A 144,179-nucleotide genomic window follows, 5' to 3' on the forward strand; every position below is an offset into this window, starting at 1 on the left:
GCTTCATTCACCACCCTGTGTAGTTTCTTGCAGTCTTGGACAGAACAGGAGACATACCAAGCTGTGGTACAACCAGAAAGGATGTTTTCCTTGGTGCAGCTGTAAAAGTTGGTGAGAGTCATAGAGGACATGCCCAATTTCCTTAGCAAGCATGGCAGCCTGGTTGGATGAGTGTCAGCCTGAGATCCAGGCCTTTTGAACTCCTGGGTTTCACTTTATCAAAGGATTTATCATAGAATCCATATAGTGCAAAGTGAGGCCACTCAGCCCATCGAGTCTGCATAGGCAAAAATCCCACCCAGGCCCTATCCCCATAACCCCATGTATTTACCCAGCTAGTCTCCCTGACACTAAGGGGCAATTTAGCACGGCAAATCATCCTAACCTGCACACCTTTAGACTGTGGGAGGAAACCAGAGCACCCGGAAGAAACCCACGCAAACATGGGGAGAACATGCAAACTCCACACAGTCATCTGAGGCTGGAATTGAGCCTGGGTCCCTGCCGCTGTAAGGCAGCAGTGCCAACCACTGTACCACCGTGCCGCCTTAACTTAATTATTTCAGACAACCTTCTGTCCAAACTCAATGACATCAGGCTGTTGGCAGCAGGGTTGAAGAGGGTGGAGTGGGGCTTGAGGGTCGTGGAATCAGTGGGTTGCAGGCAGGGACCTGAAGAAACATACTCTTGTAAGGTAGGCAGTGGGAACCTTCCGACTTTGTCAGCCGTAGCCCCCTCAGTCACACACTTCCCTCTGACTTGGAAGGTGCTGGGCATGGTGGCACAGTGGTTAGCACTACTGCCTCACAGCGCCAGAGACTGGCTTGGGTCACTGTCTGTGCAGAGTCTGCATGTTCTCCTTGTGTCTGCATCAGTTTCCTCCGGGTGCTCCAGTTTCATCCCACAGTCCAAAGATGTGCGGGTTAGATTGATTGGCCTTGCTAAATTGCCCCTTAGTGTCAGGGGGACTAGCTAGGGTAAATGGGGATAGGGCCTGGATGGGATTATGGACAGTACAGACTCAATGGGCCGAATGGCCTCCTTCTGCACTGTAGGATTCTATGAGTCTAAGTCCCACTCCAGGACCTGGTGCAGAAAACAAGGTTTAGACTCCAGTCCAATTCTGAAGGAGGTCAGAGGTGTTGTCTTTCACAAACAATGCTGAGGCAAGGCCCTTGTCCAGCCTCTCAAGTGGATGTTGAAGGTCCCATGGGACTATTTTACAGAAGAACACGAGAATTATCCATGGTAATCCAGCCAAGATTTATGCCTCAATCAACAACACATAAATAGATCGTCCACTCATTATCACATTGCTGTGAGTGGGAGCTTGCTGAGCGTACATTGACTGCCCTGTTTCCTACATTACAACCGTCACTACAGTTCAAAAATACTTCATTGGCTGTAAAGTGCTTCAGGACATCTGTAAGGGGTTATGTGAGGAGAGACTAAGTCAGAGTTGGAGTTTAGAAGAGTGAGAGGAGATCTCATAGAAACTTATAAAATTCTTACAGGATTAGACAGGGTGAATTCAGAAAGAATGTTCCTGATGGTGGGGGAGCCAGAACTAGGGGTCATGGTTTGAAGGTAAGGGGTAAATCTTTTAGGACTGAGTTGAGGAGAAATTTCTTCACCCAGAGGGTGGTGAATGTGTGGAATTCACTGCCACAGAATATAGTTGAGGCCAAAACATTGTGTGATTTCAAGAAAAAAATTAGACATAGCTCTTGGGGCTAAAGGGATCAAAGGATATGAAGGGAAGGCGGGATCAGAATATTGAATTTGATTATCAGTCATGATCAAAATGAATGGCAGAGCAGGCTCGAGGATAAAGGGTAAACTTTTTAGGAGGCTCAAAGGGCTGAATGGCCTCCTCCTGTTTCTATATAAATGCAGATGTGGAATGTACAAACCAATCTTAGGAGGATATAGCAAGAGATGCAAACTATAAATACATGGGCCAGTAAAGATGGTTGATGCAAACTCAAACATGTAGGCAGCAAGACTCTTATACATGGACTGGAATCACAGAATCACAGAATTCTACAGTGCAGAAGAGGCCATTCAGCCCATCGAGTCTGCACCTACGCATGAAAGTCCCTGACCTGCCCACCTAATCCCACTTGCCCACACTTGGCCCATAGTCTTGAATGCTATGCCAAGTACTCATCCAGTTACTTTTTAAAGGATGTGAGGCCTTGGGCATGTCCTCTATGCCTCCACCACCCTCCCAGGCACCACCCTCTGAGTAAAAAGGTTTTTCCTCAAATCCCCCCGAAACCTCCCACCCCTCTCTTTTAATTTGTGTCCCCTCGTAACTGACCCTTCAACTAAGGGGAACAGCTGCTCCCTATCCACCCTGTCCATGCTCCTCATAACCTTGTACACCTCAATCAGGTCACCCCTCAGTCTTCTCCGCTCCAGAGAAAACAACCCAAGCCTATCCAACCTCTCTTTATAACTTAAATGTTCCGTCCCAGGCAACATCCTGGTGAATCTCCTCTGCACCCACTCCAGTGCGTTCACGTTTTTCCTATAATGCGGCGACCAGAACTGCACACAGTATTTCAGCTGTGGCCTCACCAAAGTTCTATACAACTCCATCATGACCTCTCTGCTTTTGTAATCTGTACCCTGATTGATAAAGGCGAGTGTGCCATATGCCTTTTTCACCACTCTATTAACCTGCCTTTCCGCTTTCAGAGATCTATGAACAAACACGCCAAGGTCCCTTTGTTCACCGGAACTTCCCAGTATCAGACCTTTCATCTCAACTCACACTTTTCAGGGTTAAGTTCCATCGGCCACTTATCCGCCCATTTGATAATCTCGTCTAAATCTTCCTGTAACCCAAGACACTCAACCTCACTGTTAACCACCCGGCCAATCTTAGTGTCATAAACTGGACTGGAGTTCCTTCAAATTCTGCACTTAGTTTTGTGAACTGAACAAACCGCTGATTACATGCTGATGATGATCTTGTGAAACTGGTTAGTTAGTTTGATAATGACTATTTGTTTTCATGTACTGAGTGGATACCCAATATTTACATAATTGATTCACACCATCAGCATTAACTTCTTCAGTGTCAGTGTTGGTCCATTCAAAGCTCCGTTGAGTGGGTGAAGTAAACACTGGGTGCAGTGCTGAACAATACACGGCAGAAAGAGCCCAGGTGTGATGCTGGGTCTGTGCCCAACTAGGAAGACAATTAAGACATTATATCCACCTCCGTACCTACAGGCTAGGGAGAGGAGAAAATTAATTGGAATCCTGATTACCCAGCATTGCTGGGAAGTGTTTACGACTGTGGTATGAGTAAAAGATCAGGCTCACTTATACTATAATACCAGGGAGTATTCTGCTAATCCCCCACTGTCTTGATTCACACAGGAAGAATAGGCACCTATGAGGTTTTATTATTTCCTGATGCAGAACAACGCCAACAGCGTGGGTTCAATTCCCGTACTGGCTGAGGTTATTCATGAAGTTATTCTCAACATTGTCCCTCACCTGAGGTGTGGTGATCCTCAGGTTAAATCACCACCAGTCAGCTCTCTCCCTCAAAGGGGAGAGCAGCCGATGGTCATCTGGGACTATGGCAACTTTGCCTTTCACCTTTACTTGTCACGGTCATTGTCATTGCACCATGTACCTTCAGAAAGGTTTAATAAAAATTGGATTGTACTTTTCAATTGTGCACTCATCAATCTATTAGAAGGAAAAGCAGTCTACATATAGAGTCTTAAAGTCATAGAGCAATACAGCAGGGAAAACAGGCCCCTCAGCCCAACCGGTCCATGCCAACCATGGTGCTCTCCCATCTAGTCCCAATTGCCCACGTTTGGCCCATATCTTTCTAATCCTTTCCCATCCATGTACTTATCCAAATACTTTTTAAATGTTGCTATTGAACCTGCCTCAACCACTTTCTTTGACAACTCATTCCACACACGCACCACCCTCTGAGTGAAGAAGTTGCCCCTCAGGTCCCTTTTAAATCTTTCCCCTCTCACCTTAAACCTATGCCCTCTAGTTTTCAATTCCACTTCCCTGGGAAAAAGACTATGGCCGGAATTTTGCCACCCTGCCTGCCATGGGAATCGGAGCGGGCGAGAGGTGGACAATGAGAAGGTCTATTGACTTTGGGCGAGATTTTACAGTTTCAGGACAAGCGAGACTGTAAAATCCCGCCCCAGGTGCGTTCACTCGATCTATACTCCTCATGATTTTATACATTTCAATAAGATCACCCCTTATTCTCCTATGTTCCAAGCAATAAAGATTTGGCTGACCAACCTCTCCCTATAACTCAGGCCACTAGTCCTGGCAACATCCTCGTAAATCTTATTTGCACTCTTTCCAGTTTATCAATTCCTTACTATAACAGGATGACCAAAGCCGTACACAATACTCCAAGTGTGGCCTCACCAATGATGTATACAACTGTAGCATAATGTCCCAACTCCTATATGCAATGCCCTGACTGATGAAGGCCAGCGTGCCAAACGCCTTCTGCACCACCCTCTCTACCTGTGACGGCACTTTCAACGAAATATATACCTTACATTGACGCACATGCGGTTAAAAAAAAAGAACTTTTATTGTAGGAATATAAAAACATTGGAACAGGAGAAGGTCATTTAACCTCTCGAGCCTGGTCTGCTATTCAAGGAGATCAAGGCTCAACTGGGACTTGCCTTGACTCCATAATACCCACCTTTGCCCCACAGCCCTTAATACCTTTCACTAGAAAAACCCTATCAAATGCAGATTTAATATTAGCAATTGCTCTGGCATCAATTGCCATTTGTGGAAGAGAGTTCTAAGCTTCTCCCACCTTTTGTGTGTCAAAGTGTTGCCTAATTTCATTCCTGAAAGTTCCGCCTCTAATGCTTAGACCCTGCCCCAAAGATTGATTACTGATGAGATTTCCTCACAATAGCCATCGCAGTTCATTGATCCCAAAAGAATAATCAGAGTATTAGCCGATGTGAACTGGGTTTACTGAGTCATTTTCTCGCAAATGAAAGCATCATTTTATCGGAAGGAACTTGATGGGCAAGGATTATTTTCACATCTCGGAGTTATGTGCATCTGCAGTGAGAGATTCTATATCAATCAAACTGCAACTGGATCTAACACTGTTGGTTTAGAATCGAAAAACGACTACAGTTTCAATGATTCCTGTTTATTATTATTCATTTATGGGATGTGGGCATCTAGGCCAGCATTTATTGTCCATCCCTAGTTGCCCTTGAGAAGGTGGTGATGAGCTGCCTTCTTGAATAGCTGCAGTCCCCTGTGGTGTAAGTACACCCACTGTGCTGTTAGGGAGGGAGGTTCCAGGATTTTGACCCAGCGACAGTGAAAGAACGATTATATTGCCAAGTCAGGATGAGTGAGTGATTTGGATGGGAACTTCCAGGTGGTGGTGCTCCTAGGTATCTGCTGCTCTTGTCCTTCGAGATGGCAGTGGTCGTGAAACCTTCTCTGATTGGGAAAAAAAGCCCTCTTTTAAAACCACAGAGAGGTTTTATCCTTACTTGTCCTTCCTTTACTGGCCATTCAAACTATAATCCTGTTCTTGCTTCTCCCCAGCCTTCTAATATTGGAAGTGTGGATTTGGATGGTATTGTATAAGGAACCTTTTCTTCCATGAAAAAAATCAACGGACTGCAATTTGGAAACAACCAACAATTTTCCAAGAGTTGGTGTGAATTTATAAAGAGTTATTTCCTGCCCAATAGAAAATCCAACCAAGTTACCTGTTACCTCCCCGCCCCCTCCCAACCAGTCACCACCTTTGATTTATCAAACTGCTTGTCCAACATCAGTATTGGATAAGAAGAAATTTCGGCCAATTCAACACCGGCAAGATCAAAGTCATTTTAACCCAGACCATATTTTCAGGGTGTGTTTGGTACGAGGGGTGCTATCAGGAAAAGGGAACCCAGAGGTCTGGATTTCCTGAATGCCCTTTATGTGCAGGACATCTATCAATTTTTTCTATTAGTTTCCCATCTAATGAACACACTAGCTGTTTGTCAGGGACATTTACAACACAAAGATTAGGAGAAGGGAGAGATTGTGAAGGGAGGGCAGTAGGACGGCTGGGGTGTCTGATTGTGTTGGGGGGAGCAGAGGATGGCCAGAGGAGTCGAATCATTGGGAGATCCAAACCTGGGGTGGCCTTGCGGTGGGGGAATGGTGAAAATGTCCATTCAAGCAGGTGGTCAGTGCGGGAGCATGGGTTAGTCATGATGAGGGGGCAATCCAATCATGCTGGGGTCGGGGGGGGGGGGGGGGGGGGGCGGTTAAGACAGATTGTGGGAGGGAGTTTCCACATAGGGTTGGAAGATTTGGAGAAAATACTCCTACTCCTCTGGGCCCACAAGCAGTGCTCTCATAGATTCAGCCCTCCACCTCCTTTTTCCTGCTAAGCTTCTTGGGGACTGGGCAATCCAGCTCACTGTGGTTCAAATAGAATCATTGTTAAAATTAAGGTTCTTAAAAATTCATTTATGGGACAAAGGTGTCGCTTGTTAGGCCAGCATTTATTGCCCATCCCTAATTGTCCTTGAAGTAGTGAGATAGTGAGCTGCCTTCTTGAACAGCTGCAGTCCATGTGGTGCAGGTATATCCACAATGCTGTTAGGGAGGAAGTTCCAGGATTTTGGCCCAGCAGCAGTGAAGGAACGGCAGTGATATATTCCAAGTCGGGATGGCGAATGGTTTGGAGAGGGACTTCCAGGTGGTGGTGTTCCATATGTCTGCTATCCTTGTCCTTCTAGTTGGTAGCAGTCATGAGTTTGGAAGATGCCTTCTATTGAGCTTCGGTGAGTTCCTGCAGTGCATTCTATAGACGGTACATAAGGCTGCCACTGTTTGTCGGTGGTGGAGGGAGTGAATGTTTGTGGATGGTGTGCCAATCAAATGGGTTGTCCTGTCCTGGATGGTGTTGAGCTTCTTGAGTGCTGTTGGAGCTGTGTTCACCCAGGCAAGTAGAGAGTATTTCTTTACACTGCTGACATGTGTCATGTAGATGGTGGACAGGTTTTGGGGAATCAGGAGGTGAGTTACTCCCCGCAGGGCTCCTAGCCTCTGACCTGATCTTGTAGCCACAGTAGTTATGTGGCTTGTCTAGTTCAATATTTAGTCAATGATAATCACAAGGATGTTGGTAGTGGGGGATTCAGCAATGGTAATGCCATTGAATGTTAAGGGGTGATGATGCATCAACACTATTAAAATATTTAAGCAGCTAATCAGACCTCAGAACAGATTGATTCCCCCTCATCCCACCTCCATTTTAACCAGAAATTGGCAGGTTCATGATGTGTGGGGTTTTTGTTTCAGATTTTAGTGCTCTTTACCTCTCACCTGAACCAAACTCATCCAATTTTTGGGGGTTAAAATTTCCTAATTGTTTTTGGGCCCCACCACAAATTCCAATCCCACGCCACCGAGTCCACACCTTTCCTTGGCCACAATTCAAGACTGAAGTCTTTTGCCAATGTTTTCCAGTCCTTCCCACTGGCAGGATCTTCCAGATCTTCCAGTCCCACTGATGGCGACTGCCCACGGCGGGTTCCCCAGCTGCGGGGGTTGCGAGCCACAGAAAAGTCCATTGAATTGGCGGGTCTGGAAGATCCTGCTGCCAACTAATGGTGGGTCACCTCCGCTACCACAAAACATATCGCAGGGGGAGCGAAAAATCCCACCCTTTGTCTTCAGTTCCCAACACAATGTCTGCTCCCTCACCATCAAATGTATCCCTCTCTCTGGCAACTGTCTGAGGACAAAACAGGCTTTTCGGAGCCATGGTGCTATTCATATCTCCAAGATGAACTTTCAACCATGCACCCACACCAATACAAAGACCTACCACTATTTTCATCTCCGTAACCTCATGCAACCCTGCCTTAATTCATCTGTTGCTCAAACCTTCAGCTGTGGTCTTTACTACCTCTAGACTTGACTATCCAATAATACACACTAGCCAGTCTCTGTAAACCTGAGGTCATCCAAAATGCTAATTTGCACCAAATCACATTTGCCCATCACCTGCTGTGCTCATTGACCCTACGCTGGTTCTCAGTTCTGCAACATCTCAATTTTAAGATTTGCATCCTTGTTTCAAATCCCTTCATGACCTCAGCTCTCTGGCAAGTGGGTTGGGATGTTTTATTATATTAAGTGCGCTATCTGAATGAATGATTTTTCCAGATTTGTCCTATGTATGTGCAGAGGGCTCCTTTCCTTTCCTTCTTTCATCCCTCTAGGATCCTAACACTTTGTATGTTCTCCTCGTGTCCACGTGGGTTTCCTCCGGGTGCTCCGGTTTCCTCCCACAGTCCAAGGATATGTGGGTTAGGTGGTGATGCGCGATTGATTCACATGGGAGGCTAGGACGTACCCGGGAATAAAGGCTTTTATTCACAACAAGATTGGAGCACACTACTTAACAATACTATCCCAGACTAAGGCTACTAGGAAGTAGCAGTGACCTTTATACTCCTGTAAGAAGGCGGAGCCTAACGGAGTGTACCACATAAACAATAATAACAGGTGGAACACCCCAACCCTAACCCCAACAGTAACAAGAGTAACATATGTACAAGTACCCATAGTGGTAACCATCTATGGTTCATCACAGGTGGATCGCCATGGTAAATTGCCTCTTAGTGTCCCACGATGTATAGCTTATGGGGTGTTAGCGGGGTTTGCGAGGTGGCTGGGTATCGCCGAAACTTCAGCCAATACAAAGATTCACGAAAGCCAGTGTCTCAGTTTAAAGACGTATCTTTTATTTGACCAGCAAGTCACAGAGAGAGATTATCGAAGAGTCCTAGGTCCCTCCAGACAGAGAGCAGCCTGACATCTACAATAAACTCTGGCATATACAGTTTAGGATAGATCAACTACACATTTCTCTTATCAAATTCTCCCGCCCTTCATTAGCTCTGAATCAATCATCTTCAATGCACTTAAATCATTAATAACATCTGTCATGTACTTTAGTCAATTGCATTTTACCTTCTGACATGATGGGATTTCGTTGGTTCGTGGAATTCGAGTGCTTCCTCCCCCTATTACTGACTCAACTTCCTCTATTGCTTAGCAACCCCAGACGCTGAGGTCAAAGTTAATATTTCCACCATTTTCCTCCATGTCACCGGCCACATCAGACTAAAGACAGTTCTCACATCTGAGAAGGCATTGTCTTATCTGGATAGTGAATAACTCTATTCATGAGCAGCCCTGAGAAACTTACTGCTAGTAATTCCCATCGATACGAACTTGCACATTCTGAGATTTCATTGTTTCCTAAGAATGTGGTTCTGTCTGAAAGTCCCTGTACTATCATGCCTTGCAGCAATCTGCTCTTGGCTAAAATGTAAATTCACTCTCTAAAAATACAGTTAATACATTTGAAATATCAAAGTATGCATTTAAATCATAATCACTTGTTTTAAATATCTTACTGCATTCACCATGTGTGTAACCTATTCTCCTGTTAACTTATAAGTCTGATTTAGAGTCATTTAAGAACATAAGAACATAAGAAATAGGAGCAGGAGTAGGCCATCTAGCCCCTCGAGCCTGCCCCGCCATTCAATAAGATCATGGCTGATCTGACGTGGATCAGTACCACTTACCCGCCTGATCCCCATAACCCTTAATTCCCTTACCGATCAGGAATCCATCCATCCGCGCTTTAAACATATTCAGCGAGGTAGCCTCCACCACCTCAGTGGGCAGAGAATTCCAGAGATTCACCACCCTCTGGGAGAAGAAGTTCCTCCTCAACTCTGTCTTAAACCGACCCCCCTTTATTTTGAGGCTGTGTCCTCTAGTTTTAACTTCCTTACTAAGTGGAAAGAATCTCTCCGCCTCCACCCTATCCAGCCCCCGCATTATCTTATAAGTCTCCATCAGATCCCCCCTCATCCTTCTAAACTCCAACGAGTACAAACCCAATCTCCTCAGCCTCTCCTCATAATCCAAACCCCTCATCTCCGGTATCAACCTGGTGAACCTTCTCTGCACTCCCTCCAATGCCAATATATCCTTCCTCATATAAGGGGACCAATACTGCACACAGTATTCCAGCTGCGGCCTCACCAATGCCCTGTACAGGTGCATCAAGGCATCCCTGCTTTTATATTCTATCCCCCTTGCGATATAGGCCAACATCCCGTTTGCCTTCTTGATCACCTGTTGTACCTGCAGACTGGGCTTTTGCGTCTCATGCACAAGGACCCCCAGGTCCCTTTGCACGGTAGCATGTTTTAATTTGTTTCCATTGAGATAGTAATCCCATTTGTTATTATTTCCTCCAAAGTGTATAACCTCGCATTTATCAACGTTATACTCCATTTGCCATATCCTCGCCCACTCACTCAGCCTGTCCAAATCTCTCTGCAGATCTTCTCCGTCCTCCACACGATTCACTTTTCCACTTATCTTTGTGTCGTCTGCAAACTTCGTTACCCTACACTCCGTCCCCTCCTCCAGATCATCTATATAAATGGTAAATAGTTGCGGCCCGAGTACCGATCCCTGCGGCACGCCACTAGTTACCTTCCTCCAACCGGAAAAACACCCATTTATTCCGACTCTTTGCTTCCTGTCGGATAGCCAGTCCCCAATCCACTTTAACACACTACCCCCAACTCCGTGTGCCCTAATCTTCTTCAGCAGCCTTTTATGGGGCACCTTATCAAACGCCTTTTGGAAATCCAAAAACACCGCATCCACCGGTTCTCCTCCATCAACCGCCCTAGTCACATCTTCATAAAAATCCAACTTGTTCGTCAAGCACGACTTTCCCCTCATGAATCCATGCTGCGTCTGATTGATCGAACCATTTCTATCCAGATGCCCTGCTATCTCCTCTTTAATAATGGATTCCAGCATTTTCCCTACTACAGACGTTAAGCTGACCGGCCTATAGTTACCCGCCTTTTGTCTCCTTCCTTTTTTAAACAGCGGCGTAACATTAGCCGTTTTCCAATCAACCAGCACTACCCCAGAATGCAACGAGTTTTGATAAATAATCACTAACGCATCCACTATTACCTCTGACATTTCTTTCAATACCCTGGGATGCATTCCATCCGGACCCGGGGACTTGTCCACCTTCAGTCCCATTAGTCTACCCAGCACTGCCTCTCTGGTAACATTAATTGTATTAAGTATTTCTCCTGCTGCCAACCCTCTATCGTTAATATTTGGCAAACTATTTGTGTCCTCCACCGTGTAGACCGACACAAAAAACTTATTTAAAGACTCAGCCATATCCTCATTTCCCATTATTAACTCCCCCCTCTCGTCCTCCAAGGGTCCAACATTCACTCTAGCCACTCTATTCCTTTTTATATATTTATAAAAACTTTTACTATCATTTTTTATATTAATTGCTAGCCTAGCTTCATAGTCTATCCTTCCTTTCTTTATCGCTTTCTTAGTCTCTCTTTGTTGTTTCTTAAATTTTTCCCAATCACTTGTTTCTCCACTCAATGCTGGCAATTTAACTCAATGCTGGTAGTTCTGTCAGTGTCTTAAATGCCTAATGGTTTAAAATCTTCTCTAACCTACTAGGATCTTTTCTTTCCCCAAGGGGGACTAGTGAGGTAAATGCGCATGGGGTGACAGGGAAAAGGCATGGGTAAAATGCTCTGTCAGAGAGAGTTGATGCAGGCTAAATGGGCCAAATGGTCTCTTTCTACACTGTAGAGATTCTATGAAATAGTATGACCCTTGCTTGCTTGATCCTGCTATCACCAATGAAAACATCCTTGATCAGGACAAGTGAAAACTCTGCCCTCACAACAGGCTGGTTTGGGAAAATCTGATATAATGTCAGCCAACTTAAGGCTGGGCCCCCCGGCCTGGTCGTGGCTTTGTCAATGTACGCCTGTTTATGTTTCAATCCAAATCCTGTGGTTAAAGATTTCACAGAGTCTACCCAACCTTACACACAATGTTGTACAAAGCATTTCTGACAGAAATCCTTCCAGTAAAATTGCCTTGAGGTACACGTTGCGTATATATTTAAATCCCCTTACTAAATTCTAAAGACATCATGCTAAAAATATAATTCCAAAAGGTTTTAATCCATTAATTCAGCAGTGTCAACTTATTCAGGCCAGATTTCGGTTGCACAAGATGTCCACAGGAATTGAATCCAGACTATTGACCAGGATTCTGAAGCAAATCTGTTGGCTGAATGAACGTCAGCAACTCCCTTTTCCTGACAAAATTAAAAGGAATTCCCTGGTACATATGGATCTAGCTCTCAAAGTCACAGACTTTACCAAGTTCCGCCTTACAGTACAATCCTTGAATCCAACTTCTGTCCTTTGTATTGATTTGGTTAACAACAACTTGCAGAATAGAAACATAGAAGATAGGAGCAGGAGGAGGCCATTTGGCCCTTCGCACCTGCTCCGCCATTCATTACGATCATGGCTGATCATCCAACTCAATAGCCTAATCCTGCTTTTTCCCCTAACCTTTTACCCCATTCGCCCCAAGTGCTATATCCCGCCACCTCTTGAATATATTCAATGTTTTTGCATCAACTACTTCCTGTGGTAATGAATTCCACAGGCTCACCATTCTTTGGGTGAAGAAATGTCTCCTCACCTCTGTTCTAAATGGTCCACCCTAAATCCTCAGACTGTGACCCCTGGTTCTGGACTCCCCCACCATCGGGAACATCCTGCCTGCATCTACCCTGTCTAGTCTTGTGAGAATTTTATAAGTCTCTATGAGTTCACCCCTCATTCATCTGAACTCCAGCAAAAACAATCCTAACCTAATTGATCTCTCCTCATATATCAGAATGTGGAACACCATCCTGTTTATAAAATGATTCCCTGGTCTCTGTAATGTTATGTACCCTCATGCAGAACCAGAGTGTTCCAAGCAAGGGAAGAAAGACTTACATCTGGATGGCACCTTTCACAGTTGCTGGACATCCCTAAATACTTCACAGCCAATGAAGTATATAAGGGATACTGCACCAATTTGCACACAGCCAGCTCCCTAAACAAATAGCATTGCAATGATCATGGGAAGTGATTGAAATCTGATCTGGCCATGAACAGCCCAGTTTATACAACCTCTCAGATATTTCTAGTTGAGCGATGTTCAATAACGATGAGCAGTTAAGCTAAGTTTAAAGTTTATTTATTAATGTCACAAGTGGGCTTACATTAACACCGCAATTAAGTTACTGTGAAAATCCCCTACTTGCTATACTCCGGCACCTGTTCGGGTACACTGAGGGAGAATTTAGCATGGCCAATGCACCCTAACCAGCATGTCTTTCAGACTGTGGGAGGAAACTGGAGCACCCGGAGGAAACCCACACAGACACGGGGAGAACATGCAGACTCTGCACAGACAGTGACCCAAGCTGGGAATCAAATCTGGGTTCCTGGCGCCATGATGCAGCAGTGCTACTTTGCCACCGTGCCACCCGAAGTGGATTTTAAGGAGCACCTTTAAGAAAAAAAGAGATGCAGAGAGTCAGGGGATGGAACCGACCAGGCTTCAAGCCATTTTTGCCATTATTGTCTTTTCTGGCTCAGCGTCTAATTTTGCTTTAATACACTTCAGTGTATTAAATGCCCTGTGGCATTTTGTTATATTAAAGCTGTTATATAAATGTAAGTAGACTCCACATGGACAGTGACCCAAGCTGGGAGTTGAAGCCGGGTCCCTGGCACTGTGAGGCAGCAGTGTTAACCACTGTGCCACCGTGCACTATCAAAAGGTCAACTGCTGCTTAAGCTTTATAAATAGAAGCACCAAACAGAAGAACAAGGAAATTAATATAAATGTATACAAAACATTTGTTAGGCCACAGTCGTAGCACTGTCTGCAACTTTACCACCTCAATGGTCATAGAGAATGTCCAGGTTAGATCTACGAGGGTGATGTCAATGATGAGAAATTGTATGAACGGGGGCTTGAAATACCAAGATTATTTCCATTGGAGCAGAAAAGGTTAAGAGAACATTTCATGGAGATTTTAAAAGTTATGAATGGTTTTGCTGGAGTGAATAGTGAAAGACTATTTACTCTTGTTGTAGAATCAGTGATGATAGTCATAGCCTTAACATTGTCCGTTAGTGTAATGTCCTAACTATGTAAGGGGTTGTGAGCTTTAAATAAAAAGAAAAAGACGTGGTTTGCACATGTAGATTCAAACTAAGAACAACAGAGACATTCCAGAAGTTCTGGCCTGGACAGAGGAGAAAATGAAACTAAACAACAGCCTGTGCAACACCCTAATGACATCGCTATCAAATTATGTCACTGCTTCTTAAAGCAATCTTGCAACTGCTTAAATATATCACAGTTAGACAGTGAGGAAAGAGGTTAGGAGAAGATTATTTACAAAGAGAATTATTGGAATATGGAATATTTCACCACATGCAGTGATTGAAGTGATTGCATCTTTTAAAAGAAAATGTAATAAATATTTGAAGGCAGGCTATAAAGAGAGGGCATAATTGTAGGATTAATTTAGGATAATTCCTTCAAAGTGCTGGAACTTGGGTTGAAACCCTCTCTGCTGTAAAATTAGAGAAGAGAAAGATTTAGGGGAGAGACTTAGAGAATGCGGAGGAAAAGTGTGAGTGGTAGCATGTAAGAGGAAGAGAAAAGAGACCATGGAGGGGCGGCACGGTGGCACAATGGTTAGCACTGCCATCTCACAGTGCCAGGGACCCGAGTTCACCTCCAGCCTTGGGTAACTGTCTGTGTGGAGTTTGCATGTTCTCCCCGTGCCTGCGTAGTTTTCCTCCGGGTGCTTCGGTTTCCTCCCACACTCCAAAGACTTGCAGGTTAAGTGGATTGGCCATGCTAAATTCTCCCTTAGTGTCCAGAGATGTATAGGTTAGGGGGATTAGTGGGGTAAATATGTGGGGTTACAGGTATAGGGCCTGGGTGGGATGCTATGTTAGAGGGAGTCGGTGCAGACTCGATGGGCCAAATGGCTTCCTTCTGCACTGTACGGATTCTATGATTCTATAATTCTGTGAGCGACAGGGCGTATGTGAGTGAGTGAGGGACCTCCCTTGACAGTATGTGTGAAGCAGAATAGCAGTCACAATTAAATAATAATGAACAAGGATGCTGGTACAAGGATAAAAAGAGTAACAGTGTATGAGAGTGAACGAAAGGCAGTGCATGAAGAGGAGAGAATGTGAGGAAGGCAGGGGAAGCAGTGAGATTAGCAATCTGTAAGGGGGAATGCAATTGACAGTCTGTGAGAGAGTGGCAATGCAGAGGGAAAATAAAAAAGATTGTGATGTGTCACAACACAAGCCAATGCATGAAGGAGAGCCTGAGAGAGGGGAATGTGAAAATAGAGGGTGAGAGAAAGAGAAAGTGTACATGAGGCATGTGAGATGCAACTCACATAATAACAGGAAGAGGGGACTGGGCTTTTTCTTGTATTAAGCTGCTGTAAGTTTTGAGTTACACAATAGTAAACTACTACAGGTGCTGGAAATCTGAAATAAAAACATTTACAATTACATTTCTAGCTGCTCCAGGGTCTGACGAAAGGTTAGTAACCTGAAATTCTGGGCCTACCAAGACTGGCAGTACTCCTGCCAACACCATCTCCAGGAGCCCCAAGGGAACTGAGTCCCCAATTAGCAGCGGGAACCCTGCCTCTGGGACTCCCAACTCCTGAGGGGACATTTAATGGCTGCAATCCCTCCAAATAGTACTGAAATCTCAAACCCATGTATTGGTGGCCAATCAGAGACCAGCAGCTCTTCATAAACGCCAGCACCACTGGGAGTGATGGCTGCTGTTGATAATACACTTCGACTTTCACCTGGGATCTTCATTGGATCCCTGGAGAAAGGTAGGTGAAGGTGAGATGTGGGATGAAGGGAGGGGATCACCAATGAGAGAGGGTAGGTGGCTCGGAGGAAAGGGCAATGGGTTGACTCTCAGCAGGTACCACCTTTCCCAATGCTGAGTCTTTTCTATCAGGCACCAGTGAGAAACTTCACCCCTCCAGAAGGGTTTACTTCCTGTCTGGCAAGTCCCTGTCTGCCCCTGGTCGAGTAGCAGCTGTGGCGAGATGAGGCCCTCAAATGGACGTTATTTCCTCACTTAAAGGCTGCAATTGAAATCCGGCAGGAAGGCTGTCCACAAGCTTTCCCACCCCAGATTTAATCAGTGGAAGACAGGATGATGGCAGTGTTCCCACGCCACGCCCTCCCGCCTGATCAAACAGACCCTCCAGCCACGGAACTAGCCTCCATGGGAGCATTAAATTGCACCTGTTAACTCTGTTTCTCTCTCTACGGTTGCTCGCTGCCCTGCTGAGTATTTCCAGCATTTTCTAAATTCTGGATAATCCTGATCATGATGTCGGATGAGCAGTTGGAGAGTCTAACACCAGTTTTTAGTTTGCTGAAGGAACAATAGGCTGGCACTGGCTGTGATCCCGTGCTTTGGGATGGCGTTGCCAAGAATAGTGCGAAGGTGGTGAAGAGAGCAGGTCCCAGGAAGAACTTTGGAGTTTACAAGAGGTGTTTGGGTTTGAAATGCCGCAGTCACCCTCACCCCATTTCCATTTATTTTATTTCATTTCTTCTTTTCATCTTATTCATCCATTTTTATTACATTATATTCTAATTTTGATTTTTCCACTTCTACAAACTCATTCTCTGACCCCTCCCTCCCACTCCCTCTCCGCCCTCTCCTGACCCCACTAGGGCCAACTGCCACATTCCTCAGATTGTCCTTTGACACTCTGCACCTTTGTTCTGGGGAGGTGGATTTGAGACCAGGGAGAGATCAGCCATGATCTGATTGAATGGCGGGGCAGGTTCGAAGGGCTGAATTTGCCTTCTTCTGCTCTGAATTCCTATGTTCCTATGTTCCCCTGTATTTACACATTCTGATCTCTTAATGGACGTTCTGAGCACCATTCTCAGCCTTTATCATCACCATTTACATTCCATTTGTCTTTCTGTCTATCCCATTCCTATCAAATACAGCCCCCCTCAATCCCGCTCTCCATTGCATAAATCTTGTCCGATTTTCCTCGTCTTCAGCTCTGATGAAGGGTCATCCTGACAGGAAACACTAGCCCTATTTTCTCTCCACAGATGCTGTCAGACCTGCTGAGATTTTCCAGCATTTTCGGTTTTTGTTTCAGATTCCGGCATCTGCAGTATTTTGCCTTTATACTGCATGTCCTATCTGGCTTGCCCTAGTCAGGTGACCTCCCACCATGAGGGAATCTCTGTTGGCTGTCATCTTAAAATCAATTCAATAAAGACCTACAATGGGTAGGCACTACTGTCTAACATGTAACATGGTAGTGGAGTGGATTTAAAATAGAGTTTAAAATCCTAGAAATGCGAGAGAAACCTACCCTCAGGAAAGCGAAAGACAAGTAGAATTGTGGAGCCTGTAAAATATCACTTAGAGCACATGTATGGTAGAGCAGACCAGGAGATACGTTACGCTGAGAGACATCCCAAGCTGAAACAGCAGAGCATTGGCAGACAAAGGACAGGATGAAATTACTGTGGAGGACATCCCACAGAGGAAAAGAACAATTGCCTAGCATGGGGAAAGCAGTGTTTTAACTGCAAGAAGCAGAATCATTTCACTCACAAGTGCTTGGTGTGAAAAAAGCAAAACAAGCCGATACAGATGGCCACTGGAGAGATTTCAGCAGAAGAGTCAGATGAAGATCTATACACGCTGCAACAGGTTGGTTCAGTCAAGTGCATAGGTGAGAAATGGTTTGTGACTGATGAGCCAGAAGGAGAGCATCAAGAGAACAAGCAGTGTCAGATAGATGCTGGTGCATCGTGCAACATCATGACGTTCACAGACCTCTGCCGAGTGGCTCAACATGGCAATCCCACAATGAAACCCTCAAAAGTAAGGTTGAGGCTCTGTGGTGGCACGCTACACATACTGAGAGGATGGATTAGTCTGAGAGACCAATGCAATGGAAAGAAGGAAAATCATAGAATCCTACAGTTCAGAAGCAGGCTATTCGGCCTATCAAGTATGTACCGACCACAGTCCCACCCAGGCCCTATCCCCATAACCTCATGCATTTATCCTAGTTAATCCCCCGACACTAAGGGGCAACTTAGTATGGCCAATCTACCTAACCCGCACATCTTTGAACTGTTGGAGGAAACTGGAGCACCTGGAGGAAACCCACGCAGACACGGGGAGAATGTGCAAACTCCACACAGACAGTGACCCAAGCCGGGAATTGAACCCGGGTCCCTGGTGCTGTGAGGCAGCAGTGTTAACCACTGTGCCGCCATGCCACCCCAAAATATAGCATTCCAGATCATAGGTGAAACACAACGGCCTCTCATCTCCGTTGAAGTAAATCTGAAGCTTGGGTTGGTAACACTAAACGTGCCAACAAAGATTTATACCATGCCACCGAACCATTGACTGTCAAACAGATCCGAAAGGAGTACAGAGATGTTTAGGTCGTTTACCAGGAGAATGTCATCTAAAAGTAGATGAGATTGTAAAAGTAATTCAGCAACTGCCGAGATGAGTTCCAGTTGCTCTCAAGCAAAGCCTGAAAGACAAGATAGAAGAGCTGGAATACAAGGGAGTGATCAAAAAAGTCACAAACCCCACAGACTGGATGGCAGCAGCAAAACAACCTGGAAAGATAAGAGTGTGCTTGGACTCAAAGGTCTAAATAAAGCGCTGAAGAGATCTCACTACCCCATGCCAACCATAGAAGGATTTGGCCACAGCCTGCCAAGGCAAAGATGTTTACTGCCCTAGATACTAAGGATGGTTACTGGCAAGTGAAGCTGGATGAAAGCAGCAGCTTTCTAATTACATTCTGGATGCTCTTTGGGAGATTCTGATGATTACGCCTGCAGTTTGGCATCCCCTGAGCTCCAGAAGAGTATTAATATCAATAACGTGAGATGGTCGGTGCTCTTCCTGGAGTGGGAGCCATAGTGGATGATCCACTGGTCTATGGATGTGGGGACCCAATGGAAGAAGCCCTAGCTGATCATGATCCAAATTTAATATGACTGCTAGATAGAGCTGGCCAGATTCACCTGAAACTGAAAAAGAATTAATTGCAACGGGAGATGCCTGAAGTCAAGTACACAGGTCATTTATTGACAGCAAAAGATCTTCACCTGGATCCTGACAAGCTGTAGCAGCGGTGCAGCAACAAACAGACATGAAAGCAATGCAACGATTTGTCGGATTTGTGAACTATTTAGGTGCATTTGTTAGGTGCATTGGTCATGCCAAATTCTCCCTCAGTGTACCCGAACAGGCGCTGGAGTGTGGCGACCAGGGGATTTTCACAGCAACTTCATTGCAGTGTTAATGTAAGTCTACCTGTGACACTAATAAATAAACTTTAAACTATTTAGCACATTTTTTTGCCCAATTTGTCGTCAGAGTGTGAACCATTATGCAAGTTCACTGCCAAGGATATGCAGTGGAATTCAGGCACAGAACAAAATGCAGCATGCACTCAAATCAAACAATGAATGATGACAACGCCAGTGCTCAAATACTATGACAATGATGAGGCCACCTTGCAATGTGTCAGGCAGGTCTTGGAGCAACCCTAATGCAACAAGGACAACCAGTCGCGTTCAAAACCAGGACACTCACGCAAACTGAATAATGCTACGCTCAGCTCGAAAAAGAATGCCTGGCTATTGTCTTTGCTTGTGAGAATTTTCAACAACACTGGCTTGGGAGAGACAAACTAACAGTGGAGTCCGACCACAAGCCACTTCAAAGCATTTTTCTCAAACCGCTACTATCTGCTCCAAAGTGTCTGCAAAGAATGTTACTTTGTTTATAGAGATATAAATTTTCCAGTCCTGTCCACCGCAGCCGGGACAGAAACCTCAATGGACCATTTAAATGCCCATTGACCTCAGACGGGAATTTCCGGTCTCGGGGTAGTCACAAGTGGAAAATCCCGCCCATCATCTGGACCAGATGTACAAGCAAGTGAAACGAATGTACACCGCACACATGCTGCCGAGAGCAGGCGACCCCCATGAAGAAAGTTGAGTTGCTGCAACAGAAGGTGAATCTGTCAGCGAACACGAAACAAGAAGTTACCATGGGAGCACACATGCATACTTCCCCGATATTCCTTCCCGGTGGGCAGGCCCCGTGCAGTACTGAGGGAGTGCTGCACTTTTGCTGGTGCCACTTTTCAGATGAGATGTCAAACAAAGGTCCTATCTGCTCTCTCAGCTGAATATAAGATACGTCATGGCACTATTTTGAAAAGAACAGGGATATTCTCCTTGGTATCTTGGCCAGTGTTCATCCCTCAGCCGCCATCACCAAAAAGAAGGTTTTATTTGCTCATTATCGCACTGCTGTTTGCAGTTTAACAAATGAATAACCAGAGATGAACTGTATGGTTGTGTCAAATTATCATCAGAACTGAGCAATGAGCCATGGTGGTGCAATGGTTAGCATTGCTGCCTCACAGCACCAGGGACCCGGGTTCACTGCTGCCTCACAGCACCAGGGACCCGGGTTCACTGCTGCCTCACAGCACCAGGGACCCGGGTTCACTGCTGCCTCACAGCACCAGGGACCCGGGTTCACTGCTGCCTCACAGCACCAGGGACCCGGGTTCACTGCTGCCTCACAGCACCAGGGACCCGGGTTCACTGCTGCCTCACAGCACCAGGGACCCGGGTTCACTGCTGCCTCACAGCACCAGGGACCCGGGTTCACTGCTGCCTCACAGCACCAGGGACCCGGGTTCACTGCTGCCTCACAGCACCAGGGACCCGGGTTCACTGCTGCCTCACAGCACCAGGGACCCGGGTTCACTGCTGCCTCACAGCACCAGGGACCCGGGTTCACTGCTGCCTCACAGCACCAGGGACCCGGGTTCACTGCTGCCTCACAGCACCAGGGACCCGGGTTCACTGCTGCCTCACAGCACCAGGGACCCGGGTTCACTGCTGCCTCACAGCACCAGGGACCCGGGTTCACTGCTGCCTCACAGCACCAGGGACCCGGGTTCACTGCTGCCTCACAGCACCAGGGACCCGGGTTCAATTCCCAGCTTGGGTCACTGTCTGTGCGGAGTCTGCACATTCTCCCCGTTTTTGCGTGGGTTTCCTCTGGGTGCTCCGGTTTCCTCCCACAATCCAAAAAATGTGCTAGTCAGGTGCATTGGCCATGCTAAATTCTCCCTCAGTGTACCCGAACAGGCACCGGAGTGTGGCGTCTTGGATACTTTCACAGTAACTTCATTGCAGTATTAATGTAAGCCCACTTGTGACTAATAAATTAACTTTAAGTTTCCTAATCTAATGTCTCTTTTTAAATACACTTAAATAAATTATGTTCTTTTAATGCATCACAATAGGATAGACACTCATATCTAAAATACAATCTGTGTGTTCGTCAGCAACTCTGAATAGATCAAAGTCTCCAAAAACCCATTCTGTAGTTCACACACATTTTTACACACATCCTCCTCCCACACAGGTTTAAGAAGAACTGTGCAGACCTAAACAAGTGCAGAGTTTAGATCACATCATCTGTGTAAAAAGCACCAAATTAATATAATCTTATTATTTTACATCAGCACAGGCTGTGAGATTGAGTCATGGTCAGGTAAAGGGGGCCACAAGAGGGTAGTAAAGTGGCAATCTTATCTTAAAGTTAAAGTTTTTTTTATTAGTCACAAATAAGGCTTACATTAACATTGCAATGAAGTTATTGTGAAATTCCCCTAGTCGCCACAGTCCGGCGCCTGTTCGGGTCAATGCACCTAACCAGCATGTCTTTCAGACTGTGGGAGGAAACCGGAGCACCCGGAAGAAACCGGAGCACCCGGAAGAAACAGACACGGGGAGAACGTGCAGACTCCACACAGACAGTGACCCAAGCCAGGAATCGAACCCTAGGTCCCTGGCGCTGTGAAGCAGCCGTGCTAACCACTGTGCTACTGTGCCGCCCTACAGATCATAATCTTGAATCAGATTGTGCAGCATGTCCTTGGGGCAACATGTGGAGAAGTTCTTTCAGAGTACAAAGTTGCTGAGTGATGGTCTGTTATTAAAGGAAAATCTTAATTACAGAACTCCTGCTACAATCTTCCAGCACGTGGCTCCTTTCTGAACATGCCATCCTGTTCCTCTTTTTCTGAATCTAACTACATGGTCGCTCCTCTTCAGTTGGGTACGTTGAATGGAGTGTGATGGTGCTGATTAAATAGAATTTGACCGGAATGTAGAGCATTGTCACGACTGATGTTAATTCCGATAATAGTACATGGTGAAGGAATAAGTCTGAAGCTTGTCTTTTACCTCAAACTCGCCTCATCTTGTCTTGTCTTGTCATGACTCAACTCAGTTGTTATAATTCAGGTCAGAAACTCCAAAGTGTTTTATGGAGCCCACCAGGATCATACGTTTTGCACCTTGAATTTGCCTGGGATAAGCATGATATGTTTCACCTCGGGTATGATTCAAATGACCCACTGGGAGCTTTTATCAAACAAAGTTTATTTAAGAATATAGTTAACATGTGTGGAAAGAAAATTAGCAATAACTTTTATCAATTACAAACAAAAACATATAACACTTAACAAAGATATCTAAGAAGTTCTAATCAAACAAAACATCCCATAAGCAAAAAAACCCTTTTCACACATTTAACACAGCAAAGTCTAATGCTCACATGATACAGGAACTGAGTCCTTTGGTTGGGAGAACTGAAACCCTGACTTCACAGCTTCTAACTTCTGGCAGTCTTCTGGGTATCCTCAGAACAGTGTGAAGTCAGAACAGCTTCCCAGAACATCAGGGAGAGACTCTGGACAAGCCACCAACAGCAGATTCTCTAAAAGAACAAAGAACAAAGAAAATTACAGCGCAGGAACAGGCCCTTCGGCCCTCCAAGCCTGCACCGACCATGCTGCCCAACTTAACTAAAACCCCCTACCCTTCCGGGGACCATATCCCTCTATTCCCATCCTATTCATGTATTTGTCAAGATGCCCCTTAAAAGTCACTACCGTATCTACATAAGAACATAAGAAATAGGAGCAGGAGTAGGCCATCTAGCCCCTCGAGCCTGCCCCACCATTCAATAAGATCATGGCTGATCTGACGTGGATCAGTACCACTTACCCGCCTGATCCCCATAACCCTTAATTCCCTTACCGCTCAGGAATCCATCCATCCGCGCTTTAAACATATTCAGCGAGGTAGCCTCCACCACCTCAGTGGGCAGAGAATTCCAGAGATTCACCACCCTCTGGGAGAAGAAGTTCCTCCTCAACTCTGTCTTAAACCGACCCCCCTTTATTTTGAGGCTGTGTCCTCTAGTTTTAACTTCCTTACTAAGTGGAAAGAATCTCTCCGCCTCCACCCTATCCAGCCCCCGCATTATCTTATAAGTCTCCATCAGATCCCCCCTCATCCTTCTAAACTCCAACGAGTACAAACCCAATCTCCTCAGCCTCTCCTCATAATCCAAACCCCTCATCTCCGGTATCAACCTGGTGAACCTTCTCTGCACTCCCTCCAATGCCAATATATCCTTCCTCATATAAGGGGACCAATACTGCACACAGTATTCCAGCTGCGGCCTCACCAATGCCCTGTACAGGTGCATCAAGACATCCCTGCTTTTATATTCTATCCCCCTCGCAATATAGGCCAACATCCCATTTGCCTTCTTGATCACCTGTTGTACCTGCAGACTGGGCTTTTGCGTCTCATGCACAAGGACCCCCAGGTCCCTTTGCACGGTAGCATGTTTTAATTTGTTTCCATTGAGATAGTAATCCCATTTGTTATTATTTCCTCCAAAGTGTATAACCTCGCATTTATCAACGTTATACTCCATTTGCCATATCCTCGCCCACTCACTCAGCCTGTCCAAATCTCTCTGCAGATCTTCTCCGTCCTCCACACGATTCACTTTTCCACTTATCTTTGTGTCGTCTGCAAACTTCGTTACCCTACACTCCGTCCCCTCCTCCAGATCATCTATATAAATGGTAAACAGTTGCGGCCCGAGTACCGATCCCTGCGGCACGCCACTAGTTACCTTCCTCCAACCGGAAAAACACCCATTTATTCCGACTCTTTGCTTCCTGTCGGATAGCCAGTCCCCAATCCACTTTAACACACTACCCCCAACTCCGTGTGCCCTAATCTTCTTCAGCAGCCTTTTATGGGGCACCTTATCAAACGCCTTTTGGAAATCCAAAAACACCGCATCCACCGGTACTCCTCCATCAACCGCCCTCGTCACATCTTCATAAAAATCCAACATGTTCGTCAAGCACGACTTTCCCCTCATGAATCCATGCTGCGTCTGATTGATCGAACCATTTCTATCCAGATGCCCTGCTATCTCCTCTTTAATAATGGATTCCAGCATTTTCCCTACTACAGACGTTAAGCTGACCGGCCTATAGTTACCCGCCTTTTGTCTCCTTCCTTTTTTAAACTGCTTCCATTATCTCCCCCGGCAACGAGTTCCAGGCACCCACTACTCTCTGTGTAAAAAATCTGCCTCGTACATCTCCTTTAAACCTTGCCCCTCGCATCTTAAACCTTTTCCCCCTAGTAATTGACTCGTCCACCCTGGGAAAAAGCTTCTGACTATCCACTCTCATAATCTTGTAGACTTCTATTAGGTCGCCCCTCAACCTCCTTCGTTCCAATGAGAACAAACCAAGTTTCTCCAACCTCTCCTCATAGCTAATGCGCTCCATACCAGGCAACATCCTGGTAAATCTTTTCTGTAGCCTCTCCAAAGCCTCCACATCCTTCTGGTAGTGTGGCGACCAGAATTGAACACTATATTCCAGATGTGGCCTAACTAAGGTCCTATAAAGCTGCAACATGACTTGCCAATTTTTAAACTCAATGCCCCAGCCGATGAAGGCAAGCATGCCGTATTCCATCTTGACTACCCTCTCCACCTGCGTTGCCACTTTCAGTGACCTGTGTACCTGTACACCCAGATCTCTTTGCCTATCAATACTCGTAAGGGTTCTGCCATTTACTGTGTATTTCCTATCTGTATTAGACCTTCCAAAATGCATTACCTCACATGCATTCCTCTACTCTAGGAAGGCAAGAAATCCTGCTTTCAGCTAATCAGCAGAATTTCCAAAACCAAGGAGAGAGAGAAAGAGAGACACTGCTTTCAGTCTGATGTCCATCCCCTTCTAAACCCCAACTGCAGGCAAACAGAAAATGAAACCTTAAATCCACCAGGAATACATGACCTTCCTCCTAACAATGCAGGGTTGAATAACAACCAGAGTAAAAATAAATAAACCTCACTTAAACCACTGAAGGAGCAATAAAGGGACTTCTATAGACAACTCAGCAACAGTGAGAGCTGCAGAGAACATGATTTTTAAAAAACTCTTAAAGGTACGCTAACGTCACAATGCCCCCACACCCAACTGTTCCACCTGTGTCCATCTATACTCTTTTAGAGGCTGAGCCAATGATTATCGCCTGTCTTTAACAATGCAATTGGCTTCAAAACATAATTGCCAAAGGATGCGATAGGGCAGCACGGTGACATAGTGGTTCGTACTGCTGTCTCACAGCGCCAGTGACCTGGTTCAATCCTGGGCTTGGGTCAGTGTCTGTATCGGCTTTGCACATTCTCCCTGTATCTGCGTGGGTTTCCTCCAGGTGCTCTGATTTCCTTCCACAGTCCAAAGGTGTGCGGGTTATGTTGATTGGCCTTGCTACATTAACCCTAAAGTGTCAGGGGGATTCACAGGATAAATATGAGAGGTTACGGAAATAGGGCCTGGGTGGGATTGTGGTCAGTGCAGACTTGATGGGCTGAATGGCCTTCTTCTGCACTGTAGATTCAATGATTCTATGATCATTGACAACCAAGAAGCCAAACTTCTTGATTCCTAGAGTGTGTTCAATCGAACCTGGGGCGTTGGCCATGAACCTTATCATATCTGTGCTTTGCTCTGGCAGTTGTGACGAATGGTGAAAGTTCTGGATCATGTCCTGCTGTCACCTCTTTTCCACTGGGAGAGTGATAAGTTTTTCCCCTTGGTGGCAAGGCCTCTGGCAATGCTTGCTTACAAACCTTTGCCTTACACTAGAATAGTCTGCTGACTGACTGCTGCTGGATGTCCACTGGGGTGACTGAGATAACTCCTGCTGCATAGAAGCTTACTAGAATAAGAGTTCTTCACAGCTACAGGCTGTGAAGTTGTCTGTAGGAGGGGGCATAGCTCAACTGCTACCCCTGCAATGAAGCAGAAGTGGGAGAGATAGATCACTTGTAACACATGCGAGCGCAGGTTCCTGGGTGATAATGGCAGCAAACCTATCCACTCAGGAATCATTGGTTCTCCTGTGCAATTCATGCTACACTAGAGGGGTTCTTATCCTCCTCATTTTGATAGCGGCAACCTGCCACTACAGTGAGAATTAACCAGACTCCTTAAGGTTGCGGCTTAGCCAAATGAAGATTCAGGCAAAAGGACAGCAAATGTTGAGAAAATATACACAATGCCTAATTCATACGTATCACTGCTAACATGCTGGAGCTCTGATTTCCCCTCTCCCTTGTGCATGAAGGGTTTAGATGTCCCAATTGTGAATACATAGCACACATATTGTTAGGATTTGACTTAATCTTATATGATTTAGGTTTTTGCTTTCTTTTTAATTATAGCTGGCTGATGGATTTGTTCTGGAGATATAAATAATGAAATGGTGAAAGGTATTCTCTCCCAGGGCGTTTTAGGGAATAATTTAGCTAACAGTGTGTTTTAACTTCTGTTAAAGGTGCAGGATTTGATTTGCTTTGATTTGATTTATTATTGTCACATGTATTAACGTACAGTGAAAAGTATTGTTTCTTGCGCGCTATACAGACAAAGCATACCGTTCATAGAGAAGGAAAGGAGAGGGTGTAGAATGTAGTGTTACAGTCATAGCTAGGGTGTAGAGAAAGATCAACTTAATACAAGGTCCATTCAAAAGTCTGACAGCAGCAGGGAAGAAGCTATTCTTGATTGATTGGTACGTGACCTCAGACTTTTGTGTCTTTTTCCCAACGGAAGAAGGTGGAAGAGAGAATGTCCGGGGTGCGTGGGGTCCTTAATTATGCTGGCTACTGTGCTGAGGCAGCGGGAAGTGTAGACAGAGTCAATGGATGGGAGGCTGGTTTGCGTGATGGATGTATAAACTGTGCATGTTGACTTACATTTGTGGCCATTTTGTGAAATGGGATGGCCAAGACCATTTTGAGAAAAGAAGTAGAACAAACGAGCTTGTTAATTCCATAAAATTAACATCTGGTGTTTTGAAGGAACTACAGATATCTCACTTCTTGAGATCTTGTTCACTGTAACATTTGTCATGCCATAATGAATCGGCAATGATGGGGCCAGGTTTTCACCGCTGAGGTGGTTAACTTGAGTCAGGACCTGCCCTGGAAAGAAAGCTCTGAATATCATGATCTGCACTCCAGGAGGCCAGTGCGAGTTTGCGTTGTGCCTGCCAATCCCAGAAGCAGAGAGTAGGCAGCCACGGGGCAGGCACATGTCAAGGCAGGCTGGTAGAAGGCCTGCCTTGGTTCTCTGGGGCTGCATCCCAGTTGTGTTATATGCTTTTAGGCCCTCCAGCCCTCACCACTCACACTGGCTCAACTCCCAGCCCTTTCCCGTGGCCCCTTGAACCCTCCATGCAAACCCATACCTGCACCCACCCCATGGCCCTTTATACCCCATGCCAACTCATGCAAACTCATGCCACCACCCACCCATGTGACCCTTTATACTCCCATGCCAACACATGCCAATACACCCAGTATCCACTCTGAACACATCGCAAGAGTCATGTGGAGATGAAATAAGTTCTAGAACTTGAATGCTGATACATGTGAGTCTGTATTTGATAGTAGAAAGCAACTCCCATTCACTAAAACCCATTTAAATTATTTTTAAAAAATCTCAAATATTTAATCTTTTGTAAAAACAGACTTCTATTCATACCTCACACCAAGGACAGACACTTCTTTTTAACCTGTCAATCAAACTGTGCACTCAGAGATAATTGTAGCTTTTGGAATTCCACAAAGCATTTATGAAGGGCTGTTAGGGAAATGTCAACAAATAACTATTAAAACTGCTCAAATAGATGTTAAACCAACTGGCCTGCTAATCAAAGAAACGCAGCAGAGTTTTTTTTAAACTCTGACTGACACCTGCAGCCTGTTTTCTTTTCATTTGTAAAGGGCTAGGGATTTAAATAACTTCAGATCATGACAATTAAACAGACCTTATCCACTTTCTACGTATGTTTGTGACTCCGACACTGAGGGTTAAGGCACTTGCAATAGTCAAATGGAGTCTGTTTGAATTCAGCACTGGGTTCAAATGTCCTTTTTAAGCTTGAGTTTCCCTCATGTGTGAATCACGCCCTTCCCCCTTTCCCTTGCATCTCAGGATGCAGCCACAATGGACCGAAGGGCCTTTTCTGTACTGTAGTATTCTATGATTCTGTGAATGTGGTTGACTCTTAAGGGTGCCGGAGCGTGGCGACTTCTTGCAAGCTGTGACCAGCCTACCCTCTAATTCTATCGTTTACTCTCGTTCTATGCTTCTAAAACTTTATTCTAACTCTTTCAAACTCTCCAACAATGCTACTATGTTCTGCACTCCTTTCCTTCTCTATGTATGGTATGCTTTGTCTGTTTAGTGCGCAAGAAATAATACTTTTTACTGTATACTACTACATGTGACAATAATAAATCAAATCAAATCAAATCAATAAATGCTAGCCAAGCCATCGATGCCCACAATATACTGCTGGATTTGATGCTATGTGCCCAAAGTGTGCTGCACTTGTCAAGGCCTCATTTGATGTTCTGGACCATTAACATGACTCACATGTACCCCTGCTGCTGCCCCACCCATGGATAGGGTTTGTACGAGGGAATAGGACCCTCGCCGTATGTCTGAGAGAGGCCTGCAATCTGGTCCTGGTGATTGATATTGAGAGAGCAGAGGTCAGAAAGAGTTAAGGCTTGGAGGTCTTGTAAGGATACATTAAAGTCCACTTGTAATTATTCATTTTGACTTGCTTCTGGAGCCTCCCCAGACCGGTTGATTGTAGGTCCAAGCTCCAAACAAGCCCACCACCAGCTTTGGGTGACACGGAAAATGGGACCCTTCAAAATGTGAATCCCATGTGCGTAAGCAGAGGTAGTTGAAGGGCAAGAGATAAAGGTTGTTGTTGTGTTGCTAACAATGGTACAAAAGCACCAATCACTCATGCTGCCCTTCTGCTTTCATGCTGGCTTAGCACTGCCGCCTCACAGCTCCAGAGACCTGGGTTCAAATCCGGCCTTGGGTGACTGTCCCTGCGGAGTTTGCACGTTCTCCCCATGTCTGCGTGGGTTTCCACCGGGTGCTCCGGCTTCCTCCCGCATTCCGAAAGGTGTGCTGGTTAAGTGCATCGGCCATACTAAATTCTCCCTCAGTTTATCCGAACAGGCACCAGAGTGTGGCGACTAGGGGATTTTCACAGTAACTTAATTGCAGTGTTAATGTAAGCCTACTTGTGACACCAATAAATAAATAAACTTTAAAACTTATTCCTCTACATCTCGCGGTCCTGTACGTGATCCTTTTCAGTTGCTTGTCAGATCCTCCCATTTTCAGCTTTGATGAACGTTACCAGGTAAGAATACACAAATTAGTTTCCTCGTGTGTGAACAAAGGAAACACCAGCCCTCTTTGTAAGCAGCTGTTGTCCTTTGAGGTTCTAGCTCTTCCACCATCACCTTTGAAACTCTGCTGGTTCTGCAACTGTCCATGGCTCACAACCCTGAACACTGGACCATTAGCCTGAGGCAACTCACTAAAGAACAGGGATAACCATCCCCTGAGGCCTCAAAAGGCCCTGCAATCCTAACATCCATGGAATGCCCCCCAAGAAATCAGGTGGTTACCCATTCATTGCTCCACATAAGTTTAATAATAAAATGTTAAGTGAATCACAATAATTCCCAGAGCGGCATGATGGCACAGTGGTTAGCACGGCTGCCTCACAGCGCCAGGGACCCGGGTTCAATTCCCGGCTTGGGTGACTGTCTGTGTGGAGTTTGTGTAGGTTTCCTCTGGGTGCTCCGGTTTTGTCCCACAGTCCAAAGATATATGGGTTAGGTGGATTGGCCATTCTAAATTGCCCCTTAGAGTCAGGGGGATTGGTAGGGTAAATATGTGAGGTTGCGGGGATAGGGCCTGGGTGGGATTGTTGTTGGTGCAGGCTCGATGGGCCGAATGGCCTCTTTCTGCACTGTAGGGATTCTATTCTAATTCCCTTTGAAACAATTGCATTTTTATTGAACATTATAATGAACAGGAAAGCAGGAAGATAATGCTTTGTGTAGCCCATTGTTTTCTGCATGACAGCCACAGCAGATTGGCTTATTTAATTTAACTTCCCTCCTCCCTCCCACACTTTACAAGTTGCTTTGATCCAGTGTCCCAGTCACTTAGTAACTAGGCATATATGCTGACTTCACATTCCTCTTCTCCAGAGCAATAACTCACCCGCAAACTAATTGCAGGCCGGATATAGCAGTTCACTCCATTTGGTCATAGGTGGGTGTTTTGTTTTGGGGCAAGAGAGGAACCTGTTTACTTTTGTGCGTGGGCCTGAGAAACATTAATGAAATGCACCGTGCTCTGACCACAGAGTTTGTGCAGCAAGCTATTTCATTTTTGCAGTAGTGCAAAACCGAAAGGTGTTAGTCTTTGGTTCTGTGGGTGCAGTCTCAGATCTGAGCCAGGGTTGCGGGTTCAAAACGAAAAAGAAAGGTGTGCCATTTGTTAAGAAGATGTTTATTTTTTAAGATACAATTTCTAATGCCATTTTTTTTTTCTGGTTGTATTTTAATAAACTGTAATTTCATTAGGAAAATGGAGAGATTGCCAGCCAGCCAAATATACAACTTGCATTCCACCCCAAGCGGGAGGGAAAGGGACAGTCTCTCAAACCCCAACCCCCACCCCAGGGAGTGTTAAAGACCCCACTTCCTGTTGACTTTTGCACTGTTACTCTTCAAATATTTCTGAAATGAAACATCCAGAAATGCATTTACCTGTTCTACAACACAATGACTACTGCAGACATGGTGATCATATTCCTCTGGAATATACAGCTGCCATGGCTTTTTAAGAAGTGGTTTACCAAGTCAGAGCAGAGATCAGAAGGATTTCCCGAAAAGCTGCAAGAAACATGCCCCCCTCTCTGTCAGACTAGTTATGCACAGATATTATACAGTATATTATATAGATATTATATAGATATTATATAGTAACCATCTAAGAAGAGAATTCTACTGCAGACCAAGATCTTTTGGGGGTAAAAATGTACAGCTATCCCCAAGAAGACAACTGAACAAAATGGCTGCAAGGTGGAATCAAGACCAGCCAAAAGACAGTTCAGCATATATTCCTTTGATTATTTGTTTTCTTAACACAATGTCAAAACATGTTTGTGTCTGCCCTTGTATTCTACTATTTGCACTTGTGTGTATGCATGCGTGGAGGGTTGGGGAGCAGGCAAAGTGTATGACTTATGAATGAGGGTTACAATTTATCTATGTTTAAAAAGTTTGTGAAGTAGGGTCAGTAAATTTATCTTGTTCTTTGCTTTAAACTCAGGAAACCTGCCTGATTCATTCATTATAATCTGAAAGTGTGCATAGTGAAACTCCTGCAGTATTGGCAAAGTACATCTTCAGGAACATTCACAACTAAACCCTGTTTCAGTCAGACCTGGAGTGGTAAATTAGAGAAATCAATTTTTTACCCCTCTTGACATGGCCTTAATAATTTATATAGTACCTTTCAACACCTGCAGCACATCCCAAAGTGTTTTACAGCCAAGAAAGTTCTTTTGAGGTACAATCTGCGTTGCCCCACTCCTTTTGAGATATTAGCACATAATTCCAGGCTGACATTTCAGTTCAATACTTCCTTTAATTCATTTGTGGGACATGGGTGTCGTTGGCTGAACAGCATTTATTGCCCATCCCTAGTTGCCCTTGAGAACGTGGTGGTGAGCTGCCTTCTTGAAAAACTGTAGTCCACGTGCTGTGGGTTGACCCACAATGCCATTCGGGAGGGGATTTCCAGGATTTTGACCCAGTGACTGTGAAGGAACGGCGATATATTTCCACGTCAGAATGGTGAGTGGCTTGGAGGGCAACTTGCATGTATCTGCTGCCCTTATCCTTCTAGATGGAAGTGGTCGTGGGTTTGGAAGATGCTGTCTAAGGATCTTTGGTGAATTGCTGCAGTGCATCTTGTAGATAGTACACACTGCTGCTACTGAGCGTCGTTGGTGGAGGGAGTGGATGTTTGTGGATGCGGTGCCAATCAAATGGACGGCTTTGCCCACAATGGTAGGATCTGCTAAGACGGATAATGAGAATGCTGGGCGGAGAGGTGGCAGATGGAGTTTAATCCGGATAAATGCGAAGTGATGCATTTTGGAAGAAATAATGTAGGGAGGAGTTATACAATAAATGGCAGAGTCATCAGGAGTATAGAAACACAGAGGGACCTAGGTGTGCAAGTGCACAAATCCTTGAAGGTGGCAACACAGGTGGAGAAGGTGGTGAAGAAGGCATATGGTATGCTTGCCTTTATAGGACAGGGTGTAGAGTATAAAAGCTGGAGTCTGATGATGCAGCTGTATAGAACGCTGGTTAGGCCACATTTGGAGTACTGCATCCAGTTCTGGTCGCCGCACTACCAGAAGGACGTGGAAGCGTTAGAGAGAGTGCAGAGAAGGTTTACCAGGATGTTGCCTGGTATGGAGGGTCTTAGCTATGAGGAGAGATTGGGTAAACTGGGGTTGTTCTCCCTGGAAAGACAGAGAATGAGGGAAGATCTAATAGAGGTGTACAAGATTATGAAGGGGATAGATAGGGTGAACAGTGGGAAGCTTTTTCCCAGGTCGGAGGTGACGATCACGAGGGGTCACGGGCTCAAGGTGAGAGGGGCGAAGTATAACTCAGATATCAGAGGGACGTTTTTTACACAGAGGGTGGTGGGGGCCTGGAATGCGCTGCCAAGTAGGGTGGTGGAGGCAGGCACGCTGACATCGTTTAAGACTTACCTGGATAGTCACATGAGCAGCCTGGGAATGGAGGGATACAAACGATTGGTCTAGTTGGACCAAGGAGCGGCACAGGCTTGGAGGGCCGAAGGGCCTGTTTCCTGTGCTGTACTGTTCTTTGTTCTTTGTTCTTTGACCTGAAGAGTAAGTCACTGCATTGAACTTACAGGAAAAGTCCATGATTGGTGAAAACCTGAGAAAACCAAACACATTGTAACGTGCATGCAAGATGAGGTAGGGGATAGAAAGATTGAGGCACAAATCTGGGGACGAAAGGGTTGGCGTATGAGGAGAGATTAAACAGTTTGGGCTTGTACCCGCTGGAGTTTAGAAGGATGAGAGGGGATCTGATCGAGGTATATAAAATTTTTAAAGGGATTGATAAAGTAAATGTAGACCAAATGTTTCCTCTTATGGGGAAATCCCAAACAAGAGGTCACAGGTATAGGCTGAGAGGCGGTAGATTTAAAACTGAGATGAGGAGGAACTACTTCTCGCAGAGGGTGGTGAATTTGTGGAACTCGCTGCCCCATAGCGCGGTGGAGTCTGAATCATAGAAAATCATAGAACCCCTACAGTGCAGAAGGAGGCCATTCGGCCCATCGAGTCTGCACCGACCACAATCCCACCCAGGCCCTACCCCCACATATTTACCCGCTAATCCCTCTAACCTATGCATCTCAGGGGCAATTTTAACCTGGCCAATCAACCTAACCCGCACATCTTTGGACTCGTTGAATCGTTGAATGGTTTCAAGAAAGAGATAGATATATTTCTAATGATAAAGGGATCTGGGGAACAGGTGGGGAGATGGATTTGAGGCCACGGAGAGATCAGCCATGAATGGCGGAGCAGGCTCAAAGGACTGAATTTGCCTAATCCTGCTCCTCATTCCTATGTTCCTATGACAGTTCTCCAAAAATACCATTGGCTGACAAATTCATGATCTTGCTGCTGACATTGAGAGTCAGTTAGTTTCTCATCTTAGATTTTGCGAAGCATATTCATTGCAACTAGCTGAGTCCACTGACACGTCAGGGACTTGCAGTATTGTTTGTGTTTGCACGCTACATCTTCAGTGATGTCATTGAGGAGGACTTGCTGCTTTGTGACCCTCGACAGAGCAACACCATCGGGGAAGAAATATTCAACAGCATCAACAACTTCATGGAAAGACACAGGATTAGTCGGGAGAAGTGTGTTGACGCAGGCACTAATGGTGCCAGAGAAATGGTCAGGAAGACAGCAGGTATTGTAGCGTGGATCAAAGCTGTAGCACCGTGTTGCATGAGCAATCACTGTGTCCTCCACAGACATGTACTCATCGTTAAGAAGATACCTGCACCTCTAAAAAATGCACTGGATGGAGCAGTGCAAATTATCAACAGCGTTCAAGCTCGTCCACTGATATCGAGACTGTTTAAAATTCTGTGCAATGAAGTGGGCAGTGAGCTCACACGTACAGAGGTGAGGGAGCTGTTGTGAGGCAAAGTGCTTGAGAGACCTTTTGAGTTTCATCGTTGTACCACAATTTTATCTCCTCACCTGCCCAAGGCTTGTAAGACCCCGCCCGAGGCAAACAGAGAAGGTCGTTCCGTGAGCCCCGCCCGCCTCGCAATCAGGGCGGGCGTGTCGGTAAAATTCCGGCCTTGGCGTTTCGTATAGATCAGAAATGTTAATTTTCAGAGTTGTTGACAAGTACTGCATGGCTTCTTAAACTTGCGTACCTTGCAGATAATTTTACAAAGCTAAATGAAATGAACATGTCACTACAAGGCAAGGATATTACTGTCTTCACTGCAAGAGGGAAGATTTCATTGCTGATAAGGAAATTGTGCTTCTGGGCTGAGTGCATAGAAAATAAGACCTTCTCTTGCTTTCCCATGCTGACTGACTCCCTCACTGAAGTTAATTCCACTCCTGAGACAGATATTTCCAGTGAGATTAGACAGCATCTTTGCCGGAATACTTCCCTTCATCAGATGAGCATAAGATTTGGGTTCACAACCCATTAGCGCTGACAGCCAGGCCAGGTGACTTATCAGTGCCTGATTGACATAACTTCTAACCCCACACTCAAACAGGGCATCAATGTGCTAATGTCGATTGTTCGAACAGTCTAATGCAGAGGTATCCTAAAGTTTAAAGTTTATTTATTAGTGTCCCAAGTAGGCTTACATTAACACTGCAATGAAGTCACTGTGAAAATCCCCCAGTCGCCACACTCCAGCACCTGTTCGGGTACACTGAGGGAGAATTTAGCACGGCCAATGCACCTAACCAGCACGTCTTTCGGACTGTGGGAGGAAACTGGAGCACCCGGAGGAAACCCATGCAGACACGGGGAGAACGTACAGACTCCGCACAGACAGTGACCCAAGCCAGGGATCGAACCTGGGTCCCTGGCGCCGTGAGGCAGCAGTGCTAACCACCGTGCCACCGTGCCGCCCCAAGAGAGCAGTTCGTGAGCTCCTTCCTTGTGCCTCGATATTTTTGTGTGAAAGTGGTTTCTCTTGATCCTCAGCTGCAAAAGTTAAAAACAGGAGCAGGCTGAATGCCACAGCTGAAATGAGAACCCAGCTCTCCAACCTCACCCCCGACATCAAGCAAAGGAGGGAACATCACTCCTCACGTTGAAAGCGACAGGAAGATCAGACTTCAGTTCTTTCTTGAATAAAATCATCATGTTTTGTTGGTAATATATGCCTAGATAAAGCTAGAAATGGCTTTGAATCATAGAAACCCTACAGTGCAGAAGGAGGCCATTCAACCCATCGAGTCTGTACCGACAACAATCCCACCCAGGCCCTATCCCAGTCACCCCACATATTTACTCCGCTAATCCCTCTAACCTACGCAGCCCGGGACACTAAGGGGCAATTTAGCATGGTGAATCAACCTAACCCGCACATCTTTGGACTGTGGGAGGAAACCAGAGCACCCGGAGGAAACCCATGCAGACACAGGGGGAACGTGCCACCTCCACACAGAGGCCAGAATTGAACCCGGGTCCCTGGCGCCATGAGGCAGCAATGCTTGCCACCATGCCACTCCAAACTTGTTGACATTTGGTTTCTACATTCGCACCTATTTCTCGGCAGAAAAGGAGGTCGGCATTATGAGAATGTTTGGGGATCCCCGATGCTTTTGGGAACTCACTGGGGGTTCTGCAGCTCAAAAGGTTTGGCAAATCTTGGTCTAAGCAAATTATTCTTTTTAAGGCTTTTGTTAAAGTTTCTTAGTAGCATGAAATGAGGTTTCATAGAACATAGAACATAGAACAGTACAGCACAGAACAGGCCCTTCGGCCCACGATGTTGTGCCGAGCTTTATCTGAAACCAAGATCAAGCTATCCCACTCACTATCATCCTGGTGTGCTCCATGTGCCTATCCAATAACCGCTTAAATGTTCCTAAAGTGTCTGACTCCACTATCACTGCAGGCAGTCCATTCCACACCCCAACTACTCTCTGCGTAAAGAACCTACCTCTGATATTGTGGTGAACCATCGTTGGTTCCCACTGGATAGTGCTGAGCCAGGGGCTGGCCAGGACTACAAGGATGTACATATGTTACTGTTGGACTGTGCTATTGTTGCTGTTGGGTTAGGGTGGGGTTGTTACACCTTTGTATGATACTGTTGTGGCACATCCTAGTCGGGCTCCGCCTCCTGGGAGAGGTATAAGAGTCCCTGCTCTGGCCGGGACCCCTTCAGTCTGGGATAGTGTACATAAGTTCTGATAGCTTCATTAATAGTAAATAAAAGCCTTCATTTACTGAGCTTCGAGCCTCGTGTCTAAATTGATGTGCATCAGATATCCTTCCTATATCTCCCACCATGAACCCTATAGTTATGCCACCTTGTAATAGCTCCATCCACCCGAGGAAAGGTTTCCTTTTCTATTGGCTATCTCAGTGTCCTGGGACTGCACATAATAGACTGGGAAAGCTCATTGTGATAGTTCCATATTTAGAATCCTGCTTATAAGGAATAAAATTAAAGTGTTCATTTCCTGGCAGGAAATGCCTCAAGCAGAAGGATTAAACCCCGCCATTTGCATTCTGTGAAGAATTTTTTGACGTATTGGAACCAATTTTTCAGTTCCTGCATCTGGACTCAACAGAAGAGGGAAACAGGTTCCCAAAAACTTTGCTGAAAGTCTTTGTTTATCTAAATTTGTGTGTGTAAATTTTAGTAGGTCCCTGACATTGCCAAAATCCTTTCTAATCAGTTCTCCTCTCTGTGCTGCATCCTACCTGGCCAGGTGATAGGACATGAAATCCAGCCCCAAACATTGTTATGGAGCAATTTCAACAACTCGTGTATATGTGGGGAAGGGGCGGGCGGCTCAGTGTTAGCATCTTATACTGCTCCAATCCCATGCTCCTCTTTTCATTGTCAAAAGTGAACTCACACTTGAAGTTGTCTTCCTGTAATCATACAATCCCTACAGTACAGACGGAGGCCATTCGACCCATTGAGGCTGTACTGACCACATCCCACCCAGGCCCTATTCCCATAGCTCCACACATTTACCCTGCTAATCCCCTTGACACTAAGGGGCAATTTAACATGGCTAATCAACCTAACCCGCACATCTTTGGACTGTGGGAGGAAACCGGAGCACCCGGAGGAAACCAACACGGACACAGGGAGAAAGTGCAAACTCTACACAGACAGTGACCCAAGGCTGAATTGAACTTGAGTGCTAATCACCGTGCTGCCCGTAATCCAGTGGCTTTGACAGCTTTCGACTAGACTGAATCAAGAAGTAATAAGATAGGCTTTATCTGCAGGAAAATAGAAAATGGTATTCAATCATTGACCAGTTGGTTTAGAGAAGGGATTGTAGAGGTCCCTGCTCAGGGGAAATTTATTAGATTTCCCATTTTTATATCATATTTTCTAACCATTTGTAGCTCCTGTCAAGTGCAAATATGAATATCAAATGTAAGTCAAAGTAAGTTGAAATCCTTACAAAGGAAAGGTGAGGGGGTAACATACATGTATGCATGTTGCCGTCATAACATACATGAACTGTGAACATATGAATTAGGGGCAGGAGTAGGCCATTCAGCCCTTCAAGCTTGCTCCTTGGCTGACCGGATTGCAGCCTCAACTCCACATACGCATTTCCCCTCCAATATCCTTTGACTCCCCTGTTAGTCAAGAAGCTATGATGTGGAGATGCCGGCGTTGGACTGGGGTAAACACAATAAGAGTTTTACTGGTGTTGTTAAAACTCTTACTGTGTCAATGAGCTATCCAGGAATCTATGCCTTAAAGGCATTTAATGATTCTGCCTCCAACATCCTGTGGCGAAGAGAGTTGCAAAGACACATGTCCTTCTGAGTGAAAAACATATCTCCTCATCTCAGTCTCAGACTCTGAAGATCATATCACTTTGACACCTTATTTTAGGTAGTGAGGGAAGTCACGTTCTGAACTTTGTTGAGGCAACAGCTGGAGTACTGTGTGCATTTCTGGTCACCACATTATCTGAAGGATGTGATTGCATTGGAGGGGATGCAGAGAAGATTCACCAGGATGCTGCCTGGGAAGGAACATTTAAGTTATAAAGAGAGGTTGCGTAAGCTTGGGCTGTTTTCCTTGGAGCAGAGAGGACTGAGGGGCAACCTGATCGAGGCGTACAAGATTATGAGAGACGTGGACAGAGTGGATATGGAGCAGTTGTTCCCCTCAGTTGAAGGGTCAGTCACGAGGGGACATAGGTTCAAGGTGAGGGGCAGGAGGTTTAAGGGGGATGTGAGGAAAAACTTTTTTATCCAGAGGGTGGTGACAGAATGGAATGCGCTGCCTGGGAGGGTGGGTAGAGGCGGGTTGCCTCACATCCTTTAAAAAGTATCTGGATGAACACTTGGCACATCATAACATTCAGGGCTATGGGCCAAGTGCTGGCAGGTGGGATTAGGTGGGAGTTCAGGTGTTTCTAATGCGTCGGTGCGGAGTCGATGGGTGGAAGGGCCTCTTCTGCATCATATGGTTCTCTGATTCTATGATTAAATGGGCGATCCCTTAATTTTAAACTTATTTCAACATAACAGCTCATGGAATTACTTACTACCAGCTCACCCATTCACCGCAGGTGTTCAAGGTAACAGTCTGAGAATGCCACACCCAACTTCTAAAATGTCAAGGTTACTGTTCCGGCGCTGTGTCAAGCATCAGCATAATTGCTGCGTTATTTCATAACGAAACTGAGACTATTACGCTTATCAAGGCAACAGAGTTCACTGCAGGCAAGTAAGAAGTTTTTGAACTTTTGACACCAGTAACACTATTGGGTATGAATTGATTGCAGAGTCAGGCAGTGAGTTTTAACCTCGATGTCAGAGATCTCTACATCATATTTCCATTGCACACATGAGCTGATTTTATGGCCTTTCTTTATGAGTTGGCATTTTAGTACCTGTTCATAGTTCATCTTGCCGTTACTAAGCATGTTTAAGACTCTGAAGATCGTATCACTTTGACACCTTATTTTCAGTAGACAGGAAAATTTCAAAACATTGGAACATTAGTCTCCGCTGCATCTGAACACAAGGATGACAATCTAATGCTCCAGCTCACTATATCCTTAATCCTTGCTCACTGCTGTCCTATCGTCAAACTCTCCATCTGTTCCAATATCCTTCAGCATGATTTACGTCCACTTCTCCCCACTCAAGTTCCTGTTTGAGTCCCTCCAATTACGTTTCTGCCCATAAAGCAGCACAAAAAATAACTCTAATCAAAGTCACAAATGGCTTATTCTGTGGATGTGATTGCGGTGCATAACCCCACCTTATCCTCTTTGGTCTCTCCACATCTTTGGATAGATTCATTCTCCAACTTCATACCACCATTCCTCATTATCCATGTCAGCCTTGACTCAGTAGTTGCATTTGACATTGAGTCAATAGATTATAGGTTGAATCTTGTGAAGGCAATAGGACTCTTGGCCACTGGCTGAAGAGCTGGTGAGATGACGTTGCCTCTTTGGGCTGAATGGCCGACTCTGGTTCCTATTTCTTATGAGCTTATAATGGGGTACTCTCCCACCTCCAAGCCATCATCTCCAGAATCCCCAAGAATCTGGCCTTGGGGGCCTTCCTCATGATGCGCCTTGCCGGTATTGTCTTTAGAAATGGGGCTCAGCTTCCACATGTTCTCCAATAACACCGAGTTCTACCTCTTCACATCTGTGCTCAATGCCTCCATTGCTTCTGTGTTCTCAGAACTGCTTTACAACATTCCAACTTGGATTAGCTCCAGCCATGTGTTGGGATTTTGAATCCTGGCCCCTCACACACTAAAGGTTTCCAAAGAAAACTTAAGGAACAACTGTATTGTACCTGTATGAGTTGGTAGCAGAGAGCACGTCCTGGGGGAAGTGTGGGTGTAACCAAATAACCGAGATAAAATATGTGCTGAAAACTCAGAGTACTGAATTTGTGATCTTCACTGTTGGGTTATATCAACTTTACTTAACCATCTGAATCGGAACATTTAACATGCTCAGTTTAGAAACATAGAAGATAGGAGCAGGAGGAGGCCATTTGGCCCTCCGAGCCTGTTCCGCCATTCATCACGACCATGGCTGATCGTCCAACTCAATAACCTAATCCTGCTTTTGCCCCATAACCTTTGATACCATTCGCCCCAAGTGCTATATTTAACTTTGTTAACTGAGAATCATCTCAAGCAAAATATTTAGCACTTCTTTCTAATATTTCACCTTTTGGTCACATTTGAGAGGCTCATGGCTCCTGTCCCCATTATGGGCCCACACAATGAGGCCTTTGTGTTACTCTGACCATATCTGCCTGATGATTCTTTGTGAGTTCTTCCTACAATCCGGTTAAAGAAACTAAAGGCAAACAGGGCGGTGGAAGTTTAGAACAATGTAAAAGCTTCAACCACTGTGAGAACACAATAGTGCAGTTTCAACAGACATAAAAATGGGAAACTATTGCCTTTGCCTCATTTCTGTAAAGAATACTGTGCTTTTTAGTGTAGTGGCTGTGGACATTACTCCAGTCACACTATTTATTTACTGGGTGTAGCTCGCTGTATCATTCCAGCATGATCCTTTCACCCACGTGAGAGACTGGACAATACAAATCGTAGCCTGTGATTGATGGACAGCAGATGTTAATGGCTGATTGAGGCCTTGAAAAACAGGAACCAAATTCAACTCGGAAAAAGGGGAACAAGATGTAACATTCTGAGGATAGATCTCACATCCCTGACTGGCAATAGAAAGAACTAGAACAACAATATATATACCTTTTTTTGTTCATTCGTGGGACATGGGCGGCGCTGGCTGGCCAGCATTTATTGCCCATCCCTAGTTGCCCTTGGAGGACAGTTGCGAGTGAACCACATCGCTGTTGTTCTGGAGTCATATGTAGGCCAGACCAAGTAAGGACAGCAGATTTCCTTCCCTAAAGGACATCAGTGAACCAGATGGGTTTCCTGACAATCGACAATGGTTTCATAGTCATCAGTCGCATCTTAATTCCAGGTTTTTAAAATTGAATTCAAATTCCTCCATCTGCAGTGGTGGGTTTCGAATCTGGGTCCCCAGAACATTAGCTGAGTTTCTGGATTAATAGTCTAGCCATTAAACCACTCGGTAATCATATTCCCTTATGTGTAGAAATGCCCCCGTCCGAAGCTGGTAACAATGTAATGTATAATGGTACCTTTGGTACATTGGCCTTTATAAATCGGAGTATCGAGTATAAAAGTTGGAGTGTTATGGTAAGGTTATATAAGGCATTGGTGAGGCCGAATTTGGAGTATTGTGTACAGTTTTCGTCACCTAGTTACAGGAAGGATGTAAATAAGGTTGAAAGAGTGCAGAGAAGGTTCACAAGGATGTTGCCGGGACTTGAGAAGCTGAGTTACAGAGAGAGATTGAATAGGTTGGGACTTTATTCCCTGGAGCGTAGAAGATTGAGGGGAGATTTGATAGAGGTGTATAAGATTTTGATGGGTATAGATAGAGTGAATGCAAGCAGGCTTTTTCCGCTGAGGCTAGGGGAGAAAAAAACCAGAGGGCATGGGCTAAGGGTGAAAGGAGAAAAGTTTAAAGGGAATATTAGGGGGGGCTTCTTCACGCAGAGAGTGGTGGGAGTGTGGAATGAGCTGCCGGATAAAGTAGTAAATGCGGGGTCACTTTTAACATTTAAGAAAAACTTGGACGGGTTCATGGATGAGAGGGGTGTGGAGGGATATGGTCCAAGTGCAGGTCAGTAGGCAAAAAATGGTTCGGCACAGACAAGTAGGGCCAAAAGGCCTGTTTCTGAGCTGTAATTTTCTATGGTTCTATGGTTCTATAATAAGTACGATAAGATCCAAGTGTTTTAATCTGTGCTTTATAACATGACCACAAAGCCTGAATATTAAATGTCACTGATTAAATACAAAGGGATCCAGAGTATGACATCATGACAACGAGTAGAATGGCATTTGGGTGATTCCGCTACCTGACAGTGACGGGTTCCGAATCAACTGCTAAAAAAAAATGACCTGCAAAAAAAAGTCAAAACTACAAGCAAGTGTGAGAAAACTGGATTAATATGAGACCTCATTCATGTTGTAATCAATATGCAATACCTTACCTTGAATATACTGTGGGGTACATTGTCAGCCAGAGCTCAGATGCTAGCACGCTTGGCTCTCAGTCAGAAGGTTGTAAGATTCAAGTCCCACTACAGGACTTGAGCACAAAAGTCTAGTCTGACACCCCAGTGCAGTACTTAGAGAGTGCTGCACTGTCAGAGGGGTGGCTTTGAACTAAGACCTGCCTGCCTTCTCAGTCAAGCATAAAAGATCCAATAGCATTATGTCAAAGAACAGCAGGAGAGTTACCCTTGGAGAGAAACCAAAAGAGAAAATGCTGGAAAATCTCAGCAGGTCTGGCAGCACCCGTGAGGACAGAAAAGCCTTGACAAAGCATCATCTGGACTCGAAACGTCAGCTCTTTTCTCTCCTTACAGATGTTGCCAGACCTGCTGAGATTTTCCAGCATTTTCTCTTTTGGTTTCAGATTCCAGCATCCGCAGTAATTTGCTTTTATAGAGGAGAGTTAGCCTTGATGTCCTCACCAATATTTATCCCTCAAACACCATCTCTAAAACAGATCAACCGGTCATTATTACAACCATAGAACGCCTACGGTGCAGAAGGAGGCCATTCAGCCCATCGAGTCTGCATTGACTCTCCAAAAGAGCATCTTACTCAGACCGACCCCCGTAAACCCACATATTTATCATTGCCAATCCACTTAACCTGCACATCTTTGAACTTTGGGGAGGAAACCGGAGTACCAGGAGGAAACGCACGCAGACACAGGGAGAACATGCAGACTCCATACAATCACTCAAGGCTGGAATCGAACCCGGGTCCCTGACACTGTGAGGCAACAGTATTAACCACTATGCAACCGTGCTATTACTGTGGTGGGAGCTTGCTATGTACAAATTGGCAGCCATGTTTCCTACATTACAACAGTAACCACACATCAGAAGTACTTCCCTGGCTAAGGTTGTGAAAGGTGCTATGTAATACAAGACTATTTTTATGAATTCCAAAGTTATTTGCCGTGATTTTTCATTAGATCCCAGTGATATTATCTGATTTCTCAGTGAGTTTACCAAGTAGAACCATTTCCAACACATGGGCTGGAATTCTCCGACCGTTCACGCCGGCGGGGATCTCTGGTACCGCGGGCAGAACAACCCAACCCGCGGGTTGCCTACCAGCATGGGGGTGACATCAACAGGAATTCCCATTGAGAGCGGCAAGACCAGAGAACCCCGCCTCTCGCAAACAACGTGCTACCTCCCGCCTGTGGGAAATACGCGGCTGGGGGGCTGGAGAGTCTCACCCTTGAACTTTTGATGGTTTATCACCATTGGAGTCAGCCTGCTTTAATTATGTTTGTGATAAACTGCAATTGCTTGGCGTCGAAAATTGATCTTTTTGTACAGGTATGGTGAAGTGGAAACAAAGATAATTATAACCTTATCATTGCACCACAAATTAAAGGGGTTTCTTTCATTTATATAGGGGGGCAGAGTGGCACAGTGGTTAACACTGCTGCATCACAGTGCTAGGGACCCGGGTTCGATTCCCGGCTTGGGTCACTGTCTGTGCAGAGTCTGCACGTTCTCCTCGTGTCTGCGTGGGTTTCCTCCGTGTGCTCCGGTTTCCTCCCACAGTCTGAAAGACGTGCTGGTTAGGTGTATTGACCATGCTAAATTCTCCCTCAGTGTATCCGAACAGGCGCTGGAGTGTGGCGACTAGGGGATTTTCACAGTAACTTCATCGCAATGTTAATGTAAGCCTTACTTGTGACACTAATAAATAAACTTTTAAAACATTAAACCTTTGACAACCTCAGGATGTCCTTAAGCACTTTTGAAGCAGTCACTGCTTTAATGCAGGAAACGCAGCTTCCTATCTGTAGTGCCCAAAACAGCAATGTGATAATGATCAGATAGTCTGTTTATGTGCTGTTAGTGATGGATAACTATTGGTCAGGACACCAGAACTCTTCATCACATCTTCAGAGAGTGCCATGGGACCTCTTACATCCACTTGAGCAAGCAGATAGGACTCTATCTTGTCTAAAAGACAGCGCAACATTCCCTCAGTACTGCGCCAGAGATTCAGCCTTGATTTTGTGCTCAGGTCTCTGGAGTGAGGTGGGGCTTCACAGTCCTCTGACCAGGTAGGTATACTGCCAGGTGAGCCATGGTTTGAACCTCTGGGAAAAGAGAAGAACTTTTTCCATTATTCATCCTTGGGATGTGAGCATCAATGGCAAGGCCAGTGTTCCATCCCTGGGATATTCACTAGACTATTAATCCAGAAACTCAGCTAATGTTCTGGGGACCCAGGTTCGAATCCCACCACGGCAGGTGGGTGAATTTGAATTCAATTTAAAAAATCTGGAATTAAGAAGCTACTGATGACCATGAAACCATTGTCAATTATCGGAAAAGCCCTTCTGGTTTACTAATGCTCTTTAGGGAAGACAATCTGCCATCTTTACCTGGTCTGGTCTACATGTGACTCCAGAGCCACAGCAATGTTGTTTCAACTGCCCCCTGGCATGGCCTAGCAAGCCACTCAGTTGTATCAATCAAGGGCAACTAGGGATGGGCAATAAATGCTGGCCAGCCAGCAATGCCCATGTCCCACAAATGAATAATAAAAAAAATTGCCCTGAGCAGGTAGTGGTGAGCAATTTACAACTGTGTAGTTTGGTAGACCATTTCAGAGGACTGTTAAAAGACAACAGCATTGCTGTGTGTCTGGAATGTCACACATAGGCCAGACTAGATAAGGTTTATAGATTTGCTCCTTTAAAGGGCATGAGTTAAATAGACAGGTTTTTATGACAAGCTAGTAGTTTCTTGACCACTATTAATGAGATTAGCCTTTTTATTCCAGATTCTTACTCATTCAATTGGGAACAAAGAACAGTACAGGACAGGAACAGGCCCTTTGGCCCACCAATTCTGTGCCGACACAGATGCTTATCTAATCTAATATTATCTTGCCTCTACGTGGTCCATATCCCTCTATTTCCTGCCTATTCATGTCTCTATCCAGATGCCTCTTAAATGTTGTTATAGCATCTGCTTCCACCACCTCCTCCGGCAACACGTTCCAGGCATCACCACTCCCTGTGTCAAACACTCGCCCCTTACATTTCTTTTAAACTTACCCCCTCTTACTTTCAACCTTCACCCCCGAGTAATTGACCCTTCGGCCCTCGGAAAAGGGCTGATTATCCACTTTATCCAAGCCTGTTAAAATCTTGTAAACCTCTATCAGATCCCTCATCATCCTCCGATGCTCCAATGAAAACAATCCAAGTTTGTTCAACCTTTCTTCATAGTCCATATCCTCCAAACCAGGCAACATCCTGGTAAATCTCTTCTGCACCCTTTCCAATGCATCAACATCCTTCCGGTAGTGTGGCGACCAGAATTGTACACAGTACTCCAAATGCAGCCTAACCAAAGTCTTATACAGCTGCAACATGATTTTCCAATTCCTGTACTCAACACCCCTATTGATGAAGGCCAGCATGCCATACACCTTCTTGACCACCTTGTCCACCTGAGTTGCCACCTTCAGGGAATTGTGGATCTGCACGCCTAGATCCCTCAGTATGCTAATATTTCTAAGGGCTCTACCATTTACTGTGTACTTTCCTTCTGCAGTAGACCTTCCAAATCGCATCACCTCACATTTGTCTGGCTTAAATTCCATCTGCCATCGTTCGGCTCAGGTCCCCAGCCGATTTATGTCCTGCTATATCCTCTGACGATCCTCCTCACTATCCGCTACTCCCCCAATTTTTGTATCATCTGCAAATTTACTAATCAGATCACCTACATTTATCACTTATATATATTACAAAAAACAGAGACCCTTGCACTGATTCTTGTGGAACACCGCTTGTCACAGACCTCCAGTTAGAAAAGTACCCTTCCACTGCTACTCTCTGCTTTCTATGCCCAAGCCAGTTTTGTATCCATCTAACCAGCTCACCTCGGATCCCATATGACTTCACCTTCTGTAACAGCCTGCCATGAAGAACCTTATCGAAGGCTTTACTAAAGTCCATGTTTACAACATCCACTGCCCTGCTCTGGCCAATTTGTCTTGTCACTTCCTCAGAGAACTCAACCAAGTTTGTGAGACACGACCTCCCCTTCACAAAACCATACTGCCTAAAGCTGATAAGCCTATTCTCTTCCAGATGTGAGTGCATCCTGTCCCTAAGAATCTTCTCCATTTGAACTCTTTTCTCTGGAGGACAACCCAGACCTGTGGTTTACTGGATTACATTACCACCCACTCTCCTCTGAGGCTAATGGGATAGTACTTTCAAAAGCACGATGGGCTGAATGGTTTCTTACTGTGCTTATAATGCTGCGTCAATTATAAATGCATGTCAGATTTGTTGTTTCCCTTAAGTTTGACACACGAGAATGTTACATTTTTATATCAAAAAAACAGCAACGTGGTTGACTCTCAACTGTCCTCCAAGGGCAACTATGGATGGGCAATAAATGCTGGCCAGTCAGTGATGCCCATGTTCCACGAATGAATTTTTAAAAAAGAACCATGGTAAATGTTATCTTGCAGTGACGTTACGGCTGTAGCCTCTCATCATCTTCAGTGTCATTTCAGCCTGAATTTTAATCATCATCACTATTGATTTCAATGGATGAAAGTCCACATTTTAAAATGTGATGCGATAGGCATCACGATTTTGGGTTAATGAGGGGTTTCAGATGATGTCAGTACACCATTCAAGATTTCCAACTGTGGTTTTTGACATTTGAAGCCCTGAATCAAATTACAGCCTTATGATTCACCTCCACCTATTTCTAATTCTTTATTTATACGCGCAGACTTGCTCATGACTTTGTAGACTAATACTACTGAGGGACTATTTGCAGTGATCCAGTTTCACACTAAATTTTTATTCTACTTCACTTACACCTTTATTAATTTCATGCGCTTTAAATGGCTGTTTTCTTTGCCAAGCTAAGATCTCCCTGGAAGAGAATAGGCTTATCCAGGGAGATCTTAGCTTGGCAAAGAAAACAGTCATTTAAAGCTATAAGATATTAAAATTGTACTCACATCTGGAAGAGAATAGGCTTATCCAGGGAGATCTTAGCTTGGCAAAGAAAACAGTCATTTAAAGCTATAAGATATTAAAATTGATAAATGTACGTTTTATAGAATCTCTACAGTGCAGGGTAAGAGGCCATTTGGCTCATCGAGTCTGCACCGACTCTCTGACAGAGCGTCTGACCCAGGCCCTCACCCCCACTTTATCCTCATAACCCTACACATTTCCCATGGCTAATCCATCTAACCTACGCATCTTGGGACACGAAGGAGCGATTTAGCATGGCCAATCCATCTAACCTGCACATCTTCTACTGTGGGAGAAAACTGGAGATAACCCACGCGGACACGAAGAGAATGTTCAACTTCCACACAGACAGTCACCCAAGGCCAGAATTGAACCCAAGTCCCTGGCACTGTGAGGCAGCAGTGCTAACCACTGTGCCACCATGCCATCCTTATTAGACACAGGCAAACATACCTGCTTCCCATGTTAAAATGGCAAGACTTGGAGGTCAACATTCTTTACATGTCTGTAGGTTCCCTCTCAATAGGATATTCCCCCTTGTAAAGTGAACAATCGAGCTCTCACAACCCCAGTCAGAATGACAGGTCCAAGTCTAAACCAAACTTTACCATTAGATGGAGCTTCAGAGCCTCCATGGCCCCCAGAATACAGTAAGAGTTTTAACAACACCAGGTTAAAGTCCAACAGGTTTATTTGGTAGCAAATACCATTAGCTTTCGGAGCGCTGCTCCTTCGTCAGATGGAGTGGACCATCGACACCGCAAACTGCCGGCTCCAAGTGGAGAGGATCTCCAAGAAGATCGCGCATATCGACAGGCACATTTCCATTCCATCTGATGAAGGAGCAGCGCTCCAAAAGCTAATGCTATTTGCTACCAAATAAACCTGTTGGACTTTAACCTGGTGTTGTTAAAACTCTTACTGTGTTCACCCCAGTCCGACGCTGGCATCTCCACATCATGACTACCCCAGAATACAGACAGTATTGCCAGCCGTTATGCCTGAATAAAGACATGTTCAGAACAACTGCTGAATAGATTTTCTGCTTTCCGCAAGTGTTTTTTAGTTTTAATATTATTAAATAATGAATTGGAATCCTTCTTTTAAAAACAATTTGCGATTTCTAATATCACAGATCAGCCATGTCTCCACCCACCCCCCCCTCCCCCCCGCCGCCCCCGCTCACCCTCCTGTCTTCACATCACACCTTTCCCTGTTGTTCTTCTCTCTCCTTCCTTTTCTCCCTTCTTTTAAACCCTCTCCACTCATTCTTGAACTTTCCTTGACCTTAGCATATTCTATGGAGGCAGGAGTTTCCCCTGAGCTGAGGGGTCAATTAGCAGGGGGCAGAGGTTTAAGATGATTGGTAGATGGATTAAAGGGGACATGAGAACAAAACCTTTTCGCCCAGACGGTGGTGGGTGTCTGGAATTCACTGCCTAAGTTGGTGCTGAAATGTTCATTTAAAAGGTGCCTGTACCCGCATCTAAAACCTCTATGACTCTATAAACACAGGCAATTGGGACTAGCTTAGGGGTTTTTAAAAATGGGGCGGCATGGATAAGTTGGGCCGAAGGGCCTGTTTCCATGCTGTAAACCTCTATGACTCCATGATTCTATGACTCTAAAGTGCCGCAAGCTGCAAGGCGCTGGAACAGCAGCTGGAAAGTGGGATAAAAATGATTAGCTAGCTTTTCTTTTCTCTCTTTCGGCTGACACAGAAAGAAAGGGCTGAATGGCCTCTTTCCGCACCTTTCTATGGCTCTATGGAGTGAAGAGTGAGTGAATCTGTGGGGGAGAGTGAGTATACATCTCAGCCTCCATCTCTCCTTCACCTTCTCAGCATTTTTTCTTTTCCCCCTTTCCCTCCAATTCCTCCATTTTCTCACCCTCCCTCTGCTTTTCAACTTCCCCCCTCCCTCATCTCCCCCTCCCTTTGTTATGATCCTAAACCAGGCCTTCAAGTCGTTGCCGTGATCCAGTTAGGGACCAATAACATTTTGTTCAAAGTCGACAAAATTTGAGATTCAAGACACTTGCTCAGTGAATGAAGCCACGAGATTCCATCGGTTTTGAACGTTCAAAGATAAACTTTACCATAGAAGGTCATAAAGATGAGACAATTTACATTATTCATCTTTACACTCTCTAACATTCAGGGTTCATGTGAGGTGCATGTGGTCGAACACACTGTGCTACACAACAAATGGCAGATGCAACCAAAACTGAAGCCATGGATATCTTAACAATCCATCCGACAGCAGTGATACTGTGACACTTTACGGGCGGCATGGTGGCACAGTGGTTAGCACTGCTGCCTCACAGTGCCAGGGACCCGGGTTCAATTCCGGCCTTGGGTGACTGTCCGTGTGGAGTTTGCATGTTCTCCCTGTGTCTGCGTGGGTTTCCTCCGGGTGCTCCAGTTCCTCCCACACTCCAAACGTGTGTGTGCTAGGTTGATTGGCCATGCTATATTGCCCCTTTAGTATTGGGGGATTAACAGGGTAAATACGTGGGGTTAATGGAATGGGGCTTGAGTGTGGCCGGTGTAGACTCGATGGGCTGAATGGCTTCCTTCTGCACTGTAGGGATTCTATGAGTCAATCAATCTCACTGAAATTCTGTCTCTCTCACGTGGGATTCCAATCTTCATGTTCGAAGAGCGTGCCCTTGAAATTCTCTCCAAAAGTCGTTCCAACTCCAATGGCTTGAATGACGGCACACTTTACAGGGTTTCAATCTCAGCTCCCAAGATTCCTTTTCCCTCGATTCCTGAGTCTGCATTCAAGCACCAACTCACAAGCACAAGCCAGCAGCCTAGCAGAACACCTCTATGACCTTGACGTCTCACATCCAAGGCCACGAGACATTGACTAACAGTTTCTTAAATTGCAGCAAAGCCCCATTGGTAACTGCCCTGACCAGTGTCTGAGTGAATTTCCCAGAGCAGGAACAGCCCTGTGGGGTTGCCTGAGCTGACCTTAGTTGGGTGACAGGGGTGATTGTGTTATAATTGGCCCCAACAGCACCTGTAATTGAAGAACTGCTGAGTGCTATTTGGTAAAATACACCTTATTTTAAGAACTGAGATTCTATTGTGGTGAGAAACACATAGCTGCCAAATTTCTGTAGGCAAAATCCACCACTTAGAATTCTCATCATTGTTTCCAAAGGTATGAATGTAGAGTTAACAATCACTCCTTAATCCTGACTGTGAAAGTGTATATCAGGTGGTGGAAAATCTGTGGTAACTCACTATATTTTTACATGATCCCAACCAACAGGATCAAACTTGCGGAACATCAGTCTTTTCTTACTCACCATGCTTTTGTGATATATCATGCAAATAAATAATAGAATGGGCTCGGGAAAAACCCCGATGTAGTTCAGTGAGGATTTGAACCTTTATCCATCTGATTTCAAGGCTTTCACAGTGGCAGAGTGGTTAGCACTGCTGCCTCACAGTGCCAGGGACCCAGGTTCGATTCCCGCTTGAGTCACTATCTGTGCGGAGTCTGCACATTCTCCCCATGCCTGTGTGGGTTTATTTCGGGTGCTCCGGTTTCCTTCCACAGTTCAAGTTGTGCAGGTTAGGTTGATTGGCCGTGCTAAATTGCCCCTTAGTGTCAGGGGGATTAGCAGGGTAAATATGTGGGGTTGAGGGGATAGGGCCTGGGTGGGATTGTTGTTGGTTCAGGCTCAATAAGCCTAATGGTCTCTTTTTGCATTGTAGCGATTCTATGATTCAGATGAAATATGGGTCCAGAATTTCCAATCTCCAGATGGCCATACCCCAGAGGTACCCCCGCCAAGACACGCTGGAAAACCCGTCAGAAGCCTCCATGCAATTACTGTGCAGGAATAGCCCGGGAACTTCGGACTTCATCCAGACTCAAAACATTGTCTCTGTTCTCACTCCACAGATGCTGTCAGACTTGCTGATGTTTTCCAGCATTTTCTCTTTCTGTTTCAGCTTCCAGCATCCGCAGTAATTTGCTTTTTTTTCACTTCCAATGGACAATTTTCCTGCAGCTGGAACCCTCCGAATCTTTGATTTTAAGTCAGAGACTTTTGATTGTTCCGACTCACTTGCCAGAATAGTTACCCAGGAAAGGTTAGCAGGATTAAAAACAGTTCTAACTCCTAAGTAACTGTACTACTGACCACCACCCCACTACCGACTCCCTGCTGGACCACTCGACTACCCCCATGACCGACCCAACTATCCTCGCCACCAACTGCCCCTCCCACCCAGCTACCCAACAATGGGATGGCACAGTGGCACAGTGGTTAGCACTGCTGCCTCACAGCACCAGGAACCTGGGTTCAATTCCCGGCTTGGGTCACTGTCTGTGTGGAGTTTGCACGTTCTCCCCGTGTCTGCGTGGGTTTCCTCCGGGTGCTCCAGTTTCCTCCCACAATCCAAAAGATGTGCTGGTTAGGTGCATTGACCCGAACAGGCTCCAGAGTGTGGCGACTAGGGGAATTTCACAGTAACTTAATTGCAGTGTTAATTGCAGTGTAAGCTTTACTTGTGACTAATAAATAAATAAACACCCCTCCCAACCTCCGACCACTCACAACCCCCTTGACCCACCCTTTCTCTTCACTCATGTACCTGTCATCTTGCTCCCTCATCCACTTACGTTATACACTTACCTTCTCTCTGTAACTTCTCAAATTGGGTTTGGGACCTTTACATTTGCTGGAATACGACAGCTAGTACCATTAAAAATGGGGCATGGCTTTGCTTCTCCCGACCCTCCTACAACCCCAGGATTCCTGAAGAGGCCCGGTTCGTAGGTTCGGGTGAGAAATGCGGAGCTCTGGTAAGTAAAGGGGAATGAAGTGGCAATCTGGCTTTGCATTCCTTGGGAGAATCAGCTCATAGTTTGCTGCGAAAGTAAAGAAAATAGGGAATGGAAAGGCCTGGAAACAAAGTAAATTGAGATTGAAGTGCTGCCAATTATAATTTGCATATGTACCCTTGCATTTAATCTTTCTTGATTTCTCATGTGTTCAATGGGCCAATCATCATAGAGTGGTGCCAGCACAGAAGGAGGCCATTGTCCCATCATATCTATTGTTGCAGAAGCAATTCAGCTATTCCTAACCCCTTGCCCTTTCCCAAAGTCCAACAACTCTTTTCCTCTTCTGATAACCATCCATTTAGTTGAATTTAAATTCCCCCTGCTGCGGTGGTGGGATTTGAACTCATGTCTGTGAAGCATTGGGGTGCAGGCCTCTGAATCACTAATCCCATGAAATTATGCTACCATCCCCATTGAAGGGAAGATTAACCATTCCATGTGGGCCTCAAACCAACGACCCTGAGATTTGAGTCAGCCTAATCTGAGCCTTCAAGTCTTGTTCTTGGCATTTCATTTGAATTAATCTAATAATTGTTGATGTTAATATGATGGTTGAAATCTCTCAAAGTGACTGCACTATAAGTAACTCAATCCACCAAGATGCCTCGTCCTGTGGGTGCCCACAACAACCACTCGGTAAGTGGACATTTATCATTTCTTGTTTATGCATGCCAATTAAATGTGGTATTCACAAATAATTATTTACTTTACTACAGAAAGTTATCTTCTATTCCAGCCTTTTTCGGTCACTCATTGACAGCTTTGGGAGGTCTAGTGACGCAGTGGGTAGCGTCCCTACCTCTGAGCCAGAAGTTCCGGGTTCGTGTCCCACCCCAGGACTTGATGGCCAAGGAAGGTGCGTTCATAATGTGGTCAAACAAGGTGAGTGTGTCAACCTGCAAATCCTTCCAAACATGCCAATGGCTGGTGGTAAGAGAGGGAGAAACTCCTGGTCAGTCACACTTGATGCAGAATGGCATCCCTGAAGCTATAAGCCCCTGGCAACAGACTAGCGACCTTTTCTGGGAATTACTAACTATGGAAACAGATGGAAGTTTGCCTTGGTGCACCACTAGGTGCGGGAAGAGAATTGAAATGGAATTATTGACAACAGAGTGCAGTGGCTAGTTTGTGGGATATTGGTGTATGATCACCAGAGATCTTTGAATGACATCTCTCTGCATGCCATAGTGAAATGGAAGTCTCCTGAATATGAAATAAGAATAAGTCATGTTTATTTGGTATCACAAGAACACAAAAAATAGAAGCAGGTGTAGGCTACCAGGTCCTTCAAGCCTGCCCAGCCATTTAATACAATCATGTCTGATCTTGCCGGCTTCAACTCCTTTTCTATGCCATTTCCTCATAGCCCATTATACCTCGATCTATCAAATATTTATCCACCTCCACTTTGAATACTTCTAATGATCCAGCCTCCACTACCCTTTGGGGTAGAGAATCCAAAGGCTCACCGCCCTCTGTGAGAAGAAATTTCTACGCACCTCATTTTTAAATGATCAGGCTTTTATCTTGCAGCAAGATATTCGAGACTCTCCCACCATCTACCGTGTCAAGTCCCCTCAGAAGCTTATATGTTTGAATAAGGTCACACCTCACTCTTCTAAACTCCAATGAATACAAACCCAGACTATTTAGTCTCTTGACAGGACAACCCTCTCATCCCAGGAATTAGCCTAGTGAATCTCCTTCGGATTGTCTCCAATGTTACTATGTCCTTTTTTGGGTAAGGGGACCAAATCTGTAGGCAGTATTCCAGGTGAGACTTCACCAACACCCTGTACAATTACAACAAAACCTCCCTATTTTTAAATTCCAGTTCCTTTACAACAAAGGCCAAAATGTAATTTGCCTTCTTAGCTACTTATTGGACCTGCCTGCTATCTTTTTGTGATTCACGCTCTAGAACACCTAGATCCCTCTGTACTTCACCCACCTACAGTCTCTCTCCACTTAAATAATAATCTGCCTTTTGATTCCTCCTACTGAAATGTATGATCTCATACTTCCCCACATTAAACTCCATTTGCCCAGTCACCCAATCTATCTACATCTTGTTGCAGAATAACAATATCCTCATCACAACATGTCCTATCAGCTATTGTTAACAAACAAAATGTACAACGTCACTTTAGAGAGAAGTAGCAACGAGGATAGGTCGGAGTGAAATATGGGGGAAGTTCTACAGACCTGGGGCAACAGAAGAGAGTAACATGGTCAAAACTCAGACTCTCTCACCGTTTGGTTTTACACGGTAGGCTGCACTGAATGAAAAAAAAATGGTCTCAATCCTCCAAAGACTTCTTCATAAGGCTACAAACAAAATAAGCTATTACATTTCAATTAAATCAATCCTGGTCGATTTGTGGTTACTGCAACAGTTGTTGCAGGGTAAATGTCTTATTGAAATAGCTGCTTGTAATAGCTTTTCCAGGAAAGATTACCATTATCATTTATTCACTTCTTCATTTCTGCACAACTTTCAGAAAGTGCAGCTCTTAAACATTTGCGAAACCTGTAATACCAGAAGCTGAAATTCCCAGTGGAGTCGGGTTTCTCAAGCGAGAGCAGTGTCTGTCCAATCTATTTTGGAATACGAACACAAAGACGTTGCTGAAATTTCATCCGTTATGGGAAGGCGGCCTTATTAATCGCAATTTTAATATGGGAAAACAATTTATACACCGGCGCAATTTGGACACCTGATTTAAGCTGCTCGCGCCCTGATCATAACAGCGGCATTCCATTGAAATAAAACAACATACACGTTGCAGTATGTATGATAAACTGACAACGTTCCTTTTCCATATGGGGCTATTATCCTGATAGCAGTGCCACAAGAGATTATTGTGGGTGAAATTAAACAATGTCAGCCACACGCAAAGAGCCCTGGGCAAACCAGCAGCTGATATCTCACTGTGCCATTTCCATTTTCCATTGACTCGGCAAATATTGCCAAGATTTATCAATTCAGAATGAGCAAAAGTGACAGTGTGTCCAGCAAATGAGTCTCCAAAATGCTTGTGAGATATTTGAGCTGGGGTGGCACAGTGGCACAGTGGTTAGCACTGCTGCCTCGCAGCTCCAGGGACCCAGGTTTGATTCCTGGCTTGGGTCATACAATCTACAGTGCAGAAGGAGGCCATTTGGCCCATCGAGTCTGCACCGACAACAATCCCATCCAGGTCCTATCCCTGTGACCCCATATATTCACCCTCCTAATCCCCCTGTCACTAAAGAGCAATTCAGCATGGCCAATCAACCTAATCCACACATCTTTGGACTGTGGGAGAAAACTGGAGCACCCGGAGGAAACCCACGCAGACACGGGGAGAATGTGCAAACTCCACACAGACAGTGAGCCAAGGTTGGAATTGAATCCGGGTCCCTGGCACTGTGAGGCAGTAGTTCTAACCACTGTACCACCATGCCACTCCCACCCTGTCTGTGTGGCGTTTGCACATTTTCCCATCTCTGTGTGGGTTTCCTCTGTGTGCTCCGGTTTCCTCCCGCAGCCCAAAGGTTCACAGATTGGATTGGCCATGCTAAATTGACCCTTAGTGTCCCAAGATGTCTAGGTTAGATGGATTAGACATGGGAACTATATGGGATTACAGGGAAAGGACGGGGGAGAGGGCCTGGGTAATATCCTCTGTCAGAGAGTTGGTGAAGACTTGATGGGCTGAATGGCCTCTTCCGCACTGTAGGGATTCTATGATTATTCGGTGGATGTGGTAAGGGCTGCCAATTCTTCTGGATTAGCCTGGAGTCTCCAGGAATTGAAGATCAATCCGGGACACTGCTGTGTGTGACCGTAGAGAAAATTAATTGGGACATTAAAGACAGCTTTTTAAAAAACAAATTTTTTGAACAATTCTCTTTACCAGATGTAAAAATACTAAAAATGTAAAAATAAAAGGTTGCTTGGCTGACCGTCAAGCATCTTCCAATTGGATAATGAATGTGTAATGACTTCAACGAGGCCAATGAGGTTGGCCTCTTTGAGTATGAGCTCCTTGATTGAGAACATAGTTGCCTGCCCAATCAGGAGCCTCACCTGTATATGAATATGGGATTGCCAAGTCCACTGACATGCCGGATTCTGACTTTGTACCTGAAACACTCTTAGGAGTGGAATCTAGTTTGTAAATAAAGAGAATCTGTTGAAGGGACACCAGTCTCTGAGGAATTATTTCAGATTCTATTGGCATTTCAATTGGTGTAGGAAGGCAGTGCGTCACAAGGCTGGATATATTGGCCTACAAATGGCTGGAGAATGGGGTGACTTAATTCAAGTGATGAAATCTCAAGGTATACGTTTAATCACATTTGGCAACCCAAGATGTGAGAAGTTGGCTGTCGATTCATCATGTGCCCATTTTGCGCAGCTGGCATAAACAGGTTTCATGCCCACGATCTTTATACTGTGCTTGACTAAGTGAGCAAGTGTAGGTTGATACTATCCTATTTGTAGTTAAGATATGCCTTTTAAATATTTGAAAGGGTTTGGGATTATAAACAAATGTAACACCCAGCACTAAACACTGTTTTCAGGTGCGTGAATGCAGGATCATTTCTGATCTGGGCTCAGCTCCACTCCAGAATGTGCTCCTACTGGTGATTGAGGCCCTCATGCCAGCTGCAAGCAGTCAAAATTGAAGCATATACTTGAACATTGGGAGTGATGTCAGTGCAGAGAGGCAGTTACCTTGGCTGTACATCGGAGTTAGCACAAACAGAGCCTGTGTGTTCATATTAATGACATGTGAACCAACTTTTGTCCACATCCCTAAAATAGCTTCTTGGAATTACCAAGGGTTTCCTCCGGGTGCTCGGGTTTCCTACCACAGTCCAAAGATGTGTGGGTTAGCTTGATTGGCCATGCTAAATTGACCCTAGTGTCAGGGGATTAGAATTGTGGGTTTACGGGAATAGGGCCTAGGTGGGATTGTGGTCAGTGCTGACTCAATGGGCCGAATGGCCTTCTTCTGTACTGTAGAGATTCTATTTATAGATCATAGAATCCTACAGTGCAGATAGAGGCCATTCGGCCCATCGGGTCTGCACCAACCACAATCCCACCCAGGCCCTATCCTCATCCACATATCCCTACATATTTACCCTCTAACCTATGCATCCCGGGACACTAAGGGGCAATTTAGAATGGCCAATCAACCTAGCCCGCACATCTTTGGACTGTGGGAGGAAACCAGAGCACCCGGAGGAAACCCACGCAGACACAGGGAGAATGTGCAAACTCCACACAGACAGCGACCCGAGCCGGGATTTGAACCCAGGTCCCTGGAGCTGTGAAGCAGCAGTGCTAACCACTGTGCTACCGTGCCGCCCCATTTAATTCTATGTGAAGTGTTATGTATATTAACACATGATTCCAGAGCTAAATACTTATGTGCAACCAGCAGGCCACATACAAAATTCTGTTTGTTGGCTGAGTATGTCCCATTCAGATGAATGTGAATGAGTTAAAGGGGAGCAACAAGTCCCCAAGTCTCGCCCAACATTCCTCCCTCTACCAAACCAACAAAGTAAAAATGATTTAGACCAGCATCTATTGGGGGGGTGATGGCCTAGTGGTATTATCATTAGACTATTAATCTAGAAACTCAACTAATGTTCTGGGGACCCAGGTTCAAATTCTGCCCCGACAGATGGTGGAATTTGAATTCAATAAAAAGTTAAGAAGCTACTGATGACCATGAAACCATTGTCGATTTTTGGAAAAACCCATCTGGTTCACTAATGTCTTTTAGGGAAGGAAGTTTGCCGTCCTTATCTGGTTTGGCCTATATGTGACTCCAGATCTACAGCAATGTGGTTAACTCACAACTGCAACTAGGGATGGGCAAAAACTGCTGGCCTGCCAGCGACGCCCATGAATGAATAAAAAATAAATTGTCTTTTATGAAACTGTATAGAACTTGGCGGCTGCATTTTCCTACATAACCTGTGAGTGCAATTCTAAATAGCAATTTACTGGTTGCAGGGATCTTGGGACAATTACCAATTTTATATCAGAATGTGCTGGTTAGTATTTTGCCTGTTTCCTCTTTGCTTCTGTGAATGATTTTTTGACTGCAAATAAGATTGATTTGTTTGCATAAAGCCATGCCGCATTGTGACTTTTGCTATCTTCAGAATTGACAGGTGGGCATCAGACCGGTTCTCAATTAAGTAGCTCGCCAAGTCAAGATCAACTGAGGCAGCACAGTGGCACAGTGGTTAGCACTGCTGCCTCACAGTGCCAGGGACACACGTTCGATTCCCGGCTTGGGTCACTGTCTGTGCGGAGTTTGCATATTTCCCCCCGTGTCTGCGTGGGGGTTTCCTCCGGGTGCTCCGGTTTCCTCCCACAGTCCAAAGACGTGCATGTGAGGTGGATTGGCCATGTTAAATTCTTCCTCAGTGTATCTGAACAGACACCGGAATGTAGCGACTAGGGGATTTTCACAGTAACTTCATTGTTAATGTAAGCCTACTTGTGACTAATAAATGAACATTAACTTTTACAACAGAATATAAAAGGTTCGAGTTTCAGGCTGATAGGAGACTCAGTCAGCTTATAGAGTCACTGTTAAGCTTTTTACTTGATTGTTGGAAAATGCCCAAATCTTGCAGTCTCCTTGATTCTAATGCTGGCCTTGTGAAGTACGGTTCATTTCCCATTGCTTTGGGAGTGACTATATAGGCCAGAGCAGGTAAGAACAGAAGATTTCTTTCTCTAACAGATGAGTGTGAACAAATTGGGATTTTGTGACAATCCGACAGTTTCATTAACAATTTTTATTTTACTTCCAGGTTCTTAAAACTATCTTTAATTCTCATACTGCTATGGTGGGATTAGAGACTCACATTCTCTGGATTATTTGTCCATTAATGTGGTACAATACCTTAACAGCTGCACTTTCTGATATTTATGAGTCCTTCTAAAGTCATTACTAAGAATGAGGAGTACAATAAAATAACACAGTGCTGAACATTTGAATTCATATTCACTGGGCTCCAACACCAATGAGTGTGGTCCAATGGTTAAATAAAAGGCCAGGAAGGTCTACAGTTAATATCATTGCTCTGTATTGAGATAGACCACCTCAGCCTGGATGGCTAGGAGTTTTATGATTGGCCTCAATGACTAGAGGTGGAGAAAATCACTATTGGCTGCCCCTTCCACAAGGTATGCAAAGGCAGACTAGAGATGAGAACAGGTTTGGGCTCATCTGTGATGCTCTACCACAATCCATTGGCCTGTTCACTGTTGGCAATCATACACAAGGATAAACCACTTGTGTGAGATAACAGGACAGAGCAAGTTTTGGTTCCTTCAAGACAGCAGAAGGTAAATATTAGAGAAAGAATGCACAGCTATGATACCTTAAGAGCGTTAATTTTCACCTTTAAATTAGGGTTTAAATTGTCTTGCTGACTGTTGGACCCTATGACCCTCTTCATGTTGTCAAACTGCTTGTCTACTATGAAGTTAGGAATATGGGAGACTTCCTGCAACAGGAAAGTCTAAGTCATCTTTGGACCTTGGCATAACCTCCTCACCCTCAGCATTGAATCTATCCCTTTTGTTGATCCAAACTGTACAAAAGCCCTAGTTTCTTGTTTAATCCACCGGCAAGCTTCAAACCCCATAACCGATTAATTGTCAAGAAGGCTATCTTCCACTTTTACAGAGCTGCTCACTCTTATTGTCATTGCCAACTCTATTCCCTCATCCAACTTCCGCCTTGCCAGCTGTACGACCTTCACCAAGTAGGTTGCTCGGGCTCGCTGGCCAATATTGGCTTCCACATATCAAATTTAAAATCTTCATTTTCCTCTGCAAATTGTTTTGGTGGGCTCACTGCACCCTCTCCCCTTCAGCCCCCTTCCCTTACAGAATGGTATCTCTAATTCCTTTGGCCTTGTGTCTCCACCCTCTCTGCTCCACCTTTAGTAACAGTCTTAAAAATACCTCCTCAGAAGTCAATGCCCATTCATCAGAATTTTTCCCCTTTATTTACAAAGTTAACTCCACTCGACAAGAATGTTACTCCTACAGAGTAAGACAGAGAAGACAGAGGGTAGCAGTGGAAGGGTGCGTTTCTGAATGGAGGGCTGTGACAAGTGGTGTTCCTCAGGGATCGGTGCTGGGACCTTTGCTATTTGTAATATATATAAATGATTTGGAGGAAAATGTAACTGGTTTGATTAGTAAGTTTGCGGACGACACAAAGGTTGGTGGATTTACAGATAGTGATGAGGACAATCAGAGGATACAGCAGGATATAGATCAGTTGGAGACTTGGGCAGAGGGATGGCAGATGGAGTTTAATCCGGACAAATGTGAGGTAATGCATTTTGGAAGGTCTAATACAGATAGGAAATATACAGTAAATGGCAGAACCCTTAAGAATATTGGTAGGCAAAGGGATCTGGGTGTACAAGTACACAGGTCATTGAAAGTGGCAATGCAGGTGGAGAAGGTAGTCAAGAAGGCGTACGGCATGCTTGCCTTCATTGGCCGGGGTATTGAGTTTAAAAATTGGCAAGTCATGTTGGAGATGTATAGAACCCTAGTTAGGCTGCACTTGGAATATAGTGTTCAATTCTGGTCGCCACACGACCAGAAGGATGTGGAGGCTTTGGAGAGGGTACAGAAAAGATTTACCAGGATGTTGCCTGGTATGGAGAGAGGTTAGAGAAACTTGGTTTGTTCCCACTGGAACGACGGAGGTTGAGAGGAGACCTGATAGAAGTCTACCAGATTGTGAGAGGCATGGACAGAGTGGATAGTCAGAAGCTTTTTCCCAGGGTGGAAGAGTCAATTACTAGGGGGCATAGGTTTAAGGTGCAAGGGGCAAAGTTTAAAGGGGATGTACGAGGCAGATTTTTTACGCAGAGAGTGGTGGGTGCCTGGAACTCGTTGCCGGGGGAGGTAGTGGAAGTGGATACGGTAGTGACTTTTAAGGGGCGTCTTGACATGAATAGGATGGGAATAGAGGGATATGGTCCCTGGAAGGATAGGGGGTTTTAGTTAAGTTGGGCAGCATGGTCGGTGCAGGCTTGGAGAGCCGAAGGGCCTGTTCCTGTGCTGTAATTTTCTTTGTTCTTGTTCAGAGTGTAAACCTGGAGCACCAGCAGACCTGCCACTCCCAAATTTATATACAGATAAGGCTCTCTGATTGGGCAATTATGGCCTCAATCTGGGACATCTTTTAGTGTCCAACCAAATAAACGAAATCAAATTAACTTAGGGACAACTCAAAAGGGGCAGCTCCCTAAAAGGAGGGGAACCGCCCAAAACCAAAGACGAAACGGAAAGGAAACTTAAAACATCAAATAAAAATGTGATTAAAGGGGTCAATAATGCACCCCAGTCCCTGCGGTGCCCAGCGGGCATAGAAGGCATTAAAGGTGGCCTCGGACACTGCATGCTCCCTTTCCAGGGACACCCCGCTGTGAATGTAGCCGCTGTAGAGAGGCAGACAGTCAGGTTGGACGACCCCCTCGATTGCCCGCTGCCTGGACCTAATTGGAATGCCTTGCCAGGCCCAGGAGCAAGTTCACGAGGAGGTCCTCCTCCTTCCCCCCCCCCCTCCACACCAGGTGCCCGTAGATCAGGAGCGTGGGACTGAAGTGCAAACAAAACTTCAATAAAAGGTTATTGAGGAAATTGAAAAGGTTGTGCAACCTATAACAGGCAACATAGACATGGTCTGTGGACTCCACAAGGTTGCAAAAAGGGCATGCTTGGGAGCCCATGAACCAGCACAACCTACGATTGTACAGTACTGCTGCGTGCAGCACCCTCCACCCCAAGTCCCCAAGATAGTGGGGAGAGATCCCTCCGTAGAGGGACCTCCACTGGGGACCTCCGCTGCCCGGTGACAACAAGGCCCGCAAGGTGTATACAGGTGACAGGCGAGGAGGCCTCAATCTAGGAGCTAATACGCCAACAGCCCAATCTCATGGGCCTCATTGCATTCATTACAAGCCTTTAGCTGCTTTGGACCTCATTGGGATCTCCTCCCCAAATCCTTCTGTCTTTTACCTCCAGCTACACCACTGAAAGCCTTTGGAGAATACCTTCCTTCAATCAGTTCCCTGGTTCCTCCACAAATTCTAATTTCTAGCTCTACAAAGGGCCTTAAGACGTTTTCTTTGTGTTAAAGAGGCATTTCAAATGTAAGTTATTCTTGTTCTAATCTACCAGAATTCATGATAACTAGTATGTGATAAACCAAACAATGACTGTTTTAACAAAACCAAGAGTCATTTAACCAAACCAAATTATTACTTTGTTCAGCAGTCAGTGGCATGTAAAAAAAAAAGGTTTTAAAAGTTTATTTATTAGTGTCACAAGTAGGCTTACATTAACACTGCAATGAAGTTACTGGGAAAATCCCCCAGTCACCACGCTCCGATGCCTGTTCGGTACACTGAGGGAGATTTTAGCATGGTCAATGCACCTAACCAGTACGTCTTTTGGACTGTGGGAGGAAACCGGAGCATCCAGAGGAAACACACCAGATACAGGGAGAACGTGCAAACTCCGCACTGACCCCAACCAGGAATCAAACTCGGATCCTTGGCGCTGTGAGGCAGCAGTGCTAACCACTGTGCCGCAAGTCCCACCTTGCTGCATACTCTTCACCCTGAAGAGATTTATTGAATTTTGCCCTTTTTAATTAAACAAATGCAGCAGAGTTTAACTTTAGCATCTAGCCACCAGCCATGCTAAAGGACTAATGCTGATTGAGTCAAAAAGCTAAATGTCTAAGGATAATTCAATGACTGACCACAAAAATGTTTTCTGTTGATTATAAACCACAATATTTTATGACTCTCATATTATTTTAATCAGGATTCACCAACAGTGCATTACATTATTAAAATTGGGAAGTGCTGTGGGACTGGACTTTGAAAACATTAGCCCCACACATTGTTAGGGTCCAGAGGAATATGGGGATTACGGCAAATCCTTGTTCAGGTACTAGGGATCTCACCTGCCAGCTGCTTTTCGGAAAGTCCTGCCAAGCCACATACCAATCAGGCAGTGGCAAGGCCAGAGGCGGGCCCTCCTCTGGAGTCAAGACCCTGGAGGCCTAGCCTCTGATTGGCTGGCAGCTCGTGCTCAGCAGTGTCACTGGTGTGGCCATGGCGGCTGCTGGAAATACAGGCCCCAGAGGCCCAGGATGGCCTAGTGACCCAGGTAAGTAAAGTTGTGGGGGAGCAGGTTAAAGTGGTGGGAGTGGGTGCATGGTCTCACAGGGTTGGGGTCACAGGGACAGGGATGCAAATGTGTTGGCAGCAAGGGCAGGGGATGTGGCTGCCAGTGGCCCCTCCCTCCCTTTCCTGATGTCTAGTCCCTCGATCAGGCACCCAGAGGCGACGGGCTGATGGGGATGGGAAGGTGGTTCAGGTGTATCAGGAGGCAGTGGCATAGTGGTATTGTCACCAGACTAGAGAGCCAGGGTGATGCTCTGGTGACGTGGGTTCAAATCCCACCATGGCAGATGGTGAAATTTGAATTCAATAAAAATTTGGAATTAAAAGTCTAGTGATGACCAAGAAACGATTAGGGAAGGTGATGGCCTCGTGGTATTATCGCTAGACTATTAATCCAGAAATTTTGCTAATGTTCTGAGGACCTGGGTTCAAATTCTGCCATGGTAAATGGTGGAATTTGATTTTTTTAAAATCTGGAATTAAAAATTTAATGTGAAACGATTGCCGGAAAAACCCACTTGGTTCATTAATGTCCTTTCGGGAAGGAAATCTGCCGTCTTTACTGATGCGCGTTATCACACACGAGGCTTGAGATGCTCAAGGAAATAAAGGCTTTTATTTACTATTACAACGAAGCTACCATGTATAGTACACGATCCCAGACTGAGGGGTCCCAGACAGAGCAGTGACCTTTATACCTCTCCCAGGAGGCGGAGCCCGACTGGGATGTACCATAATAACTATAATACAGGTGTAACAGCCCAACCCTAACCCCAACAGCAACAAGTAGAACAACCCATCCCTAACCCCAACAGCAACATATATACATACTCGTAGTACTGGCCAGACCCTGGCTCAGTACTACCTAGTGGGAACCAACGATGGTTCACCACATTTACCCAGCCTGGTCTACACGTGACTCCAGAGCCACAACAATGTGGTTGACTCTCAACTGCCCTCAGGCAACTAGGGATGGGCAATAAATGTTGGCCAGCCAGCGACGCCCATGTCCCATGACTGAATAAAAAAGGATTGTTGTAAAAACCCATCTGGTTCACTAATGTCTTTTAGGGAAGAAAGCCTGCCGTTCTCACCTGGTCTGACCTACATGTGACTCCAGACCCAATGGGAATGAGTAATAAATGCTGTCCCTGCCAGCGACGCCCACATCCCATGGACAAATATAAAAAACTTAAATACTTGCCAGTCCCACCTCCAGGCACCCCACAAGCGAGAGCACTTGATTCTGCCCTGTATCCCTAACTTATGACAATGATTGTACTTCATTGGCTGTAAAGCACTTTGGGACATCCTGCTATTGTGAAAGGCACTATATGAATGCAACTTCTCTCTTGTGTGGGTGCAAGCATATTTTTTGGTGTGATTGCACAGAAATGCTGTTGTATTCAAAGTTTCCACGGTAAATTTGAGGACGCTGGGACAATGCTTCACTTGGCTAGAGCATTGGGAACATGTGGGGATGACTACTGTGCTTTTCCTGTATTACACAATTAATGGACAGTGTCTTCTATTGAAGCCTGCCTTGTTATTCTGAATGATTGTTCGGTGATTGATGCTTGGTTAAGAACCTCTGTCGCAACTGGTTGTGTAGTTGCTGCATCTTATTAGTCGTATAAAATTCAGCCAGCTGCAATAATTCTGGTTCAGGCATCTGAACCTTTGCTTCAGATTACGGGAAGGCAGTAGTGTAGTGGTACTGTCACTGGACTAGTAATCCAGAGTAATGCCTGGCGGACCCGGGTTCAAATCCCACCTTGGCAGATTGTGAAATCTGAATTCAATAATACTCTGGAATTAAAAGTCTAATTATTACCATGGAACAATTGTCATAAAACACTATCTGGTTCACTAACGTCCTTTAGGGAAGGAAATCTGCTGTCCTTACCTGGTCTGGACTACTTGTGACTCCAGATCAACAGCAATGTGGCTGCCTCTTAAAGCCAGTCAGTTCAAAGGTAATTAGGGATGGGTAATAAATGTTGGCCCAGCCACATCAAATGAACTTTTTAAAAAGTTTACGACTGTCACATTTCAGCAAAACCTTGGGCATTCTACATGTATCTTCAATGGAATGACGGTCACAGGGAATAATATTTGACTCCTAGTTTGCATCTATCCATTTTTGCCCTTCAAATATTGGTGGAGCTGTGATTTGCCGTAAAGTGGATGAATCATGGCAAATATGTGTTGCAGGAAACAATGGCATGATTCAGTGACTGTGGTCACAGAGTAGTTGTAGTTTGTTCATGAATGAGCGAGAGATAGGGTCCATATGGCATTGGGCCAATAATGCCTGCACTTTGGAGAATCCAACCGGATGGCAAAAGCAGGGGATTGTCTTGTGTAGCTGCCCCTTTTTCTATGAGTTGTCTTGTCCTCTCAACTCATTGAGAGGACATTGTCTTGTCCTCTCAATGAGTTGAGAGGACAAGACAAATTAAATATGTATCACCTGTATGATACAACTCCATAGGGCAGGTGGGAGATCAAGCGGACACTTCCTACTCTTAACATAGAAGGACAATGCCCTGCAGAAACTGAATCTCTGATAAAGACTTAAAGGGGCCTTCACTAAGGGGGAGGAGCCCACTTCTAGATCATTTCCCTTTAACATGTTACTCAGTAAAATTCATGTTCCTAGTCAGGGTCTATCATCACTCTCCACCCTGGAGATTCCTGGGCTGACGGAAGATGGAGAAATCTGTTGAGTCCCTATCTCTCCATCATCACGACATTGGAAAGGTGTAGGGCAGCTGGAAATCTTCCTTGCTGGGCTTCCGGGGGAGATGTTTGTGGATAGACAGGTGGGGGCTTGGCATTGGACACTCCCACTCACTGCTGACTTGCAGTGATATACTGAAAGAAAACCAAGGACATTATTTCCACCTCCTCCTGAGTTGCAATGAACCCTGACAGTCCCATCTGAGAATGTCAGGAGGAACATGTTGTTATAGCCTCTGTTTCACATGGTTGTCAATGAGTAATTGCGATGACCTCAACCAGGCCCGTGAGGTTGGCCTCTTGGAGTATGAGCTCCCTGATTGAGGTAATGATTGCCTGTCCAATCAGGGAGTCTCACCTGTGTATATATTGAGGAGTGTCAGATCCGCTGACACTCCAGATTCTGACTTTACACCTGAAGCACTCTTAGGAGTGGGATCGAGTTTGTAAATAAAGGGAATGGTGAAGGGACACCGGCCTCTGTGGAGTTATTTCAGTCATGTTATGTGCTCACTGTTGCCCTCCAGGCAGTATCTTTCCATGGAGTTGTGAATGATTCAGCGTTTATGTTACCCAAACTTTACAAGCCACCTGAGAGGACACCAGTCAGTGTGCGGGCTGCAGACACATCAACAACTGAGGCAATGGGGGTGGCTTTCAACTCTGCTTCCTATTTGCATTCAGAAACTGGACGGTGGGGATGATAAACAAAGCAGCAGGTTTTCCTGCCCTGTTCCTAATTCCCAACAGATGTTGATGTCAAAGCTGCCATTTGAAGTGCAGATATATATCCTGGTCAAGTAATTTACACTCTGACACCATTTTCTATCCTAATTATCTGAGGTACCCCCTGTTTGTGTTATCATACACCAACCAGTTCATCACGCAAACCAGCCTCCCATCCATTGACTCCATCTACACTTCCCACGGCTTCGGAAAAGCAGCCAACATAATCAAGGACCCCACGCATCCCGGACATCCTTTCGTCCACCTTCTTCCGTCAGGAAAAAGTCTGAGGTCATATACCAACCGGCTGAAGAGCAGCTTCTTCCCTGCTGCCATCAGACTTTTGAATGGACCTATCTTATATTAAGCTGATCTTTCTCTACATCCTTGCTATGACTGTAACACTACACTCTGCACTCTCTCGTTTCCTTCTCCCCTATGTACTCATACCGTATGAACGGTATGCTTTGCCTGGATAGCGCGCAAGAAACAATACTTTTCATTGTATACCAATACATGTGACAATAATAAATTAAATCAAATCAACCATAACGAATGATTTGAAAATGCTGACTTGTCCTGCCAACACCTTTCACCACTGCAGCTGAGACCTCAGTGCTCTGCTGGAACTCCTGTTGTCTGCTGCGCTCACACGATTACTCCTCTCTGTCCCCCACACAAAGGACAAGAACATGCCACAGCATCCTATATCTCACCCTCTAAAAGAGGGATTCGCCTCGTGGGTTTAATGTTGGCAATTTACCTCAAGCCCACTAACTGAGGGGTGACCCTGAAACTTGGCATGTGCCCCACCAAGTCATATGGGGCAGCCACCACTTCCATCCCAGTTATTACTGGGGACCAAAATCGCACCCGTCCTCCTTGTTTACAATGGGAAAGACATAGTCACTGTGCCTGTGGAAAGTAGGCACCGACTGGACACAGAACACTCACTGCATCAGCTGGGAACACAAACAGAAACCTGGAATGAAGAGATGTTTTCTTTGGTTCTTCTCTCTCCAGTTTCCTGCCAGCTGTCACTTCATTGGTATTCCCCAGAAATTCAAATTCATGCATTTCCTTGTAAATGTTATTCTCCAGGATCTGGATTTTAATTGGACTAAACGACTGATAAACATATACCTTGGAAAATGTTACATGTTGATCAAATTAGAGAGGGATTTTGAATGAATGAACACATTATTAAACCAGAGAAAGGCACAATTTTTAAAAATTAATTTGTGAGACTTGGGCATCGCTGACTGGCCGCATTTATTGCCCATCCCTAGTTGCCCATGAAATGAATGGCTTGCTAGGCCATTCCAGAGGTCAATCACATTGCTGTGGCTCTGGCGTCACATGTAGGCCGGACCAGATAAGGACCACAGATGGGTTTTTACGACAATTGACAATGGTTTCACGGTCATCTGTAGATTCTTAATTCCAGATATTTTTTATTGAATTCAAATTTCACCATCTGCCGTGGCGGGATTGGAACCCAGATCCCCAAAACATCTGGATTAATAGTTTTGCAATAATACCAAAGTCATAGGTTTACAGCTTGGAAACAGGCCCTTCGGCCCAACTTGTCCATGCCGCCCTTTTTTTTTAAACCCCTAAGCTAGTCCCAATTGCCCACGTTTGGCCCATATCCCTCTATATCCATCTTACCCATGTAACTGTCTAAACACATTTTAAAAGACAAAATTGTACCTGCCTCTACTACTACCTCTTGTTCCAGACACTCACCACCCTCTGTGTGAAAAAAAGGTCCCTTTGGACCCTTTTGTATCTCTTCCCTCTCACCTTAAACCTATGCCCTCTAGTTTTAGACTCTCCTACCTTTGGGAAAAGATATCGACTATCTAGCTGATCTATGCCCCTCATTATTTTATAGACCTCTATAAGATCACCCCTCAGCCTTCTACGCTCCAGAGAAAAAAGTCCCAGTCTATCCAGCCTCTCCTTATAACTCAAACCATCAAGTCCCGGTAGCATCCTAGTAAATCTCTTCTACACTCTTTCTAGTTTAATAATATCCTTTCTATAATAGGGTGACCAGAACAGTACACAGTATTCCAAATGTGGCCATACCAACTTCAACAAGATTCCTGCATTCAATGTTCTGACCAATGAAACCAAGCATGCTGAATGCCTTCTTCACCACTCTGTCCACTGTGACTCCACTTTCAAGGAGCTATGAACCTGTACCCCTAGATCTCTTTGTTCTGTAACTCTCTCCAACGCCCTACCATTAACTGAGTAGATCCTGCCCTGGTTTAATTGACCAAAATGCATAACCTCGCATTTATCTAAATTAAACTCCATCTGTCTTTTGTCAGCCCACTGCCCAATTGATCAAGATCCCGTTGCAATCCAAGATAACCTTCTTCACTGTCCACTATGCCACCAATCTTGGTGCCATCTGTAATCTTACTAACCATGCCTCCTATATTCTCATCCAAATCATTAATATAAATGACAAATAACAGTGGACCCAGCACCGATCCCTGAGGCACACTGCTGGTCACAGGCCTCCACTTTGAAAAACAACCCTTGACAACTTCTGTCATCAAGCCAATTGTAAGCCTCCCCTGCAATATAAGTTGTTGTTGTGCATTCCATCTGTCTTAATTAAGGCAATGCCCCATGCCTATTAAAATTGTCGATAAAGAAATACACAATTGCGCAAAATATTTGTACATTAACTTCACACGGCATTCTTTCGGCGCTAAGATATTTTCAGTCCCCTTTAACCATATATTTTTATGAAGTATAATTTTTGATACAGACAGATGGAGTGTCTGTGGTGTGGGAAGCCAATCACTCAGCACTGCGGTAAAACTGCAGTAAAACAGGCAGCACGGTGGCACAGCGGTTAGCACTGCTGCCTCACAGCGCCAGGGACCCAGATTCAATTCCAGCCTCGGGTCACTGTTTGTGTGGAGTTCGTACATTTGCCTCGTGCCTGCATGGGTTCCTCCGGGTGCTCCGGTTTCCTCCCACACTCCAAGGATGTGCGTGTTAGATTGATTGGCGATGCTAAATTGACCGTAGTGTCAGGGGGATTAGCAGGGTAAATGTGCGGGGTTACGGGAATAGGGCCTGGGTGGGATGTGATCGGTACAGACTCGATGGGCCAAACGGCCTCCTTCTGTACTGTAGGGATTCTATGAAAACTTAGTGGTTTCAGCAGCATGGAGCCTTCTAATGTGAATTATATTGGTGTAATATTAATCTGGTGTTCAAAGGTATAGAATCTGTGCTTTGTGTTATAGTGCAGAAACAGAATCTTCTTAACACCACTATTTTACACCAGCATATCTATTTTTTTTTAAAAACTCAAACGACCTTGTTTTTTTTTAATTTTCACTGCTGCTCAGCATTGAACCAAGGAAAGAAAGATGTGGTTAACCGTGATCGGCTTTTCATGAGCAGCTCTCCTCCTCACTCTGCTATTGTCTGTTTCAAAATTGTAGAGGACTCACAAGCCATGACTGCCAAATGCAGAGCTGTGCTCAGCTAAAAGGCAACAAGCACTTGAGTCCGTCTCCTCCTCAGGGTTTTAACGCACCAGTTGTATTTCCTTACTGTAATTTTGGCAAATGTATAGATTATTAAAATTACAGTAAACCCTGCAACTTCCCATCAGAGACGTATCTAGAGGGATGTAGAATTGAAAACAAGGGCTGGCAGCTGCAACCACATGACTTGCTCTGTACCCTGAGTACATTTACTGGAGAACATTACTCCCTTTCCCATCACATGACTTACCGTTGACTGCTAATACAAAAATATCACCACACAATAATGAAATGGTCATCGCTCTGTATCTGCAAAGGCACTTTCACATCAGGTTTGGTGGTAATGAAGAGTGCGTCACACTGAACCTGTTGAGAAGTTGCTCGAGATAATCAGAAATGTCTAATTGTCTATTTTGTTCATTTGGGAGAAACTAGGTAAAATCTTTGTGAAAAAAGTATCCCGAATTTGGGATACAAAACTTAAATATTTTAGAACAGAGAACAGTGCAGCGCAGGAACAGGCCCTTCAGCCCACTAATCCCTTCTGCCTGCCCTTGGTCCATATCCTTCTATCCCTTGCATATTCCCGCGTGTATCCAAAAGCCCCTTGAACGCCCCTATCGTATCTGCCTGCACCACCACCCCTGGCAGCGCGTTCCAGACACCTACCAGTCTCTGTGTGAAATGCTGGCCCTTCACATCTCCTTTGAACTTTCCCCCCCCCCTCACCTTAAGTGCATGCCCCCTAGTATTAGACATTTCAACTCTGGGGGAAAAAATATTTTTTATTGAATGCTTCATAGGATCGGAAGGCCTTTGCAAAGAATGACACCAATATTCAATTTTAATTTCCTGTTTATTTTACTTGGGTCTCACAACACTTTCAAACAAATTGAGAATGAAATCCGTGTGCTATTTCCATTCCAGATATCCTTTTTTTAACATTTTCCAGAAATGGCGCTGAGCTGGCTATCCCTGTAGGTGGTAAGCTTTTTAAGTGTTGACTTTAATCCATCAAATAAAAGCAACAGAGGGTCCCACTGGAATCCGTTAGTTGTATCAGAGCTGTTTCCTGATTTTTCATGCTTCCAACGTCAATGGTGTTAAGGCCAACTAAAGTTTTTTTTGTTTTCATTCATGGATGATGGAATGAAGGTCTTGTAGCACAAAGCAGAAATTCGCTTGGCGTCAAATTCACTCAAACTGGCCACCGGAATGGTTGGTGTTTAAAAAAGGAAATGCTAAACTGAAGCAGAAAAGGAAGCAGCTTACGTTAAGGTTAAGGCATATTTTGTGAAGGCCCAAGCCACCTTGGGATTATTAATTTAAACAGCAACAAAGTAAAGCACAAGTTAAAAAGTGTTATAACCTCGGGTCCAGAAAATCAGAGCATCCAGGCTGACACTCCGGCGCAGCGCTGAGGAAGTGTTGCATTGCTGGAGGTGCCGTCTTTCAGATGAAACATTAAATCAGGATCCCACGGAAGTTCAGCAAGAGCATTCTCCCCAGTACCCTGGCCAATCTTTATCACACAAACCAACCTCACTAATCGTGATTATCTGGTTATTATCACATTGCTGTTTTTGGGACCTCGCTCTGTGAAAATTGGCCACTGCATTTTCTACATTTGACTACATTCTACAGAGTATTTAGCTGATCATATGGAGAGCTTAGCATGGCCAATGCACCTAACCAGCATGTCTTTTTGGACTGTGGGAGCAAACCGGAGCACCCGGAGGAAACCCCCCGCAGACACGGGGAGAACGTGCAGACTCCGCACAGACAGTGACCCGAGGCCAGGAATCGAACCCAGGTCCCTGGCACTGTGAGGCAGCAGTGCTAACCACTGTGCCACCATGCTGAAGGCTTATTACCATTGTTATCGCCTACTGAAGATCTCAGTTGAATAACACAATTCTGGAATATTGCCATAGGCACCAAAGAAAAGATAAAACTGAGTTCACCCGGTCAGCCGGTTATCGTAAGATTTTATCAAAACCTTATATCACATTCGATTCACTCCCATTTCTTCCATTGCTGACAATTATTTAACTTTTTATACCTCTTTGTTTTGGGTCTCTCAAACAACAGGTGAATGAGGATGGGGTGCGAGTCACACAGTTGGGGTCATGGGGGAAGTGGGGGAGGGTGGGGAGGTAAGGAGTATGGGCGGCATGGTAGCACAGTGGTTAGCACTGCTGCTTCACAGCTCCAGGGTCCAGGGTTCGATTCCTGGCTCGGGTCACTGTCTGTGTGGAGTTTGCACATTCTCCTCATGTCTGCGTGGGTTTCCTCCGGATGCTCCGGTTTCCTCCCACAGTCCAAAGATGTGCGGGTTAGGTGGATTGGCCAGGTTAAAAATTGCCCCTTAGTGTCCTGAGATGCGTAGGTTGGAGGAATTAGCAGGTAAATATGTGGGGGTAGGGCCTGGGTGGGATTGTGGTCGGTGCAGACTCGATGGGCCGAATGGCCTCCTTCTGCACTGTAGGATTTCTATGATTCTAAGGAGAGTGGGCAGCAATGGCAGGGGGCTGACCCTCAACAGGCCTCCCTCAACTTGGTGCTCGTTGAGATACAGGCAGTGGAGGTTGGGACGACCTTATGTTCACAGCGGATGGAAGATGGTAGGCAGGACAACAGGTCATCCGAATAGTTGGCTCTGGAGGTAACAACATCACGGAGAGGGGTTTCAGCAACGGCTGCTAGAGGGCGGAGGTACGAAAGTCCAGAGGCTTTCCTAAAGTGACCTTGATTAAGTTGTCAACTCAGAACTCAGCCCAAATCACTCGCTGGGGAAGGGAGTATGACAGCTCGCATGCCACAGTAGAAAACCAGCTGACCACATTTCAAAAAGCTACTACAGCTCCAAAGAGCTTATCCTCGAAAAAAGTTAGGCTGATTGGCCATGCTAAATTGCTCCTTAGTGTCAGGGGATTGGCAGAGTAAATATCTGGGGTTATGGGGGATAGGGCCTGGGTGGGATTGTTGTCGGTGCAGACTCAATGGGCCAAATGGCCTCCTTCTGCACTGTAGGGATTCTATGATCTTTCTATGAACTTTTTAAAAGCCCTGATCATAAGCTTATGATGTGTGGAAAAATATAGTTACAGAGACATATAACTTAAGACATTAATCAACCACTGTTCCTTCATTTGGATTGGAGAAGAAAAGACAGGGCGGAATTCTCCGGCTGCGCTGGTCAAAGATTCCTGCCTGACTGTCAATGGGCCTTCACATTGTCCATAACTCGCCCACTACAATTTCAGTGGGGGCGAGGTGGGAGGATTCCGGCCATAGGTTGGGATTTTCCGGCCACGCTCACCCCAAAACCAGAATATCCTGCCCAAGCTGAACGGACCTTTGCATGATCCGCCCCCCACTGCCCGGTACAATTCCCATGACAGGCGGGACAGAGAAATTCCAGGGATAAGCTCATGAAAGCCTGAAGGCAAATTACAGATATTGAAAAGAGAGCAAGTATTTTCGAGAGCGGGTGGTGCGGAGTATGTCATTGCCCCCTCCCCAATCCAGGCTCTCTCTCGTGGTGCAGGAAAGCTGCGCTGAACCTAGTCAAAAAGAAAAAGAAAGCGTACAAAAGGTTCAGAGAGCTAGGCGATGATAGGGATCTAGATGAGTATACGGCTTGTAGGAAGGGACTTAAGAAAGAAATTAGGAGAGCCAGAAGGGGTCACAAGAAGGCCTTGGCAGGAAAGATTAAGGAGAACCCTAAGGCGTTCTATAAATATGTGAAGAGTCAAAGGATGAGATGTGAAGGAATAGGACCTATAAAATGTGAAGGTGAGAAAGTCTGTACAGAACCGGAAGAAATAGCAGAGGTGCTTAATGAATATTTTACCACGGTATTCACGGTGGAAAAAGACCTGGCTGGTTGTACCTCAGGATTGAGGCGGACTGAAAAGATTGAGTATGAGGACATTAAGGAAGAGGATGTGTTGGAAATTTTGAATAGCATCAAGATAGATAAGTCGCCGGGACCGGATGGGATGTACCCCAGGTTACTGTGGGAGAACATAGAACATAGAACATAGAACAGTACAGCACAGAACAGGCCCTTCGGCCCACGATGTTGTGCCGAGCTTTATCTGAAACCAAGATCAAGCTATCCCACTCTCTGTCATCCTGGTGTGCTCCATGTGCCTATCCAATAACCGCTTAAATGTTTCTAAAGTGTCTGACTCCACTATCACTGCAGGCAGTCCATTCCACACCCCAACCACTCTCTGCGTAAAGAACCTACCTCTGATATCCGTCCTGTATCTCCCACCACGAACCCTATAGTTATGCCCGAACCCTATAGTTATGCCAGGGAGGCGAGGGAAGAGATTGCAGAGCCTCTGGCGATGATCTTTGCGTCGTCAATGGAGACGGGAGAGGTTCCGGAGGATTGGAGGATTGTGGATGTGGTTCTTATATTCAAGAAAGGGAATAGGGATAGCCCAGGAAATTACCGACCGGTGAGTCTCACCTCAGTGGTTGGTAAGTTGATGGAGAAGATCTTGAAGGACAGGATTTATGAACATTTAGAGAAGTTTAGTATGCTCAAAACTAGTCAGCACGGCTTTGTCAAAGGCAAATCGTGCCTTACAAGCCTGGTGGAGTTCTTTGAAAATGTGACTAAACACATTGACGAAGGAAAAGCGGTAGATGTGGTTTACATGGACTTCAGCAAGGCGTTCGATAAGGTCCCCCATGCAAGACTTCTCGAGAAAGTGAGAGGGCATGGGATCCAAGGGGCTGCTGCCTTGAGGATCCAGAACTGGCTTGCCTGCCGAAGGCAGAGAGTGGTTGTAGATAGGTCTATTTCTGAATGGAGGTCGGTCACCAATGGAGTGCCCCAGGGATCTGTTCTGGGACCCTTGCTGTTTGTCATTTTCATAAATGACCTGGATGAGGAAGTGGAGGGATGGGTTGGTAAGTTTGCCGATGACACGAAGGTTGGTGGTGTTGTGGATAGTTTGGAGGGATGTCAGAAGCTGCAGCGTGACATAGATAGGATGCAAGACTGGGTGGAGAAGTGGCAGATGGACTTCAACCTGGATAAATGTGTAGTGGTCCATTTTGGCAGGTCAAATGGGATGAAGGAGTATAATATCAAGGGTAAGACTCTTCGCAGTGTAGAGGATCAGAAGGACCTTGGGGTCCGGGTCCATAGGACTCTTAAATCGGCCTCGCAGGTAGAGGAGGTGGTTAAGAAGGCGTATGGTGTGCTGGCCTTCATCAATCGAGGGATTGAGTTTCGGAGTCGGGAGATAATGATGCAGCTTTATAAGACCCTTGTCAGACCCCACTTGGAGTACTGTGCTCAGTTCTGGTCGCCTCATTACAGGAGGGATGTGGAAATTATTGAAAGGGTGCAGAGAAGATTTACAAGGATGTTGCCTGGATTGGTTGGCATGCTTTATGAGGATAGATTGAGGGAGCTCGGTCTTTTCTCCTTGGAGAGACGAAGGATGAGAGGTGACCTGATAGAGGTGTACAAGATGTTGAGAGGTATAGATCGGGTGGATTCTCGGAGGCTTTTTCCCAGGGCTGAAATGGCTGCTACGAAAGGACACAGGTTTAAGGTGCTGGGGAGTAGGTACAGAGGAGATGTCAGGGGTAAGTTTTTCACTCAGAGGGTGGTGGGTAAGTGGAATCGGCTGCCGTCAGTGGTGGTGGAGGCAAACTCAATAGGATCTTTTAAGAGACTTCTGGATGAGTACATGGAACTTAATAGGATTGAGGGTTATAGGTAAGCCTATATATAAGCCTAGGTAGGTAGGGACATGACTGGCGCAACTTGTGGGCCGAAGGGCCTGTTTGTGCTGTATTTTTTCTATGTTCTATGTTCTATTCCACTCTCTGGAAGAGTTAGATTTTTGATCCTTCGGGAGCAATTCAGGGGAGGCGATGGTCTAGTGGTATTATCGCTAGAATATTAATCTAGACACTCAGCTAATGTTCTGGGGACCTGGGTTCGAATCCCAACACAGCAGTTGGTAGAATTTGAATTCAATGAAACAAATTCTGGAATTACGGATCTACTGATGACCATGAAACAATTGTCGATTGTCAGAAAAACCCATCTCTGGTTCACTAATGTCCTTTAGGGAAGGAAATCTGCCATCCTTTACCTGGTCTGGCCTACATGTGACTCCAGAGCCACAGCAATGTGGTTGACTCTCAACTGACCTCCAAGGACAAGTAGGAATGGGCAATAAATGCTGGCCAGCCAGTGATGCCCATATCCCACAAATGAATAATTTTTTAAAAATGTAATTGTTACCATATAACCAGTAAGCTAAGGAAATAGTTCATCCAGCCAATGTGGAACCCAGCTCATTCTGGTCTGAGAATTCGGAAGGGGCTACCACACGCAGATGATCCACTCCACCAGATTACCACCCAAACAGTAAATATTAAAATTAGTTTTAGGATAAGGGGTAGCTGATTTAAAACAGAAATGGGCGGCATGGTGGCATAGTGGTTAGCACTGCTGCCTCACAGAGCCGGGGACCCGGGTTCGATTCTAACCTCGGACCATTCTCTATGTTGAGTTTGCACATTCTCCCCATGTCCGTGTGGGGTTCCTTCGGGTGCTCTGGTTTCTGCCCACACTCCAAAGATGTGCCGTTAGGTTGATTGCATGGTCGTGCTAAATTGATCATTAGTGTCGGGGGATTAGCAGGGTTAATACATTGGGTTATGGGGATAGGGCCTCAGTGCAGACTTGATGGGCCAAATGGCCTCCTTCTGCACTGTAGGGATTCTATGAGGAGAAACTACTTCTCTCAAAGGATGGTGAATCTGTGGAATTCACTCCCTCAGAATGCGGTGGATACTGGGACATTGAGTAAATTTAAGGAGGAGATAGACAGATAATTAATTGGTAATGGGGTTGAAGGGTTACAGAGAACGGGCAGGAAAGTGGAGTTGAGGCCAAGATGAGGTCAGCCATGATCGTATTAAATGGTGGAGCGGGCTCGAGGGGCTGAATTGCCTACTCCTGCTCCTAGTTCTTATGTTCTTACCCTTTGCATTTGTTGCCTTGGAATCCACAATGATTTTAAATATTAATTTTTTAACTTAAAAATATGACATTTCTGAATTCAAAGGAAGTGTATTTTGCCATTTGGTAATTATTTTTTCTATTTTAAAATAAAGCACCTGCTTGGAGATGAATGTTTTAATTGATTTTAACAATAGCCTGCATTTATATAGTCCCTTCAATATAATAAAACATCCCAAGGCATTTCACAGGGGACTTATCAGAAAGATTTGACACCAAGACACATACAGAGATATCGGGCAAAAGGCTTGTTAAGAGAGGTAGGTTCTAAAGGGACACCTCAATAGAGGAGAGATGGAGAGGCACAAAGGAGTGGGTAGGGAATTCCAGAGCTTGGGGCTGAAGTGATTGAAGGCTTGGCCAAAACTGTGGAGCAATTGAAAATGTGACACGGTGACACAGTGGTTAGCACTGCTGCCTCACAGCGCCAGGAACTCAGGTTCGATTCCGGCCTTGGGTGACTGAGTGGAGTTTGCACGTTCTCCTTATGTCTGCGTGAGTTTCCTCCCACAGTCCAAAGATGTGCAAGTTAGGTGGATTGGCTCTGCTAAATTGTCCCTTAATGTCCAGGCAGGTTAGATGGATTAGCCACCGTTAATGCACAGCGTTATGGGGATAAGGCGGTGGGGTAAGCCTGGGTAAGATGCTGTTTTGGAGAATAGGTGCAGACTCGATGGACTGAATGGCCTTTTCTGCACTGTAGGGATTGTATAGATAGATTCTGTTGATGCTAGTAGAGGCCAGTATTAGAGGAGCGCAGCAGCGACATGACAGTCAGATACTTATTGGTAACAGAAATCAGATATAATTTGAATGAATCATTCAGTTAGTCAAGGGCAAACTTGAGCTATTATAGAAAGGGTTCACTAATATGCGTTTAACCCTGTGTAGAGTTTGCATGGGTTTCCTCCGGGTGCTCCGGTTTCCTCCCACAGTCCAAAGATGTGCAAGTTAAGTGGATTGGCCATGCTAAATTGTCCCTTAGTGTCCAGGCAGGTTAGGTGGATTAGCCACGGTAAACATAGCGTTTCTGTTGTTTTAGGGGTAAATTTTGTAATCTAAAAAGCAAAGGGTTAAGGCAAGTGCCAATAAATGTTTTGTGAAGCAAGTGAAAGTGAAAAAGGGAAGTTATTTTCTGTTAACACGAGCTGTTTATTCCTGCACATTGCCCTTTAGGTACAGGTTATTACTTGTGTTTAGGTATAATTATGACTCCAACTTTATTTAAGAATCATAAACACAGCAACAAAAGATAAAACGGAGCATTGATAGTCTTGCAGATGTCACAATCATGAGAAAAAAATAAGGGCGGAGATGAACTTGATCCAATCTGTCCGTGTCTTCTGAAAATGCTGACTTTATAACTTTATCACAAGAACCGAGAGGACATTTTCGGTTGATTGTGTTTTGTATGTAAGGTTAAGAAAAACACACAGCCAGAAAGCGCTATAATGGCAGTTTAATCCCCTCTTTAAAGATCCCCTTCAGCAAAATATACCCTAAAATGTCAATGTTTTGATCAGCTGATACATCCCAAGCGGAAGATTCCCTCTGCTGTTTTAACATAATCCTGATCATAATAAGAAGATTGATTCTTTTTGTTATTCATTCATTAGATGTGGGCGTCGCTGGCTGGGCCAGCATTTATTGCCCATCCCTAGTTGCCCAAGGGCAGTTGAGTCAACAGCATTGCTGTGGATCTGGAGTCACATGAAGGTCAGACCAGGTAAGGATGACAGATTTCCTTCCCTAAAGAATATTAGTGAACCAGATGGGTTTTTAACAACAATTGGCAATGGCTTCTTGGTCATCAGTAGATTCTTAATTCCAGATTGTTTTTTTATTGAATTCAAATGTCATCATCTGCTATGGGTGGGATTTGAACCTGGGCCCCCAGAGCATTACCCTGATGACAATACCACTACGCCACCACCTCCCCTATTCTGTTTGTAACACTGAATACAGTGAGAAGAATTACTCTGCTCAGTGAATGTTACTATGATGAGTGGTTGACATTATATTACCACATTACATTACCACATTACCAATCACATTATCAATTTTTGCAGCAACTAAACAAGGAAGCACTTGTGTCAAGGGAAACAAACCAAAACAACCGAAGGAGATGGTTTATATTTGTGCTGGCAATCAGCACATTAATGCCTTTAGAAACAGCCTAACCTTTTGAACTTTTGCAGTGGATGGTTTGAAGCCTTCTGATCTGACCAAGTTCTTTGCAAAAGTAACAGAATGGGTAGATCGGGGTAATTTAGTAGAGGTGAAATATTTTGACTTCATTAAAGGTCAGGAGGCACATTGGAGACTCATGACTCAGGTCAAAACACATGGGCCGAGATTCTCCGGCCTCCCAGTCGCGTGTTTCCCGCCAGCTGGAGGTGGCGCGTTGTTTGCTAGCGGCGGGATTCTCTGGTCCCGCCGCTGTCAATGGGAATTCCCATTGACATCACCCCACCTCAGCGGGAAATCCCGAGCAGGTGTGCGTTGTTGGCGGGACCGGAGAATCCCGCCGGCGTGAACGGCCGGAGAATTCTGGCCATAGAATCAGGAACAAGCAGCAGAACAGATGGCAAGCTGACAATCAAGCAGAGAACAGAGGTTAAATGTGGGTTACTCAGATTAGCAGGATTAGGGAAGTGCTCCACAAGGGTTGGTGCTGGGACCACTGTTGTCCTCCATTGACTAAACGATTTGGATTTGGAAATTGGAAGTAAAATTTCAAAATTTGAAGATAACACCAAATTTAACTGTATGCTTAAAACAAGGGAGGACTATGACAAAATGCAGGAAGACTTTGATTTGATTTGATTTATTATTGTCACATGTATTAACATACAGTGAAAAGTATTGTTTCTTGTACGCTATACAAAGCATATCGTTCACAGAGAAGGAAACGAGAATGTGCAGAATGTAGTGTTACAGTCATAGCTAGGGTGTAGAGAAAGGTCAACTGCATGCAAGGTAAGTCCATTCAAAAGTCTGACAGCAGCAGGGAAGAAGCTGTTCTTGAGTCGGTTGGTACATGACCTCAGACTTTTGTGTCTTTTTCCCAACAGAAGAAGGTGAAAGAGAGAATGCCTGAGGTGCGTGGGATCCTTAATTATGCTGGCTGCTTTGCCGAGGCAGCGGGAAGTGTAAACAGAGTCAATGCATGGGAGGCTGGTTTGCGTGATGGATTGGGCTACATTCACGACCTTTTGTAGTTCCTTGCGGTCTTGGGCAGAACAGGAGCCATACCAAGCTGTGATACAACCAGAAAGATTGTTTTCTATGGTGTATCTGTAAAAGTTGGTGAGAGTCATAGCTGACATGCCAAATTTCCTTAGTCTTCTGAGAAAGTAGAGACATAAATGAACTTGCAGAATAGGATGTGCAAGTTTTTATTGTTCTTTTATTGTTCTTTCATGGAACGTGGGCTAGGTCAGCATTTGTTGCCCATCCTTAATTGCCCTTGAGAAGGTGGCAGTGCGCTACGTTCTTGAACTGCTGCAGCCCATCTGTTGCAGGTACTCTCACAGTGTTGTTAGGGAGGGAGTTCCAGGATTTTGACCCAGTGAAGGCAGAGGAACAGTCCAAATTAGATAAAGTCAATTTACTGCGGATGCTGGAACCTGCAACCAAGACAGAAAATGCTGGAAAATCTCAGCAGCTCTGACAGCATCTGTGGAGAGAGAACAGGACCAACATTTCAAGTCAGGATGACCCTTCGTCAGAGCTGAAGACAACGGAAATATGATGAGATTAATACTGTAAGGGTGAGGGGGGGGCTGTAATTGATATGGATGGCACAGACGAAAAGACAAAGGGAATGTAAATGGTGATGATAAAGGCTAGGAATGGAGCGAATAGCATCTATTAAAAGATTGGAATGTGTAAATGGCAGAACAAAGGTGCAGGGTGAAGGAATGTGGCAGGTGGCCCTCGTGGGGAGGTGGGGAGTGAAACAAGATGGAGAGCAAGATTTTAGAAGTGAAAAACTAAAAACAAGAATGCAAAGTAATAAAAATGGATTAATAAGATGAAAAGAAGTAAAATAAAATGAAGTGAATGGAAATGGGGTGAAGGTGGAGGAGAAAGTTCATGCTCCGAAGTTGTTGAACTCAGTGTTCAGTCCGGAAGGCTGTAAAGTGTCCAATCACAAGGTGAGATGCTGTTCCTCCAGTTTACATTGGGCTTCGCTGAAACATTGCAACAGACCAAGGACGGATATGTGGACAGGAAAGCGGGATGGAAATGGCAAGAGACAGGAAGACCCAGGAAACCAACTTTTCAGCTCCCACTGCATTTTAACCCCCTCCTGTCCCACCCGCCACTAACCCCATCGAGGGGAATGGGGGTGGAGGCAGATCTGGAAAATTCCACCACAGAGATTTTCTCAGATTTCAAAGTTGCTGTCAACATTTTGAGTTTAAAATGGTCAGAAAAATATCAGGTGCCCTGTCTGAGTTTCTGATTCCTGTTGGCACCAGGTGAGATTTCCACCCCTGCAGCATAGGTTTCATAGAATCATAAAATCCCTACAGTGCAAAAGGAGGCCATTTGGCCCATCGAGTTTGCACCGAACACAATCCCGCCCAGCCCCTACCCCTGTAGCCCCACATACTTACCCTGCTAGTCCCCCTGACACGAAGGGGCAATTTAACATGGCCAATCCACCTAACCTGCACATCTTTGGATGTGGGAGGAAACCGGGGCACCCGGAGGAAGCCCACGCAGTCACAGGGAGAACAAGCAAACTCCACACAGACAGTGATCCAAGTCAGGAATCGAATCCAGGTCCACGGCGCTGTGAGACAGCAGTGCTAATGCGAGACAACTCCCCACCCTAACAGTAACACCCCTTCCCATGCCCATCCCCCCGCCCTGCCTCCCCCACCCCCCCGCACAGCTCTTCACTCACAGTGAGAGAGAAGGATTTGGAGGGTACGGTTTTCTGATCTCCTGCAGTTCTGACTAAAGCAGCGATATAATGTCAAATAAGTAAAGGCGAATGAACCTGGGGCTTATGAATTTGAATACCTCTCCCCATGGTAACCGCAATCCCAACGTCTTTAGGGACTGCCCTGAAAATAAAATTATGTGAATGTCAATAACGTATTCGACAATAACCGTTGGACAGCCCTTGGGAAAAACAGTCATGGAATTCGCTGAGTCATGTGTGGGGAAAATCATTACTTCACAAAAAAGGCTGTACACTTTCGGTAAATTGCAAAACTGATGTAAGCCTCAAGATGTTGGGGGATTTACGTATTGTATTCCTGTAAATTTTCACCGTAAGAATCCAAATTGAGGAATCTTCCAGTAAATAAACGCTTAAAACTGATTAGGAACATGAATAATCTCTTCCCCGGTTCAGTGGCACAAGCTCTGACCCCAGCCTGCAAGCACACATCCACATCTGGCCAATTAGCACTGTCGATGCCAACAGTTGACAGCAGCACTGTAAGTGGAACGGCACGGCTGCTTCAGACGGAGCCAAGATCCATTCGGAGAGGTGTTTGTCTTTAAGTTGCATCAGCGGGTTATGTCATATTATGCCATTCATGCAGGTGGGTAACAGTGACGGGTAACGGTAGCGGGTAAGGATTTTCCAGTCCCGTCAGCAGCAGGCATCATGGTGGGTGGACAGGAAAATGGCAAGGGAAGGCTTTTTCGCTGGCTCAAAGAAAATGCAATCGTCTGCTCCCAGCTTTCAGGGCAGGTTGAGCAGCCCACCACACCGCGTCGGGAACCACATTTGCTCACATTTAAATATCATGAACATTCATTTTGAAGGCAGTTCACCAGAATCGCACCCACACTCCAGAATCCCAGATCATAAAGTAAAATGTATTTATTTGTCACAAGTGGGCTTACATTAACACGGCAATGAAGTTACTGTGAAAATCCCCCAGCCGCCACACTCCAGCACCTGTTTGGGTACACTGAAGGAGAGTTCAGCATGGCTCATATACCTAATCAGCACGTCTTTCGGATGGTGGGAGAAAACCGGAGCACCGGGGGGAAACCCACGCAGACATGGGGAGAATGTGTAGACTCCACACAGTCAGTGACCCAAACCAGGAATCGAACCCGAGTCTCTGGCGCTGTGAGGCAGCAGTGCGAACCACTGTGCCACCGTGCTGCCCTACCATAGGCCCACACCGGCAGCTAATTACCTGTGTGATTCACACAGTACGATATAAGTGAAATGTATCTGGCGAACATCACTTTACTCGGGACCTCAAGGTATGTGCGCCTACTTTTTGCTGCACTGCTCTCTCGCAGCCTCTCCAACTGTGTGCCAGGTTGCATGGGCAAGATCAGCAGATGGGTAAGGGGGTCTCTGAGCTGAGGCTTACCATTCCAGTCCAGCGAGAAGGTTGGAAGGGTGGGGGAAGGGGCTGGAGGGGCAAAGGCTTGACTCAGGAATGGGGGAAGACTGGGGAAGGGGGCACACAGACACTGGAAGAGCTGGTGGTGGGGGGTGGGGGTGGTTAAGTGCAGTTGGAGACAGAAGGCATGGTCACTCCTGTCCAAATCACAATTTAGAGGTTTTGCTTGGCAAACCTGGGGGGGGGATAGGGAGGGGGGTGGGGGGGGATAGGGAGTGGGGGGGGGGGGGGGTGGTCAGTCCGCTGTCAGTTGTGCCCAACATGGTGTGCAGGGTGTGGTCATTCCCTCATGCACGTTAGGCCTGTGAGTTGGCTTCATTCTGGGTTGTAGCTGGCACAGTCACAGTCAAGGCCCGTATCTGCAGAAAGCCGATGGGGAAATGCTGTCCTGGAGGACTGTGAGCGTGTGTGTGTGTGTTTGACGGGGGTGGGGGTGGGGAGGGGGGGGGGTGGGGAGAAGGGTGGGTGTGGTTACTCTTTAAGCAAAAAGCCTCAAGATGGTGGGGAGTCAGGTCATTGGGATATCAACATCCCGGTTCAGTGAGGAGCATTGGGATATCAACAATTGCGATGGGATCAAGGATGAGAGGGGGAGGAAGGAGAGAGGCTGGAGAGAGGGAAACTTGAACAGGACAGTGGGACTGATCACGGTGTGGAGGTGGAAAGCGTCAAATCGGTCTTGTAGTAAAACAGCAGCACTACTGTTTTTCAAGCTCATCCAAGGACATAGTTGAAAAACAAGCATTGAAAAAAATTGCCCTCAGGATAGGGTTCCCAAGGTTTGTGGGAGGAGTCAACCAATGCACTTGTGGGTTGATTGAAGGCTTATGCAAATAAGTTCTGCTTTTCCAAATGGGGAGGGAGACATAGCTGAGACATGTTGGGAACAGTCAAAAGCCAACTTAAGAAATGTGATGCCTTAACCCTTGTAGTCCATTCATACAAGAGTATAATCCTAATTGAGGCCACTGTAGGGTTGGCATTTGCAAAAGCCCTTTGTCCCTCTTGTGGAAAATCCCAAGATCAGAAAGAACCAGTCAAAAAGGGGCCAAAATGCATCTGCCTAGTCCAAAGAATCTCTGCAGTGCAGAGGGAGGCCATTCAGCCCATCAAGTCTGCACCGACTCTCCGAAACAGCACTCTACCTAGGCCCACTCCCCCATCCTATCCCCATAACCCCACACACCGTTCATGGCCAAACCACCTACACTTCATCTTTGGACATTAAGGGGCAATTTAGCATGGCCAATCCACCTAACCTGCACATCTTTGGAGTGTGGAAGGAAACCGGAGGAAACCCACGCAGTGACCAACTTAGCAAAGCACTCACGGTTTCATCAGCTGGACATCGAGATGGTGATGGGTCCTCACTGAGTTGGGGGATGCCAATCTCACTCTGGGCACAGGCATGGGGTCCCATTCCTCACTGGCCTGCTCTGCCACCTGCTCTTCAAACACGGTGAGGGGTCTGAACTCAGGCCTCCCCCCCTCTCCCCCCCCCCCCCCCCCCTCCAGTCCGGAATCACTTGGGGGCAGTCACCGATTCTCCTTTTGGTGCCATCACTCACCATGATCAGTCCTGGGCTGCAGAGAGTGAATGCTGGTGCAGTTTAAATATGGTGCCTGGATGGACTATCTGATGACGTCACGAGGGGCTAGATGAAAAGTAACAATGTGGTGAAATCCTCGGCAAGTGATGTCTCGGTAGCACCACTACTAACCAAACTGGCTGAGTCCTGAAGGACATAGTTGCTGGCCCGGGACTGTGATAGATGCTGAAGAGATCAACAAGCGTGGAAAACATATTTGACCTCATCCTCACCAATCTACCCCCTGCAGGTCCATCTGTTCATGATGGTGTTAATAGGAGTGACCAGCGCACAGTCCTTGTGGAAACAAAGTCCCATCTTCACATTGATACCTTCCGCTGTGTTATGTGGCCCTACCACCATGCTAAATGGGATAGATCTTGAACAGATCTAACAACTCAAAATTGGCTATCCTTAAGGCAGATGGGCCATCAGCAGCAGCAGAATTGTAATCAGCCACCTGATTGGCATATCACCAGCTCAACCAATACCATCAAGGAGATCAGCCTTGGTTCAATGAACAGGGCAGGAGGGCATGCCAGGAGCAGCACCAGGCACGCTTAAAAATGAGGTGCCAACCTGGCGAAGCTACAGCGCAGGATGACTTGCATACCAAATAGCATAAGTAGCACGTGATAGCCAGAGATAAGCAATTCCACAACCAATGGATCAGATCTAAGCTCTGCAGTCCTACCACATCCAGGCATCAATGGTGGTGCACAATTCAACAATTAACCAGAGAAGGAGGCTCCACAGTTATCCCCACCCTCAATGACGAAGGGGCCTAATACATCAGTGCAAAGGTTAACACTGAAGCATTTGCAGCAATCTTCAATTATAAATCTCAAATTGATGATCTATTCCGTCCTCATCCTGAGGTCTCTAGCATCACAGATATCAGTCTTCAGCCATTCAATTCACTCCAAGTGATATCAAGAAACAGGTGAAGGCATTGGAGACTGCAAAGGCTGTGGGCCCTGACAATACTCCATCAGAACTAGCCACATCCCAAGCTGTTCCAGTATAGCTAACACTTGCATCTACCCAGCAATGTGGAAAATTGCCCAGGTATGTTCTGTACACAAAAAGCAGGACAAATCCAACCTGGCCAATAACCACCTCATCTGTCTACTCTCGATCATTAGCAAAGTGATGAAAGGGGTCATCAACAATGCTATCAAGAAGCACTTACTCAGCAATAAACTGCTCACTGACGCTCACTTTGGGTTCAGCAAGAGCCACTCAGCTCCTGACCTCATTACAGCCTTGGTTCAAACATGGACAAAAGGGCTGAATTCCAGATGAGAGGTGAGAGTGACTGTTCTTGACATCCAGGCTGGATTTGACTGAGCATGAGATCAAGGATCCCTAGCAAAACTGAAGTCAATTGGAATTGGGGAAAACCTCTCCATTGGTGGGAGCCATACCTCGCACAACATAGCTGTGGTTGTTGAAGATCAATCATTTCAGTCCCAGAACATCACTGCTGAGGGCCTTCAGAGTACTGCCCTAGACCCAACCATCTTCAGCTGCTTCATCAATGACCTTCTTTCCATCATAAGGTCAAAAGTGGAGATGTTCACTGATGATTGCACAATGTTCAGCACCATTCACAACTCTTCAGGTACTGAAATAGTCTGTGTCCATAGGCAGATCCATAGGCATCCTTGGCAACATTCAGACTTGAGGTGGTTTGGCCATGCTAAATTGCCCCTTAATGTCAGTTATAGGGGGACAAGCTAGGGTATATGCATAGGTTATGGAGATAGAGCCTGGGTGGGATTGTGGTTGGTGCTGACTCGATTGGCCAAATGGCCTCCTTCTGCACTGTAGGATTCTATGATTCTATGAGTTGATAAGTGGCAAGTAACATTTATGCCACACAAGTGCCAGGCAATGATAATCTCAAATACGAGAGAATCTAACCATATTCCCTTGACATTCAATTTACCATAGTTAAATTGCCCACTATCAACATCCTAGCGGTTACCATTCATTAGAAACTGAACTGGACTAGCCATATAAATATTGTGGCTGTAACAGTAGGTCAGAAACTGGGAATTTTGCAACGTGTAACTCACCTCCTGACTCCCAAAGCCTATCCACCATCTACCAGGCTCAAGCCAGGAGTGTGATGGATATTCTCCACTTGCCTGGATGGCTGCAGCCCCAACAACACTCAAGGACAATGCAGCCCACTTGACTGGCACCTCATTCACCACCTTAAATGTTCACACCCTCCTCTGCTGATGCACAGTAGCAGCAGTGTGTACCATCTACAAGTTGCGCTGCAGCAGCCTATTTAGCCTCCATCAACAGCACCTTGCAAACCCTCTACCTCAACCACTGCCACTCATCGTCCTGACTTGGAAATATATCGCCATTCCTTCATTATCACTTTGTCCAAATCCTGGAACTCCCTCCCTAACAGCACCTTGGGCCTACCTACACCACATGGACTGCAGCAGTTCAAGAAGGCTGCCCACCACCAATTTCTCAAGGGAAATTAAGTTTTAAGTTTATTTATTCATCACAAGTAGACTGACATTAACACTGCAATGAAGCTACTGTGAAAATCCCTAGTCGCCACACTCCGGCGCCTGTTTGGGTACACTGAGGGGGCAAACATGTGAAGTTATGCACTTTGGTAGGAGGAATAAAGGAGCTGTATATGATTTAAATGGAGAAACACTGCAGAAAGCTGCAGCTCAGAGGGATTTGGGGATTGTAATCAGCCACCTGATTGGCATATCAATGAATTCCTTCAGCAGGTAATAGGGAAGGTAAATGAAATGTTGGCCTTTATTGCAAAGGGAATGGAGTATAAAAATGGGGAAGTCTTGCTAACACTATACAAGGCACTAGTTAGACCACACCTTGAATACCGTGAACACATTTGGTCCCCTTATCTAAGGAAAGATATACGGGCATTGGAGGCAGTCCAGAGACGGTTGATACATTGATCCCAGGAATGGGGGGGATTTTGTTATGAGGAGATGTTGATTGGGTTGGGCCTGTACTCATTGGAGTTTAGAAGTATGAAAGGTGACCTTATTGAGACATAGGAGTCTCAGGAGGCTGAGAGGTTGTTTCCCCTTGTGGGAGAGTCTAGGACCAGAGGGCATCATCTCAGAAAAAGGGGGTCACCCATTTAAGACAGAGGAATTCCTGCTCCCAGAGGGAATTAATTACCGCAGAGGGCTGTAGAGGCTGGGTCGTTAAATGTGTTCAAGGCTGAGATAGAGTTTTAATCAGGAAGGGAATCAAGAATTATGGGGATAAGGTGGGAAAGTGAAGTTGTGGATTATCACATCAGACCAGTCATGATCTCAATGGACTGAATGGCCTACTTCTACTCCTACATCTTATGAATGTCTTCAGTTTTTTTGTTGCTGTGGTGCTAGGCACTCTGTTGCACAGCAATGAACATTGCTGACTGCCTTGGGCTATCTTACAGATTAACTTCTTCAGGAAGTGCTTTGTTATAGATGTAGCGTGCACTGCCAGGGGCTGGAAGTAAGCAAGCGTGGATGTGTTTGATAGATTTACTGCAAGAAAATTAATGCTCTAATCATTTCTGGCCTGAATAGTGTTTTTAAAAATCCCAAGCTACCCTGCTGCATGTAGATTAGATTCTGATGTACATGCAGGAATATGGGATGGGTTTCGTGTGACAAATGGAATATGTTTGCTCAAACTTCACCTATTTGCTGTCTGTGCCATTGGTAAGTTAGGAATAGAAGGTTCAATATTCCACATTCTGGAAGGGCGTGGGTGGAAATTGATAGAGATCTGATTACACCAAGGTCTCACCCCTTTTCTCATTTATCAGAATTTCCAGCCCAGTTAGGGCCCATGCTTAAAATGCTCATCTGCAAAGGCAGGAATGGCTTTGTGTGACATAATTCTGAGTACGAGGCTGGTCTGTGATTTCTTGCTGTGCAGCCCTGAACCTGCATCTTTATCTTTCCCTGCCTGCTCACACCCTCCCTGGGTGGCACGGTGGCACAGTGGTTAGCACTGCTGCCTCACAGCGCCAGGGACCCGGGTTCAATTCCAGCCTCGGGACACTGTCTGTGTGGAGTCTGCACGTTCTCCCCGTGTCTGCGTGGGTTTCCTCCGGGCGCTCCAGTTTCCTCCCACACTCCGAAGACGTGCAGGTTAGGCGGATTGGCCGTGCTAAATTGCCCATTGGCATCAGGGGGATTATCAGGGTAAATACGTGGGGATAGAGCCTGGGTGGGATTGTTGTCAATGCAGGCTCGAGGGCTGAATGGCCTCTTTCTGTACTGTAGGGATTCTATCTATGATCTCATTTATATGAAATCTAACCCCTGTTCCCTTTCACCCATGTCCACCACATTGCTGGTTATGCAACTTCCCTTCCTGGTCCCCACATGAGCTGCCATCACAAATGGTTTCTTTTGATGTGCTAACAACACCCTCATTAAATCATTATCACCAACTCAAAAAAGTCACCTTCAATCCCTCTGTCCTTAGTAACTTTGGCCCCATCCCCAGCTTACTTCTCCAAAGTACACTTGAATGTACTGTTCCCTCCTGAATCCTTGCACATTTCTCTTTGAGTTCCATGTTTGCATCTCATCAATCGAGTTTCTGCCGTGGCACTGAAACAGCCCAAACCAAAGTCACAAATGTCTTAGTCCGCCTGCCTCTGAAGTCCTGAAGCAACATTGTCGCCAACAGACTCAGCTATCTCAATGCTGTGTTGTTGGCCATCCTCCTAATCTTCAAACTCAGTAAACCTTAACTCCCCAAAACCATACCACTCCTATCCTATCCTGCACCAACACTTGTTTATCTGTTACATCCAGGCCTGAACTTTTAGGATGCTGAGTTTGACCAGGGATGGGTTCCGCGCCGACACTCCCAATGGTTTGGCTCCCCGCCATCTGGAGAATCAGTGGGGATCACATCCCTGCCTACTCTGACAGGCCGGCTGCCATTTAACCCTCTCATGAACATTAATTGGCAGCAGATGGGACTTCCGTCCTCTTTTTTGGTGGAGGTGGCGGGTGGAGGGGGTCCGACTTCGGGGAGCTGTCAACCAATCAAATTAGCTAATAGTTCTACAGTCTATCCAGGCACCGCGCTGCAGTGGCCGGGAGAGGCACTACAGCGATGTGCCTGGGGCTAACTGTCAGGACATGGAGGTCAAGTGAGTGGCAGGGATCCTGGGGAGAGGAGGGTGGGAGATCCTGGGGATGTTATTAGGGGGTGATTGGGTTACTGCTGGATAGACCAGGGGGAGGAAGGAAGTCTGCTGGTGCCTGGTGTTTGGTCCTTGAGAGAAGGACACCCCCAGTCCAAAGGTTGGCTTCAGATGGAGGTGCCCATCCCCACATCCCAAAATCCTCCCACTTAAGATTGAGGGTTTTACATTTTCCTATTCCCCTCCGGACCTATCTGGTGCAAGCCAGTTTAAAGATTGAGGCTGGGCAAGAAAAGGCCCTTTAGTTCTTCACGGTGGCACAGTGGCACAATGGTTAGCACTGCTGCCTCACAGCGCCAGGGATCCGGGTTTGATTCCCAGTTTGGGTCACTGCACAGAGTCTGCACGTTCTCCCCGTGTTTGAGTAGATTTCCTTCGGCTGCTCCGGTTTCCTCCGTCAGTCCGAAAGACGTGCAGGTTAGGTGCATTGGCCATGCTAAATTCTCCCTCAGTACCCGAACAGGCGCTGCAATGTGGCGACTAGGGGATTTTCACAGTAACTTCATTGCAGTGTTAATGTAAGCCTTACTTGTGACACTAATAAATAAATAAACTTTATAAACAACGGCTACTTAAGAGCTTTAATTGGAGCAAGCGTGGGTTTCCTGTCCCTGTCCACCCCGCCAGAAGATTGCTTCCAGATCGGGCAGGCGAAATCCCAAAGGGAATGCTGTCCGTGCAACTTTGTGCCACCCACCCCAAAATCCACTCGGGGGGAGCATAAAATTCCTGATCTTTGCTGGCCTTTGTGGCTCTTAATTCTCCAGTGTATACACAATTTCAAATGCCCAATCTCATGTAAAGGTTGTGGCTTTAACTCTATAACCTCTTTAACACTGCAACCCCTCCAACCCAAACACCACCCCCCCCCCCCCGCCACACAACCCACCCCCAGGTTTCTGCATCTTGTGCCCCTTTTGCCTCACCACTGGCAGCCATACCTTTACCCTAAATTCCTGAATTCCTTCCCTGAAACCATCCATTCCCCCTTCTGCAGATCCTCCTTAAAGCTCTTTGACCAAGAGTTTGTAATCTGACCGTCACCGTTAATCACTATAAGATGTTCTTCTATGTGAAAAGTGTTGTATAAACACTAGTGGTTTCTGGATGTCAAGGCAATTTATAGACTTGGGGTTCCCCTGTAATCCATCACTAAAACCAACCTGCTGAAGTGACAGAGTCCGCCAATTCATAGAAACATAGAAACCCTACAGTGCAGAAGGAGGCCATTCGGCCCATCGAGTCTGCACCGACCACAATCCCACCCAGGCCCTACCCCCACATATTTACCCGCTAATCCCTCTAACCTACGCATCTCAGGACTCTAAGGGGCAATTTTTAACCTGGCCAATCAACCTAACCCGCACATCTTTGGACTGTGGGAGGAAACCGGAGCACCCGGAGGAAACCCACGCAAACACGAGGAGAATGTGCAAACTCCACACAGACAGTGACCCGAGCCGGGAATCGAACCCGGGACCCTGGAGCTGTGAAGCAGCAGTGCTAACCACTGTGCTACCGTGCCGCGCCAATGGAGGCAGGTTTTACGTTGAGCATGTAAGAACTTGACTCATCTGCAGGAACACCCTTTTGTCGAATACAGGTACGAACCCCACAGTGTCCGCATCGATGGGGGTGCAGGAATCAATAAGGTCAGTCACAGCCGCTGGTCTCATGCTTGGAAACCAATTCTTGTGCAACCAAGTGTTACGAATCACGTCATGTGCTTGATTAATCAGGTGTGACTCACCCTCCATCAGATACGTTATCCATTTTCTATTGAATGAAATAAACCAAAATAAATATAAACTATCATCTGGAGAGAATGAACAAACTGAGAAAGTTTTGCCTTATTAATGTAGTGTTTTACCAGTTTAGCAGCCTTCATGCAATGTAAAAAAGATATGAACAATACATTTGTTTGCAAATCTTTTTAACCAACCACTTCACAGGAACAGGAGTCAGTCTTCAACTAACAATCTAAGTAAAACTAATTATGCAAGGAATATTGAAACAAAAGACTCCACGGATCATATTTCCTTCAGTTGACATTTTCTGCTCTCTGTTAGTTCTGATAAGGTGGTTCAGGGATAATGGGAAGCCAGGGGATTTCCAATTACGTGATGTTTTCAGGAATAGAAGTATTTGAACAACATCTTTTCAAAGGTTAGATTATTTATGAATAATTGTTCATAATGAGAGTAGTTATAACAGTTTCAATGTTCCTCCCAGCTGTCGAGGCTTTTTTACCCTGTTACTCCTCAGCTTTGTCTCCGGTCCCACCCTGGAAACCATAGAATCCCTAAGGTGTAGAAGGAGGCCATTCGGCCCACCGACCCTCCAAAAAAGCATCTTACCCAGACCCAACCCCACCTGCTCTATTCCCGTAACCCCATGCATTTAATATGGCCAATCCACCTAACCGGCATATCCTGGGACACGAAGGGGCAATTTAGCATGGTCAGTCCCCCTAAACTACATACCTTTGCACGGTGGCACAGTGGTTATCACTGCTGCCTCACAGCGCCAGGGACCTGGGTTCGATTCCTGGCTTGGGTCGCAGTCTGTGTGGAGTCTGCATGTTCTCCCCGTGTCTGCATGGGTTTCCTCCGGGTGCTCCGGGTTTCCTCCCACAGTCCGAAAGACGTGCAGGTTAGGTGCATTGGCCATGCTAAATTCTTCCTCAGTGTACCCGAACAGGCGCCGGAGTGTGGCGACTAGGGGATTTTTATAGTAACTTCATTGCAGTGTTAATATCAGCCTACCTGTGACACTAATAAATAAACTTAAAGTTTGGACTTTGGGAGGAAACCGGAGCACCCGGAGGAAACCCACGCAGACATGGGGAGAATGTGCAAACTCCACATAGACAGTCACCCTAAACCGGAATCGAACCTGGGTCCCTGGAGCTGTGAGGCAGCAGTGTTAACCACTGTGTCACCATGCTGTCCAGAAGGCAGTAATTCAGGGTGGGGATTGGCCCCAGTGACAGTGACCCTCTCATTCATCATCCAAATGGCGGCATGGTAGCACAGTGGTTAGCACTGCTGCTTCACAGCTCCAGGGTCCCGGGTTCGATTCCCGGCTCGGGTCACTGTCTGTGTGGAGTTTGCACATTCTCCTCGTGTCTGCGTGGGTTTCCTCCGGGTGCTCCGGTTTCCTCCCACAGTCCAAAGATGTGCGGGTTAGGTTGATTGGCCAGGTTAAAAATTGCCCCTTAGAGTCCTGGGATGCGTAGGTTAGAGGGATTAGCGGGTAAATATGTGGGGGTAGGGCCTGGGTGGGATTGTGATCGGTGCAGACTCGATGGGCCGAATGGCCTCCTTCTGCACTGTAGGGTTTCTATGATTTCTAAATGGATGGCACCTATTTGCAGGCAAGTCAATCAAGGGAACTGTCCCAGCTGAGCTGTAACGCACCCCCCCCCCCCCCCGCCCCCCCACCACCTCCAACCTTACAACATCCTGGAACTCTACACATTTCAACTCAGAGTTTTGCTATACTCTCTTCAGTATTTGTCACTCACTGTTCAATATTGTTCAGGCCTTCTGTTTTCACCAAGTCACTTATTGGTGGTTTTAGATTTTTTTTCCTTATCCGCTTATTTCTCATCTGAAACACATCTGCCCACTGCTTCCTTTTGCTGGTTCCGTTATCACTTGGCAATAGCCTTCAGAAAACGTGTAGGAGCTTTGATTCACAATCAATACAAGGACTGCAGCAGTTCAAGAAGACGGCTCACCACCACCTTCTCAACGCCTTTCGGGTGGTTAATGTCAGTGATACACAAATCACAAGAATGAATAAATATTGATGGATTTTCATAGAATCATAGAATCCCTACAGTGCGGAAGGAGGCCATTCAGCCCATAGACTCTGAGCTGACAACAATTCCACCCAGGCCCGATTCCCGTAACCTCACATATTTACCCTGCTAATCCCCCTGACACTAAGGGGCAATTTAGCATGGCCAATCCACCTAAGCCGCACATCTTTGGAGTGTGGGAAGAAACTGGAACACCCGGAGGAAACCCACGCAGACACAGGGAGAACATGCAAACTCCACACAGACAGTGACCTGAGGCCGGAATTGAACCTGGGTCCCTGGCACTGTGAGGCAGCAGTGCTAACCACTGTAACCATAGTGCCATCCATTGTGCTACCATACACACTTTTCCATCAGTGTTGCACATCCCCTTGGCGTCATGACCCGTTGAGGGCAGAGGGTGGGCTGGTCAATGCGAGGCAAACCCCTCCAATTCATCCCAATGTATTCCCACTACATGCAAAACATGTGCGGGAATTCAGGTCAGGAAGGGGTATCCACTGCCACTTGCTCAATCTGACCAGTGCAGCAGCTCTTAAAGGACTGCAGCTGGATCTTAGTGATCCAATCCATTGTTAGTGGGATGCAGATGGATTTCAGTGGGATTCCTGATCTTCCATGCCAGGCAGCACTGAAAGATCCCACTGGAAGTTCACCACCAGCTTGAGTGGCAGCTGACCAGGGGGGTCAGGACATGGCTGTCGGGGAGGTAGGCAGGGTCTTGGTGGACCTAAGAAGGGTCGTGGGGGACAGAGGGAGGGAGCTTGGTGACAGATCTGGGTCAATCTCTACCAAAGGGCGCTCAGGCATGAAGGAGGGAAGATTGAGCTCGATTGAGGGCCAGTCTATGATGAAGCTGAGATGGTCAAGGGTAACCGAGGGCAGGTCAAGGCTGATTGAGGGTCGAGGATGGCAGGGTGGCAGGTCCAGCATGGCAGGGTGGCAGCTCAGTGGTGACAGGGACGAGGTGGCGGCATCTCTAGGCTGATGAACAATTGATCAAGGGTGATAATTGGTGACCCAAAGGGGTCACAGCTGACAAGACCAAGGTGTGACAGTGAGGCCCGAGAGTGATGGAAGTCAGAGGTGACTAAATGTGCAGCTTCAGACATCCAAGTGTGGCAGGTGGGTGGTGGGTGGTGAGGGGGAGGGGTGGTGGCAGGGTGGAGGGGTGGGTGGTGGGTGGTGAGGGGGAGGAGGGGGTGGCAGGGTGGAGGGGTGGGGGGTGAGGTGGCAGCAGTTCAAGCTCAAATTCTTCCTCACGGACTGGCAGAATGAGGCTGCTCGCTAGCAGGAAGTGGATACTGGGTGCCTTTTAAATATGGCATCTGGAACTCCTACCACCACCTCCTGTCTGTCCTGACCACACAATTGGCTGGGCCCCCTGACAGGCCGTGGCCCATGGCAGCCGCAAGATGGTGCATGGCCAACCATCCGACCTCTACTACTAAATTACGCCCATCGTTTCACAGCATATTTTTATGTCAGCGAATTCGATTCAGGCTGCTGGCGCTAACCTCAGGTTCATAGAGTTTAAAATTTCACCTTTTGGGTAAGTTCACAAAGCTTTGCATGTTTTCCTTCTTTTCCAACCCCCACAAGGAGTGTAATTCCTTGCCTTGTGTAAGCCTGGTGAAGTGCTACCAAATAAACCTGTTGGACTTTGACCTGGTGTTGTGAGACTTCTTACTGTGCCCACCCCAGTCCAACGCTGATATCTTCACATCATATCTTCCTTTAGCAAAGGATTGAAGAAAAAAAATCCTCTGATGTAATAGGTGGTCATCCAAAGAGCAAAGCAGATCGCAGGTTGGCGTGGGAACCCTGACTGAAACAGGGTGTGACACTGTTGAATGAAAGGAATACGTCTGTTTACACTTCAATTCTCAGCCAAATGCAAAGATAAGAGTTTACTTTGTCATTTATTGAAGCAATGTTGCAAAAGAAGGAACAATGAAATAAAATGGTGGTTTTTAACACAAACGTATGTGTGAGGGTGGCTCCTCAACACCACCACCACCCCCACCCACCCACACCAGCAAATCATGGAATAAAACATTAGCTTAAAAACAAAAAGATCAATGCCCTCAACATTGGAGTGGCACAGTGGCACAGTGGTTAGCACTGCTGCCTCACAGCGCCAAGGACCCAAGTTCGATTCACGGCTTGGTTCACTGTGTGTGTGAAGTCTGCACGCTCTCCCTGGGTCTGCGTGGGTTTCCTCCGGGTGCTCCACTTTCCTCCCGCTCTCCAAAGATGTGCAGGTTGATTGGCCATGCTAAATTGACCCTAGTGTCAAGGGGATTAGCAGGGTAAATATGCATTTTGGTAGATTGAACCAGGGCAGGACTTACTCAGTTAATGGTAGGGGGTTGGAGAGAGTGACAGAACAAAGAGATCTAGGGGTACAGGTTTGTAGCTCCTTGAAAGTGGAGTCACAGGTGGACAGAGTGGTGAAGAAGGCGTTCAGCATGCTTGGTTTCATTGGTCAGAACATTGAATGCAGGAGTTGGGACGTCTTGTTGAAATTGTACAAGACATTGGTCAGGCCACACTTGGAATACTGTGTACAGTTCTGGTCACCCTATGATAGAAAGGAGATTATTCAACTGGAAAGAGTGCAGAAGAGATTTACTAGGATACCACCAGGACTTGATGGATTGAGTTATAAGGAGAGGCTGGATAGACTGGGACTTTTTTCTCTGGAGCGTAGAAAGCTGAGGGGTGATCTTATAGAGGTCTGTAAAATAATGAGGGGCAAAGATCAGCGAGACAGTCAATATCTTTTCCAAAAGGTAGGGGAGTCTAAAACTAGAGGGCATAGGTTTAAGGTGAGAGGGGAGAGATACAAAAGTGTCCAGAGGGGCAATCTCTTCACACAGAGGGTGGTGAGTGTCTGGAACAAGCTGCCAGAGGCAGTAGTAGAGGCGGGTACAATTTTGTCTTTTAAAAAGCATTTAGACAGTTACATGGGTAAGATGGATATAGAGGGATATGGGCCAAATGTGGGCAATTGGAACTAGTTTAGGGGTTTAAAAAAAAGGGCTGTATGGATAAGTTGGGCCGAAGGGCCTGTTTACATGCTGTAAACCTCTATGACTCTATGTGGGGTTACGAGAATAGGGCCTGGGTGGGATTGTGGTCGGTGCAGGCTCAATGGGGTGAATGGCTTCCTTCTGCACTGTAGGGATTCTACGATCCTTTATCTAATTTATAGTTTCAGTTAATCTGAACTGTGCAGACTCTCCAAGATTTTTATTTAACTCCTCCCCTCTCAGAGTCTGTCCTTGCGTCAGAAGATATTCCTGGCGTGGTTAGGTTAATGACTGAAATCAGCAGGGGATTAGCATCAGCTTATAGCGCCCGCATGTAAAAATCCTGCTTCACTGACCCAGGTGGCATCAGAGAATTGGCAGGAATAAGATGTTGCCAACCCTCCAGGATTGTCCTGCAGTGACCAGGGATTGAAGACTAATCTCCAAGACACAGAAAAATCATGTTTAAGTTCATTTATTATTGTCATAAGTAGGCTTACATTCACACTGCGATGAAGTTACTGTGAAAATCCCCTAGTCGCCACACTCCGGCACCTGTTCGGGTACACTGAGGGAGAATTTAACATAGCCAATGCACCTAACCAGCACGTCTTTCAGCCTGTGGGAGGAAACTGAAGCACCCGGAGGAAACCCACGCAGACATGGGGAGAACATGCAGACTCCGCACAGACAGTGGTCCAGGCCGGGAATCGAACTCGAGTCGCTGGCTCTGTGAGGCAGCAGTGTAACCACTGTGCTATGGGGAAACAAATAACAGCTGGGATTTTTCTAAAAGTTAATAGTCCTGCCAGCAGGTAACTGACCCCACCCAGGTGGGTGACGTGACCCCGGGTGGCATTTTACCAGCAGCAACCAATTAAGGACCATCCAGATCAGAACACTGGCCTGCCTCCCAGGCCCAATCTGCTGAGGTGCCTTCATGGGCAAGCAAAATCTTTCTATAACCGAACCAGGGACAGGCATTGGGAAAGGGATAAACCCACCAGTAGCAGCTCCCTCCGTAACCTTGGGAGCAACCATAGAGAAGGACTCTCACCCACATCCCCACTCCTCATCTCAACTTCCTCCCACTCCTCACCCCCTTCCCTCACTCCTCACTTCTCCAAATCCTCAACCCCGCTTCCCCCCACTCCTCACCCCCAACTCCTCATCCCCACTTATTCCGACTCCTATCACCCAGCCTCCCCAGATTCCTCAACCCCCAACTCCTATCAGCCACCCTCCTCACATTCCTCACCTCCCCCCATGCCACCACCCACCCCCGCCATTCCTCACCCCACACTCCTCCCTCACCCAACTCCCCCCAGGGAATCTGCTGGAATCACGTGGTGGCATCCCCTCCTGACATTGGTAAAATAGCAGCAATGATGGAAAGTGGCTGATAGCTGAATAATTGTCTGCACACCTCCAGTCGATGGGCAGCCACAACACTCAGGTTCCTGCAGCTGGTAATATGCGCAGCAGCAGGAAGTCAGCAGGCCGCTACAATACTACAAGTCGTTTCACCTTGCAACCCATTTCCAGGGTGCTGGTAAAAGTCAAGCTGATGTTTCACCAACAGTCAGAATTAACCCAATTGCGGAATAAAGAGCCTCATGACTTTCCAATTGGCTAGGGGAGATGGCCTACAGGATGGACCAATGACAGAAGTGCAATGGTTGGGATGGTTTGAGGCACAAGGTCACATATGGTGGCACGGTGGCACAGTGGTTAGCACTGCTGACTTACGGCATCAGGGACCCGGGTTCAATTCCGGCCTCAGGTCACTGTCTGTGTGGAGTTTGCATGTTCTCCCCGTGTCTGCGTGGGTTTCCTCCGGGTGTTCCAGTTCCTCCCACAGTCCAAAGATGTGCGGGTTAGGTGGATTGGCCATGTTAAATTGCCCCTTAGTGTCAGGGGGATTAGCAGGATAAATATATGGGGTTACGGGAATAGGGCCTGGGTGGGATTGTGGTCGGTGCAGACTCGATGGACCGAATGGCCTCCTTCTGCACTGTAGGGATTCTATAAAATAAATAACAAAACCTCCAGGGATACACCCAAACAAGCCACCTGTGAATAAACTCAACAAAATACTTGGCAGCCTCAAAAGTGACTGGCATGATTCAGTGTTGTATCTGTTTTCTTGTAAAGGGTTAACGCGGTAGCATGGCCTCTTTAAGGGGTGATCCCTGATCGGGCCGGACCCTATGGAGGGTCAGGTCAGAAGCTGAGCCAATTGGGTGCCAGGGTGCACATCCCAGGTCAGTTGGAGCCAGGAGTGGAGAATCGTCGCATGGTTCTGTCAGACTCTTGTTTGTAAATAACTCTTTATTGTTGGCAATAAACCTCTTTTTTACTTTGAGGGCACAGAGTTGCCCTCGATTTGTTACACTGGCGACAAGGATAAAAGTTTGATAGTTGTTGGGGATCGCAATGAGGAGCTAGAGGAGAGGAGACCTGAGCGTCAAAAGTGTGAAGCAGCAAGGTACATACGCATATTAAAATGCCTTTGATTGAAAAGATTGAACCATTCGAACCTGAAATGGAAAACTGGAAACAATATATTGAAAGGCTGCAATACTTCTTTGCAGCAAATGAAATCACAGCTGAGGAAAAGTGAAAGTCTGTGGCCCACAAACTTACAGCTTAGAGAGAAGTCTAACATCACCTGACGCTCCAGACGCAAAGCTCGGAATGTCACCACCGTTCATGATGGCAGGGTTTCCCCATCCCACTGCAATGAATGGAAGTTTGGCTGGGCGCCAAATTCTCCGACCTTGCTGCAATGGGAGGCTGGCGTGAACAGCTGGTAAGATCGCGCCCAACGTCTTTTGGCCAGATAGTCGAATAAGTAAAAAATAATTTCAATGTCCAACCCTCAATCATTATGTTGAGATACAAATTTCATTCAGCTGTCTGGGAGTCAGGAGAGACAGTACTCAGGCATTGTGGCCAGATTGAGAGGGTCAGCAAGGCATGGTGAATTCAGCTCAACTTTAAGAGAAATGTTCAGAGACCGTTTGGTCTATACTACAAACAGACTCATCACATAGAAGAAGCCATTGGCTGAGACCAAAACCTCTTCAGAAAAAGCTATGGATTTGGCCCAGGTGACTGGATGCACTCAGCAGGGTGTAAGTGAGCTACAAGGTGTGCCCAACAAGGTGAACCGTTTGTGGCACTAAACAGCTGTTGCGTAAAACAGCCTGATTGTGAGCGCAGCAGAGCCCGAGAAGGGGAGTACAGCAATGAAGGCGGAAGCTTGTCTGGGGAGAACACTCCCAAGAAGCTTGCCGATGCAATCAGAAGGGTCATTGACAAGCATGGTGCAGTGAAGAAAGTGCATAAAAACCCCACAACAGTTAGTTTAATTTGTTTAACAGAAACCAGATGAGGAGCCCGACATGGGACCCAAATCATTTACCCTAAACCAGGTCCTCTAGAGATTGCCTTGATAGGAAATGGCAGATCTCTTCAAATGGAAGTCAAAACGGGGGCTGCGGCTACAGTCATAGAATCATAGAGTCCCTTCAGTGTAGAGGAAGGCCATTCGGCCCATCATAGTCATAGGGGTGCAGGCATTTGGTTACCTTCAAAAAGGCCTCCAACCATTGAGATTGAGCGAAACAGGAGCCACATTGTCTACATATACAGGAGAGACATTGAAGACCTTAGGGGCGGAAACAATCATTGTGTCCGACCAGAATCAAATGGCACAGTTCCCTGTCCTGATAATTGAACATCATAGACCTTGCCTAATGGGCCATGATTGGCTCAAGCAGATAAAATTAAATTGGTTGAAAATATTCAATCTACGGGATGGGGGTTTTCAGGAACTGCTGTGTAAATATTCCGAGGTCTTCCAAAATGAGCTGCGACATATAAGGGGAGCTAAAGCAAAAATTTATCTGATTCCGGATGCAAGGCCTACATTTCTTCTGGCCTGCCCAGTGCCTTATGAACTTCATCATAACGTTTGAAGTCAAGCTCAGAAGATTGAAAGATTTAGGAAGTACAATTCTCCAAATGGGCTACACCCATCGTTCCTATCCTCAAGCCTGATCGTACTGTAAGAATTTGTGGGGATTATAAACTAACAGTGAATCGAGGAGCTCAGATAGACAGATACTCCATTCCTAGGAATTGAGGACCTCTACGCAAACTAGCTGGAGGTTTAAAAAAAACAAGTTAGACCTCGGTCACACCTACCAACAGCTGGAGCTGGATGAAGATTCACAGTGGTTAGTTACCATCAACATCCAGAAGGGGTTATACCAGTAAACACGTTTACCTTTTGGAGTCTCATCAGCCTGTGCCATTTTGCAGCGTACAATGAAGTCTATTACAAGGCACCCCTAATGTTGGGGTTTATCTAGATGTAATTCTCATTACAGGAGCCTCACCTTAGGAACACAGATCAAACTTGAAGGAAGTTTTGAGAAGATATAGAGAAGTGGGTGTCCGGTTGAAATGAGAGAAATGCACTTTCTAGGCAAACGAAGTTACATATTTGCGTTCCAGGGTCGACGCAAAAGGTTTACATCCTTTGGAAGATAAAATTAAAGAGGTTCCACAGCCAAAAAATGTATCAGGGTTAAAGTCATTCCTCGGGAGTGGTGAATTATTATGGTAGATTTTTACCAAAGGTGTCTATTGCTTTAGCCCCACTTCACCAGTTGGAAGTGGGGAGGAGAACAAAACAAAGTGTTCACAAGAATGCTGACCTTGCAGTCATCAGCACTGTTGGTGCAGATTGATCTAACCAAACCATTGGTAGTAACCTGCGATGCATCACCTTATGGAGTGGGAGCAGTTTTGTCCCACAGGGGGCCTGGTGGAGTCGAAAGACCAACTGCCTTTGCACCGAGAATATTATCAGATGCGGGAAAAAATGTATTCCCAGATAGTTTTGCAATCATTTATGCAGTCAAAAAGTTTCATCAGTTTATATATAGACAAAATTTCACAATAGTAACAGATCACAAGCTGTTGTTAGGTTTATTCAGAGAAGCCAGTGCCACCAATTGCCTCAGCGAGGGTGCAGAGATGGACTGTCTTGCTGGTTGTACGGTTATACGTTTCAACATCGCTCAGGGACACACACCAAGTGTGTATGCACTCAGCCATTTGCCCTTGCCGCAGGCAGTAGCATCACCATTGGTTCCACAAGAGATAATGTTGGTGCTGCACCTGGTTGAGACTTTGCCGGTCTCAGCTAAACACATAAAAATATGGACCACAAGAGACCCAGTGTTATCAAAAGTTAAGAAGATGGTGATGATAGGGTGGCAATATGATAAGTCAGAGCTTCTTAAACTTTACCAACACAAAAAAATATAAAGACAAAGTGTGAGGACGTTGTTGTTGTTGTCGGGGGAGGGGGGGGGCGGCGGGGGCTCGTGTTATCGACCCTCCCCAAGGAAGACAACTTTTATTACAGGAATTGCATGACTCACATCCAGGACAAAGCAGGACGAAAGCACTCGCACAAAGTTATTTTGGTGGCCAGGTGTGATAACCCCCATGAGATCCATGGGGAATCACTGACTAACCTCCCAGTGGGGCTGATTGAGTATGAGTTCCCCATGTAACAGGCAGTGGGCTATCTAGCTGGAACTCATTTCCTGAGTCTTTTATGAGGCAGGCCCAGGACTGGGCCTGCTAATCTTTAGTCCCAGGCAGAGACTAGTGTGTCATGGTAATGGTTTTTGCTTTGCACTCTGTAATAAATAATGTTCCTTTCCAGTTGGGCTTCCGGTGTCATTACACCAGGCATCGATAAAGAAATCGAAAGAATGGTCAGTCTCTGTCCCATTTATGAAGTCCAACAGGCACCGGTGAATATACATCTTTGGGAGTGGCCAGGCAGGCCCTGGGCAAGAATGCACATAGACTTTGCAGGACCATTTGTGGGCCATATGTTTCTTATATTAATAGACACATATTTTAAATGGTTGGATGTCCAATTGAAGAAATACACAACAGCCACTGCCACCATTGACATGATCCGAGTTTAGCAGAAAGGTTACCTATCCAATCGGAGCACAGCCACCATAACCACTGCCCAACCACAGATTAATATCTCAACAAGCAGAAAATGAATCCTTTGACCTCTTTAAGTGCCAGGAAGACAATTTCAACTTTCCATATGTTCCCTTCAGAAAATCAAAACCTCTAATGCCTCACAAGTTGGCTCAGAAGTGACTTTTGTCATTGAGATTCTGCCAAGGCGGATGGTATCCACTAGCAAAGCTGCAAAGACTCTGGGGGTTAAATCGGATTGTCCTAGAAAACAGAAATGGCATTCACAATGTCTGATTAACCCAGGCCTGTTTAAAGTACTGCAGCCAATATGCCAGCTTTCTGCTGTCTGCTCATGAGAATGTTCTCTGTGGCTAACCACATTGCTTAACCACCTATCAGCAGTGGGCCCAATATCACGAGTAACTTGCACAACTTAAAGCTAGCCTGCACCTGCTGGCATTAAATACTAAAGGTTGTTCATCAACTGAATCAGATCTGGGAAAGAGTGCAGAACGACTGACCGTGAGCACTCAGCCGCAGCACTGGAGGTCACCACGGAGGCAGCAGCAAAAGAGGAGAGACGTCCTGTATCCTCAGTGAGAAGTAGAGGATGGGGATACAGTGTGACCAGAAGTCTACTGACCTCAAGGTCAGTGAGTACATCTTGTGATGTCGCCAGGGACTGGGGATTGCACTGGGTAGGGTTGAGTTCTCGCAATTCGATAACTCAATAGTGGATGTGGGTCTGGGTCAAAGTTCCCCCAAGTGGCCTCATCTCCTTGTTAGGACTCAGTACTCTGCTCATATAGTCTGATAAGGCTACACAGCTGATCCTCAATGCACCGATTCTTCATCAGTCAGTCATGTGATTTCCTGCGGCCATCTTGGTAAGAAAAGTACTTGGCCAGAAACTGGAGGATATTCGGAGGAAAATACCACCCTTCCAGCACACAGCCGCTGGTGACACCAAAAGCTTCAAATTCCATGTGCTACCAAATGCACCACCAGCATCAGCCACTGGTCAGTTCACTTCACCCGGCAATCACCTACCAACAATCTGAATCAATTCGGGCCCGTGGCTAACATTCAAATGCTTCACCTCAATCTCACACACTTAGCATTATTGCAAGTCTAACACCCACTTCTCACACCTTGCATACAACACCAGGTAGTCAAGTCAACCACACCATTGCACAACACTCACTGACACACATCCTTTTCTCTTCCAGATACTGGCACTGTGTGAATGAGCCCTATTTTGCCCCCCTCAGTCTGTACCACAGGAAACATGCATGAAAGGAAGAATTTGGCCGGTTCCTTGGCAACCAAGTTGTCACTGAGCCCAAAATATTTGTGGAGAAATTTTATACTCTTAAGAATCTGGAAGGAAAAAGCAAAGGTCAAACAGTGTTTTTGTTCCTTCTATGTGATGTTTATTGTATTTAACTGATGTGAAGCTCAGTTTAGATTAAGATTTGAAAAATGCATCTTTTCCTACAAGTATTTGTGTTACGTTTTTCTACGTAGAATCTACAGCACAGAAATAGATATTCAGCCGGACTGGTATAGGTTGGTTCTTAGGCTCCACATGAGTCTCCTAGCTCCCACTCGACCACCATCTAACTATCTGCATACCCTTCTATCCGTTACTTATCCCATGAAAGGCTTCTAGAATCATAGAATTTCTACAGTGCAGCAGCAAGGCCATTCAGCCCATCGGGTCTGCACTGTGTCTTGACAGAGTATCTCACCCAGGCCCTCTCCACCCCCCCTGCCCTATCCCTGTAACCCCACACATTTCACATAGCTAATCCCCCTACCTACATATTTGGGGACACTAAGGGGCAATTTATCATGGACTGTGAGAGGAAACCGGAGCACCTGGAGGAAACTCACACAGACACAGGAAGAACGTACGCACAGACAGTGGCCCAAGGCTGGAATTGAACCTGGGTCCCTGGAGTTGTGAGGCAGCAGTGCTAACCACTGTGCCACCGTGCCACCTTCTACACTATGCATCTCAACTACTTCATATTGTGCCAAGTTTCACATTCTACCCACACACTTGGTAAAGAAGTTTCTCCTGAATTCTTTATGGTATTTATTAGTGATGATCTTTAGTATTGACTCCCCCATCCCTATCAAACCCCTATCAAACCCCTAATTCCAGCTATTAGAAGATTACTGAGTCTCCGAATACCTTTACCATCTTTCTGCATCTACATACAAACAGTTAATTTAAATGTGATAGGGTAACGTTTTTCCAATCTGAAACATTTTCTTGCCACAGGAGAACCTGGTTCACGCATGAGTAGGGCCGATAGGGATTCACTAGAGGGCACATATACAAACCCTACCCCTGAATGATGAGGCCCAAGCCTCCCCCAGGAGTGAACCAAAAGCCACATTTCCATTAAACCAGTGAGTAAGAGACAGCTCACTGGCAAAGCTTGGTGGAAAATCTAATCATTTTAATATGAACAGCAAGGAAGCAAGGAAGTGTTGGCAACCAAGTCAGTGATTGGGGTGTGAGGGTTGATTATGGGAGGGTGGGCAGGGTTGTGGGTGGGGTGGTACATTGATTTACAGGGCCAAGAATCGATAACCCGTCGATTATGTGAGGAGGAATTCATTCCGTTAACTTGTTCAACTCCTCATTGCTGAGAGTCAAACAGGTGCAACATAGAAAGCATTCTTTCTGTATGTGTCACAGCTTGCTATGGTCCCTGCTCTGTCCAAGACCACAAGAAACTACAAAGGGTCGTGAACGAAGCCCAATCCATCATGCAATGCAAACCAGCCTCCCATCCATTGACTCTGTCTACACTTCCCGCTGCCTCGGAAAAGCAGCCAGCATAATCAAGGACCCCACACACCCCGGACATTCTCTCTTTCACCTTCTTCCATTGAGAAAAAGATACAAAAGTCTGAGGTCACATATCAACCGACTCAAGAACAGCTTCTTCCCTGCTGCCATCAGACTTTTGAATGATCTTACCTTATATTAATTTGATAGTTTTCTACACCCTAGCTATGACTGGAACACTACATTCTGCACCCTCCCTTTTCCTTCTCCCCCATGTACTCCATGAATGCTCACGTACCAACCAATTCAAGAACAGCTTCTTCCCTGCTGCCATTAGACTTTTGAATGGACCTACCTCGCATTAAATTGATCTTTCTCTACACCCTAGCTATGACTGAAACACAACATTCTGCACTCTCTCCTTTCCTTCTCTATGTACGGTATGCTTTGTCTTTATCGCGCGCAAGAAACAATACTTTTCACTGTATACCAATACATGTGACAATAATAAATCAAATCAAAAATCAAATGTGCAAATGCAAAGGATTCAATGCCACTTTCATGTTTGGCCATTGCATTACGATTTTTTAGCTTTTACTAACCTGGGAGGAAATGCAATTAATGAGCCCGCACTTCCTGTCGGTTACACAGAGAGTGTGGAAACCATTTTGCCACTGAATTTCTAGGGCTAGATTTCTTCTGTGTTATAAAACACATCAGAACTTACACATGCTACCATCGCAATAGACACCAGCCAAATTACAGAGTGAGCTACATCTTTACAAATAAGGAAGTCACCAAGGTATTAGTGCCCATGGAGGACATGATAGTTACATTGCCATTCACAACATTCCAAAACCGAGGGCAGAATTTTCCAGTGAGCACCCCCGCTCCCACCCCCCACCCCCCACAACCCCATGCCGGATTTAATGGTGGGCAGGCGATTCTGGAGCGGGAACTGAAGAATCTGTTTTCCGCCGGCCTAATGGCAAGATCTTCTGCTCCTATCCATCATGGTGAGTCGCATTTCCTACCAAAGACCGGCAGGAAACGAGTTTGCATCCCGTTAATGGGATGCAGATGAAATCCCGACCGGAATCACCCCCTCCTGCCCGACTGTCCGGGCCACCAGCTGGAAATCACACCAGTCCAGAACACATCTGGACCAACGTGGCGTGTACATATCGGCAATTACTTTAAGAATGCCTGTGTCAGCTGGCAGAGAGGAGGAGAAGATGATGGAGACCTCCAGTAACTGGACCCTGGCACAACACGTGCACCACTAGATGGGTGGGGCACCAATCACATGGATCTTCTCCATGCATCAGCACCCAGAAGGTGGCTCCTCTTGGCACAGCAACTTATTCCAGGGATTGGCTCATCAACCAGCAGTCTCTTCCAGGGATTGGCTAGTTAACCAGCAGCCACTTCCAGGGATTGGCTAGTCAACAAGCAACCATTTGCAGGGATTGGCTAGTTAACCAGCATCCTTTTCCTGGGATTGGATCCTCAATCAACAACCCCTATCAAGAATTGGATCATCAAGGTGCAGGTGGAAGGTTGCAGGACGTCCTGCGGGTTTCTGTGCTGGTGGGGAGGAGAGGAATGAAGAGGTGGGGTGGGTGTCCAGGCCTGGAAGGGGTGGAGGAGGTTGCGGGTAGCAGGGGAAAAAGAGATTCATCGAGAGCCTTGCAGTGAGTGAGCTTTTGCGGAGTGGAAGGGTTGGAAGGGCAGCGTTGGATTGCTGATGGGTTGTTTCTGGAGGTATGGAGGGTCATTGGGGCTTTGTGCCAGCTGCTCCCTCTGTAGTCACAGCAGACAAGACTGAAGGGGTCACAGGCCAGGGGGATTCCAAAGGGTCGGACACTCTTAGAGAATCCTGAGTGGAGAACCCAGAGGTGCCCAACGGCAACTCCCCCACCCTTTGGTGCCCCAAGGCCCCTGCCTGACTCCTTGAGAGGAAGTGACACCTGGAGGGAGGCTGAGGCACCCAGTTCTCTGTCACTAGGCACAGAAAATGCCTACAGCAAATCTGCGCACATCTTGGGCAGAATCTGCCAGATCAGCTTCTCCATGCTGTCCGCCATTCTCCCCATGGAGTCCTCCATATGTACAGGTCAGCACCACTTCACCAGCAGGCAGTCGGACAGACTCCTCTGCCTCACGTGACACCCGAGTTGAGGGCCGCCGATATCTCTGCCTGATGTTCCCCCGTCTCTCGTGGCCTCTCCGGCATCTCCTGCAAGACCGAACCTAGAGAGCCATTATTGGATGCGGACCTCACAGATGCCTCTTCCCCAGCACTCCTCCGAGTGCCATGAATGCTTGGCTGACACTGTCTCTACCTGCTGCAGACACGTGTCCGAGCAGTGACCACCTGAATGTCAGACCCTTTGTAAACTGGATCAAATAGCCACCGAGGGGCATGTCTCTGGACTGGTGGAAGGTGCGGGTGTGACACCGCCACTTTCTCCATCAGCAATGCCCTCGCTCCCTTCCGGATTTGCATTCCAGCTGGACTGGACTTCCTGAGTCTCAGTCCTGCCCTCTTCCTGGTGACACCTGTAAATGAAAGAGGAGAGGTCGAGTGGCTGCATGAGCTGTCTCCAACATGGAGGCACCTAAAACACTGACGTTTTGATGAATTGTTTGGAACCTTACTGGGGTGGAAGCCGCAAGCCAATCTCTCCATCTCGGATGGATCTGTCCTGCTCCACCCATGCCAGCTGGGCTGCCCACTCCTGGAAGTCAGTCAGTTCCTTTTAATTGTAGCTGCCCCACTCCCATCTTCTCCCTTTATCTCCCCTTAGGGAGTCCTGAGTGGAGGTCCCAAGGGTGCCCAACAGCAGCTTATAGTTTAACTTTCCCTGCGCAAATAGAGAAGATGGGGTTGAGAACAATTGGGTTTCATGTACCTTTCTCATGCTTCCTGTCTTATAGGTAACCCACTGGATTGTGTGCCATGTGACCGATGCGCTGCTGGCTGTCCAGAAGAGTTCTGGGGCAGTGCCCTGCAGAGCAGTGAGTCCATGCAGGTTGAAGGATAAGGCTGAGAGAGGCGTAGCATTTACAGTGCTTGCTGGTGCCCTCAATTCCTCAGCCCCCAAAAAGGCCCCCTCCCATCCACCCCCTCCACTTCCCAGCGAGTGTATGAGCTTTTCACTGCAACTTCATTGCCGTGTTAATGTAAGCCTACTTGTGACACCAATAAATAAATTAATAAACTTAGCTCTGTGTGTGAGGCTGAGAGACCCACAGTGGCCTTGCCACTTGCAGAGATTTTATGAGTGTTTCTTCACATTACCTTTGGGGAATAGTGCAAGGAAGTGGTGGAAGGATTACTGAGCTGATTATTGGCCTGTTGAACCCTGTTGAACACTCCTTCTGTGGCCAGCAAGTCCTGGCATTGGACTCGAACCCAAAGCATCTGCTCCAGCGAGAGGAACCCTACCAAGGCTCCCCTACCTGCAGAGTGAATGGACTGCAGTGGACTATGAAACATGACCTTATCACAGCGCCACTGAGGTCCATGTCCCCTGTACCATTCATTGAGGTGAGTATAGACAGTTGAAGGTTTACTTACCCTGGCAGTGCAGATGAGGGGATTCACCCTTTGTCAGCATTGCAGGGCAGTCCTCAGCTGGAGGCCCTGGGCACTGAGTGTCCTGGAGACTTCTTCCCATGCAGGGTTTGGTCTCCATGCTCTGCCTCCCTCTCCCATCCATTGGAAAGAGGACATCCTCCTGGTCTCCATTAGGCCGAGGAGGATGTTCAGGGAAGCGTTGCTAAACTTGGGCACTGAAGCTCTGTGTCCACTTCTCGCCATCACCTCAATCAGCGTGGGGTATTGTCCAGGTGCCTTTTAAATATGGCACTTGGACATGGTGAAAGGAATGTGCCATCCAGCCTGCCCATCATGGAAAACATCAGAAAACCCCAGTTGCGTAATTGTTGAAGCCAGTGACATGCTATATGGTGCAAATTCCAGGCAATCTCCGCAGCAGAAAACACTCCCTGTCCTCAACCTATCCCCCCCTTGCCAGTGGACTTAATCCCAAAGGAGAACACAGTGGTTAGCACTGCTGCCTCATAGCGCCAGGGATCCGCATTGGATTCCCAACTTGGGTCACTGTCTGTGCGGAGTCTGCATGTTCTCCCCATGTCTGTGTGGGTTTCCTCTGGGTGCCCCAGTTTCTGCCCACAGTACGAAAGATGTGCTGGTTAGGTGGATTGGCCATGCTAAATTCTCCCTTAGTGTACCTGAACAGGCGCCGGAGTGTGGAGACTAGGGGATGTTCAGTAACTTCATTGCAGTGTTAATGTAAGCCTACTTGTGACAGAAATAAATAAACTTAAACTTAAAATGTTTTTGAAAGACAAGTTACAGTTCAGGCTATTTCTTAGTTTTTTTGCCTTAAGTAAATGACTTATTAGCAATTTTGCGAAGCATACTGGGTCATGTATGAACTGAAACCTGCATCATTATGTTTTGCATTACAACAATGCCGACACTTCAAAACATATTCCATTGACCATAAGCACTTTGAGACATCCTGAGATTATGGAATTCTTCCTTCTTTCCTTCCTTCCTCCTCCCTTCTTCCCTTCTTTCCTTCCTTCTTTCTCTCTTTCTTACCTTCCTTCTTTTTTCTCCCTCTCCTTTTTCTCTCTCTCGTTCTTTCTTTCTCTCCTTTTCTCTCTCTAGTTCTTTCTTTCCTTCTCACTCTTTCTTTCTCACTCTTTCCTTCTTACTTTATTCTCTCTCTCACTTTTTCCTTCTTTCACTGTCACTGTGTATTGCAGAATGAACAATGTGCTTACTCAATCTCCTTTCAGTTTGGATGATGGAAAATATAACCATGTTATGTTACTTTATAGAAAGCTTCATCCAGTTACAGCACTGATCCCCTGGTTTATTGCTTTTCCCCTCTCCCCATTGAAATATTGCTCAAGGCTCAATATGAAGATACATTATCGAGGTGCCCCACTGTACACCAAAATTTTGATGCATCTGAGACTCTTTGGGCCAAACATTCTAATGATGAGTGCAGTGGCAGGACCAGAGGCAGATATTTCTACAATTTCCCACCGCTGACCTGTGTGCTGGTCTCCCTCCATCGTCCTGCCTTTCTTCAGGAGGATTGGGGATGTGATGGCTACCCACCCACAGACAATGGATACATAGCCCATTAGGTCAATTTAAAGGCCTTTTAAAGACACTTTCCTCACCCCCAGTTGAATTTTCCAGTTGGCATGCGAACCCCACCCACATTGAAGCCAAAATTCAACTGTGGGATGGAGTTGGCCTTCCAGTGGCAGATTGGGGTGGAGGATAAATGGTCAGCATTCCATCCACTTGGGAAACATCCACATCTCCACGCCCACAATAGCCATTGGGCCACAGCTGTGGCCATGCTGGCCTTGGAATAGAGGGGTTTCTCCTCCGTGGTGATGGCCAGGCAGCTGTGCTTTATTCTTATGAACATTTTAAAAATCTCTTCAAAGGGCACCTCCATCTTGAGGCACCCTCTTTCTTACCTGCATGACCTAATTTGATGGTGAGGCTGCTCATCTGTAATGTTGAAGGACCTCCTATTGGCCCTCTCGCCTCAGGAGCCCAAACACCATCTTTAATTGAACAATGACCCTCGCCACTAATTGTTCACTGCTCGTTAAAATTGTGTTGAGTGTGTGATCGGAGTCATGTCATGTGGAGTCGAGACCCAGAGACACGCCTGATAAAATTTCAGCCTTGTTTGACTCGGAGATGGATTTTGGGAAGACTTTTAGAGTCAGAGGTAGTGTTTTGGGTGCAGAGGAGTTTGACCAGCCCATTCCAGAAGACGAGGCTGAAAGTTCTGCTGGGGAAGAGGAGAAGGTGCTACAGCTGGAGGAAACGAGGGCACGTACACCTCCAGAGACAGAACTGAATGAGGTGTGATCGATTTGTGGGAATGACTGGTGACAGAACAAACATTTAGAAAATCTTACTCCAGAGAATGGAAGCCAAGGATTCTTTGACTGAGCCTTTTGACAAAAATAAAATGCGCCAAGCTGCTTGCTTCAGTGATGGGGGCACAGGGTGTGGGAGGAATTTATGGAGCTGTACTTGCCAGTGTGACAGCTTATCATTAACCAGCTCAACTTCAGATCATTAACAGGACAAATCAGGAAGATCACAAGAGATTATATCTTCTTGAGATAAGCACATGCACAAGGCATAGAAATGTCAAATAATTCAATGACAAAAAAAACTTGCACTGGCACACGAACAAATATAAGGTGGTGACTTGGCCATTCATAGTGTGAAAATGATGCATATATATGTGTTAAATATGAGGTCATTATGCACGTAAGAGGTAATTTCCTTGGTATATTGCACCATTGTGGCCAAGAGTAAAGTTAGTTCTGTGGCTGTCCTAACTACTATCTAAGCCTACTGAAGGTCCCCTATACCACATAGGATCATAGGAATTAGGAGCAGGAGTAGGCAAATTCAGCCCTTCAAACCTGCTCTGCCATTCAATCCGATCATGGCTGATCTCTCCCTGGTCTCAAACCACCTCCCCACCTGTTCCCCATCTCCCTCTTTCCCTTTTTTCCCTCTTGAAACCATTCAACAATTCAGGCTCCACCTCTCCCCCAACTGGCCCTTCTTTCTCCAAACTTATCTTTTTCACGAAAACCACTCAAGCTCTCTAGATCCTCTCTCTATTCAACTCCTAATCACTCCATTTCCCGAACCTGACCCCCATGTGCCTGTCAATATCTCCTTCTCTGGAACATCTTTCCTGATGCAATCTTTGCATTGAGGATGGAAAGCTGGGGTAAATAGGGAGATTGTGGGATGCAAAGTGAATTAAATGTCGGCAAAGATTTATAATGTTCACACATGATTCTTAGTCACAGAAGGTTGTCAGCACGGTAACAATTTTTAAAATGAACAATATTTCCAAAGAAATGCACTTCTAGTGCAGACAATTTTCTTTTAATAGAAAAGTATCTTCCTGTCAGACTAATTCCATAATGCAATATTGGCTTCTATTTCCAAATCCTAATCATTCGGAATACCCAAAGGACTTATATTCGCGTGGATCCCTTGCTCTCCCCCCACCCCCATATTAAGATGTTCTTACTTAGTCTGACCACCTTGGAAGGCTGATTGAACCCTACGGGGTACAAACCAGGTCTCTCCAGCCCCTCCAGTCCAGTCCTCAACCAAGAATCATTATAGAATCATACAGCGCAGAAGAGGTCCTTTGGCCCATCGAGTCTGCACCGACACATTAGAAACACTTGAACTCCCACCTAATCCCATCTGCCAGCCCATAACCCTGAATGTTATGATGTGCCAAGTGCTCATCTAGATACTTTTTAAAGGGTGTGAGGCAACCTGCCTCCACCACTCTCCCAGGCAGCGCATTTCAGACCATCACCACCTTCTGGGTAAAAGGAATTTTCCTCACATCCTCCCTACTAATTCTTCCAAAGTACAAGCAATTTAATATTATCAAAAATATATCATTTGCATAGTTTTGTTTCTGTTGTGGGTACAATGATATGGTGAAAGATTCAACATGGGCCTGAGTTAAATTTTTAGTTATCATAGCCTACATTCTACTATTTTAACCTGACATGAGGTTTAGATCCTACTTTCAGGCCTAATTCAATGGGTGGGACTTTCCGACCATTACCGCCTGCAGGATCTTCTATTCCCGCCGATGGCGATTCCAGCAGCGGAGGGTGTGAACAGTGGGGAACCCCATTGACAGCGGCAGGACCGGAAAGATCCCACCGCTGGCTAGTGGCGGGCCACTTCGCCACTGTAAAACACACTGCGGGATGAGCGGAAAATCCTGGGCAAAGTGAACTGCTTGACATTGTAAATCAAAGAGTAAAAAACCGCAACTATAGACCTGCAAAACCTGTTTAGCCGCAACAGTTGTCTTGACAATAAGTTGATCCCACAAAATCTTTTAACAACAATTTGTATTTATATTGCTTTTTTAATGTAGTAAATGTCCCATGGCACTGCACAAAAACCTAAACTGGCAAAAAGAAATTGATAGCAAAATACTGCAGATACTGGAAACCTGAAATAGAAATAAAAAATGCTGGAAAAAACTCAGCAGGTCTGGCAGCGTCTCTGGAAAGGGAAAGAGAGTTAACGTTTTGGGCAGAATTCTCCAGCCGTGCTGGCCTAAAAGCCGGAAATTCCCACCCGACTGTCAATGGGGTTTCACATTGTCTGTAACCTGCCCGCTAAAATTCCAGTGGTGGGCGGGAAAGGAAAATTCTGGCCTTTGAGTCCAATACAACCCTTCTTCAGTACATCTTCTTCAACTTCTTCAGGAAATTCATTGACATCAGTCCAAGTAGCAGACATTATAGGACAAGTAGTCAACAGGCAAGTAGTTAAGTGCCTTAACAGGTAAGGGAGAGGTGGAGGTGCAGAAAGGTTTATGGATGGAATTCCAGAGCCTTGTTAGGGCCGAGGCAACCAAAAATACAGCAGCCCATGGTGAAGTGAAGGAAGTCGGAGAAGGAGCCAGAAGTGGCGGAGTGTGGAGACCTTAGAGTGCTGTCTACCCAGAGGCCATTGCGGAGATGGGACATGAAGGGATTTGAAAATAAAGGTGGGAATTTAAAATCCAAAAAAAAATCCAAACTTGGATTGTGAAAAATGTTAACCATCCAATGAGAGAAATGCACTAAAAAAAAATGGATTTCTGCATGAAAAGGATAATTTGATGCAGAATAATTTTTGAAGAGTATCTTCCTGATAAACGTCCCAATCAATTTGAATTCCATAAAAATCTAGGAGTAAAAGTATACTGTTGACCATGAAACCATTGTCAATTGCCGTAAAAACCCATCAGGTTTTCTGATTTGATTTGATTTATTATTGTCATATGTATTAGTATACAGCGAGAAGTATTGTTTCTTGCACACTATACAGACAAAGCATACCCTTCATAGAGAAGGAAAGAAGAGAGTGTTACAGTCATAGCTAGGGTATAGAGAAAGATCAACTTAGTGCGAGGTAGGTCCATTCAAAAGTCTGATGGCAGCAGGGAAGAAGCTGTTCTTGAGTCAGGTGGTACGTGACCTCAAACTTTTGTATCTTTTTCCCGAAGGAAGAAGGTGGAAGGGAGTATGTCCGGGGTGCGTGGAGTCCTTAATTATGCTGGCTGCTTTTCCGAGGCAGCGGGAAGTATAGATAGTGTCAACGGATGGGAGGCTGGATGAGAGACATTCCTTTGTAATGCCCTTTACTGATAGGCAAAAAATGCTGGACTTGTTACTGAGATCCCATGAAAGAAAAAAAATACATAGACTATTAGAATTACTTACATCTACTCTTATATCTAGATTTTACTGAAACAAATTGTATGAACAATTGCAGATTGGCTTCCACGAAATGTTTGCTTACGAGATATGTTTGGGTTAAGCACCCTTAGGTGCTAAAGTCATTGATTCAATACATTACTGTGAAATACAGACATCACTTAATGAGAGGCTGCTCTGTGACATCAGTACAAACCACTCCAGGATTCACCGTGCTGTGAGAACCCATGATATTCTGAAGCAAACACAAGAAAGGCAGGCAAAGGCTAAATAATGTTGAGAGCAAGGTTCCTGCTGTCTTAAAATATTGCCTATAATATATTGGAATCTCGTGGAAGGAACTTATTGGGGAATTTCAAAGATGGTGACAATGTTGTGTGAAATTAATTGCTGCACAGTTAGCTGTGATAAATTCACTCATATCCTTTTATTTGTGCATTAGAACAATTAGTCATATGAAGACACTAAATTCTGTCACCGTGACCACTGATGACTTAGAACAGTTCCAGATAATGGACTTGAAAGGATTTGAGGTGCCGGGAATCTACACTGTGAGAATGTATGACCTTGGTTTGCTTGTTTCAGGTTTTCGTGTAGTGCCTGGGTTGGAAAAAAAAAATTACGCTTTGGTTTTGACAGAATAAAAGATTTCATTTGTAACTGTCGCGGCCCTGTGACCCAGGATCTGAACAGGTAGGTCAGGTACAGAATCAGACAATCTAAATCAAAGAGCAGCCAACAGCCTCCTCAACCAAGCCTGATGGGAATTCAGAGAGGCCAAGTTGAAACACAAAGGTCAGAGGTGAGCAAGGGCAAGTCTGGACTTGCCCGGGAGGCTGGAACCAAAAGTGCTTAGCCCTAACCAAATAAGAACAATATTTGTGTATTGTCCAGTTTCAGCCAGACTCTCTGGCACCTCGAATTCCCACCGTTACCTTATATGGAAAAGGGCTACGTGCAATAGATACCTGGGGGTCCCTGGCATCTTCCATATATGGAATCAGCAATCTCAATGGGTGCTGCGACTCCCGCCTGGTAACCTCATTGGCTAGTCACCAGAGAACCTTCCAGAAGGGCAAGAAGAGGGGAATAAGAAGAGACACCTGGAGGCCACCCCCAGCGAGGACTTGGTGATGGCATCAGAGATGCAGCGAGGATCCAAAGAGGAAGCAGCAAAGACTCGAGACCGATCTTCGCCACGAGGAAGACCCCGAGTTCAGAACTTGGCGAAGACACAAATCCAAGATTTATACCTAGTGGAACGAGCCTGGCCAGTTCAATCTCATGGGTAGTATCCAGTTCTCGGAAAAAATAAGATAGAGTTGTTCATTTGTGTTAAAAAGGTGTTATGGAGGTTTACAGCATGGAAATAGGCCCTTCGGCCCAACTTGTCCATGCCGCCCTTTTTTTTTAAAACCCCGAAGCTAATCCCAGTTGCCCGCATTTGGCCCATATCCCTTTATACCCATCGTACCCATGTAACTATCTAAATGCTTTTTAAAAGATAAAATTGTACCCCCTCTACTACAACCTCTGGCAGCTTGTTCCAGCCACTTACCACCCTCTGTGTGAAAAAATTGCCCCTCTGGACACTTTTGTACCTCTCCCCTCTCACCTTAAAACTATGCCCTCTAGTTTTAGACTCCCCTACCTTTGGGAAAAGATATTGACTATCTACCTTGTCTATGCCCCTCATTATTTTATAGATCTCTATAAGGTCACAAAGGAGGGACAAAGGAGGGGAATTATGCTTAGAGCCCAAGGGAATAGGGGAGATCCTAAATGAATACTTTGCATCGGTATTCACAAAGGAGAAGGACTTGTTGACTGGGAGTGTCTCAGAGGGAGGTGTTGACCCGTTAGAGAGAATCTCCATTACAAGGGAGGAAGTGTTAGGTTTTTTAGGTAACATTAAAACTGACAAAGCCCCAGGGCCTGATGGCATCTATCCTAGACTGCTCAGGGAGACAAGAGATGTAATTTCTGGGCCTCTGACGGAAATCTCTTCATTGGACACAGGTGAGGTCCCTGAGGATTGGAGGATAGCGAATGTGGTACCGTTATTTAAGAAGGGTAGCAGGGATAACCCGGGTAATTATAGGCCAGTGAGCTTGACGTCCGTGGTAGGGAAGTTGTTGGAGAGGATTCTTAGAGACAGGATGTATGCGCATTTAGAATGGAACAATCTCATTAGTGACAGACAGCATGGTTTTGTAAGAGGGAGGTCGTGCCTTACAAATTTGGTGGAGTTTTTTGAGGAAGTGACAAAAACGGTTGATGAAGGAAGGGCCGTGGATGTCGTCTATATGGATTTCAGTAAGGCATTTGACAAAGACCCTCATGGCAGGTTGGTTAAGAAGGTTAAGGCTCATGGGATACAAGGAGAGGTGGCTAGATGGGTAGAAAACTGGCTTGGCCACAGAGGGTAGCAGTCAAAGGGTCTTTTTCCGGCTGGAGGTCTGTGACCAGTGGTGTTCCGCAGGGCTCTGTACTGGGACCTCTGCTATTTGTGATAGATATAAATGATTTGGAAGAAGGTGTAACTGGTGTTATCAGCAAGTTTGCAGATGACATGAAGATGGCTGGACTTGCGGATAGCGATGAACATTGTTGGACAATACAGCAGGATATAGATAGGCTGGAAAATTGGGCAGATGGAATTTAATCCAGATAAATGCGAAGTGATGCATTTTGGAAGAAGTAATGTAGGGGAGAGTTGTACAATAAATGGCAGAGCCATCAAGAGTATAGAAACACAGAGGGACCTAGGTGTGCAAGTCCACAAATCCTTGAAGGTGGCAGCACAGGTGGAGAAGGTGGTGAAGAAGGCATATGGTATGCTTGCCTTTATAGGATGGGGTATAGAGTATAAAAGCTGGAGTCTGATGTTGCAGCTGTATAGAACGCTGGTTAGGCCACATTTGGAGTACTGCATCCAGTTCTGGTCGCCACACTACCAGAAGGACGTGAAGGCTTTAGAGAGAGTGCAGAGAAGGTTTACCAGGATGTTGCCTGGTATGGAGGGTCTTAGCTATGAGGAGAGATTGGGTAAACTGGGCTTGTTCTTCCTGGAAAGACGGAGAATGAGGGTAATAGAGGTGTACAAAATTATGAAAGTTATAGATAGGGTGAACAGTTGGAAGCTTTTTCCCAGGTCGGAGGTGACGATCACGAGGGGTCATGAGCTCAAGGTGAGAGGGACGAAGTATAACTCAGACATCAGAGGGACGTTTTTTACACAGAGAGTGGTGGGGGCCTGGAATGCGCTGCCAAGTAGGGTGGTGGAGACAGACATGCTGGCATCGTTTAAGACTTAACTGGATAGTCACATGAGCAGTCTGGGAATGGAGGAATACAAACGAATGGACCAATGAGCGGCACAGGCTTGGAGGGCCGAAGAGCCTGTTTCCTGTGTTGTACTGTTCTTTGTTCTTTGTTCTTTGTTGTTCTTTGTCACCCCTCAGCCTCCTACGCTCCAGAGAAAAAGGCCCCAGTCTATTCAGCCTCTCGTTATAACTCAATCCATCAAGTCCCGGTAGCATCGTAGTAAATCTTTTCTGCACTCTTTCTAGTTTAATAATATCCTTTCTATAACAGGGTGACCAGAATTGCACACAGCATTCCAAGTGTGGCCTTACCAATGTCTTGTACAACTTCAACAAGACGTCCCAACTCCTGTATTCAATGTTCTGACCGATGAAACCAAGCATGCCGAATGCCTTCTTCACCACTCTGTCCACCTGTGACTCTACTTTCAAGGAGCTATGAACATATACCCCTAGATCTCTTTGTTCTGTAACTCTCCCCAACACCCTACTATTAACTGAGTAAGTCCTGCCCTGGTTCAATCTACCAAAATGCATTACCTCACATTTGTCTAAATTAAACTCCATCTGCCATTCGTCAGCCCACTGACCCAATTGATCAAGAAGAAGTTGTGAGAAGTTTGGTACCAAAAGTATTTAAATAAAGATTAAGTTTATTTCAATATCGTCGACTCTTGTCCTTTGTTTGTCTCATGAGTAAGGGCATCTGGGTAAACAAGTTTTAGTGCAAACAGTGTCTAATTTCCAAACAACTGTGTTAGCGTGGCCCCTTTAAGGGGTGATTGTGGGTCACATGACCCTTCCAGGGCTATCGGAATAAAGTCTGCAAACCTCAGCCTATCAGGTGTTTCAGCATGGGTCTGGGTAGGTAGAACCTGCAGTGTGATTCTGAGAGTCGTGGAACTAGACCTGTATCTGTCTGTATATAGTTATAATAATCCTTCAATAAATCACCGTTGTGATTTAGGACTTCCTCATCATGTTACCTCAGGCTACAATAGTGACCTTTCATCCCTTTCTATGTTAAAACATAGGAAATCGCGTAACCATTTTAAAAAATGTTTTTCACGGTTTTGCAATCTGGCAGCTCTACTGAATAAATCCAAGTGCTGTCATTTTTGTCCAGGAAACAAACCATTCAAAGACTGTGGCCTGAATATTTTGGATGGCGGGATTTGCCTTCCCACCATTTGAAGAGTGGGCAGAGAACACATTCCCGCTGACTCTGCCTGCCCCACAGACATATCACACTCGAATCAGCATCAATCCGCTACAGGTGGGGCTTCTGACCTTCACTTGGGAGAAAGACCCGCCTTGACCAATCCGATTGGCTGGCAGATCTCTAGTCCCTGCGGCGACAGGAACTGCCGTGGACACAAGAGGAAGTGCTTCAACGTGCCAGTGCCTAAGTCCTGGCACCCAACAGCAAGGTAGGTTTGTAGGTCCCAGGGCGTGAAAGGTAGGGACGTCCTAGGGTGACGGAAAGTGGGTGATTGGGGTGGGGATGAGGGCGATCCAGCAGCCACTGGACCTTAAAGTGGGGGAGGGGGTGACCAAAGTGAGAAGGGGATTTCTTCCAATGGAGCCCACTCCCAGCCACCCCTCCCCCCCCCCCCCCCTTATCACCCCACAACACCTTCTCACTCATGGTCTAAACTTGGCCAATAACAAGAAATAAAGAAGTTCCACTAGGCCCTTGTATTAACAACTCACCAAGAAACAGCACCTCCCTCAATGCTGCACTCAAATATCAGCTGAGATTTTGTGATTAATTCCCAAAATGGGACTTGAACGCAGCAGCCGCGATCTTTCGCCCTCGCTCACGGCTGGGATTTTATCAGTGCTGCTGAGTTTTGGCTGGAGCGCCAAATTCCCTGTCCTCACCCGCAACGGGTTCCAGGACGGGCGAGACCGGAGATCCCACCCACAGCCCTGTGCTCCTCTTAGCTATTGATCAGAAGTATTGATCAGAAACCGGGGAGCAGGTTATCTTACCACATTCCTGGTCAGGGAAGCTGCATGCACCCCAGTGGAAAGGGAGAAAAAAAATCATCTAGAGTCTGCAGATAAGTTGTTGTATGAAGCCCTGCGCCAGAAGCTGACATGAAACAGCAATAAATAGTCACACACACCAATACAATACTCTGTTAAGCACAATTAATCCCCATAAAGTAACAAAACATTGAAAATTTTATGAACAATAGGATGTGCAAACCTCATTATTTGCATAATATACTTCCCAGCTCTAGACAAGGTGGTCAGTCTTAGACTAGCCGGTGTTCCTTCTGGGTCCCTGACTCAGGACTCCGCATCCAAATGTTGCTCCAGGTTCTCACTACCGAGCTCTCCAAGAGCTTATATCTTGGCCTACGTGACTAAACTTCATATTCCTCAGACTATAGTCTCAACTAATTGATTCTTATCATAATCTTATCATATCTCTTGCAGCAACTGCCTTTGTGGTTCCTTCTACAAGAACCTTCTGCGTTATCTCCCACTACTGCCTCTTTCTATAGTCACGTATCTCTCTGAGTTGACCATTTTCCCATCATTCATCACATGAGCTTGGTTCTGGTTAACCATTAACTAACCGACCCCGAACTAGTCTCCTTCTACAAAATCAAAATTTGACACAAAAAAAAACGAAAGCCCTCAATCGTCAAAGTTTATTCATTAAGTGTCATAAGTTGGCTGACATTAACACTGCAATGAAGTTATTGTGAAAATCCTCTCACATCCCATTTCTCTGAGAAACCCCCTCCAAAAACGTTTTCACTTAGAATCCCTACAGTGCAGAAGGAGGCCATTTGCACCGACTACAATCCCACCCAGGCCCTATTCCCATAACCCCACATATTTACCCTGCTAATCCCCCTGATACTCGGGCCAATTTAGCATAGCCAATCAACCTAACCCACACATCTTTGGACTGTGGGAGGAAACCGGAGCAAACCCACGCAGACACGGGGAGAATGTGCAAACTCCATATAGACAGACACCCAAGACCGGAATTGAACCCAGGTCCCTGCCACTGCGAGGCAGCAGTGCTAACCACTGTGCCACCTTGCCGCCCATTATCTCCCCATTTTCAAAAGTGGTCCACCTCTTGAACTGAGCCTTTGCTCCAATTCCTGCGTTGCGTTTGTCAAGTGTTGGGGGTTTTTCAGTTGGACGGAATTGTAACTGCCAGCTGTGGCTTTTGTAGGTTCGCTGACTGTTCAATTATAAATGCACAGGCTCATGTAGAGCTGAAACATGAAGAAGGGGAAGGTCCGAGGCTTCATCCCTAGTCTGTGTTGATTCAGCTGGTGGCTGGTAATTGACCTCAATTCTCCTTGGTGTGAGTGAAGGGACTTATGCAATTGGACACCCCTACAGAAGTCAGTGCTTTAGGACAGAAAGGAACTGGGTTTTTTTGTGTTCTGCTGAAGCTTTGAATGAAAATGAAACCTGGATATTGCAGGATTTTAGTGCATTGCACGGGCCAGCTTAAGTTGCACGCAGAATACAGTTCTATGCAATTTTAATGGGGATTGGCCACACCTTTGAGTTGGTTATAATGCAAAGCCAGAAATTGAGCTCTGATTGCAATCCGTCATGATTGTTATAACCCTATTCACAGAGCAGAAATACATGTTTCTCCTGAAGTTCCTTTCTTTTTCCTTAGGCCGGAATGTTATGGCCGTTCAGCCACTGGGTTTTTCCCATCCTGCCGCAGTGAACAGAGATTTGGCTGGCCGCCGGATTCTCTGACTTTGCTGCAGCGGGAGTCTGGCATGAACAGCCGGTAAGATTACACCCTAAGTCGTTTCTAGGTGTCTTTGTTTTGTATTTCTTTTAATGAATTACATTGCAAAATTTAAATATATAGCACTTTTGGTTTGTTGGGGAAGTAAAAATAGCATTGCCTAAAAATGCTGTCGCAGTTTTTAATCCTGTACTCATCAGGAAAGACGCAAGAATGCCAAATTTCGAATGGAACAACCGTTTGCATGAGAAAAGAGGGTGCTGATTGATTGGTGAGGCAGCTCTGATTGGTCAAGACAATGCCGCCCAGGCCCTATCCCCTGTCACCCCACATATTTGCCCCACTAACCCCCTAATCTACACATCGTGGGACACTAAGGGACAATTTACCCATGGCGAATCCACCTAACCTGCACATCTTTCAAATCTGAAAAAGTCAGCATGAACACGCCTCCATTGCCTGAAGCTGTTTCCACCTCCTTTTGGCCCTCCAGTTTTGAAAGCCTTTCACCATCCTTGAATGGGCATGGAATCAATTCTGGCTATTAATTAGCCAATATGGAGAACAGCACATGTTTGAGACTATTTGCCGTACAGTCCAGGCTTCCAACCCTCATTTCAATCTCGTGGTGGGGTTCAGACACCTGCAAGATAATCTTCCCCTCCCCAAGGTGAGTTACTCACTACAGGGACTCCTCACTTCTGACCTGCTGTTGTAGCCAAATCATTCATATGATTAGCCCAGTTCAGTTTCTGATCAATGATAACTGTGCCACCACCACCTTTGCTGGTGTGGGATGGTGATGTCTGGGACATTATCTGTAAGATATTATTCCATGAGTATGACAATGTCAGGCTGTTACTTGACCAGTCTGTGAGACACCTCACCCAACGTTGGCACAAGTCCCCAGATGTTAGTAAGGAGGATTTTGCAGGGTCAACAGGGCTGAGTTGCCATTAATGTTTCCAGTGCATCTGATTTCATTACTTCTAGACATTTTGGAAGTTTGATACAAATGAGTGTCTTGCTTAGGCCATTTATTAGTCAACCATGTTGCTGTGGGTCTGCAGTCAAATGTAGGCCGGACTAGGACAGCAGATTCCTTCCCTAAAGGGCATTAGTCCCTGACAATTGTGTCACGGTCATCGTTAGACTTTTTCATTCCAGATTTAATTGAATTCAAATTTCACCATCTGCCATGGTGGGACAGTAGCACAGTGGTTAGCACTGCTGCCTCACAGTACCAGAGTCGCGGGTTCGATTTCTGGCTTGGGTCACTGCCTGTGCGGAGTCTGCACGTTCTCCTCGTGTCTGTGTGGGTTTCCTCTGGGTGCTCCTGTTTCCTCCCACAAACTAGAAAGACCTACTGGTTAGGTGCATTGGCCATGCTAAATTCTCCCTCAGTGTATCCGAGTGTGGCGACTAGGGGATTTTCACAGTAACTTCATTGCAGCGTTAATGTAAGCCTACTTGTGACACGAATTAATTAACTTTTAAACTGAACCTGGGACCCCAGAGCATTACCCTGGGTCTCTGAATAACCAGTCCAGTGATAATACCACGGCACCACCTCCTTCCCAATTTATAATGGGTATTCTATCCTTTCTTCATTTGGAGAAATTGAAATTCTTACCAATAATAGTTATTTCCCACCTTGCAAGAACAGGACCTAGCACTGCAATAGTCTACAGAGCAGTAAAGATTTACTGGCTTTGTACTATTGTTTTATTGTACGTGATTTATGGATTTAGAAAGAGGAGAGAGGAAAAGTTATGATCGTCTCTTATTCCAATGAATCAGGTGCATTAAAATCAAAATGGGAAGTCAATATATCTTTCATGAGATCATGAGTGTTCTGAAAGACTCACAGCTACCAGGAATTGGGCAGGAATTTCCCATAAGTTCACAGAAATTATATATGTAAGGGTGGGGAGTGTGATGGACTATAAAAGTAGGGAAGCCTTGCTACATCTGTACTGGGCACAAATGAGACCACATTTAGAGTGTTGTGTACAGTTTTGTTTTCCTTAGGGACGTATTTGCATTGGAAGCAGTTTAGAGATGATTCACTAGGCATATTCCTGGAATAAAGGGATTGCTTAATGAAGAAGGGTTGAGCAGGTTGGACTTATACTCATTGAACTTTAGAAGAACGAGAAGTGACCTTATTGAAACATACAAGGGTGGGTAATCTTGACTCCACCTTTACCGTCCACCGGAATGACAGCGGGGGCTCAAGATTTGGCAAAACCCCAGAAAGTTTAGCTCTCACATAGCAGATTAATTCTGCTCCTATATGTCTTATGCTCTTATCACTTCATGTTGGTATATTTCCCCCCATCCCATGAGCTCGAAATTTGTTTACTAACATCCAGTCTGGTATCTTATGAAAAATCTTCTGACAATCCAAATATACCACACCCACTGCCTTATAGCTAAGTAACATCCACAAAAAAAACTCCTAACTTTGGTTTGATTTATTATTGTCACGTGACCTGGGATACAGTGAAAAGTACTGTTCTTGCGCGTTATACAGGCAAAACATACTGTTCATTAAGTACAGAGGAGAAAAGGAAAGGATAATGTGCAAAAATATGGTGTTGCAACTTACAGGTAAGGTGAAAGATCAGCTTAATATATGATAAAACCATTCAACATTGGTCAGAACATTGAATACAGGAGTTGGGACCTCCTGTTGAAGTATTACAAGACATTGGTAAGGCCACACTTGGAATCCTGTGTGCAGTTCTGTCACCCTATTATAGAAAGGATATTATTAAACTAGAAAAAGTGCAGAAAAGATTTACTAGGATGCTGCCGGGACTTGATGGTTTGAGTTATAGGGAGAGGCTGGATAGACTGGGATTTTTCTCTCTGGAGCGTAGGAGGCTGAGGGGTGATCTTATAGAGATCTGTAAAATAATGAGGGGCATAAATGAGCTAGACAGTCAATATCTTTTCCAAAAGGTAGGGGAGTCTAAAACTAGAGGGGTTAAGGTGAGAGGGGAGAGATACAAAAGTGTCCAGGGGGCAATTTTTTCACACAGAGGATGGTGAGTGTCTGGAACAAGCTGCCAGAGGTAGTAGTAGAGGCAGGTACAATTTTGTCTTTTAAAAAGCATTTAGACAATTACATGGGTAAGATGAGTATAGAGGGATATGGGCCAAATGCGGGCAATTGGAACTAGCTTCGGGATTTTAAAAAAAAGGTGGCATGGACAAGTTGGGCCGAAGGTTCTGTTTCCAAACTAAACCTCTATGACTCTATTACTAAGTAAAGTTAAAGAACATGGGATTATCTTGAGATGGATAGAAAGCTGGTTTGCAAACAGGAAGAAAAGAGTTGGAATAAATGGGTCTTTTTCCTGTTGGCAAGCAGTGACTCGTGGGGTACCACAGGGATCTGTGCTAGGACTTCAACTGTTCATACTATATATTAATGATTTGGAGAAGGGAACTAAATGTATTATATCCAAATTTGCAAATTATACAAAGTTGGGTGGGAGGATGAACTGTGAGGAGGATGCAGAGATGCTTCAGGGAATAAGGGGTAAACCTTTCAGGGCTCAGGTGAGGAGAAATTTCTTCACCCAGAGAGTGGTGAATGTGTGGAATTCACTACCACAGAAAGTAGTTGAGGCCAAAACGTTGTGTGATTTCAAGAAGGAATTAGATACAGCTCTTGGGGCTAAAATGATCAAGGGAAATGGGGGCAGACAGGATCGGGATATTGAATTTGATGACCGTAATGAATGGGCCAGCAGGCTTAAAGGGCCGAATGGCCTACTCCTGCTTCTACGAGATCGCGACTTACGATTTTCACCGCCCCTCGCAGGTAACGTAATTAGGTTCATGCCAATAATGGGCAGGAATCTGATTTAAATACATTTTACTGTATTTACATTTTATTAACGCCCCACCTCACCATATAATGACCCCTCTGCCATATATTCAAACCACGCCAATGTTTGCAACACGTTCAACACAGGAGTCAACATGGGGATCCCCCTGGAGTGGGTATAGCCCCCATGGGAGAATTACATGGCCAGGCAATGCCCTGACCATGTCCTCTGGCATTTCCCTTTGGCACAGGTTGGCACTGCCAGCTTGGTACCATGCTCATGCCAACCTGGTGGGGGGAGCTGGGGATACTGGTGATGGCCGTTAGGAGGGGGGGAAATGGGTGCCGGCACTGACTGCTGGGAGAGGGGAGGATGGATGGACCATAGGAGTCCAATGTTCATGGGGAAAGGAGGGTGGGTGCTGGCATTGACTGTGTGGGTGGAGGTTCGGGGGAAGGGATCTGATGTTTGGGGCGAAGGGGGTGCCAGCATTGACTGCTGGCTGGTGGGGGGGAAGGGGGGAGAAATGCTGGCTCTGATTGGGAGAGGAGGGGTGTTGCTACTCCAATTGGTGGAGCATGAAGGAGAGCCCCTGAGACCTCTGTGGTGGGCTGGTGGGCAGGTTGCTTTTGGGTCTGATCAGGGTGCTCTTTGAACATGGCTCCTCAATGTCAGTGCAGCTGGGCTTTACCGACATGTTGAGCCCCCCTCTTACCCCCTCCCCCCACAAGACAACATAAAACCTACCTGTGTTTTTGTGGCAGAGTGTGGTAAGATCGGGAGAGAAACATGCTGTTTTTCTCACCAGAACCAAAACTCTGCCATTGTTTGGTAAGATTTCATCCAAGACTCTGAGGGGCCTTAATGGGTAAATGTTGAGGGAGCATTCCCCTCATGGAGGAAATCTAGAAGCAAACAGTTTAAAAATAAGGGGTCTACCATTTAAGGCTGAGATGAGGAGAAATTTCTTGTCTTAAAGGATCATTAGTCTTTAGAATTTCCACAGAGAGCAATGGAGGCTGGCTTATTGAATGCATTCAAGACTGAATTAGACAGATTTTTGATCAACGAGGGAGTCAAGGGGCAGGATTTTCTGGCCGCACTCACCCCAAGACCAGAAAATCCCGGCCGAGGACAACGGATATTTTCATGGTCTTATCCCACCCGCTACGATTCCCGTGGTGGGCGGGACGGTAAAATTCCACCCAAGGACTTTGGGGGAGGCAGACAGGAAAGTTAAATTCAGGCCACAATCAGGCCAGCCATGAATTCATTGAATGGTGGAGCAGGCTTGAGGGGTTAAATGACCTACTGTAATCATGGATGCTCGCAGAGTTTGTCAGGAACACAAAAGGTATTTATTAGCAAGGGAAAACTGTACAGAGGTTGCAGCCCGCCCCCCCTCCCCCCTCCCCCCCTCCCCCCTCCCCCCTCCCTCCCCCACCACCCCGGCTGTCTTGGAGAAGCCCACCAGATGACCCATTACCGACATGTCTTCTCGATGTCTTCTGTCCAAGTGAGGGCTCCACCCCCTGGTATGATTAGCCCCCCTTGCTCCAATTGGTCCTTCAAGCCAGGTGAGTGATCCTCTTCCATTGTGTTGCCCTGAAAGGGACAATCACCACAATCACCGTACCTCCTCATTCTCCTGTTTCTTATGATCGTATCATTTAAATCCAACACAGGGAATCATCTCACAGCCCAGGTTCATACCTATAGCCATGAAAACAATAAATCATCATCCCAGCAAACATACTGCTCCACTGAGGAAACAAATCTAGATATTGAGCATCTTGGGACATTTTGCAACATTGAAGGTACTATATAAATTCAAGTTGTTGTTGATGTTTTCAGGGTTGTCAAGAAACCAAAAACTGACCTGAAATCCTAACCTTGCTGCCTGTCTAAATGCCAGAAGTCAAGACCAAGTAGTGATTACTGCTGTCTAACTCGTTCCAAATGTGTCTGAAACACCTCCAACGGGAAGAAACACCCTAGACACTCATCAGCAAATGATATTTGATCGTGTAGGACATTGGTGAAGAGATGAGTTCACCTCAGCACAAAGAGAGATGTCATTGTCGTTTTAAGGGTGCCATTTCATGCTATTTGCCTTCAGTGTTTTTCTCCAATGGCTTTATCCATGGCTAGTCTGATGGCAACATTGGTGTAAGTCTTACAGAGCTGCAGATCATACTGTAATAAAGGCACCAATTACTGCGGCTTGAATCCACAAGTGTCACATGCAGTGATTTCTGATGTAATAACATCAGCAGCGTGGAGCAAATGGTTCTTGTGACAAAACGCGCTGGTGTCTCTCTATATAAGGCTGTCTTTGTAAACCTTACACAAAGTGTATTCATTGCCACAAGCATTTAGTTAGTGAGAGTGTTTGATAGGCTTTTCTTATTAAAGAGGGTGTCACAGCAATGTGAACAATATCAGAGGCTGTAATATGTCATTGCTATTCCATTGTTAGACAATAACCACCATGTGGCTAATTCAATTTTTGATGCGTGCATTTAAAAATTACTAATAGATGTCATCGGGGAGGGGACACAGACTGTTGGCAGAATAGCCAACACAGCATAACACAGCAAAACAATCGAGACAGAGGGGATAGAGCTGTATTAAGTTTCAAGGGAGTAAGACAAGGCTGGGTGGCCTCTATTTTAATGCCAGGATTATTACAGGTATAACAGATGATTTAAAGGTGAGGATTGACATGTGGAATTGTGATATATTAACCATCACAGGGATGTGGTTGAGGGAGAGGCAGGACTGGCCGCTCAACATTCCAGGCTATAGAATCCTCAGGTGAGGGGGTAAAAGAGGAGGAAGCATTGCATTATTAGTTAAGGAGTCCATTACTGCAGAAAAGATAGTTGATATCTTGGAGGGGACATTCAATGAAGCTTTGTGGGTAGAGCTTAGGAGTAAAAAAGCAGCAGCCACATTGCTACATGTTTATTATAGACTCCCTGATAGTCAACAGGAAATTGAGGGGCAAATCTGTGCAGAATTCGCAGAGGTGTGTAAAAATAATAACAGGAGTGTAATTATAATTAGGTGATTTCAACTTTCCCAACATTAATTGGGATAGACATAGTGTTCGGGGCTTGGATATACTCGATTTTTTGAAATGTCTACAGAAGAACTTTTTAAGTCAATATATAGAGGTTCCAACAAGGAAACTGAAAGTGAGCAGAAACTGATAGCCAAGTTCCGCACACATGAGGACGGCCTAAACCGGGATGTTGGATTTATGTCACATTATCAGTAACCCCCACAGCTTGCCTCCTGGGCTTGCAGAATCTCACTAGCTATTCTGTCTGGAGATAATACACATCTCTTTAACCTGTGTTGAATGCTCCCTCCACCCACATTGTCTGTACCTTTAAGACCTGGCTGGCTGTAGAGATTCGCATTCTAATTAGTATTCTGTAACTTGATTTCTGTGTCTGTGCACTGTTTGAGAGCAGATATCCACTCCATCTGACGAAGGAGCAGTGCTCCGAAAGCTTATGGTATTTGCTACCAAATAAACCTGTTGGACTTTAACCTGGTGTTGTGAGACTTCTTACCGTGCTTACCCCAGTCCAACGCCGGCATCTCCACATCACGAAGGAAGTGCCAGAGGGCTGGAGATCAGCTAATGGGTTTCACTATTTAAGAAAGGTTATAGAGATAAACCAGAGAACTATAGACCAGTGAGTCTCATGTCAGTGGTGAGGAAACTATTGGAGAAAATTCTGAAGGAGAAAATCTATCTCCACTTGGAGTGGCAAGGTTTGATCAGGGATAGTCAGCATGGCTTTGTCAGGGAAATTGGTCGTGCCTAATAAATTTGACAAAATTTTCTGAAGAGGTGACAGGTGTGTAGATGAGGGTAGTACAGTTGATGTCATCTATGTGGATTTCAGCAAAGCCTTTGACAAGGTTCCACATGGGAGACTTATAAAGAAGGCAAATGCACATGGAATACAAGGTAAATTGATGAGGTGGATCAAAATTGGCTCAGTTGTAGGAGACAGAGGGTGGTGACAGAAGGCTGTTTTAGTGACTGGAAGCCAGTGTCCAGTGGCGTAGCACAAGGATGTGTGCTGAGTCCCCTATTATTCATTATTTATATAAACCTCATAAATGACTATGTGGGGGGTAGGGTTAGTAAATTTGCGGATGACACAAAGATTGGCTGGGTGGTTAATAGTGAGGTTGAGTGTCTTGGGCTCCAAGAAGATATAGATGGGATTGTCAAATGGGCAGATAAGCGGCAGATGGAATTTAACTCTGAAAAGTGTGAGGTGATACACTTCGGAAGGAGTAATTTGACAAGGAAGGACTCAATGAACGGCATGACACTAGGAAACTCTGAGGAATAAAGGGACCTTAATGTGTTTGTCCATAGATCTCTGAAGGCAGAAGGGCAGGTTATTAGGGTGTTGAAAAAGGCATATGGGACACTTACCTTTATCATTCGAGGCATAGATTACAAAAGCAGGGAGGTCATGTTGGAGTTGTGCAGATCTTTGGCGTGGCTACAGCTGGAGCACTGTGTGCAATTCTGGTCACCAGATTATAGGAAGGATGTGATTGCACTGGAAGGGATGCAGAGGACATTCACCAGGATGTTGCCTGGGAGGAACATTTAAGTTATAAAGAGAGGTTGGATAGACTTGGGTTGTTTTCATTGGAGCAGAGAAGACTGAGGGGTGACTTGATCGAGGTGTACAAGATTATGATGGGCATGGACAGGGTGAATATGGCGCAGCTGTTCCCCTTATTTGAAGGGTTAGTCATGAGGGGACACAAGCTCAAGCTGAGGGGCTGGAGGTTTAGGGAGGATGTGAGAGAAAGCTTTTTTACCCAAAGGGTGGTGACAGTCTGGAATATGCTGCCTGAGAGGGTGGTAGAGGCGGGTTGCCTCACATCCTTTAAAAAGTACCTGGATGAGCACGTCATAACATTCAAGGCTAGGGGTTAGTGCTGGTAACTGGGATTAGGTGGGAGGTCGGGTGTTTCCCACGTGTCAGTGCAGACTTGATGGGCTAAAGGGCCTCTTCTGGCATGTGTGATTCTGGGGTATGTAATCTCAATACTTTAATGTATGTAACATGTGAACATTAATATTTTGTGTGTTTTTTGGCAACAGATAGTAAAGAAAAGGAGTGTTTTGTTTATCCTTGTGTGTGCTTTACTTCCACAGTTATTGCTTATTGATTATCTCCTAACCCTTTGTGAGTAAAGTGTGTGAGACATCAGCACCATTAAAACACCAGCAATGAAAGAGGAACTGTCATTGATCTGACAATCAACTGAAGCAACCAATTCAGAGCAGCAGAGGAAAACAAGTCCAACCAATAATGAGGAGGTCTGACTAGGCAGGACTCGGTAAAGAACAAATAGATTCCGACCACATAATAGAACATAGAACATAGAACAGTACAGCACAGAACAGGCCCTTCGGCCCACGATGTTGTGCCGAGCTTTATCTGAAACCAAGATCAAGCTATCCCACTCCCTATCATCCTGGTGTGCTCCATGTGCCTATCCAATAACCGCTTAAATGTTCCTAAAGTGTCTGACTCCACGATCACTGCAGGCAGTCCATTCCACACCCCAACCACTCTCTGCGTAAAGAACCTACCTCTGATATCCTTCCTATATCTCCCACCACGAACCCTATAGTTATGCCCCCTTGTAATAGCTCCATCCACCCGAGGAAATAGTCTTTGAACGTTCACTCTATCTATCCCCTTCATCATTTTATAAACCTCTATTAAGTCTCTCCTCAGCCTCCTCCGCTCCAGAGAGAACAGCCCTAGCTCCCTCAACCTTTCCTCATAAGACCTACCCTCCAAACCAGGCAGCATCCTGGTAAATCTCCTCTGCACTCTTTCCAGCGCTTCCACATCCTTCTTATAATGAGGTGACCAGAACTGCACACAATATTCCAAATGTGGTCTCACCAAGGTCCTGTACAGTTGCAGCATAACCCCACGGCTCTTAAACTCCAACCCCCTGTTAATGAACGCCAACACACTATAGGCCTTCTTCACAGCTCTATCCACTTGAGTGGCAACCTTTAGAGATCTGTGGGTATAGACCCCAAGATCTCTCTGTTCCTCCACAGTCTTCAGAACCCTATCTTTGACCCTGTAATCCACATTTAAATTAGTCCTACCAAAATGAATCACCTCACATTTATCAGGGTTAAACTCCATTTGCCATTTTTCAGCCCAGCTTTGCATCCTATCTATGTCTCTTTGCAGCCTACAACAGCCCTCCACCTCATCCACTACTCCACCAATCTTGGTGTCATCAGCAAATTTACTGATCCACCCTTCAGCCCCCTCCTCTAAGTCATTAATAAAAATCACAAAGAGCAGAGGACCAAGCACTGATCCCTGCGGCACTCCGCTAGCAACCTGCCTCCAATCCGAAAATTTTCCATCCACCACCACCCACTGTCTTCGATCAGACAGCCAGTTACCTATCCAATCGGCCAACTTTCCCTCTATCCCATACCTCCTCACTTTCATCATAAGCCGACCATGGGGGACCTTATCAAACGCCTTACTAAAATCCATGTACATGACATCAACTGCCCTACCTTCATCAACACACTTAGTTACCTCCTCAAAAAATTCTATCAAATTTGTGAGGCACGACTTGCCCTTCACGAACCCATGCTGACTATCCCGGATTAATCCGCATCTTTCTAAATGGTCGTAAATCCCATCCCTAAGGACCTTTTCCATCAATTTACCAACCACCGAAGTAAGACTAACCGGTTTATAATTACCAGGGTCATTTCTATTCCCTTTCTTAAACAGAGGAACAACATTCGCCATTCTCCAGTCCTCTGGCACCATCCCCGTGGACAGCGAGGACCCAAAGATCAGAGCCAAAGGCACTGCAATCTCATCCCTTGCCTCCCAAAGAATCCTAGGATATATTTCATCAGGCCCAGGGGACTTATCGACCTTCAGTTTATTCAAAACTGCCAGGACATCCTCCCTCCGAACATCTATTTCCTCCAGCCTATTGGCCTGTAACACCTTCTCTTCCTCAAAAACATGGCCCCTCTCCTTGGTGAACACTGAAGAAAAGTATTTATTCATCACCTCGCCTATCTCTACTGACTCCATACGCAAGTTCCCACTACTGTCCTTGACCGGCCCTAACCTCACCCTGGTCATTCTTTTATTCCCCACATAAGAGTAAAAAGCCTTGGGGTTTTCCTTGATCCGACCCACCAAGGACTTCTCACGTCCCCTCCTAGCTCTCCTAAGCCCCTTTTTCAGCTCGTTCCTTGCTAACTTGTAACCCTCAATCGAGCCATCTGAACCTTGTTTCCTCATCCCTACATAAGCTTCCCTCTTCCTTTTCACAAGACATTCCACCTCTTTCGTGAACCATGGTTCCCTCACTCGGCCATTTCCTCCCTGCCTGACAGGGACATACCTATCAAGGACACGCAGTATTTGTTCCTTGAAAAAGTTCCACTTTTCATTAGTGCCTTTCCCAGACAGTTTCTGTTCCCAACTTATGCCCCCTAATTCTTGCCTAATCGCATCATAATTACCTCTCCCCCAATTGTAAACCTTGCCCTGCCGTACGGCCCTATCCCTCTCCATTGCAATAACAAAAGACACCGAATTGTGGTCACTATCTCCAAAGTGCTCTCCCACAACCAAATCTAACACTTGGCCCGGTTCATTTCCCAGTACCAAATCCAATGTGGCCTCACCTCTTGTCGGCCTATCCACATATTGTGTCAGGAAACCCTCCTGCACACACTGCACAAAAATTGCCCCATCCGAACTATTTGACCTACAAAGGTTCCAATCAATATTTGGAAAGTTAAAGTCCCCCATGACAACTACCCTGTGACCCCCACGCATATCCATAATCTGCTTAGCAATTTCTTCCTCCACATCTCTATTACTATTTGGGGGCCTATAGTAAACTCCTAACAACGTGACCACTCCTTTCCTATTTCTAACCTCAGCCCATATTACCTCAGTGTGCAGATCCCCCTCGAAGTGCCTTTCCGCAGCCGTTAAACTATCCTTGATTAACAATGCTACTCCTCCACCTCTTTTACCAGCTTCCCTACACTTACTGAAACATCTATACCCCGGAACGTCCAACAACCATTCCTGTCCTTGTTCTACCCACGTCTCCGTAATGGCCACAACATCGTAGTCCCAAGTACCAATCCACGCCCCAAGTTCATCTACCTTGTTCCAGATGCTCCTTGCATTGAAGTAGACATACTTCAACCCACCTTCCTGTCGACCGGTACCCACCCTTGACCCTGATACCTTCCCCAATACCTCACCACCCTCAGCACTGACTTCTGGACTACAACTCCTTTTCCCACTCCCCTGACAAATTAGCTTAAACCCCCCTTAAGAGCCGTATCAAATTTCCCTCCCAGGATATTGGTGCCCCTCTGGTTCAGGTGCACCTCGTCCTGTTTGTACAGGTCCCACCTTCCCCAGAATGTGTTCCAATTATCCACGTATCTGAAACCCTCCCTCCTACACCATCCCTGCAACCACATGTTTAACTGCACTCTCTCCCTGTTCCTCAACTCGCTATCACGTGGCACCGGCAACGTACCAGAGATGACCACATGTTTTGTCTTGGCTCTCAGCTTCCATCCCAGCTCCCGAAATTCCTGTTTTAAATCCCCGTCCCTTCTCTTGCCTATGTCGTTGGTACCAATGTGTACCACGACTTGTGACTGTTTCCCCTCCCACTTAGGAATCCGGAAAACATGGTCCGAGACGTCACGGACCTTGGCATCCGGTAGGCAACATACCATCCGTGAGTCTCTTTTGCTGCCACAGAACCTCCTATCTATCCCTCTAACTAACGAGTCCCCAATAACTATTGCCCTCCCGCTCTGCCCCTTACTCTCCCGAGCCACAGAGACGGACACAGTGCTGAAGATCCTCTCACTGTGGCTCACCACTGGTATGTTGTCCCCCTCAACCGCATCCAAAGCGGAATACTTGTTGCTAATGGATAATGGATGAAGCCTCTTGCTATGAAATACTGCTTGTAATTGCTGGACAGAAAACTGAAATCATAGGAACCATAGAAACCCTATAGTGCAGAAGGAGGCCATTCAGCCCATGGAGTCTGCACAGACAACATTCCCACCCAGACCCTATCCCCTGTAACCCCACATATTTACCCCGCTAATCCCTCTAACCTGCGCATTCTGGGAGATTAAGGGACAATTTACCATGGCTAATGCACCTAGCCCGCACATCTTTGGACTGTGGAAGGAAACCGGAGCACCCGGAGGAAACCCACCCCCAGACAGGGGGAGAGCATGCAGACTCCACACAGACAGTCATCCAAGCCGGGAATCGAACCCGGGTCCCTGGAGCTCTGAGGCAGCAGTGCTAACCACTGTACTCCCTTATATTCCATAAAATCATTTATTCCAGCTAGAGTTCCAAACATTGATGAAAGAAAGACAGCAATGTGTTCACACTGAGTGCTGATAATTGTTAAGTGTACACACCTATGAAGTACACTTCTTCTGTATTGCATGTAAAGTACTTCCAACTAAAATGAGTGCATGGGGCTAATAGTGTCATCTATCGCCTTACCTGTAGCTTGTCAGCAATTTCTGTTGTAACGCACTGTGACGCTCCAAGTAAAATCAGAACCAAACTACCTCCACCAGAAACCCAACTGCAGAATGTGGTTCCACAGTGAAGGCCAGCATCCATCCTAAAGTTACCACCCCTTTGAGTTAACAGAAAATTGCCTTCAATAAACAGAAAACTCAATCATCTAGGGCACCATCCTTTCTTGCAAGAAAGACCAATTTAGCTTGTCAGGCCAGAGAGCAGGGGTGAAATCTTTATCTTCAATCGGGGGTGGGAATGAGGTTGGGTGGGAAGAAACATCCCATTCCATTTCAGGCCATTTTCTCAGAGGCAGGATGGGAAGCAGCAGGGCTACCTGCCCACAAGTTGCAAGTAGTCAAAGGGGATTAAATGTCTGCGTAAAGCCTATTGTCAGAAGCTGACTGGAATTTGTATTTTAGAAGTTTAAGAAATTGGAGGGAGGAAGCTCCATCTTGAGGTGTGTTCGCTCTCTGGGGGGGGGGGGGGGGGGGCGCTCCAAGGCCACCTCAGTGCTGCAAGGCCTCCTTTTGGCCCTTTTGCTTCACGAGCCCTCCTGCTATCCTTAATTGGAAGACAAACCCACCCTATGGACAATAAGTGGGCAATCCAGGGAAAATCAATGCCAGGCAACCATCTCCCAGGCAGCGTGGGGTTGTGACCCCCATTTGATCCAAGCATCAAGATCCTGAGGCTTGCAGGAGAAAGCCTGCCCCAATTCAGAAACAGAATGCATAGTTCACTACATTTATCCTTCAATTGATTTTTCTTCCATCAGATAATTGTCTACATTTCTCTCCAAGGTAATGATGGGGAGTATTTATTGGAGATGAAAGGGGGTCTTGTCCACTGGCCGGAGAGCCAGTGAGAATGCCGCGTCACCTCTTTTGGGGGACGCCTCACTGTATTTAGTGTCACTCATAGGCCAGCAGTTCATCATTGAAATACAGCCCGCCAGGAATTGAGTGGCTGCTGCCAACAACCACCCAAGTCCTAGGATCATGGATGGACTCAGGCACAAGTGATGGATGTGGTTGGGGGTGGGTGTCACATGGGAAGGAGATTGGCAGTGAGAGCAGGGGTTGGCGTTCAGTTGTCCTCCCCTTTCCAAATGCCAGGTTCCTGAGGGATATCCCCCCACCCCACCCCTCAGGAGCCTGCAAGCAAATCCAACAGGACATTGACAGCCAAATTAAAGGCCTCAATTGAATCATAGAATCCCTACAGTACAGAAAGAGGCCATTCGGCCCATCGAGTCTGCACTGACCACAATCTCACCCAGGTCCTACCCCCATACCCCTACATATTTACCCACCAATCCCTCTAACCTACACATCTCAGGACACTAAGGGCAATTTTAGCATGGCCAATCAACCCAACCCGCACATCTTTGGACTGTGGGAGGAAACCGGAGCACCCATAGGAAACCCACGCAGACACAAGGAGAACGTGCAAACTCCACACAGATAGTGACCCAAGCCGGGAATCGAACCCAGGTCCCTGGAGCTGTGAAGCAGCAGTGCTAACCATTGTGCTACCATGCCGTCCCCTGGTAACAGGGAAGGAAGGTCATCCATGACCTTTCCATCAGGATTTAATCAGGGTGGAGGCTGGAAAGTGGCAGAGTCTTCACCCACCACCGTCCCACCTGACTAAATGTCCCACCACCAAACTCACCACAGGGGAGGGAATAAAACTTCCCCCTATTGTATATTCACCAGTTTGTTGTCCATCTTAGATATGTCATTTATCTCAGAACAATGCAAAGGTCATACACCAGTTGCAACATCTTGAACCATTTCTCAAATACACTTCTAATGTTATGGGCTGCAAACTTCCTTGCTAATTGCTGCAAACTGTATAACCAGGTTAAATGGAATGAAACTGAGATAAGATAAGGTGCACAGGCAATGCAGTCAGAGAGTGGTGAATATGTGGAGTAGATTGCACAAGGAGGGACTAGAGGCAGATTGTGCAGAACATGCACGGGAAAACTGAACAGATATTTGTGAGTAGTAGAAGGTTTTTTGGATCAGAATCTCTTCCAGTCGTGCATTTTTCAATCTTTTAGGTATCTAACGGTGATGCTGAGATCTTGCTGAGATTTCTCTGCTGTGTGTGATTTCCTGCCACACTTACTAATATTTTTATTTTTTATTTTATTTATTAGTGTCACAAGTAGGCTGACATTCACACTGCAATGAAGTTACTGTGAAAATCCCTAGTCGCCACACTCCGGCACTTGTTCGGGTACACTGAGGGAGAATTTATCATGGCCAATGCACTTGGCCAGCACGTCTTTTCGACTCCCTGTACAAGGCATCAACAGTGCAGAGAGTGTATGAGTTGGGTTTACAAATCCAGTGAGTCCAAATGTGCCAGTGAGCATAATGGCCCTATGTAATGTGATCTAAGCAAGACCTAGACGAGAGTTGCATTATCGACCTCATGTACAACATACCACATAAAGGCAGGAGTACGTCACTTAGCCCCTCAAGTCTGTTCTACCATTCAGTGAGATAATTCAATGCTCTGCAACATGGCTCTGTGTACCCACTATTGCCCATATTTCTTCACACATTTGGATCAATCTCAGATTTAAAATGAACAATTTATCCAGTTTCAGCTGTCATAGTATCAGGCTCTGATTGGATGAGTATGGTGCTAGTATTTACCTCCGTATATAAGATCGTGCATTCAAATGCTTTCATGGAAGCAAAGCTGATTCACAAACATACAGGCGTCTCTGAAATGGTTGAATAGTAAGTCTGTGATACAGAAAATTCACTAATGTCTCATTGACACCAGCAAAGAGGGGCTGAGTGAATACAGAGGGTGGCACGGTGGCACAGTGGTTAGCACTGCTGCCTCACAGCACCAGGGACCCGGTTTCAATTCTGGCCTTGGGTGACTATCTGTGGAGTTTGTACGTTCTCCCCGTGCCTGTGTGGGTTTCCTCCGAGGGCTCCGGCTTCCTCCCACTCTCCAAAGATGCGCGGGTTAGGTGGATTGGCCATGCTAAATCGCCCCTTAGTGTCCCAAGGTGTGTTGGTTAGATGGGTTAGCCATGGTAAATGTGTGGGGTTGTGGGGATAGGCTGGGGGAGAGGGTCTGTCAGAGGGTTGGGGCAGACTCGAGGGGCCGAATGGCCTCTTCTAAACTGTAGAGATTCTATGATTCTATGAAAATCCATTTTTCATTTTTCACCAAAGCTAAAGATTCGAAACTCAGTTAGTGGGTGAACCTTCAAAAACCAAAGGCTCCAGACTCAGTATGTGGTCGGCTTTCATTCACTGGAAACACTACTGGTGGCTAAAACAAAGTCAGCAGCTGCCAAAAACTATCCCTCAGGAGGCCAACAGCAAAAATCCTCCCCTCCCCCATTCTCTCCCATCCACCCTAAACTGAGGTGATTTTCCAGGAACTGGTCGGCCTGTGGTCCTTCCCACAAACTGTTTCTTTTAATTAATTTGTGGGACATGGGCATCGCTGGCTGGCCGGCATTTATTGCCCATCCCTAGTTGCCCTTGTTCAAAGGGCAGTTGAGAGTCAACGACATTACTGTGGCTCTGGAGTCACATGTAGGCCAGACTGGGTAAGGATGGCAGATTTCCTTCCCTAAAGGACATTAGTGAACCAGATGGTTTTTTTTTGATGATCGACAATGGCTTCAGGGTCATCAGTAGATTCTTAATTCCAAATACTTCTTATTGACTTCAAATTCCGCCATCTGCCATGGCAGGATTTGAACCGGGGTCCACAGAACATTAACTGAGTTTCTGGATTAATAGCCTAGCGATAATACCACTAGGCCATCACCTCCCCTCAATCAGGAGAAGATACAGAATTCAATAAGAGGGCACTACTGATCGGAAAAAGGCACAAAGTTTATCTATTAGTGTCACACGTAGGCTTACATTAACACTACAATGAAGTTACTGTGAAAGCTCCTGGTCGCCATACTCCAGCGCTTGTTCAGGTACATTGAGGAAGAATTTAGCCTGGTCAATGCACCCAACCAGCACGTCTTTCAGACCGTGGGAGAAAACTGGAGCACCCGGAGGAAACCCATGCAGAAACGGGGAGAACGTACAGTCTCCACACAGACAGCGACCCAAACTGGGAGTCGAACCCGGGTCCCTGGCGCTGTGAGGCAACAGTGCTAACCATTGTGCCACCATGCCGCATTGCTGCCCATTTTATGTCATGTGCCCAATTTTGCAACCTCAGAGGTTCACGGCCTCTTTCTAAAGTGGCTCTGCGCTGTAAAGACAGTGTGTGAGGAGACAGAACAAAAGCAAGAGTTAAAGCCAGGTAATGTTAAGCATAGACAAAAAAGCCCACCTTGAAGTATTTTAAAGGGCATGATTATATGCCAAAGCATCCTTCAAAACATTTGTCCCATTCCTGTTCCTACAATCTTTCAAACTCCAGAAAACAAAATGTGTTCTCTGTTGCAAAGCACTTGCCTCAACCGTGAATTCAGCAGATATTTTCTGGCATTTTCATATTAAGTTATTACCGGCTGGTTTTTAAAAATTTGGCCTCGGTGAGAACTCCCCAATGAAATGAAAATATCCCAGGAAAATTGTTTTACCATTTGAAAATTGCAAAGAGTCAAACAAGGGCAAAGTGTTGCAGATCTTTTGCAACTGTAACAGTTGCTGTTAAAGGTCAATGTGGTCTTATCTGTTCGAGCAGTGTTAGAATTTCCCAGAAAAAGAATGTTGCAGTTGTCAATGAAATGTACAGTAAAACCTTTTCATGAACAAAGGAAAAGAGTAGCTTGTGTTCGCAATGTAAATGAAAAATCAATTCATGACAGCAGCCATTGGTTCAAAATATATTCCAGTTTTGTCTATGCACCAACCCAGTCCTTGACTTCTCTTTTATCATTTTCAGTCTTAAAATGTTTATTCAATCTTTCATTGGATGTGGGCGTCGCTAGCTAATATTTGTTGACCATCGCCAATTACCTTGGAGAAGTTGATGGTGAGCTGCCTTCTTGAGCTGCTGTGGTCCATGTGGTGTGCGTGCACTCAACACCTACAGTGTTGTTAGGAAGGGAGTTCCAGGATTTTGACCTAGCAACAGGGAAGGAACAGAGATATAGGCCGGGATTCTCCGATGTCATATGTCCCGCCACTGCTACCAGCGAGAATGGAGAATTTGGCGCTCAGCCAAATCTCCATTCACTGCAGTGGGACCGGAGAATCCCAGTGATGCGCGATAAATCACACGGGAGGCAGGATGTACCCGGGAAATAAAGGCTTTTATTGCCAACAATAACGGAGCTACTATATACAATATGCAATCCCAGACTAAAGGGTCACCAGGCAGAGCAGTGACCTTTATACCTCTCCCAGGAGGCGGAGCCAACTGGGGTGTACCATAGGACTATATTAACAGGTAGAACAGCCCAACCCTAACCCCAACAGTAACATATCTACAGACTCATAGTACTGGCCAGACCATGGCTCAGCACTCCTGGTGGCAACCAACAATGGTTCACCACACTCACCCCTCCTTTGAAAACAAAGGCCGGCGGGGTACAAAACACAGAACAATTGTTCATCTGTCTATAAGTTCAAACGGTCTGGGGGACCGCACCGTCGCTGTGACCTCCTCAACACCGGCGATGACACCGGTTCAGGCAATCGCGGTGACGTTCTCTCCAAGCTGGTGTCCAGCGACTCCTCCAGTTCCTCACGGGCCGGTAGACCACGAGGTGGTGACAATCCGCTGAACTCGGGCACGCCTTGAAGTGGCAACCATCTCCTGGACTCAGGCAAGCTGTACACGGGAGTAAGAGGGTTAAGTGGTGGTCCCGATACTGCCCGCGCCGTGTCAGGAGGGGAGATAATGGTTGGGGGGTCCCTAACTGGGGGTGTGGGAGCGACAGGGGTTTCCAAGCCCCCTGCTGGCACCAGGTCTCGAATCGAGAACGTGTCCTCTCGCCCGTCAGGATATGCCACGTAGGCATACTGAGGGTTGGCGTGGAGGAGATGGACCTGTTCAACCAAAGGATCGGACTTGCGGGTCCTAACATGCCGCCGCAGGAGGACAGGTCCTGAGTACGTCAACCAAGACGGTAATGAGGTCCCAGAGGAAGACTTCCTAGGGAATGAAAACATTCTCTCATGAGGAGTAGCGTTGGTTGCCATACACAGGAGTGAGCATATGAAGTGGAGTGCATCAGGGAGTACCTCTTGCCAATGGGAGACTGGAAGACCTTTAGACCTCAACGCCAGTAAGACAGCCTTCCAGACTGTAGCATTCTCTCGTTCAACCTGTCCGTTACCCCTTGGGTTGTAGCTCGTGGTTCTACTAGAGGCAATGCCATATGAGAGCAGGTATTGCCTCAAGTCGTCGCTCATGAATGACGAGCCCCTATCGCTGTGGATACAACAGGGGTAACCGAACAGGGTGAAAAGATCACGAAATGCCTTGATAACCGTGGCAGCGGTCATATCAGAACAGGGAATGACAAAAGGGAATCGTGAGTACTCATCAATCACATTGAGGAAGTACACATTCCGATCTGTCGAGGGAAGGGGGCCCTTAAAGTCCACACTCAGTCTTTCGAAGGGACGAGTGGCCTTAATGAGGTGTGCCCTGTCAGGTCGGTAGAAGTGCGGTTTGCATTCCGCGCATACCCGGCAGCTTCTGGTTATGGACCTGACATCCTCCACCGAGTAGGGTAGATTCCGGGCCTTTATGAAGTGGAAGAGCCGAGTGACCCCCGGATGACAGAGGTCATTGTGGAGAGCCTGTAATCGATTCTCCTGCATACTAGCGCATGTTCCACGCGACAGGGCATCCGAGGGCTCGTTGAGCTTCCCTAGACGGTACATGATATCATAATTCTAGGTGGAGAGTTCGATTCTCCACCTCAAAATTTTATCATTCTTGATCTTACCCCGTAACGTGTTGTTGAACATGAACGCCACGGACCGCTGGTCTGTGAGCAGAGTGAACCGTTTTCCCGCCAAGCAATGGCGCCAATGCATCTCGCACTAAGTCGCTCATGTACTGGGCTGCCGACACTGACTTGCAATTGCAGGCTCTGGCTAGCTGCTGAAGTTCGCACGCGTACTGTTCCGTCGTTTCGCCGGGCTGCCGCCGTCGAGTGGCTAGAAGGTGTCGAGCATGGATCTCATTCGGCGGTTTGTTGTATCGCTTTTTGAGGAGCTTGAGGGCCCCTTTGTAGTCGGGGGCCTCACGGATCGCTAAGTATACAGCGTCGCT

The sequence above is a fragment of the Mustelus asterias genome, chromosome 26 (assembly GCF_964213995.1).
Source record: "Mustelus asterias chromosome 26, sMusAst1.hap1.1, whole genome shotgun sequence".
In the NCBI taxonomy this organism is placed as follows: domain Eukaryota; kingdom Metazoa; phylum Chordata; class Chondrichthyes; order Carcharhiniformes; family Triakidae; genus Mustelus; species Mustelus asterias.